The sequence below is a fragment of the Paramisgurnus dabryanus genome, chromosome 5 (genome assembly GCF_030506205.2).
Source record: "Paramisgurnus dabryanus chromosome 5, PD_genome_1.1, whole genome shotgun sequence".
NCBI classification, from domain to species: Eukaryota; Metazoa; Chordata; class Actinopteri; order Cypriniformes; family Cobitidae; genus Paramisgurnus; species Paramisgurnus dabryanus.
The window spans coordinates 17,568,551-17,690,446 of NC_133341.1; the positions used below are offsets into that span (position 1 = coordinate 17,568,551).

Below are 121,896 nucleotides of genomic sequence, written 5' to 3' on the forward strand. Positions count from 1 at the left end.
TTATTAATATCAGACTACCTGCTACTACTCTTTTTACACGGTACAGTTTATAGCTAGCCTGACTACGTCAGACTTTGTACTTCCGCTAAATTTCATTACGCTTCTGTACTCAGTCTGAGATACCTCCCATTCAAACCGTTTTCCTCAGGTTTCAAAACAACCGGCGAATCAATGAACAGAGGGCGGGCTGAGAGCCGTGACGTAGACGCTAAGCGCCGAATGTACGGTTGTAGTTTGTAGTGGACATGGAGGCACAGAAAGCTATTTGCTCTGTTGTGGAGAACCGGCACTTGCCAACTTAATCCCGAACAAGAAAAGTGTTTGTTAAACATTTTGAATGGAGATTATGTTGTTGCCCTACTCCCGACAGGTTTTGGGAAAAGTTTAATTTATCAACTATTATCGATCGTCAGCGAGAAACTGTGTGCAGCACAGCTTGACGTGCACAACAATCGATATCATGGAAGGAAATTTCATTGTTCACAGTTAATGGTGGAGGACGCGTGGGCAAACATTCTTTGGTGACGTTCCTGATTAACCAGAAAAAAAAGGTAGGAAGATTTAATTTACATATGGTTATGGCCGTCTGGTGGAAGAGTTTGAGAGGAGAGAGGGGCGTTCCTCCACTTAGACGTGAGTGGAAAGACACCGTAAGGATAGTGTTCAACTAGCTCTGGCCCGATTTACTTTACATAATCTGCATAAGTCGTTCATAGCCATGTTAACTTCGGTATTTCGCTCGATGGGTTTGTTTTCACATCATGCGTGTGTTTTACAGCAGAAATTTGATGCGGCTGAGCTGGCGCATAACGCACATCATATCCAAACGTTATGTGATTGGCTTACGTTTAGACCAATGATTTTAAACTTCAGACAAGCCCCTCCCATGAGAAGGAAAACGATTGTCAATTATGCCCAGCCAGACTCTGTCTATGAAGCGAAGCAAAATAGCAGAGGATGGTTCTACCAGGCTAGTTTATAGCTATCTATCACAACTAATAAATTTTTACCTGGTTTAGGTAAACATTGCCCATTGAAGAGTTTGTGCAGCAGGTGGCTTTGCAGGCAAAAGACAAGATGCCGAAAGAGATGATGAACTGAAGCAAGGAGAACACCTGAAGAATTCCAATTGTCCCCTGATGTCAAACCAACAAAAACTGGTTTACTTAATGGGGCAAAAGGTGCCCCCTACCACATATTGAGTACATACACTAAACAGTAAATGAACATATTTTTTCAGAAGGCCAACAATTCACTAAAAAATTATTGGTCTTATGAAATATTCTAATTTTTAAAGATTTGTGGGTTTTTGTTAAATGTGAGCCAAAATCATCACAATTAAAAGAACAAAGGACTAGAAGTACTTCAGTCTGTGTGCATTTCATTTATTTAATTTAAAAGTTCCACAATTTGAATGGAATTGCTAAAATAAATGAACTTTTTTCCACAACGTTCTAATTTACTGAGATGCACCTGTAAGTATTGTGAATAGAGTGCCGCAGGGATGAAGTACAGAACTTGGGCCAACACGGAAGTTAGCGGGACCCTTGCCAAAAAGACAATTTATTTTTTTCCCATAAACGTTTGGATTATTGCAAAAAACTGTGATTTACCACTTCTATTCCCTGTGAATGTCTCTGCAGACAGAAAGGGGAGGGGGACACAAAATCCATGGCAGGAGACTTTAGCCTCCATAAATGAAAAAATTAACCAATCACCATCAAGTATTCTTTACTTGAGTCAGCAGTGAAGGTACCTTACGAAAATTGTTAAGAAAAACCATGGTTTTGCTAATAGTAATCTATACAACCAAAAACATGGTTACTAAACTTTAATCAAAAAACATGGTTAATTTTTGTAAGGGATGATTCCTATCATTTCACACTCTAATCCTGAAACAATATCACACTTGTTTTATATATATATATATATATATAAATATGCGATGAATTTTTGGAATAAATTAATTTGGCTTGTTTCTCTGATTACAACAAATTTATTTTTTTAATTAATTAACATACTTTTTTTGATTTGGGGGTCAGGGTCTAAGGAGATGGATGATGTATCAGTGGCGGCCGGTGACTTCTTCTCGATGCGAGTTCGTCACAACATGTATGTACATGTAGCCCGTAATGTGTGTCGTTCCTTTATTCAAAATTTGTGTTCTGGACGTCGAGAGATCCTGTGTGCATAACGTGTTTTGTCAAAATAATTGCCTGCTGCAGACGCGCCTAAAGGGTTTAAGATAAAAAAGATGCTCATATTTGCCAGAAACTCTATCTAGATAATCTTTTGTGTAATCAGAGTTTACTGTTAAGGGAGTGTCTTGTGTATTTTGTGAACGTGAGCGTCTCTTTTATCATAAACGGTTTTGACATGTGTGCAGCAGGCACTTATTTTGACAAAACACGTTATGCACATGGTTCCAGTGGCGGTTCTACATGGGTGGCCCGTGCCTCTGTAGACATGTCCCTGGCCACCCCTGTGGCCACCCCGTGCTGACCAAATAAAAAAGTATAAATTTATTTTGATTTTACACGCGAGCGCCAAAAGCGGAACTAATGCGACGCAACGTTCTACACAGGCAAATTAGAGCGGAGCACCCAACCACTGTAGCTGGCTGCAGGTGCTGCTCAGCGAGTGTCTCAATTCGTTCTCAATCGCCCGGTGTTGAGAATGTGTACTGTATGCAGGTTTGGGCACTGGTAAGGACTCTAGCTCACTTCACATTGGGACACTGTTCACTTGTTCTCCTGTGACGTGGCTGCTTAAGCGCGGTGATCATTCACAGCTGTTACTCATCAACAACCGGCAAAACCAACATCTCGCTAACTTTTTAAAGTTTACGCATTGTAAAAAGCGCTGTAATTATGCTCTTACGTATACGTGAATAAAATTGGAGGAATATAATTAAATGTTACATATAAAAATTTTTACAATTTAAAGCTGCCGTCGGCAACTCTGGAGGATTGAGCAGTTTCCAAATGTTTACAATTTCATGTCCCTCCCCCACTACCTCCGAGCAACCTCCCTCAGAGCACGTTCTCGTCAGCGCGTGTGCAAAAGTATTATTGTGAACGCATACTTAGCAAGAATACTTAGATTACTTACATAACACTCCGAAATACAATCAATGGTTGATAAAGCACAATTACCTGTCGAGAAGAAATGTGGCAAGCTCTGCATCCAGCTTGAAATCTCGTAGATTCCTTTCAAATGCCGGTCCGATATTGATCCTAGTTTTAATACGGTCACAGTCGCTTTCTATCTTTGTTTCCTTCTTTTCATTGGTTGTTTTCCTAGCTCTAGTTGTTAACCGAGAAATCGGAAGTTTGTTACTGAAAGTTCTCTCCGCCATCACGCTGCATTCAAACCAAAACAACTATGAATTCAGGCGGATGCACGTGATATTGTAACGCGCGCGAGGGGGATGGGGATCTGTGGCGCGTGCAGGTACTGTGATTGACAGGCAGATTTTACACAGCCCTGCGCTGATTGGACCAAATGAACCAGCCTGCGCTGATTGGACCAAATGAACCGGGAGCGGTGGATTTTTGCAAAACAAATAACAGGCTCCAGGTGGAGCTAGAAGCGCGGGTTTTTTTCTTAAACATTCTAGTTGATGTTGTTCTATCGGAGCATAGTGTTGGTTTCAGTGAATATGATCAAAAAATATGATAAAATAAGTTGTCAACGGCAGCTTTAAAATAAATATTATTTTAAATACTGATTAGATTGTGGTCCCTAACTATCTAGCAATGTGTATTTATATGTAAACTAAAACAAACGTTTGTCTTTATAAAAGTTTGCATTTCATAAAGTTTATTGAGAAGGCTCGCATGATTTTCGGTTGGGGGGCTTTAGAAAAGAGCCCAGCTCCCCTTTTGCACCTGCACTCACTCTTTTATTAAATAAATATTTATATGATTTTAAGGTAAAATAAAGTTTACGGGGCAGTTTCCCGGAAAGGGATTAGACTAGTCCTACTAAAATAAATGTAAGAGCTGTCCAAACGGAAAACAACTTGCAATGCCAGCATACCAGCAGCAAAACACAACATATGCTGGTCTTGCTGGTATGCTGTTTTTTTCAGCAGGGAATACACCAGTGCCCTTTGTTTTTCTTTCCAAATGCACACAAGTAATGTATTTAGTAAGGCATGTTTGTTAAAACTAGTTATATTTCCTAATTAAACTAAGGCCTAGTCCTGTCTTAAACTAATTCCTGTAACCACCCCTATAATCTTTAAATATAATTTCTTGCCATTTTTTATGTGCCCCTCTGGTAAAACACTGGCCCCTCCTTGCCCCCCCCCCTAGTGTAATTTGTCTAGAACCGCCACTGCATGGTTCACATGTCACATATTTTGAATAAGCAGTCAGGAGCCGCCACTGTGATGTATGTGTGTCTATTTCATTTACGTAAATTTAAAATTGGTGACTGTATGCCTAATATTAGGCTTTTCTGTATTTATCTGAAGCTATTTTATGATTCTCTTTGTTCTTTGCTAACCAAAAAGCTGAGATAACTCAAACATTGATGAAGAAAATATGATTTCATTGTAATAATTACTTTCTGCTTATGTCAAGAACATGTTTCATATGTTCAATTATTTATTATTTTTGGTTTTTCTGTTTAGTAATTATTATCTGTTTACTGTACTCCTCTTTCTGTTTTGTGTATCCCCCTGTATATGTTCAATAAAACACTTTGTTGTTGTTGTAGTGGTAAAAAATGACATATTGTGTCTTTAATTTAACTACATCCTTATGCTGCGTTTACATTAACATGTAAATCACCCGTGCTTCCCGCCTCTACCGTGGCTGGTGCAAACGCATCATTAGGATGTGTCCTGGTTAAGTAACTAGGTGAAATTCATTGAATTAACTAAGGGCAAACAAGGAATAATCTGAAACTCCAAAAAAAAATTTTGTGCTATCTTTTTTCAAAAATACACTTTGTTATACAATGGAATGGTATTCATCTTTTTATTTTTTACATGTGACAAAAAAGTGCGGTTTATCGGACATTGCTTATCCTAGTCCCAGACTTAAATGCATGTTTTAGCTGTTTTAATTTCAAAACACCTTGCACTGACATTTTATCAGTACCATTGTTTTGTCTCAAGATGCACCCCAGTTTGTAAAAACTACTTACTGTAAATGTCCTAAAATAACTAAGGTCTAGTCCTGGATTAATAAACCCTGTCCGAAACCGCCCCCTAGTGAAATATCTTAACATATATCAGTGCTATTACATATATCAGTGCTATTGTTTTGTCTCTATATGCACACCAGTATTGTTTTTTTTACGTTTTTTTGTAAAAACTACTTAAAAACTATTTAACCTAACCTTTAATGTCCTAATATATCTAGATTAATATAAACCCTTTCCGGGAAAGATTCCACTTTTTATCTATTTTTCTTGTAAAAATTTAAAAAAGAATTTAATAAAAATATTCTAATATTAATGATGTAATAAAATATCATTAATAATTGTGTCAGATTGAATAACAAAATTCATAATATTAAAAGCAAAAATCCATACCTTAAGTATTAAACAGTATCCATCCTCATCTAAGGGGCAATGTGAATGTATAACTATTAAATGTAAAAACATCAGCCAAAATGCTATCCCTGCAGTTACAGCACTGAGAACATTAACACCAAGCAAGGCTTTTACCTACAGTATATGGAGAGAAATGAACTTAATAAACATTGTTAAAATGATTAAAAAAGTGATTAAATAGCATGACGTGCATGGTTAAAATGGTGAACTCACTGACTGCACATGCAATGTAGTTAAACACCCAAATCTTTTGAAACGTCAGTGCAGGGGTGCCATTAGCAATTTTCGGCCCTATGAAAGAATATGAGATTGGGCCCCCTACCACACCCATTTCACACTAGACCCCGAAGCCGCCGCCAGGCGCCGCCATTTGCGCCGTTTAGAAGTTCAGCCGCCATCAGCCAATAATTTCCTAAGCCAAATTGAGCCGCCAGCTGATAAAGTTTGGCTGAGCCGGCTAGAATTATTTGCAATCAAATAATAATTCTATCAAATAAAGACATACACACACGAAATATATAAACAATACACGAGATCTATTTTCCGATTGGTTTCATAACAGCACAGTCTTGTGCTCGCTCGTTGCTACAATACACACAGGGGTTGCAACCTGTGGAGGTCGCATATGCAGGCTGCATACGTCATCAAGCCTGGTTTATTTAAGTTAACTGAGCATTACATTCGCAAGCCATACACATATTACAACAATTTACGATTAACTTATAATAAGAATAAACTTTATAATTGTTGATATTTTGAAATAAGACAGTGTTGATGACGTAGGCAGCGTAAAATGCGACCTCCGGAAGCTGCAGTCTTCGGATTGGGAAATTAAAATTGCTCGTTTTCCGTACAGAAGAAGCGATGCATTAGTAACGTGCGCGTCACAACAATGCATTTCAAAAATAGACCGTGTTATTTTTAATTTTGACCAATGCGCGCGACCAGCATCCACACAGGAAAAAGCTGTGGTTAAAATAACGTTTGTATGTCTGTTTCAGGGTGCTGCATGCAGCATGTTCATTTTTACTTTAATTTTGTATTGGAACTGCGATTTGGAATCGGTGAAGTCAAATATAGACGCGTTTCTTATAAGAGCCGCTTCTGGGAAGTCCGTGGCTGTATAACATTGACTAAAGTGGTCGCAATCAGGTCCGGTAGCGCCGCACACGCATAATTCTGCGAATGAGAGCACTAAGTAAAAGCAACAGAAAGTTTCTTTCTATCGGTCTCCCATGCTGCTTGAACCCCAGAAGTAAAGAGACTTTTAAAAAGCTTGCCAGTAAAATCCATATCACACCAGCAATGACAAGGTAAGCTAACGTTGCTATGGTTACAGTCCAGATACATAATAGATTGCTAGGCTATTGCTATGCTATCTACAGTTTTATTACAAACGGCAACCAAAACTACAACGTAAAATTAGTGTAGACTTTTAAACATCAATGTTAAAAGTTTTTACCAACCTTTGTATGGGAACCTATATTCATTCATTCATTCAACCCAGTGCATGCCAGGTTTGTGCTGTGGCTCTGAATTTAAAGTGAATTAAAGAATAGAAATGAAAAGAGGTTGCGTGTTTTGCCATGTTATTAGTCTATAGGTAGCATTATAGTGGGCTCTAGCTCTATTGTTTTTGGTTATGTGATTGTGTACCATAATTTACCAGACTTTTACCAGATCTGATCATTTGTCTGTGTTTATAATTCTGACAGTGATTGTTATTGTATTTTGCCATAAGTCTTCACTGTGCCTATTCAAAGCTCGAGGGCAAACACATAACTTCTAGATTTATGCAGCAATAAACTACATTTTAACATTTTATAATGCCTAGTCATACTTCTGTTATTTTGATTAAAGTAACTCAAAAGTAACGTAACTCATTACAGTTCAGAGACAGTAATATTGTAATGTGACTAATTACTTTCAAATTACAGTAATTTGTAATATATAATGTATTACACTTTGTAAGTAATTTTCCCAACACTGTTAATCAGCATAACGTAGACATCTGTAGACATGTGGCAGCTTCAGCCATTTGCAGCTATGAAAACTTTGGCGGCTGCAGCAGCCATTTAGGTTTCGGCTGAGCCGGCTAGCCAGCCAATAACTTCATCAGCCAGCCATTATTCTCAAAACAAATGGCTTCGGGGTCTATTTCACACCAAATATACAAACCAAGCTACAGTAGCTATCTTAAATCTTTGTCTGCTATTTAACAATACAGACCTATTACGTTTGCTATTGCTTTTGACCACCAGTGGCGGAGCCAGAGGGGTGTCCAGGGTGGCACTGGACACCCTTGACATGTCACTGGCCACCCCATGTGCCACCCCAAATTGAATGCGCTACTTTTACTTAATCGCTATATTTATTTTCGACGTTTGGCAGCACAGCACATTGTTAAAAACAAACATTATGAATATTAACCCTCCCTGCAGTCGCGGCGAAAACTCTTTATTTTTCAATCACTGCGCAAAGAGACTTGGATTACTCTGCTGATTTTGGACATACAGATATGATTTATACATCATTTAAAACGTTAAAGTGTCATTTTTGTGTGTCTATAAAAACTGAATGTTGTGCTTTTCACAAAATTAAGAAAATATACATAATGCGCGTTCTGTTATCTCTCCATCAGTGACATCTTTTCAAAAACGCGTCAGAAAAACTGTAACTTAACGAATACTTTTCATACCATCAGAAGATACATATCATGTCTACATAATGCTTGGAATCTCTTTAAAATGATGTAAGTGAAGTCGTACATTGCTAATATGATTTCACCGTATATGCTGGAAGTGTGGTAATTTTCTTGTGGACTGAATAAAGTCTAAGATTGCCAACTCTTTTTAAACAAAACCCAGCACCATGTTTTTATTCTTGACCTGATCTTTATAGGCTACTGTATGATTGTTAATTCGACTGGATTGCCACATTGAACTTGAAAGCACGACGCGCATATCCGATAGTGCGCGTACAGAGCCAGAGCTTAAACGACTTCATGTTCGCGTCTTTTTGGCTTAAACGGACAAATGCTCATATGTCAAAATAGCTGTCTTGGTGATTTTCATACTAAACATTTGGTTACTGTACATCTTAAACGAATAAACATTTTATTGCATTCGATCTTAGCCTAACCTGTTGAAGTCTCTCTGTCATTAAAGTTTATTAAATATCAAAAGAAAAAAGAAAACTTTTGCATCTTCTGTATCTTCGTAAATAACGATTAATTCCAAACATCCTTTGTGTTGAGCTCTGCTATTTGAAGTAAGTTTAAGGTTTTTCATGGAGTTTAGATTTCCTGATCTTTTGCTTTATTAAAGGGATAGTTCACCAAATGAAAATTCTGTCATCATTTTTACATCCTTATGTTGTTCTAAACCTGTACGAATTTCTTTTTTCTGATGAACACAAAAGAAGATATTTTGATAAATGATGGTATGCACACAGCTGTAACCATTGACTTCCATAGTAGGAATTAAAACAACATGATGGAATTCAATGGAAATACCATTAATTGTGTGCTTACCATCATTTATCAAAATAACTTCTTTTGTGCTTATTAAAATAAAATACAGGTTTAGAACAACATAAGGGTGAGTAAATAATGACAGAATTTTTGGGTAAATCCCTTTAACAGACAGAAAATCAGATGTAGCAAATACAGTAGAAAGATTTAAAATTCACCCTTATTATGTTTACATCTAATGCGATCAAAAGATTCCTTTATGCTTTCTTGATACATGCTTAATTGTCATTTTCCTTTATGGACTATGGACCCCATAAAGTAGCTTTGGCCACCCCCTGACCACCCCATTAAAAAAATTCTAGTTCCGCCACTGTTGACCACTTTAATATCAGTCTTTAAACAGAGATATGCCATGGCTCTAGCTATAAGATTATGTATTGTGCAAATGTAAATTTCATAGAAAAATACAATACAGTAATCAAATATTCAGAGAAATGCAACATTCTTAAACAAAGATTAAACATTCATGATATGGTGTGTATTAACCGGGTGTGCCTCATAAGCCTTAAAAAGTGAAGCCTCTGGCTCTTTGATCGCCCCCTGGTGGCTGGCTGCAGTACAAGTCATAAACCCCGCCCTCTCCATTCAAACGAATGGGACTCTGCTCTAAATAAAAAAAATATTTACACTTCCAATAAAAGTTTCCGAAAGATGTTTTTGGTCCTTTCAAGTAGTTGTTATCACGCTGATATATGTTCAAGTCTTCATTATTGTGGTAAGTTTCATTTTAGCTTGTAATTTGATGCAATAGAAACGGGGTGTGACGTTATGATTGGCGTGGTTGATTGGTCGCGCGGGCGATTGGGCGGAAGTTTGATACCGCAGCTCCGCCTCTGGCTCCACGGACAATTCCTTCTGCGCATGCCTTGGCTCCAAACTGACGTTTTTACGTAACATGGGGGCGACCGTGGTCGGACATTTTTGGCTTCAATTCATTACAATGGTGGGAGGCGACATCGCGTCGTCCATCGTTTTTTACAGTCTATGGTATTAACCTTAACACAAAAACCTTTAGCTTCATACTAGGCGGCTGCATATATGGAAAAAAACACCTAAACCTAAAAAAATTCTAACAAAAGGTTTCTCAGCTATTTTTTGTAGTATAAGGTGTCCCTAATAACATACTAAAAGTTTACCGAAGTTTGACCACTAGAAAGGTGTCATTTTCAAGATGGCGTCCAAGACAGCCACCCTTAAAATATCCTAACTCCTTCATTATTTGAGCTAGCCTTCTTGTTGTCTAACCCCATGATTTATGGGTCTATGAATCCATTGGACTTGTCTAAATTTCACTGACATGATTATATACTTATGGAATACATGATTTTGTGAGATTACTGTAAGGTTTTATCCTTGTTTGGGGATGTAAACGATGTAGCCTATGCCATGTAGCTCCTACTCAATATGTGTTTTTAAACACATACCCTTTTCTTGCTTAAACACAGACTTGACATTCAATGTAAAATGTATTGCACCAAAAAAAATAACTTACATTTGAGTTGAGTTGTGTAACTTTGATCATAAACAACTCTGAATTAGCCCGAAGAGAGGCCTGTGTGTGAGCCCTCTAAAATGGTTATTAATTTCAATTTACATAAGGTATTACATATGTAATGCATCCTCTATAGATGTTTTTGAGTATAAAGGTGGCATTATACTAAACCTAACAAAACTAAATTCACAATTGTTAGCAATTATGAAGATGGTGGAAGAGAAAACTGACATATTGCTTGCCTCATTGAAATGTTGTTGGCAGCACAGTGTATTCCATTTTGTTCAAACAAAATACATCCTTGACTACTTAAACCACACACCCCCACCCAGATTTGGGGATGGAAACTGGTGGACAACCAGGATGAAGCTTTTCAGCTCACTTTTGGGGGCTTTTACTGGGTACAGTATGAAGTAAACAATACATTTTTTAGTACAACTTTGGTTGAGGTTCCAAGCTGAGCTTGTCATGACTCACAGAGAGGAACGGGACCCAAGTGCAGGGAAGGGGAACTCAAAAGGGTTTATTTACAACAGAGCCCACGTGGGGGCAAAAGACAAAACATTAACAAAGATTCACAAGACTAAGACTAGACGACACACTAAGACAAAACGTCACAGGACTGACTTGACTTGACTCTGTCAAAAATACCAAGCAATACAAAACGATTCAGCACAGGACAAGACACACTGGGGCCTTAAATAGGAAAACTAACCGAGGCAACGAAGGAAGACCAGGTGCGGGGAGTTAACCAATAATGAATAATTAACAAGGAAACAAGGGGGTGGGGACAGAGACAAGACACGACCGAACACTACCCAAACAAAAGGCCATGTGCTGTCACACAAAACATGGGTACCGCCACGATCCTGCCACATGACCATGAACTACTATGAATAACTGTAACAGACTGGCAGGATCATGACAGTACCCCCCCTTTAAGGGAACGCCTCCAGGCGTTCCTCAAGGGGGTACACAAGACAATGGACAAGACAAGACTATGACACAGACTATGACAAATGACAACAGATACAGAAAAATAACTAGAAAAACAAAGTCCAAAGTGATCAACATAACTAAACACTGAAATTAAAGTTCATTAGGGTGAGCAAAACAGAGGGTCCAATGGAAAGTCCAAGGAGGTTTGAGTAAAGGCCTACATGGTGGCTGCGCAGGCGGGTGTGGTGGCTGATGTGCAGATGGCTGTTGTTGCTGCTGCGCCGGCGGCTGCGCTGCAGACGGCCGTGGTGGCTGCAGAGGCTGTGGCTGAGCAAACTGCTGTGGCTGAGGAAACTGCTGTGGCTGAGGAAACTGCTGTGGCTGGGGCTGTGCAGACTGCTGTAGCTGTGCAGACTGCTGTAGCTGTGCAGACTGCTGTAGCTGTTGCTTAACAGACGGCTGAGGCTGCGGTAGTGCAGACGGCTGCAGGAGCTGTGGCTGGGCAGACGGCTGCAGGAGCTGTGGAGCTCTGGCCCTCCTTAGCAGCTGGTCCATCACAGTCCGATCGGAGTCCGACAAACCCTGCTGGGTCCCTGACTGGCTGAATCGTTCTGTCATGACTCACAGAGAGGAACGGGACCCAAGTGCAGGGAAGGGGAACTCAAAAGGGTTTATTTACAACAGAGCCCACGTGGGGGCAAAAGACAAAACATTAACAAAGATTCACAAGACTAAGACTAGACGACACACTAAGACAAAACTTCACAGGACTGACTTGACTTGACTCTGTCAAAAATACCAAGCAATACAAAATGATTCAGCACAGGACAAGACACACTGGGGCCTTAAATAGGAAAACTAAACAAGGAAACGAGGGAAGACCAGGTGCGGGGAGTTAACCAATAATGAATAATTAACAAGGAAACAAGGGGGTGGCGACAGAGACAAGACACGACAGCACACTACCCAAACAAAGGCCATGTGCTGTCACAAAAAACATGGGTACCATGAACTACTATGAATAACTATAACAGACTGGCAGGATCATGACAGAGCTGATGCTAAACATGATGTGAAAGCACTGTAGATAACTGATTGGTCTGAGAGAATCGTCATTACCAGCATCAGCGCTAAATGCATGATTAGTTTTACTGTAGGAGCTGATGGTGTGGTGGGCACCACTCCAACGTGGTGCTTTCGCACTTTCTGCGACCGGAGTTCGATTCCCAGCTTGTGGTCATTTGCCGATCCCTTACCCTCTCTCCTCCCTGTAGTTTCCTGTCCTCTCCTCTATCAATGTTTAAATAAAAGGCCAAAAAATATAACTTTAAAAAGCCTTTACCCGCCCCCCACCTTCATCTGACTTAATGGCTGACGATTTTGCTTCTTTCTTTGTGAAGAAAACTAACACTATCAGTTGTCCATTCTCTGCGCTGCCACCTCTTGCACATGCTCAAACTCCTGATGCATGCTTGCTCCCCTCTTTCTCTCTTCTAGTGGAACCAGATGTTTCCACAATCTTTGTTTATAACCACCTGACTACCTGCCCGCTAGATCCCATACCCACCCATCTCCTTCAGGCCATTCCTCCATTGGTTACCCCTGCTCTCACCCACATGACCAACTCATCTCTTTTCACTGGTACATTCCCCACAGCTTTTAAAGAGGCCCGGAAAACACCACTGCTGAAGAAACCCAAAATGAATCCTGCAATGTTAGAAAACTACAGACCAGTATCTCTCCTTGCCTTCATTGCCAAGACTCTTGAGCGTGTGGTTTTAGACCAGCTCTCCTCCTTCTTCACACAAAATAACCTCCTAGACAGCAACCAGGTTTCAAGAGCGGTCACTACATTGAAACTGTGCTGCTCTCAGTCATGGTAGCTCTAACGAAGACAAGGGCAAGTAATCTGTAGTTTAGGGTATCCTGGAGGGGTGACGTCTCTGAACCCCAACGTTTCAATACCGGGGTACCTCAAGGCTCAGTGCTTGGACCACTGCTCTTTTCTATGACTTTGACATGACATTCCTGGGTTCTATCATTCGAGAAACATGGCTTTTCCTACCTCTGCTATGCCACTCTGGATGCATGTCATATCATCTGGCCCTAAGATTCATCACAATCTTCATTCAACTTGGTTCTTTGACCATTACGCCTTTCAGGACAGCCAGAAACCTGGGTTTGGTCAGTGATGGTCAGCTTAGTTTCACAGAGCATGTTGCCAGCGCCGCCCCCTTTTGTAGATTCATTCTCTACAACAGTAGTAAAATTAGACCTTTTCTATCTGAGCATGCTACACAAGTTCTAGTCCCAGGCTCTTGTACTGTCCAGACTGGACTACTGCAATGTATTCCCAGAAAGCACAATCAAACCCACTCTGAAGTGGTACTAAACTTAAAAGCTAACCAAGCCAAAGTAAAGTGAGCTTGCACGACCTATCCTGTGGGGTCTATGCAATGGAAAGACTGCTGCTCGAGACAGCCTCTTGCAGATGATCCACTGTAATTGCACAACTGTCTGCCGAACACAACAGTGCAGTTTTGAGGGCATATGGACTACTTGTGGACCATGTCAAGTTGGGAATTTATGAGAATCACTATAATCAACCTCTTTGGGAGAAAGAGTGTGATGACTAAAGGTAAATCTAGTGTAGGTCACAGTGCAAAATAAGTATTCAAAATAAACCAGTATAAGAGGAAACAACTGAAGAAAATAAAAAGATATGTATAAATAAGAAAAGTATTAAAAAAGTAAAAAAAACGTTCTAAAATTTTAAAAATAAATAAATGAAAAGGGGTTAACGGTATTGAGCCTTCACATGGCAAGCCTCCTTTTAATAATTTTACAGTACCACACAGTTCTAATGAATTTAGTTTTTATTGGAATCAAAAAATGGTTATGAACTACAGAAACCACCAACACTACACTGTAAAAAAAATCCGTAGAAATTACAATGTAATTGCAGCTGGGTTGCCGGTAATTTACCGTAGATTTAAATTTATGTTATTTACTGGCAAGAGCTTGTTCAAAGTTAAATACATTTTAAATATTAACAAGTCTTTATCTTTACAGAATAAAACTATACAATAACAGTCTCATGCAAAGCATTCTGGGAACCAGAAATCATCATCAACCTTTTTCTGTTTTTTGCTTCAGATTTTGTTTCCCAGAACGTTTTGCTTGATGCTGTTTGTTTAGTTTTACTCTGTAAAGACAAAGACTTGTTAATGTTAAATGTTCATTCAACTTTGAACAAAATTTTGCAAGTAAATAACATAATTTTAAATCTACGGTAAATTACCGGCAACCCAGCTGCAATTTCTACGGATTTTTTTTACAGTGTAGGCAAAACAATATGGGAAATGAGAAATATGCAATTTCTTGTACTTGTTTTTCGCCTAAATATGCTTGTAACCAATTTCTTTAATATATAATTGTACTTGTGATCATTCATCTATTATTCAAATATGCTTATTAAAATATTACATGGTCAAAACATGTATCCGGCACCAGTATTCCTGGTTTAGGGGGGATACAATGGAGTAATGGTAATTTTTAAGGACCTGACGGGCCGCCATTTTGAAAATTGAGTCTTTCTTGGAGTCAAACTTTGGTAAACTTTTAGTATGTTTTTAAGTACATCTGATACTACTGTAAACCACAGAGAAACCTTTTGTTAGAATTTTTTTAGGGTCAAACCATATTTGCAGCTGACTATACACTAGATACACTAACCTGCAATACTTCATACACTAGATCAGTGGTTCTCAACGTTATTCCTGGAGGTCCACTGCTCTGCACATTTTGTATGTCTCCCTTATTTAACACACCTGATTCAAATCATCAGCTCATTAGAGATCCCTATGAACTGAACTAAGTCTGTCAGATAAGAGAGACATACAAAATGTGCAGAGCAGCGGGCCTCCAGGAACAGAGTAATTTCATGTCATGGTGGTGGTTAGCAAAGTCATAAAAGTTTGATAACAGGTGCTGGCTACAAATTCAAGGGGGATGGGTAAATTTGCCAGAAATGTAGAAACAAGCCATAACTTTGTTTTATTGGTTACCCATTGGTAGATACATACATTTATAATTTCTATTAAAGGTGACATAGAATGATTGAACGGGGTATTTATTCTTGTTCTGTGATGTGACATGTAAACCTTTTTTTTTTTTAAACAAGTGGTTTTGCACCTATATGGCTCCCCCTACTGGCTTAACTTTCAATCTCATTACTGATTGGCTGACTTTGCTGCCACTCAAAAAATTTAGCCAATTATTTTAAAGTGGAGGGGCAGTTAGATGCATGTGATGTCATAAGCATCAGTTTTTCAGATTGGGCCGTTTTCTGGCTGACATTTCTAAAAGAGGAATTTCTATGAGACTGAGATGTTTAGCATGTCTAGCACTTTTTGTATGTTTGTGAATGCGGGTAGACTACCATTATTCAACAAAGACAGGGTAAAAATGGTTTTTCATTCTCTGTTCCCTTTAATATTTCATTACTACTATTACCGTTACTAATAAAAATTATTATTGGGTGACCCAAAAGTGTGTAAGCCCTTAGAATTGTCCTAACACATTTGACACCAATGAGGACATATTTATGAATAAAGACATATTTATGAATGAAATGACATTGATTTTCACTAATAAAATACTTAAAAAACTACACATCCCTGCTGAAAAAACCAGCATACCAGCAAGACCAACATATGTTGTGTTTTGGTGCTGGTTTGCTAGTGAACACCAGCTAAACCAGCATTAGCACCAGCGAAACCAGCACCAAACCAGCATTAGCACCAGCATCCCAAGACCAGCATATGCTGTGTTGTGGTGCTGGTATGCTGGTGACCACCAGCTAAACCAGCATAGACCAGCATAATTCCCATGCTGGTCCATGCTGGTTTTATGCTGTTTTTTCACCATGGATTTTTCCTTTAATATGAACAGTAGGCTACATACCAAACAGGGATGAAGTTTATTTTCTGCAGCAACAGACAGAGAACCAGCAATGATGTACTGAGAAAGAACAAGAGGCAATAATAAACATTTATTTTATCATTTGTAATAAGTAATAAAGACAGACATCATAGGGCAACTTACTGTAAGGGATCCCCAGTAGGTTATGCCAGTAGTGACATTTGTACTGATCAACTGATTAGAATTGATGGTGAGCACAATACCAAACAAGATGATGATAACTCCACTCATTATCTGGACAGTCTAAAGATATATGTATTTTTTTCCATTTTATAAAATGGGTATATAACATCACACACAGAGAGCTAATTTGACCATATATGTTGCATATACAAAGATGTAAAAATACCCCCAATGACTTTGGTTGAACTTTTAAAAACTCTTTGAGTGGTGCATTGTGATAAGTTTCTCTCTTATCTTGTCCCTCAGAAATGTCCTGAAACACCTGTGGATTTATTTGGATGAAAACTGTACCACTATCAGCTGAGATTACCTGGCTGGACATTTTAACAAATGTTTTGTAATGCACCTGAAATTAAGCATGTGAGAGAAAAAATGTTAAACTGGTAATTTAACCATTAAACCTATTAATCAAAAAACAAGAAACATGGACAAGGCAGAAAATGAGAATGAACAGAAGCAGCATTATTCTGTTCATGTTAGCATTAACTAACAGAAACTAACTACTAAAAAAGACTTTTGTTTATAAAAAAAATTGCTTAAAGATTTATCAATCTTTGCTAATGTTTCTTAATACAAAAAAATGTTTGTGTTATTTTGTTGCGTTGTAATTTGTGTATTAACTAATGTTATTGGTAAAAAAAATAAAATATTAAAATATTAAAATAATATTAATACATGAAGTATTGTTCATTGTTACTCATCAATTCTGCATTGGCTTCAGAATAGCATTGAATTACCAGCGCAAAGGTTGTAGGGTTGATCCCAGGGTACACAGATAGAAGTATCTTTGGATAAAAGCGCTTTGCGAAATGATTAAATGTATAAATATAAACTAATGTTTATTCATACAACTTTGTATTTGTGAAGTGTTACCGAAGCATTTTAAGTATGTGCGTATTTCAATTCTAAAATTATAAAACGTTTTCATCATATTTTAAATTCATATTTAAAATCAAACTAAGGTAAATTATTTCCCAAAATTCTGCAACAGTAAAAACTCACTTAATGTTAATTGAATATGCTTACTAATAGCCAGAGTTTTTAAAGGAGCGAGTGGTGAGAAATATTGTAATAATCAAGATAATATGTTTTTAATTAATGCATCAAAGTTGACATGAATAAACCTTCAAGAAAAAATATTATTGGTGCGTAAAATATTTTACCTGAAATTAAATGAGATTTTTTGATGTTGCTTGTTTGGTAGCCTATGCTTTATCTTTTATAATGTTAGTGTATAAACTTGTGTGAAGAACCACTGAGGGAGGAGGAGCTTGGCAAGTGCAGATGTACACCTACAGTAAAGTCACTAGAAGTGATTTCCAACTTTATAAGTTGACATCTTGTTAAAAAGTGGATTTAAAATTTGGTATATGTTAAATTGGTGTGTTTTGAAGCTCTGCTTGAAAAGTATTGCAAGGAGGCTTGGCTAAACATTAAATACAACACGTTAAGTTTTTTCAAGACATAGCCCAGGTCAATGAATATTATCCACAAAAGAGGATCAACAAATATTTACAGATCAAATTGTAGTAAGTCTATGCTTTAATAGCTGCTACTTTTTTGTCATTCTTTTTTCTATGCGTATTTTGTTTATTTTTGTATTTTTTTTACACAAATTCCCTAATATGCTGCCAATTTTTTCTCAAGTAAACATCTGTTTTGTCTATTTTGTACCATATATCTTATATTTTGATGGTTTTATGTAATCTTAGGGGGCAAATTTTCCCTTAGACATTGCTACTATTTTACAGAATGTTTCTGTATCTTCTCTCATTCAGAGTGCTTTAAATACAGATGAAAAATAAGCCAGAAAGCAGGATCAATGTTCCAGTGTATATTGAAGTTAATGAAATCAAGCCTTAAATTTTTTACTTGTTTGGTACGTTATATTAATTAAATGTTTTACTTAATTGTATTAATGTGTATTAATCATCATAAAGTTGTTATATACATGTACCCGTTTTCTTATATTTGTTTGTAAAGTGGCTCCAAAAATGTTACACTTAAAAAAAAAAATATTTCTTTAAAGTTCATAGTTTAATAACAAATTTTATTTTATGAACTTATTGTTTGATAATAGTAATAAATAACTGTTCAATTGTAAATAAGCCTAGAGCTTTTTAAAAGGCTTAATTAAAAATAGCTAATTATATTTTTAATTTTAACAACATGAATCACAGGATATAAATACTATTTCACACTGTACTGTATTATTTATGAAATGCTCTCTATTTATAAGTATATATAACTTATATATAGGCTATAAGAAAAATTATTTATAGTGTTACAGCAGAATGTCTTATTTCAGATCACTCCGGTAAATGTCAGTTTACCAAAAAACATCTCTGTGGTTGCCTCCAATTTCCTTTAGATAGCTGTTGCTACGGTGGTTTTGCACTACCATTCCATTCTCACGAATTTCTAGACTCATTTAGTTTATCATAGTAGACCACAGACAAGTCTTGCTAAACAGGAAACCAGGAAACACAGTTTGATATTTCTAAATTCTGATTCTGAACAGTGTTGACACAGTCTGGTTTCTGATGTGGTAATTATGCCCAACTTTCAAAAACATACTTTTTGCACATTTGGATAGATGTTGCAAGCGTACAATATGGACGTATTGGCAACATTTCAAGTTTTTATAAATTTCTGTATAATTTCTTTCACCATTTTATAGATAAATATCACCTTATACCCCTAACCCTAGCCCAAACCCCTTTTATACCAAAATAAAAATAGGCCTATGAAATGTATTTTTGGTAACACTTTATTTCGATAGTCCACTTTAGACATTTTACTAATTATAAGTAACTTTGCAACTAATTATCAACTACCAATCTTTAGAGAATTTGTAGACTGTCTGCTTAATATCTACTAACACTTTATTGTGATGATATGTCAACAGACATTCAACTGACTATAAGTATCTTTGCAGGAGCATGTCAACTTATTCCACTAACCCAAACCTCTTCCCTAACCCCAACCGTTACAGTCTACTAATACACTAATGACAGTTAGTTGATGAATAGTTGCAAATTATTGAAAGTTAGTTGACATGTAGTAGCAAAGTTGTTTATAGTTAGTAGAATGTCTAAAGTGGACTATCAAAATAAAGTGTAACCGTATTTTTTATATCTGCAATGCAATGAACAAAAAAACTGTGTACAGTTAAAAATAAGAACACAACAGACAGAAAAGTAATCACAATCATTTATTTATTGCGAAAAATGCTTAAAGTGCAATGGAAGACAGAGGCGTTCCCATAGCTTCACTACGGCAACGCAGCGTCTCATTCCCTTTTCAGGGGACCAGGGTTACAGATGTAACCGAGACGTTTTCAGTGAGCTCTGGAGTATAGGATAATAGGATGACAAGTCGTGGCCCACAAACAACTTAACAATTATCAACATGATTTCAGTTTTGAAAGGTAACTCCAAAAATATTTGCAAGGCATTAGCAATACCATAAGGCACAGCGAAGACAGGCAAAAACCAGTGGAGATAGAATTACACACCAGTGACACTATCAAGAAAAGGATGAGAAGACAAAGAAAATACTGATCAAAGAAGCTTCTGTATTCTTAATTTGTTTGGGTTGTGATTTTTGATTATTTATTATTTAGCATTGTTATCATCATCATTTTTAGATCAAAGAGCTGTGTGTAAATTGGTGTAAATTTTAGGACAATATTAACAGAAACTAAATATAATTTACATATTTTCAGTATATCTTACTAGTAGTTAAGTTTGAGCTACGAAAGTCAGGGTTTGTTTATGTTGTTGCCGCTGAAACGTCTATAAATATCCAAATGTGCATTGAATCTATCTATTGAACAAGACCCCTTAATGTGTTTGAGAAGGATGTTCCTTCAAAGATGGAAACTTGTATTGTCTCTCAGAGATCAAGCACATAAAATGTACCAAATATGTTGTAAGTTCAGAATGCAACAGGAATACTATTAAAACACAATAAAAATGCACGAGAAAACTATATGAGAAATGAACTCATTCCAACTGCAGGATCTCATCACTGTGACTCAGGGTCTCTGTGGAGTGACAGACAAGTTATGATAATTAGTTCATTAGAACTCAGCACAGAATGCAATTTATTTTTATAAGCTGTCTTTAAAAAATCCCTCTGTTCCTCACTGTACCACTTTTTTTTAACATAACTATATTTTTTCTATTTAGCTTTCCCTTTTGGCAAGTTAAGTGGAGACACTTCTTTCTCTGAAAATGTTGACTTTAACAGAAATGTTCAATTTTTTAAAACTATTCCTTTTACTCTGCATAGACTATAGCCATTACATCTCAGGTACTACATTATTTACCTCTTTAAGTAAAACATTGACCATTGAAGGGTTTGTGTCACACGTGGCTTTGCAGGCAAACGCCGAGATACAGAGAGAGATGATGAACTGAAGGATGGTGAACACCAGGAAAATTCCAGTGGTCCCCTGATTATAAACCAAAAGAGAGTTTTGTGAATTTTTTAAAAATATATTTAATTATACATCATTATACACTGCATTATATACACTTTAAGCCAATTATAGGATATTTATGTGTTTAGATGCTAAAAGTTACAGTTGACAGTGCTGAAACTATAACTACAATGTAGTTTGCCAAATTAACTATGGAAATGTTCCACTAATATTTCAAAATAAATGTGACATAAAAAAAGTGTGACATATATTTCAAAATTAATTGTGAACAATGTGAACATTTATTGCTTCAAATTACTATTCCAGGTTCCTTTTATTAATTTGTTTTTATAAATTTAAAAGACTTAATTATTAAATTATTCATGTAATGAATTTAAATTAATTTAAATAGCAATACCTTAAGTTGTGTACAGCTTCTGGACTCTGAGTAACTGTAGCACTGTAAACGACTCACATCGGCTAAATTCACAGACATCAGAAAAATGGCTGCTCCTGCTGTTATGGCACTGACCACATTCATTCCAAGTGAGGCTTTAACCTACAGAGAGAAATGCATTTAAATGACTTAAAAGCAATTTAATGTTGTACAATAAGTTAATTTTTTTTTAACTATATACGTAAAATGAGTCAGATGCCTTGGTTTGTAATAAAAGCATGAAAATCTTATCGCACAAGCAATGCTGAGATTAACAATAATAAACATTTAATCAAGGCCTGCACCTAATAAACTTTACCCAACTCATCCAGGAAATTATGATTAAAACGTTAATGTCCCACGGGGGTAAAAATTACCCCAGAAATTAAAAGAGTGATTACAAAAAATATATAAATTTTTAATGATACAAATAATATATGTTTTTGTTTTGTTTTGTTTTGTTTTGTTTTGTTTTGTTTTGTTTTGTTTTGTTTTGTTTTGTTTTGTTTTGTTTTGTTTTGTTTTGTTTTGTTTTGTTTTGTTTTGTTTTGTTTTTTGTTTATGATTTTTTTGTTTACTTCCCATCTATTTATGAAAAATTCCCATAAATTGTGATCTAAATTTTATTTAAATTGTTTTTAGATATTGATCTAGATGTTATGTGTTGAATTTGCCATCTGGTGTTTAGTAAAAAACATAAAAGAATTAGAGTTTAGAAAATAAATCATAAGGCCCATAGAGACCCATTCATTTCACTGGATGTGGCCAACTGCTCACATTACTACTTTAGTGAAACATTTTGAATTTATGTATATATCAATATTATTTCGAATAGTAGAATATTTTGTAGTTTTTGGGGCATTTTGAAATGTCTGTTTTTACAAAATTGCCACAGAAATTTGACTGAATGTTAGTTAGTGTGTGTGTGTGTGTGTGTGTGTGTGTGTGTGTGTGTGTGTGTGCGTGCGTGCGTGCGTGTGTGCGTGCGTGCGTGCGTGCGTGTGTGTTTTAGCATGTCTTTTCTTATTGCACTTGTGCTCTAGTACCAGGCATTCTTTTCTGTGTTGAAATTTTCAGATTTATTCTGGATGCATTGATTCTTGTCTTGACAAACAAAAAGAATTTTTTTTTTTTTTGCATTTCCCATTCATTTTCAATGGGGTTAATTTTTAACCCCAAGGGCCTCTTTTGGTAACATTCTCTTCAGAACGCCCAAATCAAGCCAACTTTTTTATATGAATAAAAAACTTTTTTTATATATATTTTTTATATATGACAGATAGTCTAGAAAAGTCACAAAATCACAAAACTGAGATGAAAGACACCACAGGCCCTATTTTAAGAATCTGAAACGTAAGTGCGAAGTGCAATGCGCAAGTGACTTTGTGAGCGGATCTTGGGCGCTGTTGCTATTTTCCCGGCAGGAGAAATAACTCTTGCGCCAGGCGCAAATCAATAAGGGGTTGGTCTGAAGTAGGTTCATTATTCATAGGTGTGGTCAAATTAACCAATCAGAACGCTATCCAACATTCCCTTTAAATGCAAGGGCGCAAGTTCCATGGCGGGTTGCTATTATTATGACGGATTTACCAGGCGCACGCCAGGAGCGGTTCACAACCGAGGAGACTGACATTCTTGTAAGAGCAGTCAAAGGCAGAGAAGTTGTTTTGTAAGGGGATAGGAGAAACCCGCCCAAATCAGCATAGGTTAAACAGGCGTGAGAGGAAATAGCCACAATTGTCTCATCAGCTGGCATCCCCATCGTTGCGTCAAGCGCTACAATGATGTCAGGAGACGGGGGAATCCCAAGCTTGCAAGCATAAATCGGGCACGCCGTGTAACGGGAGGTGGATCTGCCTCATGACCTGACGCCAGCAGAGGACATCGCTGCGTCCACCCTCACCGCTGAAAGGGTTTGGGGGGCTTTGAAATCGGACCCAAGAAACGCAAGCAAGGTCCAACCCCAAAGTACACTTAAATCAAGTTCATATACATTAAGGTTTCTTATGAAAATATTTTAGAGTGCCCATATTATGAAAAACTCACTTTTTCTGGGTTTTGGGGTGTTATTTTGTGTCTCTGATGCTCCCACACGCATACAAACTTGGAAAAAAAATCTATCCATGCTGTTTTGAGTGAGATACAGGTTTCTGAATGTCCTCTGCCTGGAGTCTCAGATTGCGCGAGTAAAAACTCAGCTCCGTTGTGATTCACATTCAGTTTGAATTTTCCCGCCCACCACCCCACTCGTAGGTCTCCACCCACCAGGTAGCTAGAGAGCATAGAGCAGTCACTTGAATGATACCCTCTGTGATGTTATCATGTCTCACTGAAATAACAGCCATATTTGGATATTATGGATTATACTCCCGCCTACTTTTAAAAACAAAGTTTTAACGCGCGGTTATTGGAACCCCGGAGTAATCTTATATACAGTGTGTTATGACGCAAACAGTCCTCAGATTGTAGGCAATAAAGACCTTCATGCGAAATCTGATGTAAACAACAGACTATGTATCTATATTTCACGGATTATACGCATGTGTGGACAAAAATGGTCATTGGATGTATTTTATTGGACTTTCATGGATCATTCACACATCTGAAACAGATTCGATTCGCGATCGTGTTGTATCATCACAAAAGGTAAGAAGTCACGTTATATTTTGCATGTTGTCATCTTCTGTCACAAAATACTACATTTATGATGCTAGAGCTAAAAGCTTTTTGCCAAACTAACCGAGACCGGTGGCCGGTTGCATAAACCTTAAAGACTAGTCTTAAAAGTTAGTCATGAATTTTTTTCTTCAAGACTGATCATACCTGTTTTAAGTATGTTACATAGAAAGGTAGATTGGTTGAATTTAAATACAAATAATAAGACTGATTAGCCCAAACCAATTGCTAGTTATTCAGAATCATTCTTAAGACGCAGTCTTAACATCGCGGCTATGCAACCGGCCACTGGCCTTACACCCCGGCTTTTCTGACGAGGCGAGCCTCTAAAAACTTTACTTTATATACACGGTCCGGACCTCCCGCTAGCTTCTAGCAATTAGCACGCTGTCCACAAGCAGTATACATCCCCCGCCGGGTCTTAATTTCTGTAATTTGCGAAAATAATGCGTTTGAAAATGTTTATAATGGGAATATGTTAGTATTGTCCAGGGAAAACGAGTGTATTGTTGAGACTGCTACATCACAATTTACGCTGAAATCTTTGTGTGTCATGATGAGTTTGACACACCGAGACCAGAGCCTTACCGCCCCGGCTTTTCTGACGATGCTAACCCCCGAGCCTCTTATAACTTTACGGTCCGGACCTCCCGCTAGCATCTAGCAATTAGCACGCGGTCCACAAGCAGTATACATCCCCCGCCGGGTCTTACTTTATGTAATTTGCGAAAATAATGCATTTGAAAATGTTTTATAATGGGAATATGTTAGCATTGTCCAGGGAAAACGAATTTATTGTTGTGAATGCTAACGTAACATCACAATTTACTCTGGAATCATTGTGTGTCATGAGTTTCTTCTCCTGTAGTGTACTTATTAGTGATACTTTTCTGCATGATTTGTCTGTTGGCAACATAAACCGTTAATAATAATAATATATAAAATAATAACACAGTATGGTCTGTACTGCTCACGATACCACTGAGCACGCGCACGGGCACATGACGTTAGTAGTGGGGCGTGATCAAAGGAGCAGCAGCTCATAAATATGTAATGACTAGCTCAAAATGGCACAATCTTTTTTTAACGCAGCCACACAATAAATAAAAACTATCACCACAATGCTCACCACTAACAACGCGCAACGCGCCACTGACTTTAGACTAGTTTTTTTTTGGTCAGTGGCGCATTTGTTTTTTGAAACGGCAAAATAGCATATTTTGAAGGCCCAGCTGTAGTACTCACGGTTCGCCACTGTGGTGTACGATTTCAAAGATTGTTCATTATTAATAACCTTGTTTAGATGCTGGTTATTCTACAGTAAAATCCTAAAAATATGAAGAGAAAAAAGAACGAAAAAAATCCATTCACTCTATTGGGTGTACAGCGGCAGAGAAGTCGACCAATGTAAGCTGTCCGGCCGGACAGCTTACATTGGTCGACTGCTCTCATCCAATTCCCACTCCACTTGAAACTCCACCTTGCGCTCGCGTCTCCAGCCCATCGCACCCCACCCCGCCCGCGACATGAAATTTCTGACAGTGTATGGTAGCTAGCAAAGTAGCAACAGCTCACAAATGGAGAAAAAACTAACCAACAGCAGCAAGCGGCCCCTGCTTGGAAGAAAGAGAAAGTCTGTAGAAGAAAGAGCAGAGATATAAACGGAGACTCAAGCGGCTGACTCAAAGTCGAATTAATATAGGGTCCGCCATTGACCGATGGAGGAAGCTTCGGGGAGATATGGGACTGAAAACCGACGCTGACACGGCAGACTTTTTGTTGAGCAGGTACGCATTTATTTATACTTTTATGGTGTGCGGTGTTACATAAATACCCTAATATCAGTCTGACAACATGCTCATGGCGGACTTTTTGTTGAGCAGGTACGCATTTATTTTTTACTTTTATGGTGTGAGTTGTTACGTAAATATCTTTATATCAGTCTGACAACATGCTCATGCTGCCCGTCGGCATTGAAATGTTTGCCGTTTAGCATTGCGCATCGCGGTCAAAGTAATTGTATTTATTAAAGTGCTTCAATTTCAATAGGCCTAGCGGGTTTCTGTTCGAGCCGATCGGAATTTGAACAAGATGCGCTGTGTGCTGCTATAACAATTACTCAAAACCTTAGCAATACTAACTAATAATTACTGTGCAATTAATGTGCGCTAGTTAGCACTTTTGACCAGGGGAAATGAGGCTCAGGAGGGGAAACGTATGCCAAACATTGTTGTGAAAGTAAATAATGTCAATCAGTCATAATTGTAAGTGTTCATTCCTTCAAGGCTTTATGTGTTTACTGCTCGGTAAATCTCTGTTGCGATGTTTACTACCGGTGATCACAGCTTGACTGAGTGATGTTGTTCAGGTCGTTTCCCGGTGGGAGGGATCAGGTTGCACAGAGGGGCGGGATGAGTTTTTTAAAACTTACTAACCGTCTCAGGCTTTCTCAACCGATTTTCAACATCGTAGACTACAGCTTTAATAGGGTTAAACAGCACTCTCAGTACCTTAAACAATAATGTTTGAATATACTGCATCAGGCAGAAAAAAACAGAAAATCAGAGTTAAAATGTTTTAACATGAAAAGTACAAACCACACAGGAATGGAGTTTATTTTCCGCAGCAACAGACAGAGAGCCAGCAGTAATGTACTGAGAAAAAAACAATACAAAATAATAACCTGGTAAAATAATAGTAATATAATGACAGTAATAAAAACAGCAAAACAACAAGATGAAACTCACAATGAGGGATCCCCAGAAGGTTATGCCACTGAGTACAGTTATATTCTCATATCTGTCACTTATGGTCAGCACAATCCCAAATAAGAAGATCATCACTCCTATCATTATCTGGACGGTCTGTAAAAGGAAAATATGGGTCAATTATTTGATTTTATTACAAATATATGAAAATATTTTTGTAACATACAAATTAAAAAAATATACAATTAGGCTACCAATAAATTTTTACACATTTAAAAAAAAAATATACAAATTGAAAATATACAAATATGAATAAAAAATAACAAACATATTACAAATCTATATAAAAAGAAAACAGATTAGTGTTAAGCTACCTTATGTGAAATGTAAATGCAAACTGGTATTTTTCATAGTAAGAGATCATACTAAACACTGCCTTTTGTACGTTTTTACTAAAGCTGTTATTAAATTCAAACAATAACAAATCTTTCAGCATTCTTTAATGTAGTGTGCCGGGTAGTAATTGCAACGCTGTGACAGTGGGAAGGTAGGTGGCAATTTTTAGAATTTAGATTAATTATATTTTGAATTTATTATATTACAGTCTGACCATGCCTGAAAAATGTGAATGACTACTGCAAATTAATTTAGTTTATTTTCAACATTGATGATTTTTGCATTAAACATCTACATTCAGTATTTACATTGAAAATGCTACCTAAGCTTTCCTCAAGAGTGCAGCGAATCATTTCGATATATTGTCCTGTAAAATAGATTTCCTTTGTAAACAGATAACCACAAATTTTAACAATACCAGTTAAATGCATATTTTAATACATTTGCCAGTTACATTAACAATAACCAAATATTTCACACCATTCTTGGTTATCGGCGATGTTTTCTATTGGTTTTAATGGTAATGAAATTACTTGCATGGGATCTTTTAAGTAAATCACAAAGCTAATGAAAAAATGTGAATAAATTACGTAACTGGTATGTTGTGCTAGGGATTATGTACACATTATAAAACTTTTTTACCACCTCTGTGTAGTGTTGAAAATGTCAAGCGCAGTTTATTTGCAGCTTTTGTGTAGTAAATTTTGCTTCTTAAGTTGTTGCTAAAACATCTCTTCACAGTAAATAAAAATATATTGTTTTAAAGAAATAGGCCACTTTTCCAAGGTGCAATTTATTAGGCTGTGGGTATAAATACTTGGGCATTAATTTAATTTCTATTGTTTAATGACATGTCTTTTTGTCAACCTAGACTGACATAGATTAACACAATGAAACATAGACCAACACGCATCTATGCACTGTGGAGTACACATCGTTTTAATGTTACACTGTTATGTAAACTGTTGTTACATTATGTGATCAACATGAAATAAAACACAAAAAATCCTAGATTCAGACAACAGTAATAAAAATCGTTACAATAACTAAATATAATTATTATAGGAAAAATTATTAGGAATAAAAATTGCATTACCCCCAGCGACTTTGGTTGTGCTTTGAAAAAACCTCTAAGAACTGCATTGTGATATGTTCCACTCTTATCTTGTCCCTCACCACTCTCTTGAACCAGCTGTGGATTTATCTGGATGACAACTTTAGCGTTGTCAGTTGAGATCACCTGGGTGGACATTCTAGCAATGGTTTTGGACTTAACCTGCAATGAAGCATGTTAGAGATAAAGTCTCATCAAATGTATGTAAAAAGCATTTAAGGATTATATAAATGTGTCTGTGTTTACTTTACTCGCTCTGTGATACTACCAGTAATACAATACTACATAAAACAATAATTGATTTATAATTGGAATTCATCAAAAGACAAGAAATAATTTTAATGAATGCATAAATATATGTATACAGATGCCTATTTTTAGATTTGTTTACCTGAAATATCCGATTTGTTGATGTTGTCTGTTTGCTGTATTGATACAATATATCTGTGAAGATAGGAACTCATGTGATGAACCACTGGGGAGGAGATTGAAAACTGCATGTGTATTTTACAGGAAGTTATGGTTTATTTATATGTTTACTTATTTACAATAGCTAAGGCAGAACAAAATATGGCTATTGAGAATGAATAAATGTGCTTTTCTTTGTTAAATGATTGATAGATTAGTGTGGGTATTAGATTATTGCAGATGCTAATGCCAAACAATGTCTACCAAGACAAATGTTCTATGCGAGGAATAATGAACCTGACAAATATAATGGAATTAAGCCTTTAATTGTATCAGTGCTTGTTTAGTACAGGATATATTAATACATATTTTCATGTTAAGATGTTCAGGATAAAGACTGTGTCGCACTCACATCTCACAGCAAGAAGATCCTGTGTGGGTTTTCCTCTGGGTATGTGTTTATCCCACAACCGATTAGGTTGAATTAACGATGCTAAATTGTCCATATCAATGTGTGAGTGTGTATGTGTGTTACTATTGCTCTGTGATGGACTCGTTAACTGTCCCTTGCATGACCCAAGAAAGCTTGGGTCTCTCTTTAGCACTTCTCATGACCCCAGTAGAGAGAAATGGTATACAGTAAAGCAGTGGTTCTCAAACTGGGGGCCCTGAGATGGTGCCGGGGGGGGGCATTAATTAAATTGAATAAAATACATGCACTGTACAGAAGAGGGGCTGCACACTGGAAAAGTTTGAGAACCACTGGTATAAAGGACATAAAGGGATTTTCATCAGTTTTCTATTTATTCACAGACGCTGTTTAACTTCTGTGTGTGGCGCATTTTTACAAGCATAGAATGTAGAAATTGCACTGCTTTTCAATGCCACAGCTAAAAAAAGACTATTTAATATACTCAGTTCGGTAAACCACTTGGTGATAAGCTTACAAGGTCTATGGTATACATTAGCTTGAGTTAAATCAACTTTAGCAGAATGTCTTTCAGATGGCTTAGGTGAATAACAGTATACCATAGATCATATCTGTGGTTGCCTCATGTTTCCTTTCCTGTAAAAGGAACTTTGAAACAATAACTAAACATTACTGTACAGTAATATGTGTGTATGTATTTTGCAAATATGTTGCAAATATCTCAATGTAAATCTTTCAGAAAAAATAGCACTAAAGTGGCTTTGTGTTGCCATTGCATGTAAAGAAAAGTTTAGTATATGGAGATAAAATTGCTTCTCATCTTGGTTTTGATGTTTTATTTCCATCACTAAACCCATATTCTACAGTACTTTAGTGAAACATTGATCACTATCAATTCTCTGCTGTAGTGCTCACAACTTCTTTATTCTAATATGGAGGGGTAAGAATCAGAGAGGAATACGTGTCATTTTACTTTTTGTACTAATTTCAATCTTTTATAACTTATAATCAATTATGAAATTTTTATAAGAATCCATTTTCTCAAAATTTCACTTACGCCCTTCTGGTTCTCATCCGTTGATATTATCTGCTTAACATGATCTCACAAAGTTCCGTGGGATAGTCAGGACATTTTTGCTAATTTTTCCGTGGCATTCTCACGGATCCGCGCATTTTTCCGTGGCCCTGCCACAGACTTTCTTTCCTGTGGCATTCTCACAGATTGATTATTTAGATGCTTTTTTCTTTTTTCAAACCATTGTCGCTTCAGTTTAGGGTTAGATTTAATGTTTGCGTTAGTTTGTTAGTAAGAAAATAGGAAAAAACAGTTGAGTAACCAATGCGTGAGAATGCCACAGAAAAATGCTGAGATTTGTGAGAATGCCACGGAAAAATTTGCAAAAAATTCTGTGACTATGCCACAGAAATTCATGAGATCTGCTACATCAGACACAGATAACCAAAAATTATAGTTCCTGTACGCAAATGTGATTTATCCTGGACAGAAGTGAACTGCAGTTCATCGTCTGGCTGCTAGAGGTTGGCTCCAATAGGGAGTTGTAACTCATCTGTTTAAATTATATTAAGCCTTAAAGTTCTGCATAATTAAGGGCGTGGTCACTTGAGTGACAGGTGAACTGCCACTGCTGTCACTACCGTCAAGCTAGACAGGCATTGTTTCAGCAACCAGCCACCTCAGGTTCACACATGTCCTGCCTCTTTACCCATTTTTGCTTATCCGCGAGTGATGTGCGGTGACACGCTGTCAAGATGGCGATGGCAGGCACCGCCTACTATTGGCTTAAAAAAATATCTTTACAAACCTATGGGTGACGTCTATGTCCTTTTTTTAAAGTTTATTATAATAAATCATTTATAGGCAGTTATAAGAACATGAATTATAAAGGGTGACAAATAGTAGTGAGCAATGTTTAGCTCACATGTTATATTTAATAAATGTCCTGCTTCTTATCAACAGCAATTCAGAAAATGAATAACTTTTCATGTTTATCCCATTAATTCATGATTTTCTATTAATGAATCAATTATTTCCAGTAATTGGCCATTAAGGGACACTTTCACAGGTAAACAGGGAGAACAATGTTTAGTATAATATACCTTTGAACTATACAAAAAAATACACTAAATGGCCTAGTTAAAGCCACAATATGCAGATTTTCACCACTAGAAGTCGCTATTACACAATAACACAATAAGAGTGGAACAATGGAAGATGTTGTTTTTACTATCCAGAGACATATGGAATTAGCTAATCATGTTCATGGATGAGGTAATGAATTTAAGTTTTCATTCAAACTGACTTGGCTGCAAGATAAAATACAAGAACCAATTTCTAGACCAAATGCTTGAATAGAAGCTCAATCAATACCACCCATGTAAATGCCACCCAGCTCTCTCCTTCCAATGAAAGGTTGAATGCAGGGACAAATCCATCACATCTTACCTGGCAGTCAGGGTAGCATCGAATGTGAGGACACAAAACTTTTTCATGCATGGTATTGATCTACTCAACTTCTTTTCAGAAACAAGCAAAAGGTCTAGACATTGGTTCTTGGCATTTTTATTTGAAGTCATCAATACTCGACTGTTATTATAAAGACATGATTTCAAGGCCTTGATGAGTTAAGATAGTCCTTGTCAATAAAATGTATCCTTTACAGGTTCACAAATGAAAACAAGGTAGTTCATTTAACTAAGACTACCTTGGTAATGATTACACTGACCTTAAAGGGGGGGTTTAATGGTATTTCAAGCATTCTGACTTATTAACACAGTTATAGAGTTGTTTCCTCATGCTAAACATAGGCAAAGTGTCAAAAATGCAGTTGGGCGTGTTTCAGAGTATTTCTGTGCCGAATGCACTTCGCCAGGGTTCGTACAAGTTTCGGCTATTTTTTTTCGATTACGGTTCTAACTGACGTTTCAGGGGTTTTCGATACGTATCACTTCTTTATATGGGCTTCCGCCGGAAAACTTCCCCCGGAAAACCCCGCCCAGCCGTCAGTCAGCGGGAGACGCTAGAGCTTGCTAACAGCTTATCACGCCACTCAGCTTTGTTTAATTTCAAAAGTCAACAATGGCACAACAAGAAGTGTGTTTTTGGATGTAAGGAGAAGACATCCAGCCTTATGGAAACAATGGATATAGTTTATTATCCGGATTAGCAGCGGAGTTTTGCGTGTGTTTTTGATGCGGTGGATTTTCATGACGAGTTACACGTGGTAAGTAAGACTTCTGTCTTATGTTGGAAATAGGAGCGTGTATATTATATAAATGACACGAACATGTAGTGAATCATAAGTTAAAACAGTGTTGTATAGTGTTGCATGACTCGTACTCGCTCCTCCCGTGTTATAACTCCTCCTTCTTCATTTTTTCGTACGTTATCGGAAAGATTCGGTAAAGCTAATCTTTCTTTTATAAATCTGATTAAACTAAAGACTCTTCAGAGATATAAAGGATGTCATACTACTCCATAGGTACTCCAGATTAATATCAGAAATGCAGAAACAGCGTGTGTTACGTGAGCTTTAACCATTTGGGGTCTGAGGGTTTTTTACGGCAAAAGTCTCATGACACTGTGTTCAGCACAAACTGGGCTACAATAGGCTATTATATGAGCAGCATGTATGTACATGTTTGTATTTTTGAGGTAATTATTTTTTGAAAAAGCTAAAAAAAAGTCACTGATATAAGTCCACAAAACTCATACCAAACATGTTTTTCAGAGACTTTTCAAAACAGGATCTAGTAGTCTAGAGTTTTTTCTTTAAAAGTATGTAAAAATCATTCTGCCTACTCATTCACATAAAACACTGTATTGATTTACAATTTCTTAGACACTTGCTTGCAAGGCTGTATCCGTGGAGGCGGGAAAGCTCATGTCGACTGATTAATGTACAGTATACGTGACCCTGTCTGTGATAACCATGCTAAAGTCATAAAATCAAATGTTGAAATAACGAAAATCAAAGTTTGATTTCAACCACTAATTTTTTTTGACACAGCCTTTCCTTAGTCAATATTACAAAATATCAATATTATATTTTCACAGAATGTTCTTTACATAAAATATGGTGCTTTTATTGAGATAACAGTAAATCCAAAAAAAGACTTGCTGGGATTACACATTTAGGTATATTATGCTTTTTTATTTTTAATGTGTGTGTTTGCAAATACATGGCGCAGATGCAACAGTTCTTAGTGGATGAGAAATTTAATTTCTCACTTTGAGGATGCTCTGTCATGTGTTACACACACACACATTCTGGTTTCCATTTTTTGTGGGGACTTTCCACAGACGTAATGCATTTTATACTGTACAAACTGTATATTCTATTCCCTTCCCTTAACCCAAACCCCAACCTCAATCATCACAGAAAACTTAGATTTTCAAAAAACATCATTCTGTTTGATTTATAAGCTTGTTTCCTCTTGGGGACCTCAAAATGTCCCCACAAGGTCACAAAAATACTGGTATTCCTATCTTTGTGGGGACAATTGGTGCCCACAATGTGATAATTGCCAGGTACACACACACAAACACACACACACACACATACCATCATCATAAGTGAGAGGAAAGTATACTTTAAAAAATGAATGTCATTGCTTATACAGCATACAGGGATAACTGCTTGATAAAGCTTTGGCACTTCATTTAGTGTTAGTTTGTTAACAGGTCATTTATTTTAAGACAGAGGGGAATGATCATCACCCCATCATCTGCTACCCACAGAGGGAAAAGAACACTATACTCCCCCTTGAGTTCACAAACTGCAATGTTACCATTCACCAGCTCACAAATGATAAGGGTTGTTATAACTTTTTAAATGCTATTTGTGTACAATGGATGATGCTGGGGAGGGGATGCTGCATGTTCTTTCAAATGCTTCAAAAATGTAGTTTGATGATGCTGCATTTAGCAAGCGCTGCATGTGGTGCACATATATCTGTGTCTGTGCATATATCATGTCTCAAAGAGAAAGAGTGAAGCTGTCAGATTAATGATTTCATTATTAACCAATCCCCATCAGTTTTCGAAACAGGCAGTCAGTCTGCATTTAATTTTCCAACAAAGTTTTAATAAGCAATATGAAACATAATTTATTATGTGAATCTTTGATACTGAATTCCAGTAAACAACTTGAATTCATATGAATGCATATTTATTAAATATATTTATAAGGGGAAAACTTGTCCTCATGTTTGCATATATAATGTATGTACAGTTCTATATATAATGTATGTCTAAAACAAATGATGCAATTAGAAATACATAAATGGGAATTTTTGATAAAAAAAAATAAAGAAAAGTAAATTTAAAATCATTAAATTGTTTCCTTATTGTTTTGTATCTCTCCACAGATATGAATCACACTATTTTGTATTCACGTAATATACAGTATAAGAAATATATGACAAGTCAAAAGTGATACACGTTTCATTATGTGTTCATGTTGCTATGGTGACCTCCCCATGAGGAAAATTATACAGTAGCTACAGTATTTAGAAGACCAATACACACAGGACAATAGTTCAACCTCCATCACACGTTTAGTCACACACAAAAGCACCCACTGATACAATGCATAAGATGTATGAGGACACACCATATATGCTTGTGTGTTTATTGCATCAATGTCAACCAGTGACAGTCTAATATGACCTTAGTTTAACCTCATAGCACGGCTGTCTGAATGAATGCAGCAGATGGTGCATACATGAATGCGTCATGATCTGTCTTTCACTCTTACTTCTCTTCTTCATTTTTCTTTCATCATCCCTTTATTTCTTTTTTTTTCAAAGTTGGTTATCATCTAAGACAGAGCTGTATGTGGACATTTATCTTTTAACAATAACCAACAGTTATGGTAAACCCTGTTTCTCCGACTATTTTTGCTGTGAACTTTTAAAAATAAACACCATCACATGTTTATTTACTCTGAATTCTTACAAATGTTTTATTTGATCTTGAAACATCATCCAGATTTAATCTCAATTCATCAGTCATTCTGTAGAACAGATATTTTCAATTCTAACCCTATTTAATGATCTTACTAAGGAATTCATAACTAACCAAATACACACAACTGAATAATTTTTTAACAGTGTTTGCTTAATTTGATACATTTACAGCTTGCTTGGTAATGAGGAAACTTGCCTTGATTTCAAGTTCAAGTTTAAGTTTAAGTTCTCTCCTTAGCAAACAAGTATACACTTATGACTATTAGTTAAGTACACTAATTGTTTAGATTGTCTTAGTTCATATATCATTGTATACATTGTCAAGGTCTGAGACAATACACACTCAGAAATAAAGGTATATGAAGGTACAAAAGTTGTCACTGGGGTGTTACCTTTTCAAAAAGAATGGTACATATTGGTACCCCTAAGGTGCACATTGGTAAATATTGGTACCTCTAAGGTAACACGCTGGAACCTTAGAGGGACATAGTAGTACCTTAAAGGTACGGCACTTTACCATTGCATAGTACCCCACGGTTTGGTTTGGGTCAGGTCGGGTCAGCTTACCTCCATTTGGCTTGGTTAGCTTTTCCATTGAGTTTAGTAACACTATGGAGTGGGAGGGATTATAGGCGTGTCATTATATTTGCGCTGCCTACTGCTGTGACATCATACAAGTGAGAGCGTTGTTGGAATACATCCCCATACATTCATTTATTTCTCAGTCACAACAAAATTTTAATTGGCTTCCACAAATAGATGTTTACACATCACGTTTATCACTACATCTGTCTTATATGATAGTTTCTGTACAAACACCCGTGGCGTCAGTCAACGCGTTCTGGTGAGCATCATTTAAAGCAACACCAAAGAGTTTTTTTTCCTTAAAATAACGTTTCCAAAAAAGTTTCAGTGGTTCATCCACTCAAAACAGGGTGAATGGCACTTTCACATTCGCTTTGCAGCCCTCTATCGGCCAAAACCGCACTAAAGAAGTTTCCAACTGTCGGGTAGTGGTCCTGTAGTTCGAGTGAAAACTACAAAAACTTGCTTTACGGCAGACCTACAATCCAATCAGAGCCAGCTATGCTGCAGTATTTACGACAGTTCTAATGAACAATTACGCGTCTAACCTGTAGGGGGAGCAAAGAGCAATAACTCTTTAGTGTTGCTTTAAGTTGCATTTAAGAATATGTGCGGACGTGCGCATCACGAATGTGCCACCACAAACTGCAAGTCTGGAAAAAAATGGTACGATGTTCCTGATACTCAACCTGTGGATGTTTTTCATCGCTAATTGGAGTTTGGGAACTCAGAGCACAGATGACAACATGTTTGCCCGAGACAGCGCAAGCTAGCATGAAGGTAAAGCTAATCTTTTACATTATACTAGCGATGATGCTGGAAGTGACGATTCTCTCAGACCAATCAGTTATCTACAGTGTTTTCCCATCACCTTTTGGTATCAGCTCGGGTCACTTGGAACCCCAACTGAGGTGGTACTAAAAAAAGTATCGGGTACTATGTACTACACCCAGCGAAAAAAAAACCCAAAGGTAAGCTGACCCGACCCAAATCAAACCGTGGGCTACTATGCAATGGGAAAGCGACATTAGAAGGTACTGTCCCAGTGACAAAAAGGTACAACTTTTATAAACCTTTATAAATAAAATAAAGGTAAATTAATAAAATTTGGACAGATAAAGGCGTTGTAAAGAAATCTTATTTTAAAGTCACCTAGTAGCCTACACAACCATATTACAGAATAAAAAAATTACCCCTCAGTACAACATTGCAGATGAAACACCAAGTTATGCTAATGGTCCCAAATGCATACACACTAAATCTTCTCATGTCTTTATTAGAACTAGCTTTGATAATACTTGATGTACGACATATCCTCTTCTTTTCCTGCATTTTGAAAGATGCAAATGAGATTGATTTATCAGCACTTTAGCCAAGAGCTCCCAAGCAATGAGTTTATTAGTGTTCAGCATTTCTTGTGTGTACTTGTCTGTGTGAGAGAAAGAAAGAGCAAGGTTATATATATATATATATATATATATATATATATATATATATATATATATATATATATATATATAAACAATAAAACAAGAGGAGAGATGGTTTAAATGGTAAGAAAACATACTATTTTTAGATACTGTTATAATCTGTTTATTACATATATTTACATATGAGCAGCTGCAAAGAGGATTTCCTACTTAGTACTATACTTTTCTTTCATTATATTTTCTCTCAATGCTATAAAATTTGTAGGAGCGGCATCCTCCATCAGTGCATTCATGAAAGCTCCATCTGTTCGTTTTTTCTTCAGTCTAGATCTATCAGTTTCTGCCATTCATCCTCAGACATAATATATGTATCATCTATTGTCCTTTTCCCATGTTAATCGATTTAAAAGTTCTGTTAAATGCACTTTATATTTGTGTTTGTCTGTAATTTGTCAAGGTTCATTTGCCTTTATTGGTTCAAGGCAAATAGATTGGTCATCTATTCACAAGCGTATCCCCTTCATCTCTAATGTCAAAAATTAAACATCTCTTCATAATCATGTGACTGTTTCACTAACGTGAAGGAAGGGGTGGAAACATAAAGTTCTGGTAAGATGAAACTGATGCAAATGATATTGCCAGGAGTGGGTAGGAGGTGAAGAGGAGAGTGGGAGGGAGAAAATAGGGAATGAGAGTGTGTGCACGAATCTCAATGACTTATTGAAGTGAGTCTAATTAATCTCTTAGTAGCTCTCATCTTTCCTCCAGATGCCCCAGGGACACAATGTACCCTGTGTGCACATATTCCGTATCCATGCATGTATGCGTGTGTGTTTTGGTTCAGGGATTACATTTAAGACTAAGCAGAAATGCACCCTGGGTGGCACATCAAAACATGCGCACCCCATGCCAGTGAAATTTTTTGTTTAGAAGTTGCGTGTGTGTGTGTGTGTGTATGTGTATGTGTGTATTCCATTTAACAGAAAACCTCTAACACACCAAAATTTTTTTCTGACAGTATATGTCTACATACAGAGAGCTTAGCACAACTTCACATTCCAGCTGGACCTACATGACTCATTCAGACTTGCCTCCAAAAAAAAAGAAAAAATGTTCAGATAATTATCAAAACAATCCACTGGAAAAAAACATAGGCCTTCTTGCATGACACGAGCATTAATTTCTGTATAAATAGTTTGTTAAACCATTCTTAAGTAGATTGTTACTTTCAATTCAATGATAATTGGTTTAAAAATGATTTACACAGAAATTTGTGAGTGTCATGAATGGGGTCGGTAGGGTTTCTATAAAACGCTTTCTTCTAGGTCTGTTCCCTCCCTGTCATCTCCTCACATGCAATCTGATGCAGGTGCACCCATTACAGCTGATTACGATTTTAGAGCAACATTTCCATTAATGTGCTCTACAGTTAATCAGAGTCACATGTATTATCAGCTGATCAGACCTTCAGCAATTACCCACTAACGTAACCTGGGTAACCCTCTGTCAAATACTGTAATTTTTAATTTGCTGGCAACCCCCCATCTCTTTGTGCTACCACAAGCAGAAAATAGCATTTGAGATCAAATTTAATAAACATGCGATATCATAGTAATGTCTGCATAATAAATGAAATTCAGATGTTTTGATGATAGTACCTTATAAAATAGTGATATTTCTTTATAAAAAAATGATACACAGTATATTCCCCATCATTGTTGGAAAAAATTTTCAAAATATTTACCCCACATGTACTCTACAGATATGTATACTGTACATTTGGTACCACTACAGTATACCTTGAGATGCTAATATGTATCTTTGAGGTTCTAATAAGCTCTCATTGGTACCAATATGTATCTCTGAGGTACAAATGTCCTTTTTAGGTGCAAAGCTATTTTTTTAAGCATACCGCCCAATGTGACAGCTGGGGTATAGTTTTGACCATTTTGTCTGACAGTGTAGCTCACATCTCACACACAATCAGTGCTGTTGCCTTAGAGAAATATGCCATTTACTCAGCCAAGTTCCACAAACAGACACACATTCTCATCCACACGTTCTCCTTCGGTGAGTTAAATGTACACAGTATTACCATCTGGACAGCAACATGTCCTCACATGGCAAAACTGAACACTGGCTTCTTAATGCAAAATATACACAATAGAGTTTTGGTACATTTAATTCAGATGGTTTGTTGCTGACTTTGCCTTTAAGCACTTTTAGACGTTTCTATTTGATCAAATGCCTTTTCCATTAGTTTACTGAGGCCACTATGCCAAGTAGATCAAGGACAGCTGGCTTGTTTAAAATCTTCCCCTCTCTTTTCTCTCTCACTCACTGTGTTTCTGTTTATATCACTCTAGTGAGAGTCAAAATCAACAAAGCTTTGTTGACTTGACTGAACTCATTACAATATTGCTAAGGCATGCAAGCACTTATATAGTACAGAACCAAAAAATAATAATAAAAACTAATAATATTGTTTAAAATATTTATATTCAATTATTGCAATAATTATACTTTGAAGGGCTTTCATAAACATTTGTGATTGACTGGTCACATGACTCAATAATTACCCTGCACTTTATTTAAACGTAGAATAGGTTTAATGTTCCTGTAATCCCATGTCCCTTTGTGATGTTTACCAAGCATTGATAAATATATATAGTAGTACAAGCTGGCAGGCAGATTTATGTAGGAAAGTTAAAGAAATGCATACAAAGACACTTAAAATGATCTTCAAAGTTAAATATTCTTGTTGCCACTAGACAAACATGAGTCAGTTCATGACAACTCTTCCAGGAACACTCAAAGAATTACAGTATCACACACACACACACACACACACACACACACACACACACACACACACACACACACACACACACACAGGGATAGAGAGAGAGAGAGAGAGAGAGAGAGAGAGAGAGAGAGAGAGAGAGAGAGAGAGAGAGAGAGAGAGAATCTTTCAAGACAAATCATGTGCATGTTATCTCTGTTGCTGGATCAAAGACATATTACTTACTGGAAATTTTTTTAAATGAAAAATTTAATACATCATTCCCTCACAAAAAATACATATAAGCTACAGTTTATTGATACCACAGTATCAACAAACATGTTTTGGTTGCACTTTACAATAAAGTTGCATTTGTTAATGCATTAACATGAACAAATGATGAGCAATACTTGCTAATTAATGTTAATTTTAGCATTTATTAATACATTTTTAAAATCAAACGTTGTAACTGTTATTTAATGCACAATTAACTAACGGGAACATTTAGTGGGATTTACTGACATTAAAAAAGATTAATGAATGCTGAAAAACAATATTGCTCATTGTGTCAGCTAATGCATTGTTAACCAATGGAACCCATCATTTCATATTAGCATAATATTGGAAAGGGAAGGTTTCAGTTATTAAAATGTCAATTCATCTAATATTTCAATAAGTCATTCATCACTTTAGGCTACTAGTATCACACATGTAACTATTTGGCATACACTTATTGTAATGTGTGTGTTGGCCAGAGGATGATGGGCTCCCCCAACTGGCTCCTCTGGAGGTTTTTCTGCCTCTTCACCTAAACATCTAATGTTAAGATGTTTGGCGTTTTTGTCCTTTCATACTTGTCTTTGGTTGATTTCAGGATGCATAAGGCAAATACACGAATAAAATAGACTTAATTTAAGGGACGTATTAAATTACTTCTTCGTGAATACTGTAGGTAGTTTTATAGATAGTATTTATACACATCTTAAAATTTAAGGTACTTAAAGGGTTCTTCACAGTGATGCTTTATCATTTTTGGTTCCCCAAAGAATATGTTTACTAAATGAAACAAATTCTCATACCTTTTTATAGTCTTTTAACCCTTTTTCTACAAAGCTTTGTGCAACAGAAAGGTTCAATAGATGTTAAATGTCTTTATGGAATCATACAGCCGGACAAAGAACCATTTGGAACCTAAAAGAATATGCTTTGAGTGTAGGTATGATCAAATACTCAACCTGTAACATTTTTATGTTTAATCTATATATCAACACAATATTTATGGCTGATTTGAATCAAGAATGAATAAAAGAAAAAAAGAAAACAGCGTTTATTTAATTATGTAGGATTATGCATTCGGCTGACGCTTTTAACCTCGGCGACTTGTATTGCAAACTGCGTGTTCCCTGGGGTCGAACCCATGACCTTTGCGTTTCTAGCGCAGTGCTTGAGCTAATAATTTTAAATCGCATAGAAAAAAGCCGTGAGGTTTATTTTTGAGTCGCCGCCCAAGTCTACTCTTGGGTAGACATTAGGACCGCGCAGACTCGACAGCTGGATCCGTGTATTACTGTTTTGTACGGATCCGGTATACATCCCTTAAGAAAGGGTAACGGGAGGATCGACCCGGAGATTTTATCGACGACTTTTAGCACGTCTGTCCACTTTCAATTCAACGTGGCCGTATTGGATGGAGTTGGAGAAGTCTTTTCCCGACATCGTGCACGTTTTATCCACTTAAATCATTTCATCTTCTGCTGGGGAAAGTGTGTGCTTCACTTTTTGTTTTTCCCGTGGAGGAGGACCCACTAGCCTATTCCCTTCCCTCTCTTTGTGCGCTCTCTCCCGTTTCACCATTCGCCAGACGCGGTCCGAAGCCGCAGCATCATCAGCGGTGGCGCTGCCTCAGTCTCGGACCCGGTGATTTAAGTGTGCCCTGCTGCTATCCCACCACAATGAATTCGGATATTAACATGTACTTGGGTCGAGAGAAAGCGGGGATCATGCGAAAGAGAGCCCTGTTACTCAGGAAAGGCTGCAGTTTTGAAATCACGAGGTGAGTTGATATGAGGGGAAGGGGGTTTATTGTGGGGAGTGGGCATTTGGAGAACACCGCATCATCCGGTTACCGGATGGTTGGGTTGTAAATGATCACAGCCGTCGAGATGTGACGTGTTCATATCGATGCATTTTACTCAAGCAGAGTGTTTTTGGATGAGCCAAAGGGGGATTTGATATGGATATACTAAAGGCTGTCACTGGGGATATTTCGGTTTGAGTCATGGTCCATTAAGCGCAGAGCCATCAGCCTCCGGAGTCCTGACGGCTATAACCCACTTTACCACCGGGATTCCCCTTGATAAGTGCGTGCTGCTGCGATTCTGTTTAAGGGGATGCACTTATATCTTTGATAATAGTTCCTTTATAAAAGGCTTATGCATGCACTTTTCCAAAGAAAAGTGCATGCATAACACATGAAAGAAATCGTGGTTTGCTGCATCTCGTGCATGATGTATCGACCCGTTGTTCTTCCCTTTAAAAGGGTATGGTGTTTATAGTGGATTTCTGTGGGTTATTATTGTGATACCATTGTGATAACAGGGTCACCAAAGCATAGTAAACGTTTCTCATAAATGCTACTACGTTAATGCCAGACACTCCAGGAAGAAGTGAGACAGAATGTCTATGTGCCAGACGTGGAGCAAGAAACATGCATTGTGGGAGAGAGAGAGAGAGAGAGAGAGAGAGAGAGAGAGAGAGAGAGAGAGAGAGAGAGAGAGAGAGAGAGAGAGAGAGAGAGATGTGCAGGTCACACCCCACATTGGCCTATTGACTGTCTTGGGACCATCATGGTGTACAATGCATACAAATTAGATCAAGTGTCAAGCTGAGAAAGCTGTACTTTTATAATGCATCATAATTTGTTATCGCTCTGCATTTAATTTACATTGCATGTCTGCACTGCAATTTATTCAAACTGAGTTATGATTTATCTATGCTTTAAACTGTATATTTGTATGATATGAACCTAAAGTAGTGTAATAGGGTCCATACATTTGTGCAGGTCTGAATTAAATTGTAAAATTTGACTTTATATTACAGTAAACTAAACTCTTAAAGGTTCTAATAGATTTCATGGAGTGTTACCAAAATTGTATAAAGTTACACAAATCCCTTTTCATGCTGCATAAACCACAAATTACTTGATTCCCAAATAGGCAACAAATGGCTTCAGCAGATAGACATATTGTGCTTTGATGATGCGGGAACCCTAATGATGTTCAGCCATGAAAATGCTGCGTTTCCTTTATTCCTCTATAACATTTTTATGAAGTGGCAGTGAAGTATAAAATAGGCTTAACATGAACCCATAGAGCACACATAAATATGCGCACCAAATATTTGATCATGTGTGCAGTGAAATTAATGTTTAGAAGAAAACACTGCTGTCTTGTCATCCAATATTTCGGTGATATGTTTGACGTCTCTTAAAGCTATTTCTCTCATGCTCATTTGCTGTTTTTTATTGTCTTGTCTTGTTCTCTTCTACACCTTTAAGGTCTTTTCTCTTTTATGTCCCATCTATTTAGCCTCCTCTTATCGCAATTCTTGCATTGCCTCGCTCTCTGTCAGGAATCGGTTTTAAAACACCTCTAATAGGACTTTAATTCCTTGACATCATAAATCATTCCAGTCTCAGCCCCTTAAAATCTCTGTTTGTTTTCTTCTATATCCTTCAAAATTATATTAGAATAGTGTGTGGAAATCTCTTACTTCATATGTATTCGGACCCTTACCTTCTGTACTGTATCAAAAAAAGTAAGATATGGTATATTTAAGAGTGAGACTAAACCAAACACCACATCAGAAAACTGACATAATACAAAAACAGAAACTACAGTAATTAATGTGGTTGTAGACACTAAAAACCTAAGCTTTTACGACCATTTCTTTCTTTCCACAAAAGGAAGAGAGCAGCTACAGTTCAAATGTGTTTCTTATGGATTTGACGGTTGGTTTCACATTACCTGCTTCATTTGTATCGCTGCCATGAAAGAGCTCCACTAATGGTGGACTGCCCACATTCTCCTGGAAAATACTAGGATCACTGTAAAAGCTGTTGGATGGAAAGAGAGAGAGAGAGAAAAAATGGGAATAGTTCAAAGTAATGTTATTGATGTTAAAGACAATCTCAACACGGTAACAAAAACACATGAGTGCAGTAAACAGATTGCTAGATTCTTAACAAAATGTATGCCTTGAGTAAGACTTTGAGACCATAGTACTAGTTTACAAGCATGAGGTAATATTTTTATAGGTCTAACACTGAGTTATGTTAATATTGTGTTATGAAGAACATAACTATTCTGAATGATTTGCATAGAGACAGAAATCAAGATTGAAACAAGAGAAAATGAAACAAGAGGAAGTTCACAGCAATGTTTAAAGTGTTAGGGTGGAGATGACACTTTAGGAGGCATGTGCATGAAAAAGTGTGAATGTACTGAGCAGCTCAACACAAACTCTGACCTTTTGATGGTGGATCATCCGGTAACCTGAGCAAGAATCTCTATTTTATTTAATGAACCTCAGCTGATTCAGTTTGAAGAGTGACTGCAAAGAGATCATTAGAGAGAATAATGAACCGATTTTAAACAGTTCCTGTTCTTTTTCAAATCTCTGTCTCTCTCTCACTCGCTCACACTCTATCTCTCTTCTCTCTCCCTCTCTCATCTCATGTATCATTTTGGTCCTCTGAGCAGCCGTACCAATCTGATAATACTAGTACTACAGCTAACGCTAATCACTCTCAGCTGTGCGGCCCGTGTGACGCTAGTGCAGCCTCCTCATTTGCTGAGAAAAATAGAAGGAAATCAAGCAGAGGAATAAAAGAAAGAGTCCCGCTCTGATTACAGCCCTATGTAAACTTTCATTCCGCGCCCACATCTGCTTCCATTTAAGGTTTAGACGCATACCTACACATTAGCGTTTTTCGCTTCAGGAAGAGTCACTAGAAAAGACTCTCTTCCTGTTATAGCAGCTCTGGAAAACGTGCCCAGCGTAAGATGGATGGACTATTTCTGAGTTTAGACTTTGGCCCACAGAGCACTGTTTGAAATCCTAGCGGTTTGCTCCCAACCACAAAGCCATTCACGTTGGGTGTGTAGTGTAAATATGGATTTGTGTTATGGAGAGTGAACTTTGAATCGCTTATTATACAGTTTTTCCATAAGATTACAACCTCTTTTATCAAATGAGGGATTACAAGTGAGAACTGCATCCACTGGATCAAAGGTTATGGAAGCAAAAGCTGTATGTATGGCCCCTATTGATATGGCTTTATACCTAGATTTATTTATTTTTGATAGTACGTTGGTGGAAATGAGATATTGTTTACAGAAGTAAGATATGTGTAGTAGTTATTGGCCATTCCTTTTCATATATACAGTATCAAAATCCTGATATGTTGATGCATGTGCATTATTGTAATGTGTGTTGCTGTTTCCTTACAGTTCACACAAATATGAAGGTTCTCTCCTATTTGATTCTGTGAATCTTCATTCAATCACAGATGTACAGTATAAGACTTCCCTTCTTTCAAACTCAAACAATTAATATTATATATAAAAGTCAGTTTTTATTAAAGTCAAGAGAACATATTTCATTTTCATGTTATTTTGTGTATTTGGTATAATACAATGTGTTTGCGTGGTTTATGATTAAAACACACATTATTTTCCACATACCGTACATTTTTGTAGCTCCAGATTTCATTCTCTTCCTGAAATGCATAGATTTGAAAAGCTCTGTGTCCCTGATTGGCCAGCTAATATGTACGTTGTGATTGCCCTGAATACCTCTGACGTTAGCAGGAAACGTGACGCTCCTTACCATGTTTGAAAGATTCGGTTGCTAACAGAAGTTAACTTATAGGCTGTAAATCCGAAGCGGGAGGAATTATGATAATGTCGGTCTTGTCTACATCACCAATCCCAGGAAGTAAAATGTTACCTACAATCCGTGTGTTTGTTGTAGTCTGAGAAAAGATATTTAAGTTGGAGATGAAACTCACGTCATCATTTACTCTGGGGTATGTACCTTTTGCATATCGGTCACATGTACTAATACACACTTACACACCAAAGGACATTTTAAAGCATGAATCAGACATCAATAGGTGCTCTTTAAAAGTCAGTATATCTTTGTACCCTTCTAAAAAACAATAAAAATATAACAGAAAATGTAATGGTTTCATTTAAAATTCCATTAGGAACCATTAGCTTTTACCATTTCAACCACTACAAAATTCCTTTTTGTAGTGTGTTTTGGGACATATTCCAGTAGGATTTAATGCATCCACCAATAGAACCAAACACATACCAGTGGAGACCCACAGAGACCATTATAGTTTTCATTACAACCAATAAAATTCCCATTAAAATCATTAAATCCAATAGAATTTCTTTGATGGTTTCTATCATTTTTTTAGCAGGGTGTATCTGTGACAACATACAGATCATTGCGGTAAATTAAAGTACAGTGGCAAACTAATTTTGTTCCATTAAATATAAGCATAAAAATCTATCAATAGTTTATTAATTATGATAAAAAAATATTTCAGGATGATGGCGTTTCCATTAACCGATGTTATGCGACAAAAATATTGTGCCATTTTGGGATATGTTCCTTCCTCAAATTGCCTGAAAAGCCACCTTACCTGAGCGTAAAAACTTTCTTGCGATATACTGTACTTTGGAGTTTTTTGCAGAATAGACATGTGTCTTTGGGTGCATGTACTGTAATTCACTATTTCAGTTTGTGCAATTTAAAAGGTACTGGAAACACGTTGACTTGCTCTTGTGTGCCTTGTAAGTGAACACACATAAAACAATTTGTCACAAGACAAGTGAGAACCAGTAAGATTCTACATTGTTATTTCAGAAGACATAGAGTACACTCTCAGAAATAAAGGTACAAAACTGTACCTTTTCTGTTACTGGGGATGTACCCTTTCAAAAAGTACAGCTTTGCACCTAAATATTTCATTTTAGTACTTTAGAAGTACATGCTGGGACCACAGAGAGCTTATTAGTACCTCAAAAATACATATTAGTATCTCAAAGGTACATATTGGTACTAAATGTTTACACATCTTTACCTAATGGTCCATACAATTACCTTCTTAAAGGGTCCTGCCCCACTTACAGCTAGGGTAAATATTTTGACTTTTTTCAAAAAATGTAGGTCCTAAGGTACGGTAATCTACCCAAAATTGAATTCTGTTTTGTATTCCTGTAAAGATACCAAACGGAAATTAGGGTACAGCCCAGTGACAGAAAAGGTACAGTTTTGTACTTTTATTTTTTGACAGTGTATGAAGAGATGCAAAACCGTTTATGTGCATTTTAATGAGCATTGTTTTACTAGACACTTAATGGATTTAACGATAAAGAGGAATTTCTGAATGACCTGAGGCCAGGATTAAGCGGATTTTAAGCGAAATTATTTGATAAATGTATACGTGCCGAGAGGATTAATTTATCTCATTTTTGAAAGAGGTGGCGTTTGGACGTTTTTGCATCTGCGCTCCTCATATTTAAACCTGCAGTATATTAACATAATGCCTTTTAAATATAAAATAATTTGTTTGTGTTTAGCTGAAGAAGGATGTATACATCTGGGATGGCATGGGGATGAGTAAATTATGTGAGAACTTTTATTTTTCTGATAACCTAAACTTTAAAACTATCAAAAAAACTTGCAGGCTTTTATTTGTACAGTTTATATACAGCTGGCCCTACCTGATGCAGTGAACATAGCAATCTGTATACTATATACTACTGTATACTACACTGAAAAACCTAAAAGTTAACTCCAAAACCATTTAAGTAAACCGGTTGCATTAGTTTTAAAACACATACATTTGAGTACTGTGAACTTTTGAGTCAAATTGAGTCATATGCAGTTATGCACTTATATTTAAGTTCACACTACTTAAATATAATTGCATAATTGCACATGACTCAAGTTCACAGTACTTTATGTGTTTTAAAACTTAAATGGTCTAATGCAACTGGTTTACTTAAATGGTTTGAGTTAAGTTAACTGTTAGGTTTAGAAGTGCAGCAATAAGCCATTGTTTTTTAATATGGTAAACCGTTCATGCATAACTGTAACATGCAAACAGAGCAAAGATCTTTGCTGAATAAAATTTCACAATCTGCAGTTTAATGTGTAAAGCTCCTAATCCATTTTTCTAAAAAGTTAGAGAAATAAGCTAATATTTGCAAAATTGAGAGTAGCTATACAGTATGTTTCAAGTAGGTTATTGAGTTGCTGCTTTTTTCATATACAGTAAAATAGCTATTTTTATTTTTATATCATTTGTATACAGTACATTGACCTCTAATCAAATGACATTTTGCTGATCCTGGTCAAATAGTAGAGGTCTTTGGTTCTGCAATATACACTAGTAACCAGCAGAGGACAGAGTGGTTAAAACTATGAAACATACTGCCGTTTTAGATGAAGCTCTGTTTCAATTAAGGATTTATATACTGTAAAAAGCTGATAAAGCAGACTTTACTAACCATTAGGCTTTACTTACAGTACTATATGCTTACCCTGGAAGTACACAACATTCATGCAAAATAACAATCCTAATGGTGTTACAACCCTTTCTTGGATTAACCGTTTCTTTTTACAAAACTACAAGTGAAAAACAGCAAACAACACAAATTACCAAACACACTTGACTCAACTATAAGAAGGTTTAAAGAGGACCAAAAGAACAAAAGAAAACAGTATCCATCCTTTACACAGGTTTTCAGCAGCCATTGCACACAGGAAGCCTAAAGTAGCTCTCCCTTCAATCATAGACAGAGATCTTTGGTCTGATCCAATAAAGTGTGGGGAGGGAGGGAGAGAGAGACAGAAAGCACATCAAACAACATATACGATACACTCTAAAAAACAAACGGTGCTATATAGCACCAAAACAGTTGCTTTGGATCGTAACGATAGAAGAACCATTTTTAGTGCCATATAGCACCGGTGAAGAACCAGTGAAGCACCAGTGAAGCACCAGTGAAGCACCTGTGTAGAACCATATAGTGCTATGTAGAACCATATGTGCTGCTATATGGCCCCTATATGGTTCTACACTGGTGCTTCACTGGTGCTTCACTGGTGCTTCACTGGTGCTTCACTGGTTCTTCACCGGTGCTATATGGCACTAAAATGGTTCTTCTATCGTTACGATCCAAAGCAACTGTTTTGGTGCTATATAGCACCGTTTGTTTTTTTAGAGTGTAGGATCTTTAGACAGCTCATCTACCCCTTACAGTTTTGCTTGCTTTCATGAAAATGAAGGATGAAAGCAACCTAAGTCTAAAATTTTAAACAATCATTACTGTACATTTGTTCAAGAATTCAGGAATGTAATTTTAATGTCATGTACACTCTAAAAAACAAACGGTGCTATATAGCACCAAAACAGTTGCTTTGGATCGTAACGATAGAAGAACCATTTTTAGTGCCATATAGCACCAGTGAAGAACCAGTGAAGCACCAGTGAAGCACCTGTGTAGAACCATATAGTGCTATGTAGAACCATATGTGGTGCTATATGGCCCCTATATGGTTCTACACTGGTGCTTCACTGGTGCTTCACTGGTGCTTCACTGGTTCTTCACCGGTGCTATATGGCACTAAAATGGTTCTTCTATCGTTACGATCCAAAGCAATTGTTTTGGTGCTATATAGCACCGTTTGTTTTTTTAGAGTGTATTCTAAGAATTCTAATATCATGTATTAAAACTTTAAAGTATGAATAACCAAAACTAAATATTGTAAGATTATTATTGGCTAATCACAATAATCATACCCATATTTTTGTTTATTTTGTCATAAAAGATTTGCTTTGGTATTTTTTTTCCCAGAGGGGAGTTTAGCCCTAACCTCTCTAAAATACCAGCGGTTCACAGTCTGGGTTTTGGAAATGTCACCCTGCCAGATGCACATCATCAGAAATGACCTCACTCTTTATCATAGTCAAAGGATATCACCTGTGTGTGTGCTTGTGCATATCTGTGTATAGTGTCACGGCTGTGATTTGATTTGTTTGATGCTCTTTTCTTGTCCTTTTTACATTTTATTGTTCTTTTGTTTCTCTCATGTCACTGGACGTTGTGAAGGCTTTTATAGAGTGCTATTTCATAACCTTTCTTGATACTTTTAGCAAAACCAAAATCTAATGCCTTGTGTTTACAGTAAAGGTTACAGGTTTTATTTTCTATGTGCATGAGATGCATCGTAATTTTTTTTTTCGATTAAAGAAGTTTACACATATTTACACATATCAGAATTCATATTAGTAGCCTAACAAATAAAATGTATATATTCCGTGTGTGAAAGTAATTTTGGGGCTACCCTGAATACGTTATTTACCTTGGTAGCCCCAAAATTATCACGCACTTTCACACACAGAATACATTTAGTATGGCTGACTGTGAATATGAAGTGAGAACTGAAAAACTTGCATGATGATGCTTTCTTGTTGTTAGGGCTGCATGGGCAATAATTCAATATCAGTATATTTTGCATATTTTTTTCAATAACATAATATGATTTCTAAACACATTTCCTATAAATTCATATAAATTTCAGCATCCCGTGGGCCATGGCCGTTCATGTCACATCTAAAACGTGTGTTAAATACAAGTCAAGGAACTTCTTCCTTCCAAAGCATGCTCTCATGGCGTCTTTCATATCTAAACAACTATGGGTCAAATTATATCATTGTCAAGTGAGTTTATATTTAATTTTGTATGATAAAAATTTGGTATTTTATTTTTCCCAGAGGGGAGTTTAGCCCTAACCTCTCTAAAATACCAGCGGTTCACAGTCTTGCAGTTTTTCACCAAGGCTTTTTAACATTCATATCGTTATCGGATTTATACCGCATCGATCGAAATGCAGAAGTATATCAGGGATAGAAATTTTGGCCATATCTTGTTGCTAGGTATTAGTGTAAGTCCAAGATGACTTTCTAATGCATCTTAATGAAGGTTATTTAACTAACGTTGGGAGGGGCAAGGTCAAGTAATCCAACCAGTCAAGCATAAAGAGGTCTGTATATATATACGCTCCTCATCTCTGTCCCATGAATTAATGTTTAAATGACAATGTTTAAATTTGTTATAATGGTTGTCAAGATAAGGAAAATATAAAATAAAAAATACAAAGATTTATAGACTAGAATTTGCTAAATGTCTATATAGCATGCATGAACGCATGTTGTGTATTTATCACTGCTTATCAGATTATAAAATGTATAAAGAAATGGAGCTTTAAAGAACCTTTGACTAAATGGTTCTTTGCGGAACCAAAAAGGTTCTTCTATGGCATCGCTGTGAAGAAACTTTCAAGCACCTTTAATTTTTAGAGTGTAATAAATTCTACCATTGTTTTGAACACTTAGGCAATAGAGTAATGTGTTTTTGTTGGTATTGTAAAGCGTTATATGTTTATGTCAGCGAGGGTGCTTTTACATCAAGGCTGATCTATATAGGAAAAAGATCTTGCTGTGCTTAGGTCTGTACTTGGCAAGCAAACACACAATATGTTCATGTGATTTTAGGCCCACTCGATCTTTGCTATCCAAAGGTGTGTGCGTGTGTGAGGATCAGTGGTGTGGCATTACAGGCTTTTCCGTTAGCACATATTTTGTTCTCAGGTACACAGGCACGCAGTTGTGCAAACAACACAAATATTCCAACAAATAACGGAATCATAGTGGATTTTTTACGCGGTTGGTCACAGGAAAAAAAATCTATTTGATTACTACATGGATTACGAACGAAGCAATAGGGAAATCGTCATGCAAGTACCCTGCTGATGGACATCAAGGACTTTAATAATGCTTTTACCTTTATAAAGTGGATCTTTATCTTTTTTAACATTTTTCCTGTAGTCATTGCTGAGGTAGAGAGTTACCATGATCTGTTTGAAGCACCAGAACAACAGTAGGTAAGGTTTATGGTATATGGTTAAGGTTTAAGTTCTATGCAAATACAGGAACACACATTAAATTTGAATGCAAATTATTGATCGATTACATTTTAAATCATGATTAATCTTATACTTTTCTTTAGTTGACACATTAATAATTTAGCACATTTAGTTTCAAGAAAACTAAACAGACTTATGCGTAAATGTTTGTTCGGCAGTTTGCATGGATGACACTTATACCCAAAATTTCTGCCTCTACTCTTTTCCTGTCTCAACCATATTGCGATATGGTGTTTATACAACAGTTCTACAACAGTAGTTGACCTGTTTACTTTACCCATTTTTGGTTGCCATGTTGGCAATTACTAATGGCTGATTTTGATGTTATTGTTTCTTGTATACCTATGGACTTGTTTTAAGTGACATAAATAAACACAAATTGTGTTTAAAAAGAGCGTTTGAACAGCTCAGTGTGAGAATGTGAGTGTTCGCTGGTGGCAGCTTTTCCAGTCATATGTGACTCTACTGCTCAAGAGGTTAAACCCGTGCTCATTTACTAATTTTAGTAAACAACCAGTGACGGGATAATACAAATGGAAGCGGTTCCCATGATGATACTGGTGGAATATTGCATGGCTGGAAAACGTTCTCAGCCAATCAGATTTCAGAACGATTGTCACTCTAAGAAAAGATGTTTTAATTTTAACACATTGGGCCCTATTTTAACGATCTAAGCGCATGCATTGTCTAAAGCGCACAGCGCAACGTCTAAATGGGCGTGTCCGAATCCACTTTTGCTAATTTAACGACGGGAAAAATGTTTTTTGCGCCGAGCGCATGGTCGAAAAGGGTAGGTCCTATTGTAATGGGAGTATTTTGGGCGTAACGTGCAGTAAACCAATGATCTCACAGCTCTCATCCCCTTTAAAAGCCAGTTGCTCTGGCGCTATGTCTAATCCCTATTTAGATGACGGACTTTGTAAACTGAAAAACTAAGCGGAGGAAGAAGATCCCCAGTTTAAGATTAATGTTAAATAATTATGTTGTTTTTCCACTTGTATTGAAATTGTTATTTTTTTATTAAAACCTTTAAAACCCGTTTTCTTTTAGTCATGGAAGTAAAAAGCAGGCTTGTAATTGCTTTAAATGTATGGCTATCCAATATCATCAAAAAATAATTTACAAGTATGTAAGATAAGGTTTGTACTCTAAAAATACTTTATTTGTAACAAACAGGAGATAAAGAATTTACAAACGGCTCTCCTCTCGTTTCAGCACTTTGGACAGCGGTTTTTTAGCAAAGAGTTTTTTTAAGCATTACTTAAAAATGTTTCTCATCTCACCATATCCACAGGCAGGCCCGGTACTAGGCTTGCTGGACTGGGGGGGCAGTCAGGATTTTTGGGTGGGCAGCCATTTCTCGACTAAAATGATTCATACACTAAAATTATGGATGTTTCAATCCAATATTACTTTGCATGTCTTATAATAAAAAGCAATTTATATGTCATTTTGCACGTTCACATTTTAAAAGTAGATGCAATTAGATTAATGATTTATAATGTTATAATGATTACACTAGTTTGACACATTTAGTCACAGTTAACGAAATCAGGCAAGCAGGTGATATAAATATAAAGCTGTACATATAGCTATATTTTATTAATGTTTACACTGCATGTAATCTATTATTTTACTTATAGATAAATTAAAGCCATTCTTATACCTACCCTACCCAACATATGCCTTTATTCTAAATAAACACTTGTTAGGAACTTTATTTCCACTACTCAAACATTTTCTTCATGTAAAATAATGTATTTTCAATGTGATAAGCTGTATTGTCATTAATTCCTGACCCTATCATTGCTGCTGCAGCAACCTCAAATATCACAACAAAGAACAATGCTTTAAATAATATATTGTTGCATCATGTAAGCAATTTGACATGCATGAAAAATTCGTCAAAGGTTATCCTGTTTGCCTATAACAGCACCAGACAAAAGCACAAGCCCTAAAATACTGTAAGTGTGATTTGCGACGAGACCAAAGATAAATCACACTGCTTTGTTTATAACACAGCAAATTAGATATTATAATACAACGCAACATTATAAAATACAACGTTTTACCTTACGATGACCTTGCGGAGTGAAAGCTCCTCTTGAACTTAAAAGTCTGTAGATTTTTGCGTGTGAAGTTTTTCTCAAACGCGAGCTGAATGAGCTGATGAATGACGATGACAAAACCGCTAAAATTTGATTTTAAAACTGCACTGCACGCGATGCTCAGCTGTTACAATACTGTATATACTGTATAACCATCTTATATCATTTATATCTACTATATAGTATGCCACAACCAAACTGCATATTCTAATTTTAATAAACAGAACTACGTCTAAAACAAACACATTAAATGCTGCTGGAGACTTGCCATTGGCTGTTGTATTTGCATGAATAAATAATGAGGTGAGTCTAAGAAAGGATAAGGGGCTATTTTGGGCATGTTTTACTATAAAAAAAAGTTTTAATTTAATATGTGTTGGGTTATTACGTTTATTTAATACTAAATTGCATTGTTTTTGATATATATTTTAAAGATGCGTTTTTTTTTAGTTACCGTCATAGAGAACAGTAGTACTTTTCCTGTGAGTTAAATACTGCTGAAAAGACCTCCAAGGTTTGAATAAGCTAATCAGACGTTAGTGGGCGGGAGCTGTAAATGCTAGCGCTTGCCTACAGAAGACGTTTTTTATGTAAAGAGACTCCGTTATTTTAAGGTTGGCTGGACATTTTTGGGGGGGCACAAGGAAAATCTCCTGTAGACCCGGCCCTGTCCACAGGTACAGAGTAATCATATACAATAAATCCGTGAGGTAGCATAAAAAAACATTTAAAAACAGACGCATTTGTTCAAAGCAAAGCATTTATTTACTTACCAGGCTGCAGGTGAAGCAGCTCTTTTTGTTTTCTAACATCTCATAATTAGTCCTCATTTATGTCCAAGAGATTCAATAATAATCTTTTACATTCAATCCTTTAATCTTTCATATTTAAAAGCATTTTTGTGCTGCTGCGCATTCATGTACCTTGTGATAAGCAAACCCGCGTTGTCCTCCCGTGTATAAGCGCATTTTACTAATGCGCTCTTTAAATAACATAAAACACATTGCGCCATTGACTTTAGACTTTAGACCAGGGGCCTCATTTATAAAATGCTGCGTAAAAACCATCCTACATTTGATCTTACGATCTTTTAACAAAAATGCGTACGTGTGATTCATTAACCGAACGTACGCGCAGAAAACGCTCGTACCCCTTTCAAATCTATAAATCGCAACTGAACTTGAACTTGTGCACGCAGCCGAGCAGTTTCAGATCTCCGCTTTTAAACGATGCGTAATTAATGTCAGACATATAAAAGTGCGCTTATCAATGTTTAAACCCAATTTCAAACAGAAAGAATGGCTTATATTTCCAAAAACCTGCAGCAATCAGACAAGCAAAAATGCGTACGTCTGCTCAGACCCTGACGTGGCGCTAAGCACTTTTCCACGTCAAAGACAGTTTTTATAAATATGGACTTTGCCGTGGATTTTTGCCTACGCACACTTTACGATCAAATCTGTGCGTACGCACGCTTTATAAATAAGGCCCAAGGTTTTTGTTGGTCAATGGCGTAGTCTATTTTAGTTGCCTCAAAATAGCAACGCGCCAACAATGCGCCTGAACACACCTCGTTTTCAGACCAGAACGCCCATGGGCGCAAAAGGGGGCGCAAATGCATTTGCTATTTAAACAACGCGGCGCTAAACGTGAAAATTAGGGTGGAAACTAGCGAAAGACACTTGCGTCGCGCATTGCGCTGCATTGCGCCGGGTGTAAGATAGAGCACATTGTTTTGTGTTATCCTATTTAACACAAATGTGTTATTTTAACACATTATGTGTCATTTTGTGTTGATTTTGAGTTCAAATAAAAAGGGACAACACAAGATGTGTTAAAACAACACAAGTGTGTTGTTGCAAAAATAACACAGATATGTCACATTAGATGTGTTGTCAGTACAGTAGACACAAAATGTGTTATTTTAACAAATTTGTTTTAAGAGTGTAGAAATTTAATATTTTATTGTATATATCCTAAACTGCACATTAAATACAATAGATAGTATCCAATGCGAATATGCTATTCACTAATAGAAATGTTGCAACACTTCATCTTCCATGTGTAAAGTTTTTACATTTTCACATGTTGCATTTTGATATAATTACATTTCAAATCTACAAAGAGAGCAAATGTCTTTTTTTTACTTTTTACTTTTTGATACTATCCTTTGGTACTATCCTTATTAATGAATGACTCAAAAATCTTTCTCCATCAATTATTGACATATAGGGCTTGTATGTGAGCTATATGTTGAAGGTTGCAGCAACATTGGCTCAACCAATACCATGAGTTTGGGTGGGATTATCTGTTTGTGCAACATTGACGGAGATAATGTTTGGTAGTATTTTTATGCTTAGTTTGGTGATGAACAGACATTTTCCACTTTTAAAGATCACATGTGTTTTTGATGCATTGTTATTTTGAGTGCTACTTAAAAAAGTTGGAAAATGTGATTATGGCTTCTAACTGTTTTCTGTATCACTTCAGTGGGTGTGTGCTTGTGTGTTTTTGTAACGTTTGTGTGTGATTACTGCATCTGTAATTTGAACTCTTACGTTGACAACGAGGTGCTCAACCGCACATTTCATTTGGTGCCATAATACCCACAAGCCTCGAGACAAAAGAGTTTAGGTTACACACACATAAAAGCTTGTAGACACACACACACACACACACACACACACACACACACACACAATCACCTGAAACAAACACTGCATGCATGTCCTGCTTGAATTATTTTGTATAATTCTATTTGTAAATTGTTTAATTTCCATTTAAAGACCAGATTGACGCCAAGTTTCGAATTCATAGGGGCTGTTTTACCTGAAATGCTTTATGGGTTTAGATGACGTATCATTCCATTACTCTTTGTGATGTCATCAGGGATGGGCTAGATATACGCTGCTCGTATCACTATTGTGTTTGAATTTATGCATGCATGAATCTGTGGTTTGTCAATGACGCAATGATCTGCCCATAAAGAGGTAGAGCAAGAAACAGTAGGAAATTCAATTTTGCCCATTCTTATCCCAGGATTCTCATATTCCTTAATATACTCAGGAGTCTCGTAATCTCTCTTTCTCTCTCAGGCTGACTCTCTAGCACTTAAGGAGTTATAGGTCTGCAGGTGCAGGACCATAATGAGCACAGCAGCCATGTAGATGTGCCTGAGTGTGTGACATCATCAGGGAGGCTGAGTCAAGAGAGAAAGATTAAATGAGAAGAAAAGATTATTGTCTGGAAAATGACCTCATCAAGCCCCCAGTCCTGTGCTAGAAAGAAAGATTATGAGTAGACCTGGGGCAGTGGATAGAAGAGTGAAGGTTATGAGATCATAAGGGCAAAAACATTGTTTAGAAAAAAGACACACACACTCACACAGGTGTCGGATGTTTGTCATTAGTCGTTGCTTTCAATCTATAGTAAATGTAATGTGTGCAGTGTCCTTGAAACAACCATGCACACACTCACATGATGTACACATCAACGCATACTGTATGTGCTTTATGCAATACAACCCAATGGAAAATATGCCGCTATTCTGTGATTTGCATGGACTCACCTCATAACGTAAGGTGTTTGCATACATAGCTATTAAAACTGCAATAACGAATCAGCTGTAAGTTACAGTAGGGCTGCACGATTCGGAGAAAAAATCTAATTGCGATTTTTCTGATAAAAATTGCGATTCACGATTTAAAGTGCGATTCATTTGTATATAATAAAAGAGCTACATCCAGGCTTGTTGTGGTGGTTTTAATAGCACCAAAGAAAGATGCTGTGCTACTGTTAATTTAAAACCTCTTAAACATTGTACCAAGTTGTCTGCAGGACTTTGCTCTTCTGCAGACAAACTTTTTTTTTTATCTAAGAACATTAAAATACAATTTAACAAAAATTTATTGAAAGTTTTATTTAAAATAACATATAGGCCAATGTATTTTGGCTGTCACTACAACAATGCTTCTGACAAGCAAATGTTTAGTTTTTTCTTTTAATCATAAGACTATACTCATCTTGTTTTACTTTTCAGGCATCTGTAATAAATGTAAATATATTAGTTATTAGAATCTATGATTTAACATAAGCAAAAAATACAAATAAAACACTGCACAGTCCTCACTGTACGATTTTAAATGTGGAGCTGCAGAAGCTTGTACAGTTAAGATTAAGGAGTGATTTTAATTTTTGGTGTGTAATAAACATTTCTGACACAGAAAGCACCAGGTTACTGTCTGTCACTTTAAGACACAAGACAGCTTTAAAACTGCTCTGCTTTAATGTACTGATAAACATCCAGCTGTTTATGTTCACTTAGACAAGAAAGAAAACTTAAGTTTAGTGATCACGCGTGTGCTGACTGCTCTCTGTGTGCGCGCTTCATGAACCCTCGTGCCTGTAAATATTCAAAGTGGTGCAGATGTGCGGGTGCAAGAAAGTATAATGTACCTCTTTCGTCTGCTGTGTTCCGGGCTGGAACCTGCTTATAGTCTGATGAGGCGCTTGTCATTGTTTGCGATGCATGACGAGAAACGGACGTATATACCTTTCTTAAAGTCCAACATTACACAAAAGGGAAATGTTTTCGCGCATTTCTGTCCTTTCATTTGCCGGTTAATGAGTTATAATGGGTTTTTAAAATGACTGAATCCAAAACCTGCCAACTTCATGACATTCCGCGTTGTGCAGTTAATTCCATTAGTATGCATTTCGCGATTCTGTTGGTGTTTTCCGCATCGCGGAAATCATATGGCCGTACACTTTGTTGAGGAGTTGAACTGCTGCTCGCTCATGTTTTCCTAATGGTGTTATCTGACGTGTAGTCAGCACCTCAGTGTTAATGCACTCTATTGGTTTAAACTGCATCAAACGTAAAATGCGCATGAAGCGAACTGTCAAAAACTGCGTACTGGATGATTGTTATATTTGATAGTTTTGAATCGAAAAAATCGCAGCTCTTGCGATTCGAAAATCGCATCCATTCACATCGCGATTTCGGTTCAAAAACGATTAATCGTGCAGCCCTAAGTTACAGTCACCAGTTGTGAATTTATTGAAAACCATGCAAGCTTGATTCTTTCTATTGTAAGTGAGCTTTGTAATGAGAAGCTACTGTATCTGTCTCAAAGGCATGGTGATGTTGGGTAGAGTTACACAACGCTTCATAGACAGCTGTGTAAATGCCTGAAAATGTATGTTGACAGCAGAACTAACACACATGGGAGGAAATTTTACAAATTGAAAAATGGGATGCTGCAGTGGTTGAATGCCTGTAATTTTTTTATGACAACACTTCCTCCTTGTTAATTCACTTTGCCACGAAGGCAAATTTAAAGAAATATTCCACTCAAGTGTGTATGAAAAAATAGCAGGAACTAGTTATAAGCTTTGGATTTTTTTATTATATTATTTCTATCCTTAAACTGTCTGACCTGCTGGTCTTTACTCAGATACATAATACACACACAGAGAGAGAGAGGAAGAGAGAGAGAGAGAGAGAGAGAGAGAGAGAGAGAGAGAGAGAGAGAGAGAGAGAGAGAGAGAGAGAGAGAATGGCAATGAGGCAATGCGGTTAACAAGCCTCTACTGTCACGAGCGGCGCGCGCGGCCGTGAGGGGACTCCGCAAGAATCTGCTTCTCAAATGTTGAGTTCTGCTCGAGGTGTGTCCATATGAAACTCGCCACCGCGTCCATCAGGTGTATTGAGGCTGCATTGTCTGATACTCAAGAACCCAATGAAGCGATACAGCAGCATGCACACATATAGAGACGATGGTGGTTATTAATCCTCCCTGTGAAAGACAAGAATAGGAAAGCGGAGAACTGCGGGACTGAATCGTATAACATCGCGTGAGGTCATGAGCGGTGCAGAGTCTGCCACCAACAAACTGTTGACTTTCAACCAACGGTAAATCCTCATACAATACTTGGATAAATACATGAAATTGCAGAGCAGGTAGTTAGTGTTTATGTATATTATGCATGCCCAAAATATTTAGATCAGGTGCTGAAATGTGAATGTAGATGTTAACAGTCAATGCAGCAATTTATCGGTTCGCATCACATCCCTTTCAAATGTGCAACAAGCTGCATCCTCCCAAGAGATCAATAGCCACAGGTTAGGTCAATAGATCGCTTGTTTTGACAATTAAGGCATTTATTGTTCCAGAAATGTTTTTATAAACTGGGTAGCCTATTTACATGTTTTGTACGTTTTTTTTTTTTTTCGTTTGAAAGGTTCAGAGTCTGTGATGCTGCCTGTATTCATATTTGTACTGACGTTTTGTTGCACGCATTTGCAGAGTAGGCTATGTAGATTAAATTCATGTCATGTTTGCTATAGTTTGTATAATCTTTTATCATGCTGAGACACAATATGTTGTTGACTTTTGTAGCCTACTATACAATAGTCTGCGAACAAACGGAAAATCGGTAAATTATTCATGCAGCTCTCGGTTCACGGTAGACTTGACACACACGACTACACTTAGCGTAAATATAGATTAAAATAACAAAGAAAGTTAAATGACGTACATATTGAGTTGGTGTTGATTGTCAGTTTATGATGTAACGATGGTCTTTTTAAAGAAATCTTACAGTGAAGCAGAAGCATAGCAGGTGCTTTCTTCTTTACACTGCAGCGGATCTGAGTGGACGCACTGTGTCGCTTTGCGTTTATTTACATCACACGATGATGAATGAGACCACACAGTGGCACATCAACCTGTTGATGCGGTATACAACTAATGCAACAAAATCTCATCGTAGGCATGTTGTTTCATTTTCACTTCTGCAGTGTGCAGTTTTTATTTTAATGATTACAAAAATAACATTTAAAAACGTATGCAATAGCATTCAAACGTTTAGGGACATCTAAATGTTTATCATTAATCTGAAAGGGTATGCCTACATTTTTGAAAATAATTTGGTAAACGTATTATTTTCTGTCATTATAAAATGATTTTTAAATGTTTTAAAATGCAAGACTGTATAATGAAGAAAATTCTTGGCAAAGGGAGGTATCCTTAAATTTGCTTAAATATAACATTTTGATTTTGTTTGAATTTTCTTTAGTTACAAAATAATTCCTATAGTTAGACTTATTACTGTAGTTATTTTATAATCTACAATGTAATAACATTAATAAAGTGAAAGTACCTTTCTTAAAGACACCTGTTACTGAATTATGTTCACTGTCCTTTAATAATACTGTACCAGAAAGTATACAGTGATCTGCAAACATGTATTTATCTGTAATTCAGTCCAGTCCCTGCAAGTGTACATTCTGCAGTTTAAATCCTTATAAATGTTAAAAAAGTATTTCTTCCTTTATTCCATCTATCACTTTCTCATACCATATCCTTATGTGTTATCACTGATACCATCTGTTAATACTGTTTTTCACACTTATTCTCAAAGGAAAGTTCTGGATCTCTTGCTACACTTAATGTTGGATTAATTTTCTATAATAAGCAATTGCTTTTTTATACAGCAGTGTTGTGACATAATGAAAAAGTTTGAGCTCCACGTAATATTTAGCACTTTAATAATTGCAGTGTCAGATTTTTGCCGAACTTTAGTAGTTTAGTAGTTTTTGCTTGTGTCGTAAAGTGATCAGGAATGTGTAGTGTAAAAATGTCAAAAGAATTTAGCATTGCGTAATTGTAAACCTGATATCATTATCAGTAATTTGTTATAACAGATTCATAACCAACTTGATTACTGTGAACAAATTGATCATATTTGGTTTTGCGGTACCATTAGTGAGTAATGCTCACAATAATGAAGCCATGCTGCTGCAGTCATCAGTATTATAAACACAAACACAGCCGTCTGCGGGTGCACCACCACTATTGTCATTACAGTATGTCTTGATAATATTTGTAATGTGTTTGTGTCATACAAATTTTGCTGCAAACATCCTGTGATGTTTTACCAACATAAATTAATGGCATATTTCAAATGATCTATTTCAACATGAAGATTCTACATAACCATGATCAGCATGTAACAGTACAAAGTTTCATTATTGACATATCAAGCTGTTTTAAGGTTGTTATGTTCTCAGCAATTAAATGTTTCTTGAAGGGTTGCGCTTCTGAATTTAGCAGAGCAGCTTTCCTCCAGTCCATGTTTCAGTAAATCATTAGGCTACTCCTCTTATTCATTTTTCCATATTTGTCCATATTTGACCCAACTATGGGTTGAAATAACCCAGCATTTTATAGAATGCATGTTAAATACGTTATCCTGTTTGAATTTTTTTTTTTAAACATTCATTGTGTTTGCATGTTTATTTGATTATGAAATAAAACATTTCACAAAATGTCTTTATGGTCTTCTTGTACATAGGCTTCAATAGTCTAGCTAGATTAGAGCAGCAGTCAAAATTAAGATGTCACAAGCTTCACATCTCAAAAAAAGTGTTAGTTTTATAAACACTGGTTTCTGGTATTTTGTTTTGTTTTTTATTCATGTTTACATATTTCCGTTTTAAACAGGATGTTTCCGCAGAACAATGAAGGGTCTTTTTATTTATTTTAAAAAACCAGTGTTCCTAAGTTTACATTACAGCCATTAATATGATTTGCAATTTGCTATTAGTTGTCAGAAGTAGGTGGTAAAAGAGGGAGAGACATTCTCAAAGTTGTCACTTGGACGGTACCAAGGTCCTAATATATGTCATATTGATTTTGATACAGCTAACTTTGAAATACCAGTATGTACCTTTGATTAACAAATATTTATGGGTACAAAAGTGTACTTTTTGAAAAGGTGACAACTTTTGTACCTTCTTGAGCATTTTGTTGGACAATGTGCATTTTGTTGGAGTGCAGTCATCAATAAATTTCCCCAAATCAAAGAGACTAAACGTTGAAAAGGTGAATTGTGTCAATATTTAGGAGCATACTTCTAGCACCAAGGCCAGAGGGCAAGGAACACAAGGTTTGAAAATGTTAAGTTTTATAAGATGTGTTTTATAGCATGTCCAAAATTCACCTATTTGGGTGGGAGCAAAAACGTGTTGTTTTTGTGTCTGTACCATTAAATGTTAATGAGCTACTGCTCCTCACTCCCTTACCAAAAGAGACAGTGAGCACTTTCAGTTAAAATAGATCTAAATCCTTTGAATACAGTCTGAGACAATAGTATCTTATGCGGACAGACTACAACTCGCTGAGGGCAGAAACAATGGTAATGCATGACTGTCAGTCAGTGGCTGTGGGTGGGGCTTTATCAGTGTGATGTCACATCAACAAGAGAATAAGAAGTCTAATGAAACTACTTTGGTTTAATGGGAACTAAATAGGAGTGGGTGGATTTATTTATTTAAAACACATGTCCAAACTCCTTGTAAAAGTGGATTTTGCATAATAGGTGCCATTGGTTTTTAAATGTTTAGCATTTATGTGCATGCTCTGTTAGTTTCCACATCCACATTTAGATCGCTATTTATATGTAAACCACATTTATCACATCTTTGAGCTGTGAGAAGCTCTGAGCAAATTATTTTCTGCAGAATTAAAAGATTTCCATCACATGAATTATTATGGGAAGGTAACCTTTATGAAATCAATATGAATGGTTATATGCTCTGTGTTTCAGCTCAGCTTCAGAGGATCTTGGATGCAGAAGAGGAGAGTTTAGCAGAAAGCACTATGGATCAGTTGAACTGGTGAGGACTTTGTTTTCTTTTTATCCATTCATATAAAAGGGTTAGTTCCAGTCCTTGATTCTGACTGGTCAGTAGCTGTGTTTTATTTACAGTTATGACCACGAAAGTGTGAAATGGGTCCATTCTGTAGGTGTGTCCCAATTCAAGGGCTGCGACCTTCTAAGGACGCGACCTCAAAAGGCATTTTGAGGCATCCTTCAAATTGAGACGGCCTTACTAGCCTTAGATCAAATCAGTCTTAGAATACGTCCTTAGAATCTCGCCTTAGAAGCCTTCGAATTGGGACAAAGCTTGTATATCACTGTGCGGCACCCTTAGCAACCACCCATAGCAACATAAACATAATGTGAAACATTCTGTTGCTGTTCGTAGCCGGTCAGGAACTATTTTTTCCAGTGTAAGGAATGCTTTAAGTCATCTTAATTCATGAAAGTTGAATTAATACACTTTTTTAAAATTTTATATTTGTAATGTGTGGTAAGTAACCATTTAATAAAATCCAATGAGGTATTAGAGGCTAGTGCTGTATCATGAATAAGTCACGGCTGAAGGGCGTTGTTAGGCACAACACAAAGCGGAGTGCTTGCAACCCCAGCCTTGACTTATTTACGATACAGCTTTAGTTCGAGTACCTTATTGCTTTTTTAAAAAAAATCACAATACAGCACAGACTCTCATATGGTACCTTACTGTTATATACTTCTTATTTTACTATCATACTCCCACTGTTTAAATTGCCTTTCCTTTCTTAAACAACAATATCTACCTGCAAAGCTGCAATAGAAATACATCACAGCAGTTTCAGACCAACAGTAGCTTTGGGATAGAAGTAGGCACAGAGCTGTTGTTACTGTGGGTACTTGTAAGGCCTCCCTCACTTTATTCTGAAACTGCTGGGTTGTCCGAATCTCTTTCAGATGACTTGTGGTTCGTCTTTGTGTTTGTAACATTCTTAATGATATAGGAAGTCCCATTTCATCATTGCAGGAAGTCCTTTTATGATTCTGGAGGGTGGTCATGAGTCCCCTTTGTGGCCACTGTGCACCCTCAATGCTCTTTTGGCACTCCCACGCTAATGCAGGATCCACAGCACAGTGCTACCGACAAGCTATGCGACATTATGTTACTAAGGGCTTAGGGTGGCATCTGGAACAGGGCTTATTGTGCATTGCTGTGAAGGACGTCGCTGAGTGTTGCTGTTTGATTACTAAATGAAATATGTTTGTGGTTAGGTCTGTTGTTACAAATGAGACATAATTTCCCTTTCATATACTGCATTTAAGATGCAGCTGAAGGCGTAACTTTTAATGTAGAGCTTAATTTCTCACTCTGTCAATTGCAAAGTTTATTTCATTATTTTGACTGGTGGTCAAACACGTGTGTATTATTGGGTTTTGCGTCTTTCTTTAAGTGGCGTTTGTCTCTCCCAGATAGTTAGAACATAAAGGAAGTTGCACAAAACCATACTAGATGCTACTTCCTGTATGAAACGTGCATGAGGTTTGTGGATTGACCCATTGTCAGATAGGACCCTGTCACAAAACCACACACATTATCAAGCCCAGCAGATGAAAATAGTTGTGTAAAAATGCATGAGTTTGTGTTCAGTATGCCTGAGAGAGAGACATTTGCTTTTGTCTTAAATCAAAAGCTGTATGGTTAGTCACTATACAGTGATGTTATGATATGTATTTTGCTAGGAACTTATTGTATCGTTAATGATTTTATGACTATTAATGTGATTGGAAGTGCATTGTTCAACTTGCCAGCAGCCATATCACCCTGTAGCCCAAGACTGGTTGCCCATTGAAGCTAAGTACTTGAAACCTGCGAGGTTTATAGAAAAAAACAATAAAACAGCAAGGTTTATTTTGTAAGATCTTTTACACCGCTGACAATATAGTTATTTCTGTCAAGACATCCTTCTAAAAATCCCACATTGCACTTTTAAATCATGATAATAAACAGTGCACGTATTCAGAACCCCTTCACTTTTTCAATTTTGTTATGTTGTAGCCTGATACAACAATCTTTTAAATATTTTTCTCATTATTCGCACTTAACAGTAGTTCCCCATAATGACAAGTGAAAACAGAATTTTAGAAATGTTTGTAAATTTATTGAAAAAATGAAATATCAAATTTACATAAGTATTGTAGTATTGTAGCTTTAACTGTAGTTGAAGCACTTTGCTAGCAATTACAGCCTTTTTGGGAATGCCTCTTCTGTGTTGTCTTGAGATGGTCCTCACTGCAGAACACGAGATCCAGGGGGCGGGGTTGGATCTAGATCCAACTCCTCCCACTTTATATACTTTGTTTCTCGAAATAAACCAGTATATTTGCGTGGTTGCAGCCCGCAATTAATTGCATCCTGTGGTCGCCAACGTTTGCTCTTATCAGTTTAAGTGTACGTTTGATTAATAATATAGTCGAGAATGATTCATAATTTAGAAATTGATTATCACAGTTCGTGTAAGGGAGACGTTCCTGACAGGGTGATATCACTGAAGGGATATATTTGCGACATGCTTGGCTGTACATTATCCCACTTATTACACATAAAACACACATTTATTTGATATCTTTTATTAGCACATTTAAAAAAAAACTAAACCATGTTTAGGAAACCTGTTTCCTAATGGCTGTAAGCAAAGACGCGTTAAAACAAGTTCAAAGTCCCTACACGATAAACATTCAATTTATTGATTTCTAAATAACTTGCCATATATATGTTAATAATTATGCATATTTATACTGCGTGTGGTAAGATTACTCGTAGTGTCCGAAATGTTTTACTCCAAAATATTATAGCAAAAACACTTACTTAAAGTCACTACTTTTATTGTAGTCATAAGTAAAGTTTGTTTTTCTGTTAAAAGAATAACTTAAAGGAATAGTCTACTCATTTTCAATATTAAAATATGTTATTACCTTAACTAAGAACTGTTGAATCATCCCTCTATCATCTGTGTGTGTGCACGTAAGCGCTGGAGCGCGCTGCGACGCTACAATAGCATTTAGCTTAGCCCCATTCATTCAATGCTGCCATTTAGAGATAAAGTTAGAAGTGACCAAACACATCAACGTTTTTCCTATTTAAGACGAGTAGTTATACGAGCAAGTTTGGTGGTACAAAATAAAACGTAGCGCTTTTCTAAGCGGATTTAAAAGAGGAACTATATTTTATGGCGTAATAGCACTTTTGGGAGTACTTCGACTCGCCTGAAAAGTCCGCTCCCCTTCTCACTCTCATAATGGGAGAGGGAGGGTGTTACTGCGCCAAGTCGAAGTACTCCCAAAAGTGCTATTACGCCATAAAATATAGTTACTCTTTTAAATCCGCTTAGAAAAGCGCTATGTTTTATTTTGTACCACCAAACTTGCTCGTATAACTACTCGTCTTAAATAGGAAAAACGTTGATGTGTTTGGTCACTTCTAACTTTATCTCTAAATGGTACCATTGAATGAATGGGGCTAAGCTAAATGCTATCGTAGCGTCGCACTGCGCTCCAGCGCTTACGTGCACACACACAGATAATAGAGGGATGATTCAACAGTTCTTAGTTAAGGTAATAACATATTTTAATATTGAAAACGAGTAGACTATTCCTTTAATTAAGCTACGACTCAATGCGGAAATGGTAACGCAACAACACCTGTATGACGTGTATTGTGGTAAAACTGCCAACCAATCAAAATGCAGTGGGATGAGATCTCTGGATTTGTATCCAGCTCACCCCTGGATCTGAATCCAACCCCACCCCCTGGATGTCGTGTTCTGCATTGAGGCACTACTGGTTGTCTTGGCTGTGTGCTTAGGCTCATTGTTCTGTTGTTCTAAAATAAGCAAGTCTGCTGTAGGGATGTCGCGGTGAAGGAATTTCCCTTGCAGTGATTTTGTTACAAACTTCTGTAAGCACCAAATTGGAGCTACCTGGATAATCCATATGGGCGCATCTGGGCTAATGTAGGGCCACTATGGAAACTGAGGACAAAATGATTTGGATCCCAGTTGGGGAGCCCATATGGGCCCCACATTTCAGCCCAGATGCAACCCCTTTGGGCCCCACATGAATGTGTTGGCTGGGTTGTGTGGTGAGTTTAACACAACACCATAAATTGTTTTTTCAAAATTAAGTAATTCAAGTGTCAAGACAACAGCAACAAAATAATTTTAAACACACAAACAGTATGTGCACTATATATACATGTTATCAACCTATATGAGATTAATTATGTTTGCACTTGTATATTTAATAAATTAAGTCCCCTGTGTAGCTCATTTTAAGGCCATACACACATTTCCCATTAATGACCCAAGTAGGAACCACTTGGCGAACCCACCTGGGATCACCCATGTGGGTTCTAACTGGGTCACCCAAATAGGCCCCAGATAAGCTGTTCATTTTGAGCCCATACCCACTCTGTACCCCTGTAACCCAAATGTAAACCATGTGTGCCCCACATTAATGTGTTTGCTGGGTACATTTCCAGGTAAATGTCAAGTGTTCAGTTAGTTAACAATAAAGGGCAAACAGTTAATTCTTGGTTTCATCAGACCAGATATACTTTTTTCACAGTCTTAGGGCCCTATTTTAACGATCTGAAACGCAAGTGCGAAGCGCAACGCGCAAGTGAGTTTGTGTGCGCATCTATGGTGCTGTTGCTATTTTCCCGGCGTGAGAAATAACTCTTGCGTCGGGCGCAAATCAATAAGGGGTTGGTCTGAAGTAGGTTCATTATTCATAGGTGTGGTTTGGGCGTAACGTCAAATAAATCAATCAGAACGCTATCCAACATTCCCTTTAAACGCAAGGGCGCAAGTTCCATGGCGGGTTGCTATTATTATGACGGATTTACCAGGCGTACGCCAGGAGCGGTTTACAGCCGAGGAGACCCACGTTCTTGTAAGAGCAGTCAAAGACAGAGAACTTGTTTTGAATGGGGATAGGAGAAACCCGCCCAAATCAGCGTAGGTTAAACAGGCGTGAGAGGAAATAGCCACAGTCTCATCAGTTGGCATCCCCATCGTTGCGCCAAGCGCTACAATGATGTCAGGAGACGGGGGAATCCCAAGCTTGCCAGCATAAATCGGGCACGCCGTGTAACGGGAGGTGGATCTGCCTCTACACAGACGCCAGCAGAGGACGCGCCACTGACTTTAAACTTTTTTTTCTGGTCAGTGGCGCAATTGTTTTTTGAAACTGCAAAATAGCATCAGGGATGGTTTGCGCCAGAACACGCCTCTTTTTTGCGCTGAACCGCCCAGGGAGCGAAAGTTCATTCCCTTTGCCGACGTGCGTCTGTGGAGGGAAAAACCCGCTGTGCGCCGGTGCAAAATACAAACGATACATGCGCCACTGACAAAGTCAATTGCGCTGGGTGCAAGATAGGGCCCTTAGAGTCCTTCAGGTCTCAATCAATCTCCACACAGTATCTCTGGAGTTCACTCAGAGTGACCATCGGGTTCATGGTCACTTCTTTTACTAAAACCCTTCTTCGGTTGCTCAGTTTGGCCCATTGATCAGCTTTTGGAAGAGTCTTTGTGGTGCCAAACCTTTTTCATTTGAGAATTATTTAGGCTAATGTGGTTTTGGGATCCTTGGGAGCCAGATCCTTTGACCTTATGGCTTGGTTTTTGCTCTGATATGCATTTGAATACTTTCTGAATGCACTACATGCCACACAAATTTTGTATTTAAAAAATGTAAAAAAATTTTGCCATTATAGTATTAATACTGTTAGCCATAAAAAACAGACAACTGGGAGAGGGGGTGGGCGTCCTGGAGGCTAGGATGATGGACGGGACGGCACAGGACAAGAAGCCTCCAGGACGTTGCACATTGCACACTGGGTTATGCAGCCCACAGAGGGAGACAGGGAGGTCCAGCTCACACAGGGAGGTGCAGGCAGTTCAGAAAGCCGAGGTGCTGCATCCCACACTGGGAGCCAGGGAGGTGCAGGCAGTTCAGGAAGCCGAGGTGCTGCATCCCACACTGGGAGCCAGGGAGGTGCAGGCAGTTCAGGAAGCCGAGGTGCTGCATCCCACACTGGGAGCCAGGGAGGTGCAGGCAGTTCAGGAAGCCGAGGTGCTGCATCCCACACTGGGAGCCAGGGAGGTGCAGGCAGTTCAGGAAGCCAATGCGATGCAGCCCGCACCAGGAGCTGGGGAGATGCAGCCCTAACCGGGAGCCTTGGGGGTGCAGCCCACTCCGGACCACAGAGGTGCTGGCTTAGCAGGAAACCAAGGAGGAGCCGGCCGAGCTGGAAGCCAACAACCACAGTGGCCACAATCCAAGAGAGTAGGAAAGGCAGACGGCCACTTTGGCCATGGGGGTATACCCCCCAAAAAAAATTATTGGGGAAGCTTAGGGGTGTGTGTTCAGGGAAGCATAGAAGTTCAAGGCAGAGTTCAGGGAAGAGTGGGGGCTCAAGGTAGACTTCAGGGTAGAGTGGGGGCTCTGGGCTGAGTGCAGGAGTGACACAATCATGCCAATAAAGTCCCTTAAATTGAATTGAAATTGAAAATTGACAGGGGCTGCTGGGCTGAGTTTCAGGAGAGACAAAGGGTGCTTTGTTGGAGGGGAATGAGCACGCACCTCACAGAGACTTGGAGTGTGAGCATGCATCTTATTGGGAATATTAGGGTGGCCCAGACGCATCCTAAGGCCAGTGCCATCACGGCCGACACAACTACCTCTAGCTCTGTGTAGAGTTTAGGGTAGGAGCTCTTACACGCGAGGAACACTAAACATCTTAACAATAATGTAGACTGGACAAAGGATTGGGGAAAACAGGGGAACTTAAATAGTGAAGCTGATGAGGGCAATGGATGGCATGTGAGGATAATTAAAGACTAGGAGCAGGTGCGGGAGAGTGAGGGATCCTGGGATTCAGAGTCCATAGGGCGATGATGGGAAAACTCTAAGGCAGTGCTTCCAAATCCTGGTCCTCGAGCATTCCCTCCTAAAAAGTTTTAGATGTCTCCTTATTTAAAACACCTGATTCAACTTATCCACCTCCTTCCAAAATGGTAAACATGTCTCCCTAACAAGCTGATGAGTTAAATCAGGTGTGTTAAATACGGAGACATCTAGGAGGGGGTGCTCGAGGACCAGGATTGGGAAGCACTGCCCTAAGGAAAAACAGGCAGGCGGACAGACTGGGATCCTGACAATGTCTACTTTATGATGTCCCCATGAGGAAACAAGCTTATAAATCAAACAAAAGGATGTTTCTTGAAAATGTGAAGTAGGAGACGGGATTCTGTGATGGTTGGGGTTAGGGAATGGGGTAGGTAAGGGGAATAGAATATACAGTTTGTATGGTATTAAATGCATTTCGTCTATGGAATGTCCCCACAAAACATGGAAACCAGAATGTGTGTGTTAATGTGCGTGTGTTTGTCTTAAGTTGTTATTTTGTAATATAAATTTTTTAATTATACAGTTAATTGAATCAAATGCCATTTTCATGTCAGTGGTTGCATAATTTTACATTTACACTTACATGTGTGCGTTTTGCATAACAGTGTAATAGACATCAGGGGAAAATATCAGAATTGACCGCCTTCATCAAACTAATTATACTGTGCAAGCATACACAAGGTTGACTGCCATGCATACAAATTACTAACACACACAGGCACTGAATTAATGTATGTCATTATAGAATGAGTTCTGTGACTATAAGCTGCAATCTGAGAACAAAATGCCCTAAAAATGTGTGGCCATGTTTTTTAGATGTAACTGCTATAGTACATTATATGCTTGGCTGGCTATCCGTATGTTTCAGCCTGCTACTGTAAGTGCATTAGCTCTTGAAATCCTCTTATACTGTAGGTGCATTTATGACCTCTAAGTGCAAAGTGTGTATATGCATGTACGGTAAGTCCACAAGAATGTAATGTTTGTTTATGTGTGGTGTTTGAGTTTAAAGCTTCCCTTATGCTTCCCCTTACTGCATGATGGCCTAAATATAACTATTGTTTAGATGAAATCTATGCTGATCAACACAGATATGATACATATGTTAATTTTTGGATTTCAGAGATGTGTACATACTGTACAAAAGTTCTATTTGAAAATGTTGCGAAAAAGGAAATGTATATTTAACCAATATAGAGTTTGACACACATATTCTTGCTTGTGGAAATGTATGTACTTTTTTTCAAATGTCTTGCTTATCAGTTGAACCAGAGGCCACAGAATGGTTGCGGCAGATATGAATGCAGATATCATGACAGATAAAGCTGAGAGGAGAATTAAACACAGCATGTTGTTGTGAGGGCATCCCTCTGGCTGTTCTCAAATTTCAAGTAACGCTGTGCGATGACACATACTGTACGCATAAAACACAGCATGTGTCTAACATCTCTGAATTATTGCTCTTATTATAAACATTTCATTGTGACCAAACCCCAATGCCTTCATGTTGTAATAAGTCACCCCACACGCATATGCTGAGCAGAGGAAGGGTTGGCTGCAAAAAGACTGCGGTGTGTATAATTAGCATGTTGGACTCAGTAAAACATGCTGCCTGCCGCTCTATCATATCAAGCATTGTGTGTGACTCACTCACACCGTATCCAATGTTGTGGTTGAGTCAGTTTCATAAGACCTTTTAAAGATACAGGACCTTTTTTACAATTATGCCATATTGAACTTAATAGCTTACTGTATTAATTGTTCAGTTGTTAAAGACTCAAATGTTTGAATGTGATTCTGGGTTTGGTTTTGGTGAGATAAGAAAAGGTTTTTATTGGTAGGATGTATGGTAGAGCGAGGCACAACCTAATGCATTTTAGGTTTGGTTCAATCATTCAAAAAACTTAGCATTAGATTATTTGTATTTTACAAAGCGGCACATGTATCTTTGCTGTAATTTCTGACTTAAAGAGGGTTTGTTGTAACACTCATTAGAAAATTTCCAAAAATATTGAATATGCATATGAATATTTTAGAAAGGGCTGCACAATGATGACCAAAAAACCCCTCAAGAGACCATCTTTTGGCAGTGAGAGAAAAAGACAGAAAGCACAAATCGCTCAATGCTGTGTAATTATGCTTAGTTAAAGGTGCCATAGAATGCATTGATACAATATGTTAAATTGTTCTCTGATATCTACATAGAAGGTATGTGACTTTATTAAGTGCAAAAATTATCCAGAGACAGTTTTACTTATCCATTTACAACCCTGGGATTTTTCTGTAGAATAAAATAATCTGTTATTACCTATTAGCTCTGCTCTGGGGTGCGTTTCCTAAAAGAATTGTTAGCCAACTACTGTTAAAAGTTTCGACGTTACTGACAAAGTTCAACGATTTGTTGTTTCCCGAAACCATAGTTCAAACGAACATTCGCAAGCTGCATCGCAAACTTGTGTGGTTTGAACGACAGCTCTAAACTATCACGAAAACTGAAACTATTAGTGAAAAAACATTTTCGTTAACTGAAATAAAATAAAAACGAAGGTTTCTAAAAAAAACTAAAACTAAACTATAACTATAATGTGGACCTGTAAAACTAACTAAAACTAACTAAAATTTAGGAAAACAAAACTTGCGTTTTCGTTTTTTTAAATGTTATTGGATCAGCAGTTGAACACGGACTCACTCATATTACCGGATCATAAGCAAATGAGCAGATGTTGCTGGATAATTAATGACCAATAGGTGGCAGTCTTTTAGAACTCGTGACCTGCACAGCAGCGTCACATGATGTGTATGATGCTGTCAGGGCACTGGATCCCTGCCCCCGAACAGTTCGGTTCAGAAAACATCATCTTGTTGCTAACGGCTAGTTTAGTAAGACAATTTGTTTTTGCTGGTAAACCATTACAATAACTGAAGAAGGCTTAATTATCTCAGTGTACTGTACACGGAAGCATTAAAACGTTAAATATGGGTGAAAACGCTGACGCCAACCGCTTGCTTGGCAGTGTTGGCTGACGCTTTTTGGTTGCCATGTTATACAGAACGTCCGCTTAACTATCTGAAACCATTATATGCCTTTGCGGATAATCAACAAATAATATTATATATTAATATTTAGTCAACAAATAAATATGTTAGTACAGCGATCTCTTCTGGTAAAGAAATGGACACTCATAGACAGAACATTAAACTTTGCATTGATTTTCAGTTGTTGTGCACAGACATAAGTTTGTACAAGTAAGATTTACTCTAAATTATCTGGGTTATTTTTAACCCAATGCTGGGAAAATATTAGACAGAACACATATGTTGGTTTATAAATAAACATATGCTGGGTTGTTTCAATGCAATGCTGGGTTGTTTTAACTCATGTTTAGGTTAACAACAACCCAGCATATGATTATTTATAACCAAACATGTATATTTATATATGTATATTATATTTACCCAAATAACACAACAAAATTTAGAGTGTTGGTTGGTGTGGTATTTGTCCCGGCTTTTGATTGAGAGTACTAAATAAACATAACTTTTTTTAAATCCTCTTATTCTCATCTTATTTTTAACATTTCCAGATTTGGCAAGGTGTATGTACACAACCATAATATTATGCTAAAGACTAAAACTATACTAAAACTAAATAATAACTAAAAGTAATGATTTTTGAAAAATAGAAACGAAATCAAAACTATTTATGCACCACTAAAAAGAACTAAAACTAAACTGAAATAAAATAACACATTACAAAACGAAATAAAAATAAAAACTAATATTTTTTTTAAACTATAATATCCCTGGGTACATTCTAGGGGTGGGCCGATACGATATTCAATTTGGATATTAGTCCGATATTGCAGAAAATGGCCAGACCGAATATTGTACAAGTCGGGGAGTACAATCCGATCCAAAACCAACACAGACCTTGTCATGGAAACTGGGGTTAAAGCGTGCTGAGCAACATGAATTTGCACCAAGTTGCACCTTAAATTCTCCAATCTTACATCTTAAATTTCCTTTAGAATTTTTGTGCTGACTAACTAAAAATGTTAGCCTGGGTGCCAGCTGATCTTAGCCCCGCCCACAACATTTTGAGGAAGGGAAGATCGGCCTGGGGTTTCTCTGTTGAGGAGCTTCTATGCTAGACCCAAAGCTGGTCAACCAATCAAATTGTCAAGGCTTTATACGATGATGGACAGATGATCAACAGTAACGTAATCAACCACGTCACCAAAGAGCGCATGTGTTTAATCTATTTACAACGAAATGGCTGCCGCTGTAGAATTCAGATGTGTGGATTCTGACATTGAGTCTGTTCTAAAAGATATCGACAGATCATTGATTTTAAAAGAGGAACAGAGAAATGCGAGCAAGGCATTTGTTGATCAAAAAGATGTTTTTGCCGTCCTTCCTACGGGATTCGGCAAAAGTTGGTCGCACTTACTGTATGGAGGAACAAGTTAAAGAAGCAACTGAAATGGGTATCACGGCGATGCAACTTGGCGTACACTACGAGATGGATATAATTAGCGGTCGTTGCCAGCTTCTTTTCGGAAGCCCGAAATCGTGGCTGCTGAATAAGTGGAGGGACATGCTAGGCTCCGATATTTTTCAAGCCAACGTAATGGGTATCGTCGTGGATGAAGTTCACCTAACGTACAAATGGTAAGAGATAGTCTTACTGTATGACTTAGTAAATACTTAATGTTGTGATATAAATGAAATTTTGTAAACATAGTAGGTGTTAATGTGCGTTCGCAAACTCAGACTTAGTATAATCACAATGTTAGTGTCATTGTAGCAAAATAACTAGCAGTTCGGTCAGGCTGCAAAAGACATCATTTCAACATACGTCACACACTCCGTTGCTCTGATTGGTCATAGGTCTATTCAATTGAGTGCAGAGGCATTTTTCGGTTGAGACACGCCTCATAATCATAGCCCAATGGAGCGGTATCAGACTCAAATTCTGACTAGAATTGAGTATGACAACATCAGGCTATAAAAATGTTACTACTAGTCTGTTTGAAACATTTTAATAAAAATGAAACAGCAGTATTGCACAATGTTTCATTGAGTCTTGAATTTGCACAGTCATTTGTTGCACAGTAAAACGTCTGAGTTCTGTTTAAGATTTTTACGGCTAACAAATGTGTCATTTGCAACTTAGTTGATTAAAAGGGCGATAGAGATGGTATTGGATCGGTATCGGTATCGACAGATACTCAAGGTTGTGGTATCGACATTGGTATCAGACATGAAAAAGTGGTATCGGCCCAGCCCTAGTACATTCTATATCCATCATTCTAAATATATACAAATTTTATTTTACGTCTTTAAGTTTGTAAACAGAATTAAAGTGCTTTGAAAACTGCACATGTGCGCAGGTTTATGAGCTTTAAGACCCTGGGGAATCCCTGGGAGGAGTGATGTAAGAGGGAACTTGCATCTGGTGCATTATACGTTATAGTAATCTGACATTAAATCGATTTGCACAGATTAATTGGTACTCCACGTCCCGTGTGACATCGTCAACTATGTTGTTAAACCAACATGGTTCAAACGACGAATGTGCGACAAAGTTACTATGCTTTTGGGAAACAGTCGTGACAAGCTAGTTAGTTTCTCCAACTATGCATCGTACTATGGTGGTTCCACAGCGAGTTACGTCGTTGTTCAGGAACGTACCTCTGATTGGTTGTTTCTCAGCGAGGCTCATGAGGCTATGTCAGTAGCTCACATTAAGGAAACAGACCTTATATGTTTGAGCCTGTATCAGACAAAATACAGATTTTGAGGAACAACCAATTGTTCAGAGATTGGACATGGATGTTCTTCTCAGTATGGACCTGCTAAACGTAACTGTAACATCAATAGTAGAAATTCTATCTAAACGGTAGCATAAAGCGCTAATTCAGCAGCCACAACTTTATTTTTAGAATTGTAACATCATTGTAATTAATTTAATGTGTTATTTAATGTTGGGGCGTACATCACGACTGTAACATCACAGTGTTATGTTGAGATTGGCCTGTTTTCCAGTGGTCTTGCATGCACAAGGTCTACATAAGAAGGAGGAAACAATTGTATTTGATGTCATTACCATGTATCAAAAACTCTTATTATTCATCTATGCCTAGGTAAATACAGTTTTACATTCAAAGGCACCTTTAAAGGGCTTCACACTTGGAATACAATTGGGTCAAATTTGGGTCGATTTCCCCCCTCAAACATTCCTAGGTTAAGTCCTGATGTGGTTGTACCGATTATTTTATCCAATTTTCCTGTGATGTGTGATGTGTTAAGAGTGATTGTTAGATCCGCTCCATTTGCAAATCATAAATATTCAACATGTTGAATATTTACAATCAGAAACCCTGTTGTGTGGGGGAACCATGAGGACAAATACACGCTGTAGATTGCCACGTGGCATGAAGTGATCAACAATCAGAATGCAAGCTGATGAAGACAAAAACATATGAACCGCAGTCATGCTGCAGCAGGCATTATGGAAATCATGTAAAAAGCACTCCACATAGAATTAATGCTATTTCTTCATGGCCATCATTTGCCTTTTTTACTGTGAAGTCATGTTTGACAGCGAGAGACTTTGCGAGATTTTCTGTGTACTCAGTCTAAGTGAAGGGAACTGTTTGTGTGTGAAGTGCTGTCATGATCACATAGCGTCACTCCACATACTATAGAAACAAAACTGTAAAATTTTTGATATTATTTTAGTCGTGTTTGTGGTCTGACCTGATAAGATCATCACCCGCTTACCCCCGCTACTGCACATACATCAAGTGAATATAATTAGGACATTTTTACAGTACAGTATGTTCTGTGTGTGCCTTACATGGAAATACTCTGTTTTATTGAATATTATTAGAGACGCAGTTTCTCTTTCTCTTTTTCTTCCTCTTTATGCATATAAATGTTCATCGGTTCAGCAGTGTTAATATTGATTGTTTCACTAATAAGGAGTGCATACTCTGGGGCAGGGTTCCCCAAATCTTACCCTGGAGGTCCGGAGCACTACAGAGTTTAGCTCCAACCCTAATCAAACTTACCCAACTGTGATTTTCAAGTGATCATGAAGACCTTGATTAGATTGCTCAGGTGTGTTTGATCAGGGTTGGAGCTAAACTTTGCAGTGCTCCGGCCCTCCAGGGTAAGATTTGGGGAACCCTGCTCTGGGGTGTAAGTTTTAGCTCAAAATACCCCACAGATAATTTATTATAGCATGTTAAAATTGCCACTTTGTAGGTGCAAGCAAAAATGTGCAGTTTTTGGGTGTGTCTTTTTTTAAATGCAAATGAGCTGATGAAACGCAAACACTGATTGCAATCAGGGACGTGCACAGGAATTTTTAGGGGCAGTTGCTCTGACCTAAATAAAGGGCACCCCCCCAAAAAAAAATTTTTTTTAACTCACGGCCTATATGAAGGACTGAGAATAACATGGTCTTTATTAAAATCAGCAAACATGTTTGCCTAATGCCTACTAAAAAAGTAGCCTAGGCTGCTTGTCTGCAAGCTGTAGCTAGCTGCTATCTGTCTGATTATTTAGGCTTAAACGTGGCAAACTCAGCCTAGATTCATGAAGATTTTAACAGAGGTGGAAAGAGTAGCCAAAAACTTTACTCAAGTAAAAGTACAAGTAACTAAATAAATAATTACTCAAGTAGAATTAAAAAGTATGCAATGAAAATAATACTCAAGTAGCGAGTTTTTACTAGTTACTCATGAAAAAATAAATCTAGATATACACGCGCAAACACACACACACACACACACACACACACACACACACACACACACACACACACACACACACACACAATACAGTGCCCTCCATAAGTATCAGAACTGTAAAGACAAGATTTTTCTGTTTGCTATGGAGACCAGAAATTGGTAAGATAAATATCAGTATGTCAGAAGTTTAGAATGTCACATTTTATTAACCTTTGTTTATGTTTCAACACATACATGCTTTAACAACAAAGAACAACAGCATTAAATGCTGACTTATGTGTGTTGTACACAAATGCACATAAGTAAATCAAACTGATCCTACACATTTTATGCTTTTCATGTGTAAACAATCAGGACACAGCTCAGTGACCATTAAAAAAAAAGAATGTGACAGATTCTGTACTTTTGTCTCATGTTCATCTTTTAATGTTTAGACATTTCTTGACTCCACAACAAACAGAGGAATACTTATGAAGGGTACAGTATGTGTAAAACTGCAACGTACACAAACAGTACAGAAAAAAGAATACAAACACAGAATAGACAAGCATTTCAAATTAACAAATTAACTCTAGTCTCAATGTTGATGTAGCTTATAGCTGAAATATCAGACAAGTAAACTGACAACAGTTTTGCATATGTATAAAGTTAGAAATCTCCTATGGTCTGAGGACATTGACAGTTTACACTTACATAAAACTGATTTTAGACAAAACTCATGTTTTCTTACGTTGTCATGTCACGTCACGTGTGTTTTGTGAGAATCACTTACATCATATACAGTACAGTATACAGCGAATCAGACGTCAATCATCGATGGATTTTCTTCAATCTGTGCTACAATGCTTCTGGATGTTGCTCGCGTTTAACTGTGTCTGATGACGAACAGGTCGCGTGTATGTAATGGCGGGTACATGTGTGAAGTTTTGCTTTTAGTTAAAAGATTGGTAAATTCATTTCCACGTCACCCAACACTGGTTATATTCTGCTTGCTTATAGGTTACGAGTAAAACAGCTTCGAACGATTCCGTTTTTGCAGCGATCTGAACAATTCATTCAAACTGATTCGCGAACCAATTTAAAACGTTTGGCCCATTCGCTTTGTAAAGAATCGACTCAAAAGACTCGTTTATTTGCAAAACTTTGTAAGGAATCGACTCAAACGAGTCATTAATTCGCGAATACGCCAGAAACACAAGATAGCAATTTAAAAATAAAATACAAATTTCGTAATTAATTAAAATACAGTAACGAAGGATCGCTGCATAGTGTAAATAAAGTAAAAGTACAATTTATTTTTTTCCACCTCGGAAGGGCAACTTGAGTCGAGAAGGGCATATGGGCAGTTGCCCGGGCAACCTGAGCAACCCCCCTGTGCACGTCCCTGATTGCAATGATGGTGGTTTGTTGAAATTGAACTCAATTGTGCTGTCAAAGTGTCAATTTTTTTCTATCTCTCTCCTTTTCTCTGCACTAAATGACAATGCTGTGGCCGTGGTTGTGGTTGGGGCAGTATTATTGTAATTTGCCTGGCTACCAATGTCACAAACCATCCGAAATCTGAACGACCTAATTTTTTACATGCTTTTACCTAAACTAAGTTACTGGATTGTTCTTTTTCACAATTTCTAGGTTGATAGAAGCACCGGGGACCCAATTATAGCACTTAAACATGGAAAAAGTCAGATTTTCACTTTAACTTAGGTTTAGATGTTGACTGTTTCATTTGAAGTCACCATCATCGTGATCAGTGTTTGAATTTTATCAGCTCATGTGCATTTTAAAGGACACACCCAAAAACGACAATTTTTTTTCTCACACCTACAAAGTGACAATTTAAACATGCTATAAAAAATTATCTGTGGGGTATTTTGGGCTAAAAACTTTACATATGCACTTTGGGGACACCAAATACTTATTTTACATCTTTAAGAAAAACTCATAAAATGAACCCTTTAACACTTTTTTGAGTCAAAGAAACTCTGGGATTGTGTTAAATATTTAAAACTGTACTGTGTTAAACTAGGATTAGCTAAATTTTTAAACCTAACTCTGAGCAGTTATTATAACACTATTGTGATTCCAAGATGAAACTCTGGCCTAATGTTGAACATTTTACTAACTTGAAAGTGTACATTTAAGTCTGATAAGTGTGTAGCACATATAATCTTATATAAAGAGTTATATAAAGCTATATAAAGAGATAATTTATCACTGGACTTTGTGCTGTGCACCTGTAATACCCTCATATGTCGATTTGTAAAGTTTTATTATATTTGTGAAGATATTTTTAAAAAATGTGGTCTACAAAAGTATGGTCAAATCTGTACACACACAAACCCACAGGGACATACATTCAAAATGTCACATAGTTGATGCCACCCCTACAACTTGTGCCCTTTGACCTTTTAATAAATGCCCATCAAAAGGGCATTCAAAGCAGCTTTTCTGACATTTAGCTGTATGTGTGCCTGTATTTGTGTCTGTTTGTGGTCACTAGGAGGTAGGCTACTTTACCATAGCACACATCATGTGAACTGAGATTTTAGAAAATTTGTGGGGGTTTTTAAATGATCATTGTCATACTCAATTGTAGTCAGAATTTGAGTCTGATACCGCTCCATTGAGCTATGATTATGAGGCATGTCTCAAAAAATGCCTCTGCACTCAATTGGATAGACCTATGACCAATCAGAGCAACGTAGTGTGTGACGTATGTTGAAATGATGTCTTTTGTTAGGCTAATTGTAAAGCGCACTGGATGGCCATAGGTCTGTTAAAGCAACACTATGTAGTTTCCATGTAAAAATGACTTACAGCTCTCCCATGTGGTTGAAAAGAGCAACAGTGCCTGGTATCAGACACTCTTCTGCAGGCAGGGGGAGGGGCGGGGCTGTGTTTCCTACCCTCCACCACCACTTTCAGAGTGTGCTTGTAGCAGCTAGGAGGCTGCTCAGGTTGCAGCAACAGTAGAATTTTTCCAGTTAAAAGTTGTTCTATCACTGAAATAATTTTAGACACATTATTTAAAGGTAAAAAAACTACATAGTGTTGCTTTAAAAGCGCTATATAAATGCAGTCCATTTTTACAATTTGTACGTTAGGTGAACTTCATCCACGATGATACCCATTACGTTTGCTTGAAAAATATCGGAGCCTATGTCCCTCCACTTATTCAGCAGCCATGATTCTGGGGTTCCGAAAAGAAGCTGGCAATGGCCGCTAATTATATCCATCTTGTCGTGCACGCCGAGTTGCATCGCCGTGATACCCATTTCAGTTGCTTCTTTAACTTGGTCCTCCATAAGTGCGACCAACTTTTGCCGAATCCCGTAGGAAGGACGGCAAAAACATCTTTTTGATCAACAAATGCCTTGCTCGCATTTCTCTGTTCCTCTTTTAAAATCAATGATCTGTCGATATCTTTTAGAACAGACTCAATGTCAGAATCCACACATCTGAATTCTACAGCGGCAGCAATTTCGTTGTAAATAGATTCAACACACGCGCTCTTTAGTGACGTGGTTGTTTACGTTACTGTTGATCATCTGTCCATCGTCGTATAAAGCCCGCCCTGACAATTTGATTGGTCGACCAGCTTTGGGTCTAGCAGAGTAGCTCCTCAACGGAGAAACCCCAGACCGATCTTCCCGTCCTCAAAATGTTGTGGGCGGGGCTAAGATCGGCAGGCACCCAGGCTAAATGATCATAGTAAAGTAAAGCTTTGTTGCAGTGATTCATTTCCTTTCTCTTCTTTTCATCCCCAAAAAGCCTCTTATTTTATTTTCATGGTAATTTTTTGGTTTTGTGTCATAGCTCCATTGTACTAAAACTGTTCTGTGTTTTACAATTCATCCAAAGCACTTTTCCGCAGTGTAGGCTGATTTAAATTATGGAAATGTTTCCTTTCCTTTTGTTTTGTTTTTATGATTCACATGCTTTGCTTTCTCCATTTATTTCCCCCTACATATCCTTTTCTCATATCTCTCTCTCTCTCTCTCTCTCTCTCTCTCTCTCTCTCTCTCTCTCTCTCTCTCTCTCTCTCTCTCTCTCTCTCTCTCTCTCTCTCTCTCTCTCTCTCTCTCTCTCTCTCTCTCTCTCTCTCTCTCTCTCTCTCTCTCTCTCTCTCTCTAGTCATTTGTCTGAGACATGAGAATGCATACAGAGGCTCTCTGTAAAGATCTACTATATATCCCTAGACACAATGCCTATCGTTCTGTCTGTATTTCTCTTTCTCTCTCTCTCTCTATTTCTCCCTCTCTGTTGAGTTTGGTAGACTGTCCTGTCATTATCCTACTGTCATTATCTTCATGACATTTATCAAATCACCTTCAGTGAATCTAGCATTACAGAATGTCATAAAAAATGCTGCACTGTGTATTTTACATGCACGTATTTTACACATTGTGCCTCTCTTCACTTGAAGTAGGATGCTGGGATTTGTGTGAGTGTGTGAATCCATTAGAAGGAATGTTGTATATCACAGGCATGTGCTATTGGGAAATGTCAGGTCTCAAGGGTTTTAAACCCCCAGTACTTATTAAAACAATAAGAAATGCTTCCTTAAAACCCCCAAAGAGCACCTGTTCTGAAATCTTTTTTTTTACTTTAACTTATGGCTGTTTGTTCATGTAAACAAAGTCTGCAAAGGTTTCCAAAGCAAATGTGGTGCAGAAAACACTTTTCCTATTAAGTGCCTTGTTTATATCCCTATCATTATTTCAATGGAATACCTATGGGACAATACATGTATCACATTTACGTAAATGGATCTTTTTTTCACTGCTGTGAACTTCCAAAGTTAAACTAATTATAAAACAGTGGTTAACATTTATTTTAAAATAATTGGACCTCATTGATATAATCACAACCTCTATTTGAACCGCGAATGGTGTGTGCTCAGATGGTGCATGACCTTGTATTACAGCTGTATCACAGCTTTTCAAAATGCTTAATAGTGTGTGTATTGTGAAAGGAAGTTTCTTGAATGTTCTGTCTGGACTTCTGGCTTTCCAAGATCAAGGCATACCATCTGCCACACACACATGCAACTACTGTATCATAATCTCACACACATATAGTCTCACTAGCTGCAGTGAAGCTGCAGTCTGTTTTTAGCAGTTTGGCCTGGCAGAGACAGAGAAACAGGAAGAAAGAGAGACTGAGAAAGAAAAAAAGATAGAAAGAGAAAGACCAACAGGTGGAAAATGTGGTAGAAAAATGTGAGGAGGAAAACAAGGTGACTAAAGAAAAAGGAAATGGGAGAGGCTCTGTGTTCTGTTGCTTAGCAACCAACGATGTTCAGTCTGGGGGGATGTTGCTGTTTTACTGCAAAGACGAGATTACATCATGTCAGGTGCAAGTGAGTGTCCCCCCACATACACAGACTTCACTAAGACAACTTCTCTTAAATTACATGGTGACTTCTAAAACAGACATGCAGGTGTCAGATCAAGTGATCAGTGCCACTAGGGCTAGCAGATCGTCACACAGGACTTGCATGTCTGTGATTTCATGTAAATTTCTTTGCCATAAACAAAAAATTCTCTGTGTGTATCTATATGTTCTTTAACACATTGGTTTATGAACCACATCGTTTTTTATATTTGCTGTACTGTAATATTTCATTCTGATTATGCAGAGAAGTCTCATGTTGTATCTGTGCTGCTTCTTAGCTCATTTCCAGTGATGCAGATGGGGCCATACAGAGAGCTGGAAGATTCAGGGTGGAAAATGGTTCAGTAGATGAGGTGAGATATCATCTGCATACGAGGGACACATTTTGAAAGTGTTAAATATGGTAAAACACATGTTTTGTGTGAAATGTGTCTGTGTGTAAGAGGGACCGAGTACATTGTGGGCTGTAATAGATATTATTGCAAATTGTACTGTGAAAATTGCTAGGCTTGTCTCAAAAGAGAGATACAGCAAGGTTTTGAACTCGTTCAAATGCGTAACACTGATTGGGTTTGGGTTGAAGTCAGTGCAGCAGTGGTGCAGGCACAGGGTCATAAAATGTATTATAATGCATGCGAATGGAACGAGGGAGGAAAGAAAGATGGAACACAAATGAAAAGAAGGTGGAGGAAGACGAATAAAAAGAGAGAAAACAAATTAATTCAGTTTCTAACAGTGAATAACCAACCAAAACTGCCTTTTTGTGTATTTGTGAGCATGTCTGGAGGTGTTCATTGAAACGCATACATCAGCAGAAACAACAGTATAAGCCAAGTGATTCAGTCAGTGCCCAATGTTCTCGTTCTACTTTCCTCCCTCCATCCACTTATCCTTTCATCTCTATCAGCAGACTGTAGCTATGACAACCCCCAGTGTTTTACCCCACCAAAACCGACCTCTGATTGGTTGTTAATGATTTAGGTTGTGCTGTCGCCATAGAGATTAAGTGTCCCGGAGCATATGAGAGGCTGTTGTTATTGATTTTCTTGGGATGTTTACATTTTGCCAGCTTAAGAAGAATATTATTGAATTTTTGCCGGGATGTGATGGTATTGACTATTGGGTGACTACAGGACAGAGGCATGTTTGTAACCCTGCAACAAAACCTCTCAGAAACCTTCATATGGAGTATTTGTGGCATTTGCAAATTTGTATTTTAATGGACAAGTTCGGTATTTTACACTTAAAGCCCTGTTTTCAGATTGTTTATGATGAAATAGAATGGTTTTGACTGAAATTTCGACATATGATGCTGGCTCGAGAGTTTTCGGGTGTTTCTTGTATCACCTCCCAGTATAATGGCTTTATAGGTGCACAGGAACAATCCTTCCTAAAATGCATTAAACTTTCATTAACAAAGACGTGAAACTCACCGAGTGGTCAGGGGTGTTCACTGATATGCTCACACAAAAATCGCTGCAAAAGACGCATTCCAACAGGTTTTATCGTACTTTTTGTCCAACTCCATTGACTTGTATTAGATGTGCTGTGAGGTGCGGTATTACTCCGCGCCGGGAACCTTGTTTGTATTCTTGCAATTGGCAAAGGTGGATTATCGCCACCAACTGGGCTGGAGTGTCTTTTATTCAAGCTCTCAGCGGAAGAATGTAGGGGTGTGACTCGTTTGGAAAAATAGGTCCACAAGTTTACAACGAATGCTAAAACACCTGTTGGAATGCGTCTTTTGCAGCGATTTTTGTGTGAGCATATCGGTGAACACCCCTGACCACTCGGTGAGTTTCACGTCTTTGTAAACGAAAGTTTAATGCATTTAAGGAAGGATTGTTCCAGTGCACCTATACACCCATTGCAGAGGTGGGAGGTGAAACAACAAACACCCGAAAATTCTCGGGGCAGCCGCATATGTCGATATTTCAGTCAAAACCATTCCATTTCATCATAAACAATCTGAAAACAGGGCTTTAAAGGAATAGTCTACTCATGTTCAATATTAAACTATGTTATTACCTTAACTAAGAAGAGTTGATACAACCCTCTATCATCTGTGTGCCTGAAAAATCCGCTCCCCTTCTCCCTCTCATAATGGGAGAGGGAGAGTGTTACTTCGCCGAGTCGAATTACTCCCAAAAGTGCTATTCCGCCATACAATATAGTTACCCTTTTAAATCCGCTCAGAAAAGCGCTACGTTTTATTTTGTGCCACCAAACTTGCTCGTATAAATACTCGTCTTAAATAGGAAAAACGTTGATGTGTTTGGTCACTTCTAACTTTATCTCTGTTTGATACCATTGAATGAATGGGGCTAAGCTAAATGCTATTGAAGTGTCGCAGCGCGCCCCAGCGCTTACGTGCACACACACAGATGATAGAGGTATGTATCAACTCTTCTTAGTTAAGGTAATAACATAGTTTAATATTGAAAATGAGTAGACTATTCCTTTAAGTGTAAAATACCGAACTTGTCCTTTAAGTTATTTGTGATGTAAAGTTCTTGGTGGACATTTTACTTCAGACCTCTGACTACACACCTGGAACATGGAGGAGGACTGACGTTCATCTGGAGAACCCAGAGTACCACACCAGATGGTACTTCAAGTACTTCCTGGGAAAAGGTAAGGTTAAACATCACACATAAGCTCTGACACTAGAATGTTCAAATTCTCCTGCATAGGCACATTCACATTCTCATGAATGACCCGTGGAGGTGAAAATTTGCCCTGTGTTGGATAGCACATCCAGTCATTAGTTTTGTTGGCTGCAGCATGAGTTGCATTATATTTTTTTTTTTGATAGTCAACACATAATAATGAAGAACGTCTCGGTTACGTATGTAACCCTCGTTCCCTGAAGGAGGGAACGGAGACGTCACGTCGTGACCGACGAATTGGGAACTCGCTTAGAGAGACCAATCTGCTTCGAATACTACTAAAACGCCAATGAACTTGGCATTGAGATATTTGCATAATGCTGGCGCCGCCCCGCCAGGTGCGTATATAAGCCACAGGTGCAAATATGGAAATTAGCTTCTTTTTCGCTGAGAAAGCCGGAAAGTGTGACCGGCCGATAAACAGCAGGGAGCAGCCCTGTGGCGACGGGACGTGACGTCTCCGTTCCCTCCTTCAGGGAACGAGGGTTACATACGTAACCGAGACGTTCCCTTTCAGTCGGTCACTACGACGTCACGTCGTGACCGACGAATTGGGAATCCCTACCAAAACGCCACTGAGGGCTGACCTCTTCCAGTGTCTGCGTAAAGCCCTCCGGTTCCACTTAAGGATAAGGAGAATTAGGTTTTAAGGCAGAAGGCCGGGCACTAGATGTTCCTTTAACCCCACAGTAGTGCTAGCGACTGGGAAGCGCCCTATCTGAGCGGTATAGGGACGCTGCGGAAGCCACCGCCCCGTTAAGGGCTATTGGTGGGCGAAAGTCAACCGTAGTTGAGGTATAAATGACAGCCGTGGCTGTGTAAGCAAAGCAGTGCTCTGCTGAGGGAAACGTGGGCTAGTAGGATTAACCCCACGGAAAAATACTCACAAAGGAACCCGGTGGGACGCAATGTGGATGCCCGAGCCAAACACATAGGTTCGCGAGGATGCAGCTAGTGAGAGGCTGGCAGCGGATGCTCCGCAACATCAGGCTGCCAAGGCAGCGGAGGAGACAAAACAAAGTACTACGCATTTTGTCCTGAAGGCCTTCCATACTGACAGTTATTGTGTAGCGTCAGTCGGAGGCTGCAAGCCGACCTGCGAGCCTGTTCTCTGTGCTTCCCCTAGCGAGGAAAGAACACGAGAGGAGACAGGCTCGACACGAACACTGTAAAATCTAGTGAACGTATTAGGTGTCGCCCAACCAGCAGCTCTGCAGATGTCTGTTAGCGAGGAACCACGAGCGAGTGCCCAAGATGAGGCAACACTCCGTGTGGAGTGCGCTCTCAGATTAAATGGACAAGGAATGCCCTGCAGATTATAAGCAAGGGCGATAGTATCGACTATCCAATGAGACATCCTCTGCTTAGTGACAGCTTTCCCTCTCTGCTGACCACCGTAACAAACAAAGAGCTGATCTGAGGTCCTAAGGCTTTGTGTGCGATCCACGTAGATGCGTAGCGCTCGTACGGGGCATAATAAAGCCATGGTTGGGTCTGCCGCCTCCGCGGGCAAAGCTTGCAAGCTCACCACTTGATCTCTGAAGGGAGTGGTGGGAACTTTGGGCACGTAGCCTGGTCTGGGTCTCAATGTAACACTCGAGACAGCAGGGCCAAACTGAAGGCACGAATCGTCGATAGAGAATGCATGAAGGTCACCTACCCTCTTAACAGAGGCCAATGCGAGTAGGGTCAGAGTTTTCATTGATAAAAACTTCAGACTCGCAGACTGCAAAGGCTCGAACGGGTCTCCCTGCAGGGCTTTCAGCACCATGGACAGGTCCCAAGGAGGAATAGAGGGAGGGCGCGAGGGGTTTAGCCTACGAGCGCCTCTTAAAAACCTAATAACTAAGTCGTGCTGGCCGACTGATCTGCCATTAATAAGTGAGTGATGAGCAGAAATAGCAGCGATATCAACTTTAATGGTGGAGGGTGACAGCCTACCATCTAACCGGCGTTGAAGGTATGAAAGCACAATATTAATGGGGCATTCTCGGGGGTCCTCGCGTTGCGAAGAGCACCAATCGACGAAAAGGTTCCATTTAAGCGCGTAAGCCCGTCTTGTGGACGGAGCTCGAGCCGCGGCGATGGTGTTAGATATCGCTTGCGATAAATCACCTAAACCTTGTGCGCGCTCAACGACCACACGTGGAGATCCCACAGGTCGGGGCGCGGGTGCCATAATGTGCCCCCTCCTTGAGAAAGAAGGTCCTTCCTCAGGGGAATCCGCCAGGGAGGGGCTGTCGCGAGGAGCATTAGTTCTGGAAACCAATTCCTGGTCGTCCAGTAAGGAGCGACCAGTAGAAGGCTCTCCTCGTCCTGCCTGACTTTGCACAGCGTCTGTGCGATTAAACTCACTGGTGGAAACGCGTATTTGCGCATCCCCCGCGGCCAGCTGTGTGTCAGCGCATCCACGCCGAGGCTGCCCTCGGTTAGTGAATAAAACAGGCGACAGTGGGTATCGTCCGGGGACGCAAATAGATCTATCTGCGCACGACCGAACTTCCTCCAAATTAGCTGTACCGTCTGGGGGTGGAGTCGCCATTCTCCGGGGCGCGCCGCTCGGGAAAGCGCGTCTGCCGCTGTATTGAGTGAACCCGGAATGTGAATGGCACGAAGGGACCTCAGATGCTTCTGACTCCAAAGGAGGAGATGACGGGCGAGATGCGACATGTGACGAGAGCGCAAACCGCCTTGACGGTTGATATACGCAACGGTCGCAGTGTTGTCGGTGCGTACTAGTACATCCTTCCCTCGCAGCTCCGTAGCAAAGCGTACGAGTCCCAGATATACAGCCCACAACTCGCGGCAATTGATATGCCAGTGCAGCTGGGGTGCTGTCCACACCCCCGAAGCTGCAAGCCCGTTGTACGTGGCTCCCCACCCCGTGTTGGATGCATCTGTGTGTACAACAGCATGCCAATAAATCTGTCTCATGGAGACCCCTGCTCTCAGAAACGCAGGGTCTAACCACGGGGTGAATGTTAGACGACACGCAGGTGTAATGGTTACACGGTGAATGCCGGCGCGCCACGCTCTCCTCGGGACTCGATCGTGAAGCCAACGCTGAAGCGGTCTCATATGGAGCAGCCCGAGCGGTGTCACGGCCGCGGCTGCTGCCATATTTCCCAGGAGCTTCTGAAATTGTTTCAGAGGGACCGCGTTCTTCCCTCGGAAAGAACCAAGGCAAGTCAGAATTGATTGGACGCGCGCTTCTGTTAAACGTGCCGATAAATCGATCGAGTCCAGTTCCATCCCGAGAAAAGAGATCCTCTGCGTGGGACAAAGTTTGCTCTTTTCCCAGTTGACCCGAAGACCCAGACGGGCGAGATGCCGAAGCGTTAAGTCTCTGTGCTCGCAAAGCGTCCGCCGAGAATGCGCTATTATAAGCCAATCGTCGAGGTAAGCCAAAATGCGAACACCGCTCTCTCTCAGGGGCTTTAACGCCGCTTCCACTACTTTCGTGAATACACGGGGAGAGAGAGACAGCCCGAACGGTAGTACTTTGTATTGGTATGCCCGCCCCTCGAACGCAAAGCGCAGAAACGGTCTGTGGCGAGGGAGAATGGACACATGAAAGTACGCGTCTTTCAGATCTATTGCTGCAAACCAATCCTGGGGCCGTATTGACTGAAATATCAGTTTCGGTGTTATCATTCTGAAGGATCGTCTTTGGAGAGATCGGTTCAGAACGCGCAAATCCAAGATCGGTCGTAACCCACCGCCCTTCTTTGGAACTATGAAATACGGGCTGTAAAACCCTGAGCTCATCTCGGTTGGAGGGACCGGTTCGATCGCGTCCTTCGCCAGGAGGACATCGAGTTCTGCACGCAGTACATGTGCATCGGACGCTTTCACTGTAGTGAAACGAATGCCCGAGAATTTGGGTGTGTGCCGGTTGAATTGAATTTCGTAACCGAGGCGGATCGTGCGTAATACCCATCGGGACGGGCTGGTAAGCTGAAGCCAAGCTTCCAGAGACCGTGCGAGGGGAATTAACGGCACAACCGGAGAGCTCGCGGTGGGGCAGACGAGCGGAACAGGTGAGACTGCCGGTGCGCGCGCCGTAAGAGCGCACGCAGCTACAGTGTGTGTGCGTGTTGTGACACTGACCTGAGACCGCTGAGGGAGCTGGTGGTCCGGTCTCCGCAGTGGAGAGCTCGGACTCCTCAGAACCCCCGCTGGCGATGGAGGAGAGGGAGGATGAGCAGATGAATGCCCGCTCACATCTCTCTCGATCCTCTGGAGACCTGGAGAAGGAATAGGAATGCACTCTTTTTGTGGTTTTGTGGGTGCCGGCTGAGAAGCCGGCGGAACAGAAACAAAACGAAACCAAAGATTTTCCACCCGGCCCTCCTCCGGGGGAAGGAGCGGTGCGTTCACCGTCTCCCGAAGAGTGATCCCATCCGAATCCAGGTCGCCCGTCTCAGGGCCGCTTAGATCCCCGTCTGCGACCACGGGAAGCGGATTGAGCGGGCGGGGCGGGCTGTCGACGGCTGTTCCCCCTCCGTTGTCTGGATGATTTCCTAGGGGGGGGGGCGGAGGCAGCCGCCACAGGGCGCCCTCGGCGAGGAGCAGACTGGGCAGCCGGTGCTGGTGGACGAGAGGCAGGCCTCTTGCGCCGGGGCATGATCTTGGAGATCGCTTCAGTCTGCTTCTGAGCGGCGGTGAATTGCTGCGCAAAAGACTCCACCGACTCGCCGAATAGGCCAGTCTGTGACACTGGAGCGTCCAGGAACTTGTTCTTGTCCGCTTCCGTCATGTCAGCCAGACACAACCATAGGTGGCGTTCTTGGACCACGAGTGTAGACATCGCACGACCAATCGCCTGCGCCGTCACCTTCGTAGCGCGGAGAGCCAAATCAGTGGCAGCCCGCAGCTCCGAGAAGACGGGTGAGTCGTGTCCTCCCTCATGCAGATCTCGTAAGGCCTTCGCTTGATGGACCTGCAGCAAAGCCATTGCATGCAGAGCCGAAGCCGCCTCTCCACAAGCCTGATGGGCAGCGCCCGTTAAACCGGACGACTGTCTACAAGCCCGAGAGGGAAGGGTTGGGCGGTCCTTCCAGGAGGCAGCGGTGGCCGGACACAGCTGCATCGCGACGCCCCGCTCCACAGGGGGGATCCCCGTATAACCCTTAGCGGCTCCGTTGGTGAGGGAGGTGAGGGGGGAGGGCTGAATCGGCCGTAACCGGGTAGAATACGGCGACTTCCAAGTCCGTGACAGCTCCTCGTGCACCTCGGGGAAGAAAGGTACTGGTGGAGAGGGCTGTGAAGCCCGGGCAGCTCCGAAGAACCAATCATCCAGGCGGGACGGTTCGGGCTGAGGGGGGTTAACCCACTCCAACCCTACGGTCTCCGCCGCTCGAGAGAGCACAGCCACCATCTCCGGGTCAAACTCCGGCGTCACGACCCGACCAGAGGGAGGAAGAACGTCGGAGTCAGCTTCGGAAAGAGGGGCTCCACCCTCGGGTGTTGCGGTCGAAGCGGGTCCAGAGGGAGGCGCAACGGATTCTACAGCGCTCGTAGAACACGAGGCTGCAGTCTCCATAGGCACCTCTACCGGCTGAGGACGGGAAGGCTGAGAGCCGGAGGACGAATCCCCCGACCGGCTCAGCACAGTTAGACGCAGATCGTCCTTAGAGAGCTTCGCGGCCGCTCCGTGGCGGCGGTCAGAACTCACCGGACGCGGACGCCGTTCCCGTAGAAACGACAACCGCCTGCGTAAATCCAGCAGGGACATCTCCTCGCAATGAGAACATGCACCCCCAGCGAACGCAGCCTCCGCATGCTCGATGCCCAAGCATGAAAGACAGCGCTCGTGACCGTCCTTTGGACCCATGTACTTGCCGCATCCAAGAACACACGGACGAAAAGCCATCCTGAAAAGGACGCTGATCTCCGGATATACGAGAGAGTGGCTGCCTTTAACAAGGCACAAAGCTCTCCGTATCACTCTTTTAGGGAAATTCACTCTTAGATGCTCAGTTGATGATGCGCACAGGGATCAGCAACGCACTCACTAATAACTCAAAACAAAAAAGATGCAGAGTAGTGGAAAACTGCGGCGTCCGCTGTGGTACTGCTTGTCCAACCAACTTCAGCAATCGTTTCCCACCAGAGCAGAGAGTAGCTTCTCAGTAGCAGATACTGCCGGCTTTCGAAGCGATAAAAAGCTAATTTCCATATTTGCACCTGTGGCTTATATACGCACCTGGCGGGGCGGCGCCAGCATTATGCAAATATCTCAATGCCAAGTTCATTGGCGTTTTAGTAGTATTCGAAGCAGATTGGTCTCTCTAAGCGAGTTCCCAATTCGTCGGTCACGACGTGACGTCGTAGTGACCGACTGAAAGGGAACTGAAATGTGCTGTTCTTTGAGAAATTAGGTTTCATTTACAAAGTTTGGGGGGAATATGTTCAACATGTAATTGTGACCAGCAATCAGTATGTCCACCTGATCAGCATGAGTGGAGGCCTGTATTGATACACAGTTGACTCACCAATGTTTATCGACGGTTTCCATCATCCATGGTTACTTTCCTAACCAGAAATATAGGGGGAGTGCTCTGAGTTAGTGAACAAATGTAAAAACAACAGACAAACTACTTAAATGTTTTGAAGTTTTGTGCATAGCTACTGAAACCGAGCACAAGTTATAAATGCAGTGCAAGGTCTCAATCACTGTTATAAGTTCTTATTAATGAATCATCAACAAGTCACATGAATCAGTCTCTGTACCTATTCACTTAATCCCTGAATCGATCTTGGTTTATTACAAACTGAGAGTAACATGTGAGTAAATTGATTCATGTTCTACTTAAAATTAACAAAAACTGTGTTACTGTTTTTTGCATGGAAGTATTAATTCTCAATTTTCAAACCATTTTGGTAGAAATGTGTAATATGTTATATGGGTATTATTATGATCACTTCATTTTTCACCCACAAGAAAGCTGGTCTTCCTTGCTGACACTATGTATAAAATTCCAATCCCAAAGACTGATTTTAGGCATCGGAAATGCAAGCATAGAGATCTGAATTCTATTTACATTTTGTCATGGGTAATATGCTGAGGAATAGAAACAGTAAATGGGAGAATGGCTATTTGAGTATGGCAGGATCATAACTCCTAAAACCTTGAAAATGCAGTTGCAAATGGACTTTGCTATTTCATTTGAAATTTTGCAGTCATTCACGGTAAAGGAAAATGCAAATGAATATGGCAACATATCAGTTACAATAAGATTGTACATTAACATAACTTTATTATCTATACTCTAGTGATGAAATTTTGTTTTTAGTTAAATTGACACTCCACTTTTTTGAAAATATGCTCATTTTCCAGCTCCCTTAGAGTTAAACATTTGATTTTTACTGTTATGGAATCCATTCAGCTGATCTCCGGGTCTGGCAGTACCACTTTTAGCATAGCTTAGCATAATCCATTAAATCTGATTAGACCATTAAAAGTTATAATTTTCTAGGCCAATATGGCTAGGAAATACTCTCATTCTGGCGTAATAATCAAGGACTTTCTGCAGTATGGCTGCAGCAGGCGCAATGATATTATGCAGCACCCAAAAATAGTCCCCTTGGTTACTGTCAATAGCAGGGGACTATTTTCAGGCACTGCGTAATATTATTTTCTAGAAAATCGCAACTTTTAATTTTCCGTCGGCCTTTGTACACAATGTAACTATAGAGTCAAGTTTTAAATAGGAAAAATCGAAACTCTTTGGTTATTTTGAGCGCGATGCTAAATGGTCTAATCAGATACAATGGATTATGCTAAGCTATGTTAAAAGTGCTAGCGCCAGACCCGGAGATCAGCTGAATGGATTGGTAAAGATCAAATGTTTAACCCTAGAGGAGCTGGAAAATGAGCCTTTAAAAAAAAAAAAAAGTGGAGTGTCCCTTTAAAGACTGGGATACATCAAGCATTCCCACAAACACAAATTAATACAATTAATAAAAAATACTAAAAAATAAAAACTAATGTGTAAAATAATTTTTAAACAGTGAAGACTAATTTGGTCTTGTTTAAAGTAGGCATTTAGTTTGGTATAACAAACAAACATATAGGTGTTATACTTTTTAGCAATAAATAAAATGCACTGTAAAACTATTTTCTTGCCTCACACATGTGTACTTCAGCACTCTTTTTTTCTCCCACTTGTCTATCTTTATCTTCCTCTCCTCACACACAAACAAACACACACACTGCACTGTTACTGCCACACATCTTCTGAAGGCAGATGCTGCATAATGTCTCCGTAATTGATTTAAATCACAACAAATTTCTTCCATTCAATAAGAGAGAGATTGAATGAGAGCAAAAAAGGAAGAGAAAATGCTACAGTACAGAGGATGGGTGGAGATGCAGAGACAAACCAGATCTTGTCTTCTAATTGGATTTCAGCCTCTTTTCATTTATCATCCGTCTGTAAACCTGGGACTATCTCAGTCCAAAATATTCTTCTGAAACAGCAGGCTTCCATCTCTTCCTTCCTCTCTCTCGCTCTTATTTTGATGCTCCAGCCATAAAGCTAAACAAACAGGCCTCTTCAGTCACATCTCTGAGGAGCATTCTAATGGAGACATTTAAATGGCCACAATGCTCTGGTGAAGCATCAATGTGCAAGGAACACAGCATATACACACATACACAAACCTTACAATATATTGCACCAGGACCCTATAATTACAAAAACCACCTATTCTACTATTATATCAAGTCTCATTTAATAATATTTATCATACATAAATCACTGCAGCTAATACACACACACACACACACACACACAGTAATGCAGGACTGTCAGTCAGTGACTGTGGGCTGGAACTTTATCAGTGTGACATCATATTAACAAGAGAATCAAATAGGCATGTCTAATGAGACTGCTCTGGTTTAATGGGGATTAAAAAATATATGTATTTTTTTTTTCATTTTAGGGTTGTTGTGTTCAGACAATGCCAAAACACATTTATGTCCAAAAGTGGAGTTTGCATAATTGGTGCTCTTTAAAGATATCAAAGTTGTACTATATTTTATCAGAATGTTCTTTGCATTATGTAGGATAATTTATGTACAAAACAGTAAATCACAAAAAAATTATTTTAGCTGGGTTTTTACAGTCTGGTTCAAAAACATTCAGATAACATGGTGTGTTCCTATAGCTCACTTGTGCTAGCAGCTTAAACATTGTGGGTTTGATTCCTAGAGATCTGAAAACTGATTTAAAAAAAAGTTTCTTTGAATAAAACAGTCTGACAAAAATGACTAAAATTCAAATCTGAAGTTGACATGTCCGGGCAACCACATTTTTCCGTAGGTTACATGTTATTGTCTCATAGTATAGCATACGTAAACAAATTATTAATAGAATTTACTAGCTCCTTATATCATGATACACATGCAAAAAGGCATTGTTTTAAAATGTTAATCTAATGTAGAATGACACCATCTTCCTTTGATTTCTGTCCCTTTCCGTCTGTACACGATGTCTATGATGATGTTTATGTTCTTGCTTTAGTCCATCAGAACTACGTAGGAACAGATGCAGAGAAGAACCCTTTCTTCCTCTCTGTGGTTCTGTCAGACCAGAACAACCAGAGGATCCCACAGTACAGAGCCATCCTCTGGCGCAAAACGGTGAGTCAGACGGATACAGGTAACAGCGAGTGTGTGCGTCAGTTTTGGCGTATGTTCCCAGCTGTGACTCATATGACAGATTGACGTCCTCCTGAAGTGCCTCTGAGCTGTTTAGATCTATTGTCTGAGAGACCAGTGTGTTAAAGCTAACAAAACACCCCCAAGCACTGACAATATTAATATGTCATGAACTTTCCTATGAGTAACAAGGTCTCAGTTATTAAACAACCCATTTTAACGCCTCCGGCGACAGCCTTTATGTCATCCATTCATATATGCGCTTATTGTCTAATTTCAAATGTGTCCTTACCTGCAGGGTACTCTAAAAATAAGCCTTCCATACAGTCCAACAAAAACACTATCAGTCAAATCTATATTAAGGTAAGTCTCTCTGTCTGCAAAAAGATAGTGGATTTGATTGGAGAGAAATGAATAGAATAAAATGCATTCATTTCACAATTCATCACAGTAACTTGCTTCTCTCAACCCTTCCCCAAGTGCCATGAATGTGGATCGGTTTGAGAAGGGCCCTAGGGAGATCCTTAACCCAGAGATTCAGAAGGTGCCCATCTACACAAACCTGTCAATCAAATCTTGCATGTTTTGTGCTCTGTGAACGTCTGTCTATGTCTGCTGTTTTGTTTTTATATTTAAATGTATGCATCTGACAGACACTTCTATCCTAGAATCTTACAGTGCATACTTTTTCAGTATGTGTGTTCCCTGGGATCGAACCCGTGCTTTTGGTGCTATGCTCCACCTATTGAGCTACAGGAACACATTTTCTGCTGTTTTTCTGTTGTATATACAGCACTGTGCCACAGTCTCAGACCACCATTAGTTGTTTTTGCAATTGTATAGTGATCATATATAATTATTTCTCAGTTTCTTTATTAGAATACAACCAGAAAATACAGGAAATGTGTAAGTAGTATGAAAGTATAAGCTGAAGTATCGAGAGTAAACTCAACTTCCACTTGAGCAATAGCAGGCAGCTGCAGGATCTCTTAAACCTAAATGAAATGAAATCCTAATTTCTAATTCTAATCAAATGACTTCAGAACTTCTCCTCAAAAAAGCTCAAGATGTGTTTCGTGCCAAGAGAGGTCACGATAAATACCGACTGATGCCTGAAGAAGACATTTAGTTCTGAAATTTGTTTTGTTTTTAATTTTGTGTACATATTTCATGTATTTTCTGTTTGTATCTTAAAAAAGGGTGAAAAATAAATATAGATGGACATTAAAACTTTGCAAAGCTGGTGATGGTGGACTAAGACTTTTGCACAATACTGTATGTCTGCACAGGACTGCTTGTGCTTCAAATAGCTTCGCTTTTGTGGAAATGCATGCTATGAAGCAAAGAGCATTGCATGCATATATTTGAATGCATGTACATGCTGTACGGTACTCAAATCCGGTGCAACCTTCACCATTGTGCTCTGAATTGATGTTTGGAAATGTAATCTCTTTGGGAACTGATTTACAGTTGTATTGTAATGAGATATAAATGACATTTTGACCTAAATTCCTTTGTATTGTTGTCAGGACTTACTGGTGTTGGAGGAACAAGAGGTGTGTACTGAGTCTATTTTGTTATAAAAAAAATTGTATGTTATGTTTATCATAGAGATACAATACTATATGGTTGTAAAAAGATTGTGGGGGAATTCACTAAACAGTTGTGCCACGTCAGTGTTTGGTGTTTTAGCACAAAACCTGATCTGAATCTTATTCACTTACCACTCACAGTCCAGTTAAACCTTTTCATAAGTGCACTAGTATTTTAACAAAGTTGTTGTAATTTTTAAGCGCAAATGTGCCTCACTTTACAAAGCTTATTATACACAGTATGTACAGGGTATTCACAAAGTCAGCAATGTTTGCATACATTGAGCAATAAAGTTGTTTTCTAGTAGGCATGCAAAGCAGCATTGCATCAGTTGATAAGCTTACCTTTAAAACCAAGCATTAACAAACATGTGTAGTTCAGCGTCCTTTCATTTAAAGGGACACTCCACTTTTTTTGAAAATATGCTAATTTTCCTGCTCCCCTTGGATTTCAGGTGATCTCCAGGTCTGGCGCTAGCACTTTTAGCATAGCTTAGCATAATCTATTGAATCTGATTACACCTTTAACATTGCGCTAAAAAATAACCAAAGAATTTTGATATTTTTCCTATTTAAAACTTGACTCTTCTGTAGTTACATTGTGTACAACCAACAGAAAATTAAAAGTTGCGATTTTCTAGGCAGATATGGCTAGAAACTATACTCTCATTCTGGCATAATAATCAAGGACTTTGCTGCCATAACATGGCTGCAGGAGATGCAATGATATTACGCAGTGTCCGAAAATAGTCCCCTGCCATTGAAAGTTACTTAGGGCACCCCTCCCTACTCCCCCAGGTGCACGCACTCACACTGTACTTTTTTATCGATCCGAGTCCGGGCGTGCTTTTGTCATTAAGATGCGTTTGTTTTGTAAAAAGCAGGAAGTAAAACGCTCTCTTAACACTGGAACTCACCGTAATGATAAGTCTGTGTTTTTTATTCGGAGTTTTTTATTTGGTGCGCGATTACAGACAGCTCTCTCATATGTCATCATATTGCTTAGTTGATCTGTCATATGTATAGCTCGGACATTCACGTAACCCCGCTGCTCGCAGCAAAAGGTTTTTACGGAGGCAGATGAACGTGAGTGGTCGCGCAACTGACGTCTTCACCTTCAACGCCTGAGCCCAAGTGAACCGCGCTCCGGCCCACCTCTGCAACCCGGCCGCGGCCCGATTAAACAATCCGCGCCCGGGAACGGAACAGAGCGATCACACTAGTCAAACAAACCAGGCTTTGGGGGTCAAACGCGCCCGAACGCGGTTTGGTTTGGATAGTGTGAGTGCGCCCTAAGGGGACTATTTTTGGCTGCTGCATAATATCATTGCGCAATATCATTGTAATATAATTTGTATGCTTTCATTGCAACCTAGAGCTCAGATGAAGCACTCAATATGCAAGATGGGGAATTGTGCCATGCAAGTCCATTCATCTGTAGTTTTTGGCTATACACCTGACTGTCAATTTACATAACAGCTTTACAGAGCTGTCCTATCAGTGGGCACAATTCGTTCGTAGTGAATTCCCCCCTTAATGCTAAATGTGAGTTGATTTTCTAAGTATGTGTGTTTTTGTTTGTTTACAGGGCAGTGTAAACTTTAAATTTGGTGTTCTTTATGCCAAAGACGGACAGTTGACAGATGATGAAATGTTCAGCAATGGTGAGAGCAAAAGTGTAACTTGTAATGCTCATCTCAATAATGTTTCATTAGTATATGAACAGCATACAGTGCCTGTGTATACATCGTTGGTCTTGTTTATTTGATTTCATTTTTTGTACCATTTTTACAGAAACAGGAAGTGAGACTTTTGAGAAATTTTTGAATCTTCTTGGTGACACGATCTGTCTTCAGGGCTGGGCAGGGTATCGAGGAGGACTGGACACTAAAAGTACGACAAATTCACACATGTTTTTAAAAGTGCTGTGTGTAGATTTTAGTGGCATCTAGTGGTGAGATTGCAAATTGCAACCAACCACAAAGAGAATTTACGGTAGCCACCAAAGCACAAACATGTAATCATCTGAGACAACTTAGTGACGAAACGAATAGTTTGTCAGTTTAGGGCTACTGTAGAAACATGGTGGCACAAAATGGCGACTTCCATGTAAAGGGACCTGCGATGTATTTAGATAGAAATGGCTCTTTTAAGGTAATAAAAACATAACAGTTCATTATGGTCTTTATTTACCACTGAAAATCTAGTTATGTATATTATTATGCATTTTTTTGTCAATAGATCATCCTGAAATGTACACAGTGCACCTTTAAATGAATAAAAGACTTGTTATGTTAAGTTTTCTTTCTCTCTTTCTCTCTCTAGATGACACTACAGGAATAAACTCCATCTACACAGTCTATCAGGGTCACGAGCTCATGTTCCATGTTTCCACCATGCTACCTTATTCTAGAGAGAACAAGCAACAGGTGAGTTGGGAGCCAGATCCGCAGACTCACTAAAAAGAAAAATCCCAAATGAGATTAACATCATTAACATTTCATTTGTTTCTACTGAGATTAAAGCAAGAGAAAATTGGGACTTTTGAGTCTCATGCTCACATGTTTTCTTTTTTGACTTTCATAAGTCAAATTTAGCAATTAAACGTCAAGAGAGCGAATGAATAGACCAAAAAGGGCAACTCGAGATAGAGATACTGTTGAGGTGGAAAGAAGCAAGTCTGGGTCTCAGTAGGCGATGAGGGGAAACAGCTAACATTCAAAAGCCCTAGACATCGCAGCGGTCATCTTTCTCTCTCTTTCTCTGGCTCGCTCTCTCTCTCTCTCTCTCTCTACCCCTCAGCTCTATATCCTGATTACATCAAACGTCAATCACCTCACTGTCTGTCTTTCTCTTTTATGTCTGTCTCCCCATCATATCTGTCTCTTTTCTAGATTTTATCATACATTAATACCTTTCTTTCTCTCAGTTATTCGGTTTCTCTTTCTCTCTGTCAGCTCAAATGTCCGATTGTGCACAAGTAGAGCTCTTATTCTCTAGAGTGCTTACAGAACCGTCCACAAAATACCAGGATTTTCAAAGTATTTGTGTCAGTTCAGGGTCTTGGCACTCTACTGCCGAGGGCCACTTCAACCCTTCATGTCAATATCACCTTTAGCAAGGCTGAGCTGCTCATGAAAAGAGCAGGAAAGCTTGTATTCACAAAAAAAGTCTCTTGCCAACCGAAAATTCACACAAGCTAACAATTTTGATTATTGAGTATCATTCACAGGGGGTATTTTTAATAAGAAAACACCAAATCACTTCTCCTATTGAAAGGAATAGTATCCACCTTATTTTTGACGTAAATGTGGGTGCCGTCATCTTTGAGCTCATTTGTGTAAGACTTTTGGATAGCCACCAAACATAATAGTATTTTTTGGATTGGCCATTGGCCAGATGGATTGCCATTTTGACTGGCTTTTGAATCTTTATTATTAAATCCAGGAAGACCGGCATAATTTGTGCAGTTATGGGTTGCCATAATAGCTGGTACGGTAAATCTCTACAAAACATTTGTTTTAACCATAATCCATCCAGTAAAACCTTTCATAGAAACTTAGAAACTGCCAGGAAACAATAAATACAATAATTGTTTAAAAACAACTAATGTTATGCTGATTTAGCTGAGGTTTTTTTTTCTGCTACACTCTCAGATATAAAGGTACAAAACTGTACCTTTTCTGTCACTGGGGCTGTACCCTTTCGATAAGTACAGCTTTGCACCTAAGGATTTCATTTTAGTACCTCAGAAGTACATTCCGGGACCAAAGAGAGTACCTCAAAATAACATATTAGTATCTCAAAGGTACATATGTTTACATATCTGTACCTAATGGTTCATACAATTACCTTTTTAAAGGGTGCTGCCCCACTGACAGCTAGGGTACATATTTTGACTTTTTTCTAACAATGTAGGTCCCTAAGGTACGGTAATCTACCAAAAATTGTATTCTGTTTTTTATTCATGTAAAGGTACCAAACAGAAACTTAGGGCACAGCCCCAGTGACAGAAAAGGTACAGTTTTGTACTTTTATTTCTGAGAGTGTATATATTATTACAAAAATGTGATTTCAGTACAGAAAATATACAACATAAACTGCTTATTAGTCAATGTTTATAATAGTTCGTAATGTGTTTGCATGTGTACTTTTGTTATGTTTTAAATGAAAAAGCAAATAATTTTTAAATAAACAAATAATTTCATAAGCTCATGTCTCCATCTAGTGCGTAAGAAGCGAGGTAAAAATATTTTCATACAACGAAAACAATACTGAATACATGTAATAGTTTAATATGTTTATTATGTTTTTTTAAATAACTTAAAATGTGTTGAATGAGAAAGATGCTGCCGACTGTCGGACCGCGTGAAGCTTGATGTGTCGCCATAAAAACTCAAACAAGTTAATTCAAAATTGCAGTTTTTAAAAAAACTCACAAAAGAGGGACAGTTGTGACATTTTAAACCATCTCCTGAAAAGGTTAACAACACAAATTCTTGGTCTATTCCATGTAGAAACACTTGACTTACTTTCCTATTGTAAAGATACTGGTATGCCTCTGTGGTTTTATAGTTGTACATTGAAGACATGTCACCCCCGAGCAAAAACATCCTCAAACTGGTTCATACATGGCAGGTGTAGTAAATATTTACCATAAATGCTGGGTTTTCTGCAGAAAATTTGTTAGTTAAGGTGGTAGGGTCCGGGGGGCGTCGCAATCAAAGGGGCTACGCGTCATGATGAAAATTTAAATATTTTTATGAAAAGCACTCAAATGAAATATTTTATTCGAACATGGGTAAAGAGGCGGGTCGTGGGTGAAGCTGAGGTGACTGGTTGCTGAAACCACACCAGCCTAGGTCGACTCCAGTGACAGCAGCGGCTGTTCAACCGTCACTCAAGTGGCCACGCCCTTAATTATGCAGCAGTTTAAGGCTTAATATCATTTAAACGGATGAGTTACAAAATAATTCACCCCCTCACAGTTGTCACGAAGGGAAAAATTAGCTATGCAGAAAACACTTTTTGTACCAGGCTGTAAACATATTATTTTCTGCTTTAAAGTTGGGCATTTTAACATGGAGGTCTATGGGACCACATCTTTCTCTCATTTCGGCCGTGTGGTGCGCGTGCCCGCTCGCGGTGTGAAGCACATCCGCGCTATTCTCCGAGATGCACTTGACGGCCTTTTGTGCAGCGAATTACTTTTTTTTGGATGACCTAGTTAAGGCTTTAGGGTTTCCCAGCTTAGGCAGGCCACCCGAACTGCAAAGTGCTGCGGGAAAAAAATCTTGTTTTATACATGCTCCCATGACACTATTTTCTACAGGCTATTGAAACGCACAAACAAAGGGAAATACATCATATCTCTTATTTCCGCATTCGAAAATAAAGTGGATATGCTACCCAAATAGCAATTTTCCGTGATCACAGACACTCATGTCATTCCCAACTATGACGCTCTTGAAACTGTTTAGCTGCATTTCATACAAAGACAGTGTATAGTGACATAGTCAAAGCATGGCAAACCCTAAAAAGGTGGTCCATATGGTTCATGCACTATATTTCATGCAATACTATAGCGTTGTGTGTGGTACTGAGTCTTTAATAATTTATCTGTCCACTCTCGGAAATGTCACTTGCATCCGTGCTTAGATTAAAAACATTTGAATCGACGTGTTACACTACTGTAGATTTGATGGCAATAACTGAATTGTTGTTATTGAAATCATCACACAAGTTCAGATTTGCAAAAGGAAAATTTGCAAGATGATTTATAAAAACGGCACCCATTTTGCTATGTTCCTTACACAAAACATAATATTCCTTTCAAAAGACATGTTGCATGGGCTACTTTCCTAGTGTTGTGTTCTGTACTGTCATAGGCTTGACAAATATGGTCAAAATGAACAGAAAAGGCATTATTTGTGAAAATTCTTCATATATTCTCCATATGTGCTTTAGTCTTTTTATATACTGTATATAAATTACAATTTTCTAAATAAACATTTCATATATAATGTAATGCAAAGAACATTCTGTGAAAATAGCTTAATATATTTCTTACTGACTGAGCAAGGCCATGTCAAAGATTGAAATCAATGAGTGATATTAACCTTTGATGCTTCTAATCTCATCAATACAAATAATAAAATATTTCATTTTTATCAAACCTTAAGAAATATTTAGAAGTCAATCACAAAAGGCTCCTGATATTGTTCGAGTGTTGTGAGAGTAGCATATGTGCTATAGGAAGGATCTTCTGGTGTGAAGGGGGGAGGACGTGGCGGAGAATCATAACCGAACTCTCAGTAGAAATCTATTTATCACTGCAATAAGTAAATACTCATTCCTGTCACACCTCGCGGCCATGAGCATGTCTGTTTGTGTGTCTGTGCATGCGTTTGTGTCTGAATGTGTGTGTGGGAGAGAGAGAGAAAGAGATCTGGTATGTGTGAGGGGATGAAAAGCAGTCAAAGGTCATATACCGAATCTCCACACATGCTGAGATACACAAAGATAGACCCGGGCACATCCTCTTTTTCAAAATGAAACATTTGTTCATTCTTATTATGTTCATTCCTGGGGGACAAAAATTGATATAATAGCTTCTTGTGACTACAGCAACTTTTTTGGAATTGCACTTCATGAATGTATGATTACAGCTTTTTTATGAATGTCTTTTATTTCTCTCCACACAGGTAGAGAGAAAGAGACACATTGGAAATGACATCGTGACTATTGTGTTTCAAGAGGGGGATGACGCCTCGCCGTCTTTCAAGCCCTCTATGATTCGATCCCATTTCACTCGTATCCTTTAATAAACGCTGAACCATTGAAATGACTCACTGCGATACAAGGTATTTATTTGTGTGAATTGTTTTTGTTGACGTTTACAGAGGAAAGTTTTAAATGGTGTGTTATTGTTAGTAGTTTTGAATGTGGAGCTATTCTATAGATGAATTCCTTAACTCACTTTACAGATATTTTTGCCTTAGTTCGATATAATAGTCAGAATGATAGTTACAGGTGTGAATTTATGTTTTTTATGTGTGTTAATGTTTTTTTTGTTGGTTGTATTGTATCTACTCAAAAATGATTTTTGTTGCAGGTTAAAGATTTTCTCAGAGGAGAGCGTGCCACTGTTCGGACCACCTCTCCCTTCTCCTCCATTGTTCACAGACCATCAGGAGTTCAGGGACTTTTTACTAGTTAAATGTTAGTATACCAGTCATCCAGTAACACTCACCAGTGTACCAGCCTGTTATCAATCATAAATGTAGGGTTTTTTACATTAAACACCAATATTGTAGCTTATCAATAATTGTTTGAGTCACATAATCTAATTATGAAAGTATAAGCATCAAAGTTTGATTTCAATCATTTATTTCACCATGATTTCAATCTTTAATATTGCCCAACACAGTCAGTATTAAAGATATCAAGGTTATATTTTCAATTATTGTTATATTTTCTTTACATTAAGTAGGATGATTTAATGTAGAAAACAGAAAATCACACAATAATTACTTTAGATTGGTTTTCACAGAATGATTCACACATATATATTAATTACTCAAAATTTGTTCATAATAAGTATTGTTATAATAATTATTACTTATCCATTTAATTAAAATTAAGGTTAAAAAACAACCAGTTAAAAATAGAGCCAATTAAATTTGATTTATTTTGTAAAACAACATAAATGTTTTTAGTCTCTGCACCTGTTAGATTACTTTAATGATTTGTTTTGGCTCATAAACTAAATAAAACAGATGTTGTCATTAAACACAGATATCACATGCTGTTTCAAATTCTGTTACACTTCATCGTGCCATCTTTATCATTCTTCCTTAGTAATAAATGGAGAAAAAGCCACTCTCGAGACCCCCACCTTTGCTCAGAAACGTCAGCGTACGCTGGACATGCTGATCAGGTCCTTGTACCAGGACCTTATGCCTGACATGCACAAGGTATAAAATCACACTATTTCTTTCCAGCACAGACTCCACCTATCTGTCTTTCAGTCTTACAGGGAACCTGAAGCTATGACATGACTTCCTTTCCCTCCATATAGTTTCAGATGTTTAGCCTGTTCCTTCTCACAGTGCCAGTACTGCCTTCTGGTCTTACTTACCACTCTACACAACAGCTTTCAAGTGCACCTTCATTTTCTTGCAGCCCTTCCTAGAAATGTTTACTACCTTTTTATTGTTGTCCATTGCTGTTTCTAATCTCTATTACTGCAGAACAGAAATACAGAACCAATCAAACATGTGTGGTTAAGTGGAGGCAGTGGGGACTTCAGAAACCATATCAGCTTAGCTTATGAATTTTAATTAGATGATGTAACATTCTCCCAGAAGCCATTGCTGAAAGGGAGGTAAATGGGCACAGTAGATTGCCATTTACCGGTTAGCATATTCATTAAGTACACTAGTGGAAAGACCTGTTTACAAAGGTATCTTTTGTATTTAGCCCACTACAGTTTTATACCTCTTAAAGGAAAAAACACAGTTTTCAGTATTTTACTGTGTTCTTACCTCAACTTAGACAAAATAATACATACCTATATTTTTTTGCAGCACTTCAACTTCCCGTCCCTCGCTCAAAATACCGTCAATATTACACTGCGGCTGAGGTCGAAGTGCTGCAAACTAAGTGCTCTTTCGCCATACAATATAGTTCTCATTTTTATCTGCTTAAAAAGTCGCCACGTTTTATTTTGTGCCACCATACTTACTCGTGTAACTACTCATGTAACAGTCTATAAATAAGGAAAAAATTGAAGTGTTTGGTGGCTTCTAAATTCATCCCTGTTTGGATCCTAAGCAATGAATGGGGCTAGGCTAAATGCTAACACATTCACGATGCACTATTCAAAGATTAAGTGCGCGCCTTGAAAAAAGATATGTATTAATTTGTCTAAGTTGAGGTAAGAACATAGTAAAATATTGAAAAACGCTGGTGTTTTCCTTTAAAATATATATATTTTTCTTAAACAATGTCCAATAGTAGAGACTGCATCCTGGGAAAATTGTGAAGTAATGGTGCTCTATGATACACTGTGGTGCTCCTTCTTTTTAAAAGCCTTCATTGTTTTACATTTATGCATTTGGTAGATGCTTTTAACCAAAGCGACATAAAGTGCATTAAAAGGTATACATTTAATCATCATGTGTGGTACCCACGTTTAAACATATGACCTTTGCAATGCTCTTTCACTGAGCTATGCAGGAGCATGTGCCTAAATACAAAAATAAAGGAGTTCTTTACTTTTAAACTTTTTGCATGTATGAAACAAAAAAAAGAGCTTTTAATGAAAAGAGTGTTCGACCTTTCATTTTCTTCTTTATTCTGTCTTTGATGTTTAATACACTATTATTTAGGACAAGAGATTTCTTCGTGGGCACAATGCATTAGAAACAGAAATCAAATAATGGCAAGAACATCTTGAATTGGTAGCATTACTTTAGAATAAAACGTTTTCATGGTAGAGATTGTGTGCATAGCCTTTTGCTTTATTGTGTAATATCTGAATAGGATGTTTGCAAGGTCTGTTTATGGGTCAGTCTTTTTGACCCTTTTTATCTGTACTGCTCCTGCAGGTTCCCTTCTCTCCGCAGAACATGCTGAACCGACGCTCCTTCAGCGACGTACTGCCCGAGTCTCCCAAATCTGCCCGTAAGAAAGAGGAAGCACGTCAAGCCGAGTTTGTCCGGGTTGGACAGGTAGGATGTACTACATAATAAAATTTATATAAAAAAAATATGTTATAAACATGATTACACATCATTATTAATGCTATTAATACACACCAAATGATATCTCCAGGCACTGAAGCTAAAAACTATAGTTAGAGGTGATGCGCCCACCAGTCTAGTCACTACCGGCCTTTGCAGGAAAGAGGTAAGGAGGTCAAGAGAAAAGAGAAATAGGTGCCATTACCTGTTCTTTAATAACTGTGTGTTGTGATGTTTTCTACAGCCATGGGAGTCGCAGTCTTTCTGCAGTAGCTTTCCATATGACATAGTCTGTGGAGATTCATGGGGACAGTCGTTATTGGTCGCCACAGAGTCAGCAGGGGTTATGCTGCTGGAGGGTAAATTAAGCTACATGGATTATAATAATGGTTAAATGACCACTGAACACATGTGTTTTGTTTGAATGTAAATCTATGCCAAATGTTTAACAGTGTAACATCATGATTTAATGTAATATATATGCTGCATTATACATGTTTTTAGAAACTAACCTTGCTGATATGTGTTCACCTTTTAGCCTCAGATCCACTGTTCTCCAATGCAGGTATATTTTATATAAGTCACAACACAAACACTAAATAATGACACTTTTCAAAGGGTGAACTATTTAAAAAAAAAATCTCACTGGAGTGAATCAGTTACTTGGTTAACCATAAGCTAATCTTTTGCTCTGCATGCCTATCTAGATTCACCAACCCTGCCTCCAGTGCAAGTATTTGACAAAACCCTGACTGTCAAACAAATGCATGTGCTTGAACCTCAGGACCTTCTCATTGCAAGAGCAGATAAAGGTAAGACATATTTATATGAATGTGAAAGAGAAACCATGCAAATCGGCGGTAAAATGAGACTAAAGTGAGGCATTAAAGGAAACTCTGGGCTTTCAGTCTAACGAGCATCTTTAGATGGCCAGGAACAGCACATAATAGAAACACTGACTCAGGCACTTTTGCATTGTTGTTCAGACTCATAGCTCATTATGAAGAGAAGCACAGAGCATAGATTCATGTATTTCAGTGTCTGCCATCATTTTCTATTCTGATCGTTAGTCCAAGACGCTGTAAACCAGACTCTTGCTGATGATTGAAAACATTCCTCCTGCAGACGGAAAATAATGAATTTGTTATCAGCTCCGTCACCAAGCAACTTTCATTCACGATGACAAGCATTTCAAAACCAAACATGTTGTATTAGGAAAGATGCCTTTCAGTCTGATGAGATGAGTCCATTTATGTGTTGCCTGGCTATTATCGTCCAACAGCGTATTGTAGCAATAATGAAAGCTCTTATTTGTGCCATTGACTAAACAGCATAAAAGTAGCCAGAAATGTACAAGTGTGTGCTTGAGTCTTAAAATAGTTTGACTTCAGATTAAGCATTGGAGTCCAACAGTGTTTGTATTATTTAGTTTTATATGAGTGATTTCTATTCAATTTTCTGTTGCAGGGAAAGACGCTCGTCTATATGTTTATAGACTAAGCACACTGAAACGAGGGATAGAAGAGCGACAGCTTGTCCGCACCAAATGCGACAGTCGAGAAAACAAGCTTGAGAAAACCAAAGGTAGGAGAAACTTCAGTCATCACCCACACACATTTAGGGGTGGTTTGGTTTCTCAGACAAGGTTTAAGTCTAGTCCCTGACTAAAATGCATATTTGAGCGGTCTTAAATAAAAACAGCTTGCACTGACATATCTTGAAATATATCAAGTCATTGTCTTGTCTCAAGATACACACCAGTATTGCTTTTGTAAGGTATGTTTGTTAAAAACTACTTAAACTACTAACTAAGGCCTAATCCTGGATTAATCTAAACCCTGTCTGGGAAATTGACCTGTAGAGTATTATTTTGTGTACCGTATTTTCTGGACTATCACACCGTTTTCATAGTTTGGCTGGTTCTGCAACTTCTAGTCAGGTGCGACTTTTATGTCAATATTAATTTGTATGAACCGAGAGAAACCATTACCGTCTACAGGTGCGAGAGTCCGTTCGATGCTACTCCTTTATTTATGTAATTCAAAGGATTCAGTGATGTGGAATGACTTTGGGAGCTTGTTGAGCTTGATTTGGCTTGTCATGTTAATTTAGCCTATTCAGGTTCCCAGGTGTATTTGATATGCTATTGTGTTAGCTGAATAAATGGTAATATAACGTTAACATGTACGGACACCTCTTCAGCCTGCTGTTCTGTGTGCCATATTGTTTAGTTGAATAACTTGCCTTTCCATATTAACTCTTTCACCGTCAGCGTTTTTAAAAAAAGTTGCCAGCCAGAGCCAGCGTTTTTCATGATTTTCACCAAAGTTTAATGCCTTCCAGAAAATGTTCTTCTTTAAATATATAAACATACATATATACCAAATGAAAGAACAGACCCTCTGCTTTCAAACAAAAAAAAAGTTTCATCCTACCTTAAGTGGTTCTTTTGCAATCAGCTTTTGAATATGGGTAGGTTTCTGCAAAAACACCACATTTTGAGCAAAAAGCAGAGATAATTTAATTTTTGTGACGGACTTTTTTTATAGAGATCCCATTCAGAGTGATCTTTAAAACAGACACGGACATGCAGCCGCTTGCCATAGGGCAATACTTCCGGGTTTAAAAAGTTGCGGAATGGCGGTATTGCGGAAAGATGATGGAAAATCTCGTCATTGGCGGGGAAGCGTTTTCTTTTAATTGACGAGATATCTTAAAAAGTTGCGGGATGGCGGTATTGCAGAAAGATGATGGAAAATCTCGTCATTGACGGGGAAGCGTTTTCTCTTAATCGACGAGATATCTCGTCAATGGCGGTGAAAGAGTTAAATGTCAGTTCTTGGGCTTGGATTTTGTGAAATCATTTTCGAATGTATCGTGACAGTGCAACTTATATATGTTTTTTTCCTTTTCAAAACGCATCTTTGACTGATGCAACTTATACTCTGGAGTGACTTATACTCCTGAAAATGCGGTACATGGGACTGTTATTTTAAGCACAAAATAAAATAGTTGGGGAAGCTTCTTGTATTATAGCTTGAAATGGTTTTCATATTTTGAAGTTCTCAAGTTAACTTTTTATATTCTAATAAATACACTACTTAACAAACAAAACATTAATAATATAAAATTAATAATATAGCTAGTGCCGCCTTAAACAATTACAAGCTATATGCAATGTAATTGTTTAAGGCGGCACTAGCTATATTATTGTGTAACTATCACAGCATTAATGTAAAATAATCGGTATCTGGCCCAGATAATAAAGGATCTAAGAATAATATCATAAAGCTACATACTTTAATGAACTGTTAAATGAGCTATTTGTGTGCATGTACTGTGGCACAATTATTCTTAAGTGTTTTGTCCTACGTACTAGACACTGCACCACAGCTCCGACAGAAATTGTTTCATTGAATTAGTATATTGAAAAGAACAACATACACAGACAGATTCTCTGAAATCAATCAGACTTCCGAGAGAAAGAGAGAGAGAGAGAGAGAGAGAGAGAGAGAGAGAGAAAGTGAGATAGAGATAGAGAGATGTATAAAAACAGCTACTTGTTGAAAAGTTGAAACCTACACTATTATTATACAGCTGACATTCTATTGCATTATAATGTAATGTAATATACTGTAATATATACACAAAAAAATGCTGTGAAAATTGGTAAAGGGACAAACCCAGGCCGTTGGGTTGTAATTTAAACCATTGTTGCAAACCCAATTCTTTAAAGAGTGTAATATAATATAATATTTATTGCATAGATAAAAAACCGGAATGATTTCTAAACAGGAGATATGTTGTATGCTTTTAAGACATTAAAAGGCATTAGAATTATGTTTCCTCAGGCTGCCATCTCTACTCCATAAACACACATCACGGGGTGGAGCTCAGAATCGTAGCGGCCATAAGAAATAAGCTTCTCCTCATCACCAGGAAACTGTCACGGTTGGAATCTCTTAGCTCTGTAGCTACAGTGACGGGGGCTAGTGACTCACCTGTGGAGGATTTCCAATACATACGAGTAAGAGATGGAAGTCAGTGGTTGAAGGACATTTTGTCTGTATACATCAGCTGCATTTTAATTTGATATGCATTAAATGTATTTAAAGGGATAGTTCACTTTAAAATGAAAATTCTGTCATCATTTACTCATTCTCATGTTGTTCTAAACCTGTACAAATTAATTTTTTCTGATGAACACAAAAGAAGATATTTTGAGAAATGATGGTAAACACACAGCAGATAGTGACCATAGACTTCCATAGTAGTTAAAAAAAAATGATGGAATTTGACAGGGTCCATCAACTGTGTGCTTACCATCATTTATCAAAATATTTTCTTTATCATTATCACAGTACTTTTTTCCTACTATGGAAGTCAATGGTCACTATCTGATGTGTGTTTACCATAATTTCTCAAAATATCTTCTTTTGTGTTCATCAGAAAAAAGAAATTCATACAGGTTTAGAACAACATGAGGATGAGTAAATCATGACAGAATTTTCATTTTAAAGTAAACAATCCCTTTAAATGTAAATGCATTTATATTTGTAGCATATAGGAAATACCATTAAAGGGGTCATAGCATGAAAATCTGACTTTTTCTATGATTAAGTGCTATAATTTGGTCCCCAGTGTTTCTATCAACCTAGAAAAAATGAAAAAGACCAACCTAGTAACTTTGTTTTGGAAAGCCATTCTTTTCAAGCATGTAAAAAATAAGGTCGTTCAGATTTCACCTGTTTTGTGAGGTAGGTAACAATGCCAATTACAATAATATCACCCCTTAATCTGCATTATCCAACCACAGCATTGCCATATAGGGCAAAGAGAAAGAGAGAAAATAATTGACTGCACAATTGAGTTTCAATTGCAACTAACCGCCATTATGGTGATCAGTGTTTGCATTATCAACTCATTTGCACTTAAGAGGACACACTTTTGCTCAGGCCTACAAAGTGACAATTTTAACATTCTATAATTAATTATCTGTGGAGTATTTTGAGCTAAAACTTCACATACACACTCTGGGGACACCAAATACTTATTTTACATCATTAAAAACTCTCATAATATGACCCCTTTAAAAATAAACATTTGGCTTATGTTACAAATGTGTGCTGTCTCTTATCTTAGGAGATTTGCCTGTGTGACTCACCGGTGGTCATGGCATTGGTTGATGGCCCAACAGGAGAGAATGATCATATGATATGTGTGGCTTACAGACATCAGTTTGACTTGATCAATGAGAGCACAGGAGACGCCTATAGATTACACCATGTGGACGCCAACAGGGTTAGAAATAACCACTTGCATGCCTACACAGACATTTATGATCAAATAAACTCCAAAATCTCAATTTATACTATCTGAAAATAAAACTAATTTAATGTTTTTATGTATTGTCAAAGTGTATTGCACGCCATGTTTAAGCGATTTATGATTGTCTATTATTGACCTCGTTCCTCCAGGTGAACTTTGTTGCTGCCATAGATGTGTATGAAGACGGAGAGGCTGGACTTCTTTTCTGCTACAACAGTTCGTGATTATTATTTGTCAGAATGTCAGTCATTATGTTTATTTCCATAAACTCTTATCCTCTAATGCTGTTCTACTTCTGTATTAACAGATATCTGTGTCTATAAGAAAGTGTGCCCGTTTAATGGAGCCACACCCATGATTCAGCCAAACTCTTTGGACTTCCATTTTAGCTGGAACCAAATGCCGAATGCTATCGGTTAGTAGCTGCATGTATTTACTTTGTTATTTTTACATCATACTTATTAATGTATGTTCATCTATCTTCATTTCCAAACTTATTTTGCAACCGTTTGTATTGGTAGAAATAACTCATAGGATCGCTGTGATGTCATTTCCTGTTCCGCAGTGTGTGCATTCCCTTATATCCTGGCCTTCACATTTGACTCCATTGAGATTCGACTAGTTGTTAACGGAAATCTAGTATACACAGCTGTTGTTCCAGATCTACAACTCTCTGCATCCAGAGTAAGTGTTCGAGCTATTATTTTGACAAAAGCAAAATGGTGCTTAATCTACAATTTAGTTAAAAAGTTCATTTTGTGAAAAAAAACTTCAACTGTACCTTTAAGTACAAGAATGGGGTCAGATTAACATTACCATGCATTATTTGTGCTTTTAAAGTAATAATAAACAGACAATATGCTAGTAATATGCATGCTAATAGGCAACTTGTTAAAAAGTAAGCAGCCTATAGGTCTCCATACTAAAGTGTTACCATGTTTGTTTGTGTATGATAATTGTATGTTTGTTCTGAATATCACACTTTCTCACTCTGTTGTCACTTTCTTTTTCTCTTTAGTCTGATATCTATTTCATGTCATCAGCGCCTATAAACTCTGCATCTAACTGTAGCTCCAGAGACACTAGTTCCCAGAGTTCACCTCAAACTCCTACTGGCTATGAGATGCCTGTCTTCCCTTCACCACTTGGAGATGGTAGGATTGTATATATTATATACAATTTACATATTTTACAATTTCACATGAACATATTTTTAAAGGGGCAGCAGCTGCTTTCCTGCACCATAAGTTTGAATGGATTTGATTGTTCTGGTAGCCTATAATATGGATATTACAGCACATAAATCTTCTTTTGGACACATATTTTTAGGAATTGAAGTGCATTTTAATATAATGTACCATACGAGTGGTGTATCTGTCCACGTATAATTTTTGTGTCTTTTGGTGTATTTGTCTTTGGAGCTTTGCGTGGGTCGGGTTGATGTAATGCTTTTTTCCATCCCTGGTCCAGATTGTATTCGGATCCCCTACGGCTCCAAGCTATCCCTCTACATGTCTAAAGACTCTGAAGGTACTGCAGGGATTTCTAATTGCCTACATTTCCCATGCTGCCTCGCTAATGCACGTTGCCACGGAGACTCAACCTGTCTTTTATTTAATTAACAGACGCATGCAGACAGCGTTGAGTAAAATGTGCTGAGAACGTAATGTGTCCCTTCCTTTTTGCAGCAAAAGCAATGATAAAAAATGAGAAATGGTGCCATTGGCAGTAAATAAGATGAAATACAGAACCTGAAGTGATGCTTTAGGGAAACGGGACACATTTTCTGCAGCATGAGTTATGGATCGCCGTGTCACCATGGATACTTTTGTCAGCCCCTCTTTACTAACATACATGTACACACTTTGGACAGCCATCCAGAGCTTAGCACTTATATCTAAACAGACACTCAGGATAGGGGCTGTGACAAAATCCCCATCGTGGCGATTTTAAACAACCAGCCAGTCCCCTGGCATTTTTGCACCATGGGAAGTAGAACAACATATTCCCATTATATGTCATCCTGTGTTACATCTCAACATCTTGTTCACTTTAGTAAAATATTGTGCTTTATATTTCTTGCATATAACAAATTTGCTACATTGTGTTGTTTCTATCACATGGTGCAAGGATGTCTGTGGAATACTTTCAGTAAATTACAGACACACCCATGGTTTTATAATAAATAATCTGTTTAATTTGTTTAATTGTTTAATTGTCTTAAAATGGAAGCATCCTTCATGGCCTGGAAATCTTTGTATGCAGTTCATTGCTTCTTTTTCTAAAATATATATTTTTTTACAAATTTTATTTCCTGCTACAACATAACTGTATAAAAGATTTTAAAAAATTAGTTTGTTTGTGCTGCCTTAAAAGTTTGATTTAATTTAACTTTTATTACCTGAATTAACAATAAATATGTTTTTGAGTTAACTAACATTTTTAAGTTGAATTAACTGAGGTGCAACCTTCAGATCTTTCTGATGAAGCCAATACATAAGTGATTTAAACTGCAATTCATCGACCGTCCTCTAGAGGCTGACTCCAAAATGGAGTCGATCCCCATGGACCCTCATGTTAAAATGTGCATCTTTAGAGCAGAAAAATTTATTTTTTTTACAGCCTGGTACAAGAAGTGTTTTTGGTCTATATAGATAATTTTGATATTCATTACAACTCTGAATGGGGAGATTTTTTTGTCACACATCCATTTAAATTATTTTAAACCTTAAAGTTCTGCATAATTAAGGGCGTGGCCACATAAGTGATGGTTTAACAGCCACTGCTTTCACCAGAGTCGAGCTAGGTGGCCGTGGTTTCAGCAACCAGCCACCTTAGCTTCACCCACGTCCTGCCTCTTTACCCATTTTTGGATATCCGAAAGATGGTGAAGACAGGCTCCGCCTACTATTGGCTTAAAAAAATATCTTCACAAACCCATGAGTGACGTCACAAACACTATGTCCATATTTTTTACAGTCTATGGAATTAACTCAAAATTTCAAGGCAGCACAAACACTTACTTTTTAAAGTTGAAACAACAAATCTTTTTTACAGTGATGCATTCTTTCTCCAGCATGTACACACATTAAATTATGTCTGGGAATTATTGTCTTGAAGTCACCATGTCTTTGACCAATAAAGATATAAGTTAGAAACATTAAAGTCAAAATGTAAATACCCAGTCCCAATCTTTGCACGCTATCACTATAACACACTGCATGTATATAAGCACTAATATGGCTTGCACATCACTAAAATTTCTTTCTTGTTGAAGTCAAGAAAATAACCAGATTATAAAGTCATTTTTGTAGGGTTTATTGTTGTTGATGTTGTTTGTTTGTTTGTTTTGTTTTATTGAGACACAGGTGCACTTATGTAAGAGAGAAAACATATTTTTTTTCTGAAAGTACGCAATATAAAGTCCAAACATTAAGGGATTTTCACATAATGGTTGGCTTATTATTTAACATTATTGATTATTTGTCATCTGTCTTTTCCATGTGGTTACCTTAGATTCTGAGAAACATGTATATAGATACTGGTCATTCTAGTTGTCTATATCATTGTTTTCTCAAGAGTCAACTTTTTGTCTCTTCAGTCAAAACTGCTTTGAAGCTGAATATATATTGCGCTTATGATCAGTCTGCTAGCAAACTCTCAGCCCTGAGTTTTGTTAACGTTTTGTGGCTCTGTGTTTGTCTGAGCGTCCTTACTGGCACAACGCCCAAACACTGGTTTGGGGAGTTTGGGGTCGGGACTATTTCTTGAATAAATTATTCAACTGGAGTCATCAGATCAGATCTGAGTTTGGTCACAAATAAATTCAAAAGTTTATAAACAGTGATTCCGGTCTGTTGACCCTGAACCTTCACTGTAAAGTAACAGTATGTAGGATTGTGGCCAAAACTGGTATTGCAATCACAAAACTTGTGGCTAAAACTGGTACTGCAATCATACAACTGGTGGCCAATACACAAAATGACAACAAAAACATCAGTTAAGGGCTGCAACTCCACTTTTTAAATGACAATATCCTGGCCAGACCACTGTTGTGAGTTATAAAAGTATTAGAATTGAAAATGATTTCTTAATGTCTATTGACATATCAGGGCCATTTTAGGATTAATTGATATACATTTCTTACATACTGTTCCTTTAAGTGTTATCTCTGTGAAAATATATCACACTGTGAAATCCAGGCCAAAGTCTCATAATTTAATTATAATATTAAGAGCATAAAGGTTTGTTTTTATTTACTGATTTCAATCTTTGACATTACTTTAATCTTTTTCCTTGTAGAACACACAAAAAATGACTTTAGCTGGAATTTTACAGATAGGGTCACATATAAAACAGTTTGTGTTAATATTATTAACCACAACACAGTTGTGTAGCTCCAGTAGTTTCTATGGGTGTGTGTCTACCTTTAAACTCAACAGAAAGTTTGAGTACACGACAACCAATGTGTCGCATAGCAGCTTTGCACCTTGCATTTGCATAGCTTGTTATAACATCTCATTCTTTAGTCTTTTGTACATCTTATCCAATCATCCCTTTCTCTCTTCAAGGTGAAGCTCCCTCTAAACACATCTATAAGATCCCATTAAGTAACCTAGTCGGGAGGAGCATAGAGAGACCACTCAAGTCTCCTTTGGTTAATAAAGTAGTCACGGCACCGGCCCCCAGCGTGATAGCTCCTGCCTCAACGATCTCAACAACACCTTCCCTCTCACTGTCCCGCATGGAGATCAAAGAAATCGCCAGCCGCACACGGAAAGAACTGCTGGGTGAGTCTGTTTGTGTACCTGAACTGAAAGCTACGTAAGGAATAATTGACGACGGGCCATTGAATTATAAGAAAATAATGCACACCCAAGGTTACACCGTTACACCGCGAGTGTGCATTATTTTCAAATAATTCAAAGGACCGGAGTTACCACAAACGTTGCTCTTGTGCCTATTTTTAAGACATTTGACAAGTAAGGTGTGCGGTTATAAGAAATTAATGCATACCCACGGAACATTTCTCAGCCAATCAGAATACAGCATATAACAGACCCGTGGTATAATGCATTATAATGTACATGAGCATGCAAGTAATGCATATTTCCTGTGTTCAATAACCTTTCAGATCTATCATCTTACAGTAAAGTTTAGTGAAGACACACGTCTTATTGTTACAAATAAGTTTTAATGGACTAGCCAGTCAAGATGTATTTGCACTGTAATATGTAGTTAATCTTGCTTCTAGATTCAAAGACTGCTTCACGTCATACTCATGCATGCCTCACACATATATACTGCTAGAATGTCCTCCTGACAGACTATAAGAAGCTGTATGGCACCACCTGCAGGTGCTTCATTAAGGGCACAATATGTAAGATTCCTGCATGAAAAAATATCCATAATGACTAGCACATTGATATATATTTTGGTTTCTATCCCAAATGTTTGCAACAATATCTGAATTAAGAGAAATTCTAATTTCTTTCTTTAATAAGTCGCATTTCAATGACGCCACATCTGTGTTATCCTCAGTTTTCGCTTGCTTGTGCCTTTAATGTCATCTTAAAAGAATACTTGACACAAAAAACATAAAAATGAAATGTATTATTTTTATTACCTTGGAATGAGTTTTTATCTACATACACCGTGGGTCTCCTTACATTGAAGTAGTGGCGACCGGTGACTTCTTTTTTCGAGGGCGCACGATGCGAAGTTCGTCACAACATGTATGTAGCCCATCATGCGTGTGGTTCGTCATTTTAAAATATGTGTTCGGCGCATCGAGTGAACCTATGTGCATCACGTGTCTTTTCAAAATAAGTGCCTGCTGCAGACACATCTAAAAGGTTTATGATAAAAGAGACGCTCACGTTTTGCCAGATACTCACATAATCTCATGCGTTATCAGAATTTACTGTTAAGGAAGTGTCTTGTCTCTTTTATCATAAACGGTTTTGATGCATATGTAGCAGGCAATCATTGTGACAAAACACGTGATGCACATGGTTCACATGACGCAACAAACACATAACACAAGCAACACACGACACTCCGAACACTTATCTTGAATTTGCGCCCCTCGGAAGAGCATTCACCAGCCGCCACTGCATTGAAGTCGCCATCATGTTTCTACAGTAGCCCTAAATGGACAAACTGTTCTATAGATCGCATTTTGGCACTATGTCAAACGATGTTTGTCCTAAGGCGAATACTGTAGCTGCGCTTTGCATTTCGAAATGGAGGGTGAGCTGTGTGACTGAGCCGTAGTTTGCAATTCACAATCTCACCACTAGATTTCTGATGTGTGGTGATGTGCAATGTTTTGTACCTTGTACCTGTTGTAGGTTTGACTGAGGAACCAAGCAACAAGTCAGATAGTAACTCAGTGAAACAGAGAAGAATGAGCAAGAAAACCAAGGAGGAAGATCAACCGAGAACGGCGGGAGCCATTATTACTGAGCAGTAAGTGTGTGAATGCAGGTTCTTTCTGCATGTTAGACTCGAGCGAACTCGTCATTTGAACTGACTTTGAGATATTTTCATTAGAGTGGGAATGGAGTCTGTAGAGGGAGAAACTGACATCCACCGACTTTGCTTATCTGGCTCTGAGATGGAGCCACGAGATGACAGCCCACCCACGGCCAGCCCTTTTACCCTATCCACTTCTTTTGAGGAGGATATTTTGGACCTGAAGTAATGACAATCACAGTCTGTGGATCACAGTGCACCTCCCACCTTACACATCCTCCTATCTTATCCCAGTTTTATCATTGTCACGTCGAAGTTTGTGTTTTTCCTCAGTCTGCCCGCTCATCTGCAGTATGCAGTGTGCTTTATACTTGGAGTTTACAGTGTGAGGTCAGAATATACTCCTTATAGCGGATGTATGCATACAGTATGTGAATGTGTGTGACTCTGTGTTTACTCTACAAGTGAGACAGAAATACAGCTAGAAAACAAAATAAAAATGTAAATTTTACAATACTGTTCAGAAGAATACCCCAAAATACGAATTAGTGGATAATTAATGTAGTTTCTATAACACAGGAAATGGAAGCAAACTTAAAGCCATAAGAACATAAAATACGATAATGACTTTTTTGGTAAAATATACTTTTAACTCCAAGACCTGAATGTAAGATTGACACACCTATAAAACGTATAAGCATATTTTAGTTATTTTTGTGTTTTGAAATGTTTTCTATGTTTGTGATTTGTACATTGTGTGATTATTTTAAAGTTGTAAAAAACCTCTACGCGCATCTCAAATCAGATGCACACATGAACATACAGATGTAAACACAGATATATATATATATATAAATATACCTTTCTAGCTATTGTATTATGGACAATACAAATAAAACGTACTTGTATATATCAATATTACAGTCAAACCTGCCTCCACCCTCACCTCATGCTTTTAAACCCTGACATGCAATTTTTTTTAGCTGAAAGGACAGGAGTCTCCCACAAGTGCCATTCTCTATCTGCCCTTCAACCGCTAGCACTCTTGAATTGTGTTTCTCATGAGACAGCGAACAACAAACCATTCCAGATTACAGTTTGGGATTACTACGTCTATTGCATAGTGGTTTACTGCGGATCACTATGCTGATGGTATGAGCTTTGATCCATGAACAACACCCACATTTAGGCTCATAGCATTAACAACCGTACAGTTAAATGTATTTTTAAAGTGCTGTTGCTTCTTGAAAAGGGCTCTGGATCACCTGCATGCCTCCAGTCAATCCCAAAACAAGTTGAAAGGGATTTTATGTCGGAATATTTTAGAATTAGGATGTATTACCTTGACTCTTCTCATGGATTTGGTACAAATTGAAAGCAACCTCCAGGAATTCAAGCCAGGGTCATTTAGATTACTTAGTCTTTGATTCTGGGTTAATAAGGGAACGAGAAAATCGATTCTACTGTTTACAGTTCAAACTAAGAGACTTTTAAAGAATGTCAGCAAAAGCATGACGCAGGACATACGCAAGAGCCTCAGGAACAGCAAAGGAGTGTGAGGATAAGTATTTTAGATGTGAATAAACTGCTTAGCTGAATGCATGCCCTGCCCACTTGTACCTTCTTATACTTTCTTCATCTCAAAGTGAACCACTCAACACTAGTAGCAGCCTGGAGTACAAATAGAAAGCGTGGAGATATTTTTGTAAATGAAAATTTTAAATATTATTTATTTGCTTAAAGGAAAAGGGTGAGTTGGCTAGACTGACGGAGTTTAGTTTTTGTTTTTGTTTGTTTTGCCTATCTTACGTCTTGCCCCTCCGTCTGTTCACTCTCCTCACTGTTTTCACCTTGGTTTTGTATCTATATCAAGTTTAACTGTTTAGACTGTTGCAGAATCTCTGTGATATCAGAATTAAAGAAAAAACGAATAAAAAAACACCAAGTGTCTTAAAATACTGTATTGCCATTGTTTTTAATGCCAAGTACTACTTGTAAATGTTTGTGTTTCAGATGTGGCCTCAGAAATAATTATTATTGCTATGATATTTGAACGAGTGCTGTAGATCTCTGCTGTAGTTAATATTGTTCATTGATATGAAATAAATATTTATGAAATTTCACCCTGTAGTCTGTGCTTTACAGGATTTTAAGAATGCTTAGTTATTAAGATCATGATAGATTTGGACGTTTTTAACCATTTTTATAAATTAGTGTACTTACTTGTTGTGTGTGGTATCCTGGTGTTCATCTGCTTTTAACATACCTGCCATGACATTTATAGATCAGGCCTACATTTTATATAAATTGTGCAAGAAATGAAAAGACATTTTCATCAGACATTATCAATGACTCTTTGGCCTTTATATACCTCTAATTTTATTATTTTAATTATT

General features: G+C 38.2%; 2 protein-coding genes across 5 annotated transcripts; one reads left to right on the forward strand and one right to left on the reverse strand.

Annotated features, from left to right (window-relative positions):
• Positions 1-19,972: 19,972 nt before the first annotated feature.
• Positions 19,973-28,930, reverse strand: LOC135783033 (membrane-spanning 4-domains subfamily A member 4A-like). Its single transcript, XM_073814845.1, has 7 exons — positions 28,845-28,930; positions 28,436-28,615; positions 26,983-27,099; positions 26,833-26,889; positions 21,542-21,682; positions 21,031-21,156; positions 19,973-20,745 (listed from the first exon to the last, which is right to left on the reverse strand). The coding sequence occupies exons 2-7, from the start codon at positions 28,589-28,591 to the stop codon at positions 20,737-20,739; spliced, it is 606 nt and encodes a 201-aa protein (XP_073670946.1). The 5' UTR covers positions 28,592-28,615; positions 28,845-28,930; the 3' UTR covers positions 19,973-20,736.
• A 12,730-nt stretch (positions 28,931-41,660) lies between these two features.
• Positions 41,661-121,623, forward strand: garnl3 (GTPase activating Rap/RanGAP domain like 3). 4 transcript variants are annotated; one of them, XM_065267013.2, is made up of 31 exons: positions 41,661-42,129; positions 63,866-63,935; positions 84,300-84,374; positions 86,556-86,655; positions 96,221-96,339; positions 96,656-96,720; positions 96,838-96,901; positions 97,887-97,913; positions 99,538-99,613; positions 99,744-99,842; positions 100,275-100,378; positions 104,654-104,762; positions 104,936-104,981; positions 105,064-105,170; positions 105,810-105,925; positions 107,561-107,683; positions 107,787-107,861; positions 107,940-108,054; positions 108,234-108,260; positions 108,403-108,507; positions 109,163-109,279; positions 111,547-111,722; positions 112,838-112,996; positions 113,173-113,239; positions 113,331-113,438; positions 113,589-113,707; positions 114,042-114,177; positions 114,494-114,553; positions 117,595-117,813; positions 119,377-119,494; positions 119,579-121,623. In XM_065267013.2, exons 1-31 carry the CDS (start codon positions 42,029-42,031, stop codon positions 119,727-119,729), a joined length of 3,153 nt encoding a protein of 1,050 aa, XP_065123085.1. In that variant the 5' UTR covers positions 41,661-42,028; the 3' UTR covers positions 119,730-121,623. The 4 variants fall into 4 exon arrangements, with proteins under 4 accessions (XP_065123085.1, XP_065123087.1, XP_065123086.1 ...); XM_065267015.2 differs by lacking the exon at positions 41,661-42,129 and adding an exon at positions 51,760-52,103; XM_065267014.2 differs by lacking the exon at positions 41,661-42,129 and adding an exon at positions 59,852-60,167.
• Positions 121,624-121,896: the final 273 nt, after the last annotated feature.

Coding starts and splice junctions, on each gene's coding strand:
- LOC135783033 (XM_073814845.1), bottom strand. CDS start 28,591: ATGTCCACCCAGGTGATCTCAACTGACAACGCTAAAGTTGTCATCCAG. Junction 26,890..26,982: donor CCTTCTGGGGATCCCTCATT/GTGAGTTTCATC, acceptor TTTTTTTCTCAG/TACATTACTGCTGGCTCTCT. Junction 21,683..26,832: donor ATAAACTCCATTCCTGTGTG/GTTTGTACTTTT, acceptor TTCTCTCTGTAG/GTTAAAGCCTCACTTGGAAT.
- garnl3 (XM_065267013.2), top strand. CDS start 42,029: ATGAATTCGGATATTAACATGTACTTGGGTCGAGAGAAAGCGGGGATC. Junction 107,684..107,786: donor AGTTTGTCCGGGTTGGACAG/GTAGGATGTACT, acceptor TGATATCTCCAG/GCACTGAAGCTAAAAACTAT. Junction 112,997..113,172: donor ACCATGTGGACGCCAACAGG/GTTAGAAATAAC, acceptor TCGTTCCTCCAG/GTGAACTTTGTTGCTGCCAT.